The sequence below is a fragment of the Engystomops pustulosus genome, chromosome 6 (assembly GCF_040894005.1).
Source record: "Engystomops pustulosus chromosome 6, aEngPut4.maternal, whole genome shotgun sequence".
NCBI classification, from domain to species: domain Eukaryota; kingdom Metazoa; phylum Chordata; class Amphibia; order Anura; family Leptodactylidae; genus Engystomops; species Engystomops pustulosus.
The window spans coordinates 151,289,477-151,433,655 of NC_092416.1; the positions used below are offsets into that span (position 1 = coordinate 151,289,477).

The following is a 144,179-nucleotide window of genomic DNA, read 5'->3' on the forward strand; positions in this document are numbered from 1 at the left end:
AACATATAATAGATACAATTAGATACATTACAGACAAAAGCTGCAGACTCTATTTACAGTTCATCACCTTCTATTTACAAAACATTCTGCAAAACGCTGAGCTCACAGCAAGAGCAAGAGAACTTTGCACAAGCTTGCAGAAGTTTGCAGATACTACAAACAGGTGTCCCCCATGTAATTCTGCACAGTGTCTGAGGGGGATATTGTGCAGAATTACAGGGGTGCAGCAGGAGACCAGCACTGGGGGATCCCCTCCAGGAGAAGCCCCTGCTGAGGAGGTCACTGGGTGCTGGGTGTCACACACCTGGGTGCTGCTGTGAGTGTTATCTTCATTCTGGGCTGTGGGAGAAGCAGAGAGGAGCTTGTAGCAGGATGACATGTAAGTGCCCGAATCTAACATTGCGCCTAAACTGCGCCTAAACTGTGTTAAAGTAAAGTGATTAATAAGAGGCAGAAAATATACTTATCACAGATGGTTGTAGCTTGTGATAATTCTGGCAAAACAGTGCGCCCGAATTTAGGCGCAACTACTACACTTAGGCGCACAAAAGTGATAAATGTGGCCCATTGTGTATAACATACTTCTACCAGTCAACATTATATTGTAAGTGACTGTATTTTTATGAATGTAGTGTGGAGATGTGCTCAAAAGGTCAAAGTCACCAAAGAGGCAAACTCTGCAGTGATAAGTCATGGCTATAGAGTAGTCCAAGCTAGCACAAAGGGAGAAGGAAACAGATGCAATCTAATTTGAATAAGGAGAATTATTCTCACCGTTAATTCGGTTTCCATTAGTCCACCATGACGGCCCCAACTGGAGGATGACCCTTGACCTCTGTAGGGACAGGAAGCAGAGAGGTTAAATACCCCACCCCGGCATCCGTACACCAGTGGCTTCTAAATAACTACACCGGCCTTGGAAGCAACCCATTTATTGTATGTTATCGATGCACACAGAACAAATAGGCAATTTTAACTTTTTCCAAATTACAGGGTGGGAAATATATATGGGCCGTCATGGTGGACTAATGGAAACCGAATTAACGGTGAGAATAATTCTCCTTTTCCATAGCGTCCCCCATGACGGCCCCAACTGGAGATGTACCAGATAAATAATTAGGGTGGGACAACAGCTTGTAAGACCTTCCTTCCGAAGGACTGGTCTCTAGCACTTTGAACATCTAGCCTATAGTGTTTGGCAAAAGTTAGATGAGTAGACCAGGTAGCTGCTCTACATATGTCCTCTAACGAGGCGCCCCGTTTTTCCGCCCAGGAGGCTGCCACTCCTCGGGTCGAGTGGGCCCTAATAGTCCCTGAAATGTCCAGGTTGTTGGCATCATAAGCTTCTTTGATGACTGTTCTTATCCACCTGGCGATGGATGCCTTTGAAGCTTTTCTGCCCTTGCACTTTCCTCTAAATTGTAGGAGAATGTTGTTGTCTTTTCTCCAGGATTTGGTGACTTCCAGATAATGTAGCAGGTATCTTCTGACATCTAGCGTATGCCACTCCTGTTCTCTGGGATGTTTTGGATTCTGACAGAAGGAAGGCAGAATAATCTCTTGGTTACGATGAAAAGATGAAGCTACTTTGGGAGTAAAGGCTTTATCTAACATTAGTACAATCTTATCTTCACATATTTTAAGATAAGGTTCTTTAATAGACAAACTCTGGATCTCACCCAAACGCCTAGCTGTTGTTATGGCTATGAGAAAGGTGAGTTTTAGCGTTAACTCTCTAAGCTTGACCGACTCCAGAGGTTCAAACGGTATTTTTGTGAGATAATCCAGTACTAATGAAAGATCCCAATTGGGGATATTCTGTTTTATTTGAGGTCTTAGTCTAGCCGTAGCTTTGACAAACCTTTGGATCCATCTATTTTCGGCTAATGGGGTGTCGAAAAAGGCACTGAGGGCTGAAATCTGGACTTTTAAGGAATTCGTCTTAAGGCCCTTGTCAAACCCTGCTTGCAGGAAGTCGAGCACCTGTGAGACATTAGGGGACATTTGGTTAGGAGGAGTCCTGCCACAAAAAGACACAAATCTTCCCCATATCCTGGCATAGATTTTGTGGGTAACTGGTTTGCGGCTCGCTTTGAGTGTGGAAATTACCTTGTTTGATAGTCCCCTGGATATCAGCAATTGCCTTTCAGGATCCAAGCCGAGAGCCGGAGAGCCTCGGGATCTGGATGGTACACTGGACCCTGGAACAGAAGGTTGTTTAGAGGTTCCAGCATGACAGGTCCTTCCAATGCCATCTTTCCTAGCCATGGAAACCAGTTCCTCTTTGGCCACCAGGGAACGATGAGTATAACCTTTGCTTGGTCCTCTCTGATCTTCTGAATCACTCTCGCTATGAGAGGTATAGGAGGAAATGCGTACATTAGAGGTCCGCTCCAGGACTGGCTGAAGGCATCCCTTTGGCAAACCGGAGTATTTGGATCCAGAGAGAAGAAATGAGGAACTTTTGTATTTTTGCTGGTGGCAAAAAGATCTGTCACTGGTTGTCCCCATTTTTGTATGAGACTTGAAAAGATGTTCTCGTTTAGACACCACTCGTTGTGGTCTATCGTCTGACGACTGAGATAGTCCGCTACTTGATTCAATTCTCCTTTTAGATGGGTGGCTGAAAGAGAGCGGATGTTGGTTTCTGCCCAGATGAATATCTCGTCTGAAAGACTGAGGAGATCGGGGTTCCTGGTACCCCCCTGATGACGGAGATAAGCCACCGTGGTGGTGTTGTCTGAATAAATTTTTACATGTTTTCCCCTCAGGCTTTGAGCACTTGCTCTTAAGGTCTCTAGAACAGCTCTCAGTTCTCGGAAGTTCGAGGAACGGGATCTGGTCGAGGACGGCCAAAGACCTTGAACGGGAAGGCCTGCTATGTCCGCTCCCCATCCTGACTGACTTGCGTCCGTCCGGATATTTATCACTGGCCAGGGATGCCATGATATCCCTCTTCCCAGGTTGGAAGTATCTATCCACCACTCCAGGGATTGCTTGACAGCTTCCGGAATCTGGACCTTTTGATTTAGATGTTGGGGATCTTTGTCCCAGGAGGCCAATATCCAACTTTGAAGGACTCTGGTGTGACTCTGGCTCCACTGTACACTCTGTATGGAAGATGTCATAAGGCCCAGTATCCTCATGGCTTCCCTTATCGTGCAATGACTTCTTTTTTGAAACAATATGACATGTTGCATTAGTCTCATTGCTTTCTCTGGCGGTAAGAAGGACATCTGCTGTATCGAATCTAATAACGTTCCTAGAAACACAACCTCTGTACTTGGGTTTAGTTTGGACTTTTCCAGGTTTATTATCCATCCTAACTGATGAAGGATCCTCATTGTGAAATCTCGGTGGTGTATAAGCTCTTGTTTCGAACTGGCCACCAGTAACAGATCGTCCAGGTAGGGGATCACTAGAATCCCTTTCCGCCTCAAGAAAGCTATCACCTCGATCATGATCTTTGTGAATGTCCTGGGGGCCGAAGAAATCCCAAAAGGCAGCGCCTTGTACTGATAGTGGACCTCTTCTCCCCAAGGTGATCGTACTGCGAATCTGAGGAATTTTTGAGATTTTTGATGTATTGGCACATGGTAATATGCGTCCCTCAGATCTATCGTACACATAGACGCTCCTGGTTGGATCAGAACTGCTGCCGAGCTCACTGTTTCCATCTTGAACTTTCGATATCGTATGTACTTGTTCAGATTCTTCAGGTTGCATATCATCCTGAAAGAGCCATTTGGTTTTTTTATCAAGAAGAGGGGAGAGTAGTGTCCTTCTTTTAACTGTGTCTGAGGTACTGGGATGATGACATCCAATTGAATGAGCTTTTGTATCTCTGACCACAGCGAGTTTGAGAGGTTTCCTGAGGGCTGCTCTGTCAAAACAAATTTTCTGGGGGGAAGAGAGGTTAGTTCTAGATGATAACCTTCCCGAAGAATACTTAGTATCCAGGGATTTGATGTTATCTGAGTCCACTGGAAGTGGAACTTCAATAGTCTTCCCCCCACCCTGGCGTCATTGTTTTCTAAACGCTGGGGCCGAGTTGCTGGCACTGAGAAGGAAGCCCCTTCCTCTCCCTCCTTTAGGGTAGCTCCACCTGCCCTGTTTGCCTTTCCCTCTAAAGGGCTGTTTTCTGTCCTTAGAGTCTCGAAAGGGCTGCTTTCTTTGGTTACTTCTGGATTCCGGAAACCCTTTCTGTCTGCCGCTTTTTCCAACAGCGTGTCAAGTTCGGAACCGAATAGGTATTCCCCTTCAAAAGGAATACCACATAATTTTGACTTCGATCTGAAATCGCCCGTCCACTGGCGAAGCCAAAGTGATCTTCTAACTGAATTTGATAGTGCCCCTTCCTTGGCACTTATTCTAACTCCTTCCGCTGAGGCATCTGCGATGAAGGCGGTGGCTGCTCTCAATGTTGAAAATGTACTCAATAGCATCTCCCTAGGAGTACCGTCTCTGACATGACCCTCCAGTTCGGTAATCCAATGAAAGAGAGTCCGTGCCATGGATGTTGTGGCAATATTTGATTTTAGGTTTAACATGGCACACTCCCATGTCTTCTTTAGAAGGCTGTCCGCCTTTCTATCCAGGGGATCTCTTAACTGGATTGCATCCTCAAACGGGAGGTCCGTCTTCTTGGTCATTTTTGTGACCTGGATGTCTACCTTAGGGGTAGTGTTCCAAATTTTGGCTTCTGTTTCATCAAAGGACAGACGACTTTTAAATTCTCTAGATATGGAGATTTTGTTCTCCGGTTCTCTCCATTCTTCCAGTATTAGTTCCTTAAGAGTGTCATTTATGGGAAACACTCGCCTCTTCTTAACTTTAAGAAGTCCGAATAATTCATCCTGAATAGATTTGGTCTCTTCTATTTCCTCAATTTTGAGGGTATCCCTCATAGCTTTTAGTAAGGGTTCCAGATCTTCGGATGCTAACAAATATCTCGACTCCATCTTACTGGCTGAATTTGAGGGACCGGGCTCCATATCCGTAGACTCCTTGGTCCCTTCTGAGTCTGATGTATAATCTGACATGGATTCTATAACTCTTTGTTTTTTATGTGGAGGCTCCTGAGGTATGAAAGCTGTTATGGATGATGCTATAGATGTTTTAACTTCTTCTCTGATAAAGCTACGCATTTCATCCACAAATGAGGTTCTCTCTTCTCTGAGTAGATTATCTACGCAGGTTTTACAGACCGGCTTTTTATAGTCCGTAGGGAGTTTCTCTAAGCACATATTACACTTTCTGGAAGTGGTTTTCTTTGTGCCGGACTGATCTTTAGCTCTCCCTTTATCCTTCTCCTTTTCCCTGGGCTCCTGCCAAGGAGAAGGAGAGGTAATTAGTCCATAACCGACACCTCATGTGAAAATATAGGGACATGTGGGTGACCCACCACCCTATCCCCGGTTGACCCTACTTACAGGGTTCAAGGATATGAGGTCCAGACTTGAAGCCTCCATGCCATGTGTCTCCATATTCCCAATTGTGGGACCACTGATATCAGCAAGCCTAAACATTTATAGAAATGTGAGATAGACTGTGACATTTAATCAAGTGGAATATAACAAAGGAGTACCTGAGGTATCTTGAGGGTTACACAGCACAAGCCCCTAAGAAAGATATACACATGTCTATATAGACCTGAATTGTATATAACACATATGACACATATGAGGCAACCATACAGCATGTTAACCGACCTTGTTGGCTGGAAAATGCTCAAAATAGCGTCCGATTCTAGCGACTACTCTCGTCAGGACCAGAGTGCGACTATTAGACCTCAGATCAACGTGAATACCTGCTTTTTCAAGCTTACCGCTCCACGCTCCTGCTTCCGGGTCGCGCCATCGTGACGTCACATCCGGTCCCGTCATTTCCGGGGGAAGTCGTCACCAGAGTCGGACGGCGGCCGGCCCACGTGACCGCCGCGATGGACACGCTCCGGGTGTCCTTAGCTGCGCAGAGCCGCGGGCAGAGCCGGAGAAGAAGGCATCTCTGTCTTGTGGCAGAGGAAAGGACCGAAGTCCGATCGAGGCCGAGACTGCCTTAGGGTAAGGGACGATTCCCTGCGCCACACTGGTCCCCCCTCACCGTCCCAACTACTGGGGATGAGGAGAGACTTCTCTCTACTCCCTGCCCTGTGTAGGGACAGGAAGCCACTGGTGTACGGATGCCGGGGTGGGGTATTTAACCTCTCTGCTTCCTGTCCCTACAGAGGTCAAGGGTCATCCTCCAGTTGGGGCCGTCATGGGGGACGCTATGGAAAATAAGAGATATCGCTCCCCATCTGATGGCAGCCCTGATGTGCGATATATTTATTGCTGTTAGATATTTATGTGCTGTGTACATTGATGGAAGTTACATATTTATAAGTGGGACATATTCATTTAAAGTATATATTCATATATGCAGTATATTTGCTGCAGGTATATACATTTTAGGCAAGCTAGAATTACTGGTGCTAGCAATTCATTTAATTTTAAAATGTTTGTCTGTCAGTTATTCAGGGTAAATTTCACTGGTTTATCTTCCTAAATGTTTGGGGGGGGGGGGAGGGGGGGGAAGGCACCATTTAGTTTAGTGTAAATGTATAAATGAAGCCTGAAGCAGTAATACCTATAGTAAGATGTTGTGTCTTAAAGAAAATAGACTTTTTAATATACAGGCAGTCCCCGGGTTACATACAAGATAGGGTCTGTGGGTTTGTTCTTAAGTTGAGTTTGTATGTAAGTCGGAACTGTATATTTTATCATTGTAATCCCAGCCAGAACTTTTTTGGTCTCTGTGACAATTGGATTTTAAAAATGTTGGGTTGTCATAAGAATCAATATTAACACTAAAGCTTCATTACAGACACATTTGATAACAGTTACAGTTGTTTATTGTAGCCTAGGAGTAAAGTACAATAAATTACCAATATCCAGAGGTCCGTTTGTAACTAGGGGTCGTATGTAAGTCGAGTGTTCTTAAGTAGGGGACCGCCTGCACTGATCTATCCCCTTTATGACGTTTTTTGTATTTTTTTTTTCTAAATCCTCTACAAGTGGCTTTAATGTTCAAACTTGTGGACGAATTTACAGCCGCGTTCGGATGGTGCACCATCTCGTTGTAGTGGGATGTCCAGCTAAGTGTTTTTTATTAAAGCTCTGTTACCTGCGTTACCCCTATAAAACCACAAACAGTCCCTAGTCCTGCAGTAAGAAAATCTGCAAAAGGGTTTTTATAGTTTGTCAATGTTGTTGCATGCCTGGAGAAAGTACTTTTATTCATACCCTTTCTTTTGTAAGATACAGTCAAGGAGGTGGAGGATCTCGAACTAGCATTAAAGCAACCCCTCCCTCCTGCTAGCCATTTGCACTCCCCACCCTCCCCTATTGTCGACACTCTCTTGCTCATCCTGCATGCGCATGTGCACTGCTCCTCTGATCTCGACGATCGACCTGCATATATACCCAGCCATGGTCGAGCTCCCCCCAACTCCTTTGTGAGCAGAGAGGATGAATACAAGTACTATTTACAGACCGGGTCGGCTCCAGGTCTCATTAGGCCTCTAGGCGACAGAGCCTCAGTGACCCCTTCGCAGTAAACTCCCATGGCAGCATTAAAAATTCAGGAACTAATACAGTTTCCTGTTTCCTAAAATATTCCCGAGTTTATCATCCCAAACAGCCCCCTCATGGTTATTTTACATAAAGCCACCATTACACCCTATGGATTCTTTATGTACAGCCTTATGTGGGCCCCCTAGCAGCTCTGGGCCCTGGCACTTGCCCAGTGCTGGATAAAACACTGTTTAGGCATGCTACAATGTTGAGAAAATCTAAAACCCTTTTGCAGACTTGAAAACTGCAGGACCAGGGGTTATTTGTGGTTTTGTAGGGGAAGTGGAGGCAACAGGTTCCCTTTAAGTAAATGGGGCTGTGTTTCAGTACCATTCACCCCCTACCCGCAAATGTGGGACTGTCTAGAAAGGAATTTTTTTTTTGTTTTCTAGACAATCCATTTAAGTAACCAGATTACTTTTATGTTGTAAACTATGAAGATGAATGATATTTTTAAGACTGAAAACATTGAAATAATAAAGGACAGGATTTCTTCAAACTCTTTAATTTCAAAAGGCAGAAAAACAGAAGCATTGGTAGATTCCACGATTATTGCACTGGTTTTATGCGGTCTTTGCTGAAATCCACTCAACAAAATCCTTTCCAAAGACAAACAAAAAAAAATTAAAAAATAAAAATGGCACTTAAAAAAAAAAAAAAAATTAAAACGACTTGAGGAAAGGATTTTGTCTTCAATGCTTGATGCTGGAGAACATGCATTTCCTGAAATCAATCATTAATAAGCTTAGCCGTATTAAGAGAAATCTAAAACCGGGTGCTCAAATACACCACAGCCAAGGAGTGTATCTTGAAAAGGCCATGTTACAAACGCCCAAATATAACCTGGGTTTTAATAACTAACAGCGGTATCTTCAGCACCTACCCGCTAGAGTCCATGTTGCTTAAACACCAGGTTCTGGCAATAAAAACAAACAAAACAAAAAAAAAGCATCTACATTCATATGATTCCTAACAAAATGTATCCATATATACAAGATTACACGGCCGCCACGTCTAGTAATTGTAGCTGCCTTTATAGTTTTGGGAAGGGACCGTTCCCACGTCTTGAAGGTACATGCCGCCTTCATCCAGGTGTGACAAGGGGACAGTATCTTCTTCGCTGATCTGTCGGTCAAACTCCGATTTTAAGGCAGGACGCTGATTGTCGGGAAAAGCCAAAGAAAAGAGAGCTTCAGGTTCACACACAAACTTGTAGACGTAGCGTTCGCCGGCCACCTAGAAGACAACGACATATAAGTAGTTAGAATGGGGTCTCATGTAGAAGAAAAAGATCACAATACTACAGAATTACAATATAAGCAAAAAAAAAAAAAAAAAAATATGTATCTAAAATCACAGTAGATGAGATCATTCAGACAACGGAAATTACCATCAAAATCCATCACGCTAAACCAGGGGCACTTACTCATAGACCCCGGCACTGTGACTGTGGTCATCTTCTTATGCATGTTATCCATGGGCTCCTTCCTCCATGCTGCAGATTCACAGGCTGTTACAGTGTCTCCCCTCTCCTCCTGCTCCCTCAGCACTTTCCCCTAGTGTTCCTTGTACAATGTAAGCTGCAGTGCAGGGCTCAGGTAACAGTCTCCCAGAAACCTTTTGACTCATTAGCATAATTTTTAGAAGTTGATTTTAGAAGGAAGGAGACCGTGGACAACAAATATTGCACTTACTTCAAGTTTAGTCAAGTGTAGTTTGTGTTCTAAGTGAGGGTGCGGTTACACGTTGCGTTTAAAAACACATTGCAATAGCTGTTGAGTGATTTGCCTAATTAAACAGCTGTTAACACGTGTGTTTACAAAACGCAAATGTTAACACGTATGTTAACATACGCGTTAACATTGCGTTAATGGCTGCGTTTTGTAAACACACGTGTTAACAGCTGTTTAATTAGGCAAATCACTCTAAAAACACATTGCAATAGCTGTTGAGTGATTTGCCTAATTAAACAGCTGTTAACACGTGTGTTTACAAAACGCAAATGTTAACACGTATGTTAACATACGCGTTAACATTGCGTTAATGGCTGCGTTTTGTAAACACACGTGTTAACAGCTGTTTAATTAGGCAAATCACTCAACAGCTATTGCAATGTGTTTTTAAACGCATGCCTTAAACGCAACATGTGACCGCACCCTCAGTCTTCTACTTGTATTTTGAATATTCAATATTTTTAGTCCAGAAAACCACTTTCAGGGAAACATCTAGTGTTGCACAAGTAAGATCATAAGAGGGATGGATAGATGGAGGGAGAGAGGGATGGATACACATATATACATATACACACGTATAAACACACACACATCAAGTTTTAGGAGTAATTTGTTGTGCAAGAAAGTTATTACACACGATTTTCCTGGTATCTTACTTTTTGCATGATCCCCTTCTCGTAGTAATAGCGCAGCGACCGGCTGAGCTTGTCATAGTTCATGGCTGGCCGGTTTTTCTGCATGCCCCAGAGTCTGGCAACCTGCAAAAATAGGTCACGAGCGTCAAAACAAACTGTAACAAGCCCAAATAGCAAGAAAGAGGTTAACTTGACAACAATCCTTTCCTTCCCTTCTTGAAAAGGTCTAATATGCCTATAGGCAATACATACAGCTCGGCCTATGCTACATATACTGCACAGGATCACCCAGCTGTGACATTCGAGAACAGAAGAGAACTAATCCACTGTATGAAGGAGATAAATGGGTGGGGGAAAAGATAAAGGGCCATTATTTATTACATTGTTCGCTTGCATTAGTTGTGAAAATGCTTAGAGCAATGTAGAACTGTAACGTCTCCAAAAATATCATTTTTACTTTTAGAGGGGGCTCTGCCCAAAGCAGAAAGTCTACTCTATGTCCACGTCTATTCGTCTCATTTACACTTCTGTAATCCTCTAGGAGTTGTATATAAAGTGGCAAATCTGTATTGGACTGTAGGAGTCTTATAAAAGGGGACCCATCAATAGGTTTGAGTCCCCTAAATCGCCAGCACGCAGCTCTTCTACATGAAGAAACAGTTTTTCAAGAATGGTTGATTGCCTTTTTAAAGACAAAATTTAGAAAGTAGTAATCTGTTATTTGTTTTTATGCTTTGTGAACCAAACATACCCTGAGAATAATGTAGTTACACTGATGCAGAAACATATTTTGTTTAACCCCTAAACCAAGTGGTTTTGATCAAAAAACTAAATTATAAAATAAAGGAAATTGGGAAAGCCATACATAAAAAAACACATTACTTCCACATACACAAGAGCTGCCTGAACTGTCCAGACTGGCCTAATCAACCTGAGCTTGATGACTCATACACAGCAGCTGGGGGATGGTGCAACAATTGATTACTTCTGCCTGTCAGGGACAACACAGTGATTACATATACTCTGCTTATGCTGGGCAGGACAAGGCTGGAGCAGTGCACAATTAGGGTGAAGAGAACACCGGGGCAGCTACAGAGCTTCATTATCATAATTTTATAATTGTTTTTTTTCAGCAAAACCACTCTGTTCAGGGATTAAATAAGATATGTTTCTGCATCAGTGTCGCCACAGCATTTCCAAGGCATCTTTGGTTCATAACGCATCAAATCAAATGGTAGATTTCCTTTAAATATTATACAGAGCTGTACACAATGAGGTTTTTACTCGAGGAGAGATTTAGGTGCTAGGAGACTCTTTAGGCTGAATATTTTATACCATTTTTTCTCTAACTTGTTAACAGTCCATTGTTGTTCCTGAGCAGTTTTAAACATGATGGGAAGCAATTTCATACCAACTTAGAGGGTGTCCCCCTGACAGCAGGTCTACAGGATTTTTGTTAGATGGTTTCTATTTACTACAAAATGACTGGAGCGTGCGCTTATAACTAGAGGGAGGATTATAAATCACAACTTTGTGATTGTTCCATCCTCTAGTTTTTAATCTACAGCATCACAGACGGAGGAGGGGGGAGAGGGATCACCATGTTGTTTTAGGTTGGCTCCAGAAAGACTGATCAGACTCTAAGCCTAATCTGACGCTGTATTTTACAGACCTAAAAATGTGCATCTCTGAGCCATATAACGACCATATAATATATGTATGATAACTAGAGAGCCTATTCTCCAAATTTTATTCATTGCTTATTAAGCAAGGAAATAAAAAAAAAAAAAAAAAAAAAAAAAAAAATATGAAGAAGGTAAAAACTATTTCTATACTAATGAGAACATTAGTGCACCAAGTGCATGTTGTCAGCCACGTCATAACTACTATTCCCATTGAAACCACTTCCCTGTCCTTCCATGTGTCCATGCGCCGTTTACACGTTGTGTTTCATTGCGTTTTAAAATACATTACAACCGCTCAGGAGAGGCGATTTGTCTAATGACATTACTGTGAACATTTGAGTTTACAAAAGTGCTATGTAAACGCAATGTTAAAGGACGTGCTAACATTGTATTTACACTACTTTTGTAAACACAAATGTTAACAGTAATGTCATTAGGTAAATCACTTCTTCTGAGCTATTGTGATGTGATTCGAAACACAATGAAACCCAACGTGTAACCGCACCCTGAGGAGCATGGAGCGACTATGAAAGCGTGGTAGGACAGGGAAGTGGAATATATATATGGGAATAGTAGTTAACATGTTGCCGGTAACATGTACTTGGTGCACCAACTTACTCAATAGCATACAGATTAAACCGAGAGACTGTGTTTTTACTGGTCCAGGCAGGAATAGTGAACGACACACCCTGGGTATACCAACTGCACCACTGGCATATAAATGAAACTGGGAAAGGACAGAAATGCTGTGAGAGGTGGAAGAACTTTATATGCTTTGAAAGATTTTTTTTTATATATATAGGACTCAAAAGCAGTATCTATAAAGCTGGTGTGATACAATATAATGTAAATAATTATTCAGAATGTAAAGTCGGTCATCTTACCTCTTCTGGTTCGATCAGCTTGAACTCCATCCCTCTCCCCGTCCAGGCAATGAAGTGGGAGTTTGAAGGATCGTCTAGCAGAGCCACAAGAAACTGCCATAGCTGCAAGGATCCGCGTCTTTGGTATGGGGGTCCTTCTCTGTAGGTTCCAACCTCCTGTTTGATGTCACCTGCTGTGATTGCAACAAAAGTATGGTGAACGTATGTAACATTTGACAAAATACATACATACTTTTCGTCCAATAGTGCATATTATGGTTTAACTCAAATTATACAAGGCCTCGGTCTTCAAAAATGATTCCTAGATGCAAGTATATCAGATCCTCCAGGATAATAAGCTAAAACAATAGAACTTCTTCAGTTAATTGCTCACTAGGATTGGTGAAGACTGGGAAAGCAGAATAAGTCAACCACACTGTATGTAAACGTGTTTTAGCCGTAGACGACCAACATTACAAAGTAGAACATGACTTGAAGGTGAGGTCTCAACCAGGCCCAAAACACCTAGAGAGCAAAGACTGGTGTTCTGGAACAGGACTGGTGCCGTTAATGGTACATTCCAGCTGGAGGACCTTGTAGAGGATTTTATTTTTATTTTATCACATACACATGGTACAGACCTTCAAACTTTTCAGGCACAACACAAGCGTCATCTGTGAAACTTCTCATGGGCTTTTCATATCCATAACCTACAAGAAACATAAAAAAAACAGTCTCATTGAAACTGACTGGAATGTTACAAAGATTACATCAATGACAACCTCCTATAAAAACCATGACATTACCCCAGTAAACATATGGAGATCTTTTAATACATCTCCATAGACATGACTACATTTCAATGAAGTAGCTTATGACCAGTGATATTCTAACACTAGGTGTCTCCTTGACACCGATTATACTTAACCATGACCTAACCCTTTAAAAAAACAAGATTTGGGATATATCTGACATCTCTACCCTACAATCAAAGCTTCTATTTTATGAACATCAAAAAAAGCCCAGCTATATAAAAGGCACATGAATATAATACACAATACTGTATAATTACCATCCAAGTTTGGGTAGCCTTCCACATTCCTGTACATGGACTGACATCCAGGAACATCTGTCAAGAAGAAAAATGGAACAAAAGAAAAAAACAAAAAGGTTAATCAAAAAGGAAAAAGTAAATGTAACCTACAAGTGTTCTTACACTAAATCAAGATTCTGGTGCGGGGCTAAATCTCCGAAAAATACACAAGGCAAACAAGTTAATGAGCCAGATGTGCCCTAGGTTTATATTAGACCAAATCAATGCCGAAATGGATTGTAAACACATCTGAAAATCCTAATCACGCTTCCGTTTCTGATACCTTCTAAGTTTACGTTATCCCAGAACCCAGCTGTTTAGACGCCTGAGATACAATAAATAAAAGAAAATAAATAATTCTGTGGTTTCTGGCATAAACTTAAACATATTAAATAAAGTTACATCACTGTACAAGAGCTTCGGAAAAGATTCCTCCAGACACCTGATGGAAGTGGCCAACAATGGTACAAATAGAAATAACTATAAGCTGCATACGCTCTACTGGAGCACTTAAATCCAGTTGTGATACAGGCAAGAAATACATCATGTGGCAATTATTTTGGCAATCTAATCCAGGAGACTGATGAGGGGGTGTTTTGGTCATAACGGTTGACCGACCGGTAAAAACGGTTGACCAATCACTTCAACTGCTGGTCAGTAGACAACTTTTAGACATTGGTTTGCAGCAGTTTCTATTACTTTTTTTAGGGGCCCTACAAATCTGTTCACATGTTATTGAAATATATGGAAAATTACAAAAACCATTCATGCAATTTCTGCAATTTACTCCAGCTAACCACCAATGTGTAGGGGATGCCGGTGAGGATCATATAGTTGGAAGTTAACTGCCCAATGATTTAGCTTAGGTGTTGGTGTGGTGGCAGCAGTTCTCTTCCACTACATGTGCATTGTTTAGGCGAAGCTGAAGAGACCATAAGTTTGGTCAACAGTTATCTTATGTGTATAGGAGCTCTGATATGGAGCTGGAGAAACTAAAACAGAACAAACTTCATAGGAGGAAGATTGAACCCCAACTAGGGACCAACTAAGCACCATGTATGGTGGTGCCCTAACTGTTCCGATGCCAGGACATCAATTATTGTTGCAGGCTTTACTTGTGCCTTTGAACCATTGTAATGAAAAGGAGGAAGGCTGCAGGTATAGCATAGCAGTGGCCACCTTCCACCACCAATCCACACTGGTCATCACCAACTACCGAGAAGCTCCAGATCTTGGTCTACCAGATTTGTCATGAATAAGTCTGGTAAGAAAACTACAAGAAATGGAATTCCTTCTAGAATTTCCACTTAGTAGGTTACACCGTTGGGTTTAAGACTCTGAAGGAAAGAACTCAAATTTTGTTTTCATTTCTGAATTCCGAGTATTTTTCTTATTCCTGAAGCTTCTCCTTTAAAAAGTAAACGTTAAGACTGCAGTTTGGTTGTGTCAGTCGCGGATTTGTAACCTCTATAGCAGGGATGTTTTTTTTCCCAGCGCCTTAATAGCCTTGGGCAGAAATACAGTAACAGATAGTGTTACCGCAAGACAGCCCATATTTCTGGTATGATGTCAGCTGCCTATGAAAAAGCAGCCGAGTTTTGTAAGCCAGCACCAGAACAGCCCTACGGGGACTTCTTGTCTTTCTCTCGTCCTCCATTTTGTGAATGAAATTCCTCAGACTCCATTCAGAGAGTGAGGAGCCCGTGTATGAGAGTTAGTGACTAGCAGGCAGGTGGGAGGGAGCCGGCTACAATTCAAGGTCGTAATGCAATCCTGGTAGAGGATGCAGAAAATTTGTAACTTGAAAATGCAAGGTCAGGGGACAGCGGAGAAAGTGCAGCCACACACGGCAGGGATCGGCTCCGAGGCAGAGAGTTAAAAAATAACTTCGGAATAAATTTACCCATATATATTTTTTTTCCAGACAATCTTATTAAGTGTCTTGGTTTAATCTGATTTAAAAAACTTATAGATGGAGGATTTCATAGCATACACAGCAGCTATTCATTAAAATTCATGTATAAAGATACAAGATCTGGTCCTATAGTCACTATAATAGAAGAGAAATCTGTAGGCACAAGCCTCACCCATATGGTGGTCTACCACAAATGTTGAAGGGAACCTGTCATCAGGAACCCCCTTTTCTAACTCCCTTTATGTCCCCATAGAGAATAGTGTGCACTATTAATAAAACAGGCATGTTCCAACAAAAAGTTAGCTGAAGGTTTACCTCTCTGCAGCGCAGTGTCCCATGGGAGTGGCCAGTGAGAAGCGGTTCCCCCACCACCACCACGACCCTTGGGAAACTGCTCTCTCATGCATTGACTACATTAAAAAAAAAAAAAAAAAAAAGTACACCATCTCCCTCCTATTTGAAATCTATGCATGACGGACAGTTTTGGTGGTGGGGGACTGCTCTTCACTGACCACTGCTCTGCAGAGAGAAAGGTGGACTGTCATCGAGCTTTTCTCTTTTTATAAAAAAAAGACAGTTTTATTATAAAAACACTTTGGCAATGTGTACACTATTCGCTATGGGGACATGGAGGGAGCCAAAAAAGGCTCCTGATGACAGGTTCCCTTCAACCCCTTTTCCCTCAATTCATAGCAGGTCTATTTTTCCTGTATAGAAAATACCATTGGCCATCCCAACCATGGCTATGTGCCTGCTACTGCCTGAACTCCTGTTGTAGCAGGTGGCCACCAGAGCTCGGGAGAACAGGAGCGCGAGAATAGGAGAGCATACAGTACGTTTACTGTTTAAGCCCCCCCCCCCCCCCCCTGCCATATCTCAATTTTCTTTTTTCCTGAGTAACGCCAATTCAGCCAACTTTTGGCCATTCATGTAACAATAAAACTTGGCATCAACTTTTACACTGGCAAAATCAACCCATCCACAAAACATTGTACATAAAAAAAAATTATATTTTAAATATATGCTCACACAACGGAGATTGTACATTATTTTTATATTCATTAATAGGGAGATTTATCAGAAGTGTCTGAGAGCAGAACTGTTCTAGTCCCCCATAGCAACCAATCTGAGCTCAGCTTTCATTTTAAAACCGGCTGTAGGAAAGTGAAAGCTGAACTCTGATTGGTTGCCACGGGCAACTAGAACAGCTCTGCTCTCAGACACTACTGATAAATCTCCCCTTATATTAAATCAGTGATAGAATATGTACAGATCTAAGAGGGATTAGTTTGATTTTGGGTTTCAGTCTGGTTCTTATAATTTTAACAGAACTCAGGTCTAAGAAAACCCCATAAACAGAGCTACACATAGTCATCATACAATATTACTAGATACAAATGCGTAATAAAATCAAAACATTGAGTGTACCACTATACAGACATAACCATTGATTCATCTATACATTATAGCTTTCCAAGAGCAGAGGAAACCGGAGGAAATTAAACCTCGATTTCTAACACAAACCAGGCTTCTGACAGGTCTAGCTGTATCATTTCACGGCCAGCCATTCTTGGGGAGTTTTTATAACACACTTTACTTAATTCATATAGGTGCCTGAAACAAGCCGTTTTATTTACATTCCATGTGCCGGCGCGGTGTTGTATGGACCAGACAGACATTAGCTCATTAGTAAAGCAGACAGACTGCATGGAGGCAATAGGAATACAAGGACAGGCGAGTAATAAAGAAACAACATCCATGCAGCCAAAGTGAATACATTTAGATTGAAGCCTTTCAGCTTATGTAATCACCAACCAAAAAATTTAATATTTAACCCATTGGGTAGAAAACCAATGCTTAAAACCTATGGAGATCCTTTGGGATCAGCCATAAACTTCAATGAAGGAGAAACACCATCAAATTACTAGGTAAACCAAATCAATGGCATAAAAAAAAATGAAGTTATGGGTTTCTTGTTGACCAATGACTCGAAAAAGATCTGTAATAAACCCCAAGCCTCAACCCAATAGAGCTATAGCCCACCAGGCTTGTAGCGTCTTCAAGAGCTTGTGCCAAATAGACAATGCCAAAGAAGTTGAACCAACATCGATTATCTACAGGTAACGGTTGACAAACTCTCAGCCATGAGACGATGTTGGTAGGGTAAGCACTTTTGGCCTCATACCAAACGTGGTGCAAAATAGCCCCCATTTAAAAGAAGTGAATAACACTAGCACCCATTGCGAGAACTTGAGCAAGCAGTGGCCTCCAGGTGAAAATCCCACTAAGATGTAGCACATTTGGCTTAGATGAAGAAGATGTTTTGGAGTCAGGAATATTACCAGCAAATAATACCACACTGAAACATTGTTCTACCACGACCAAACATCTTTATGAATAAAAACAAGTCTTACCTGAATCGTATGCATAGTCTGCCTGCTCCTGCTTGATTATCACATTGGATGGGTATCGGTGAGGCCTGCTGGTTCCAACATGGTTTGCCTGGTCATACATAGGGTCATGGTATTCCTGTTTAAAGCTTTGCTGTGGATATGGGTGGCATGGCTCAGATATCTGGCGTTGGTAGTTCGCTGGAGATTCCCTAGTCATGTTCTGTGTAGATGGAAAGGAGTGGCACATCTCCGGGAGCTGCTGTTGGTATCGGGATCTGCGTATTACAATAATGGGGGTCAAAATTTATTTCAATTTCCCCTAAAGCAAACCCACTTACCACTTGGGTATTTTTGGATTTTTCTTTTATATTCTGTGTGGCTCATGTATCAGTTTTTCTGCTGCCACTTTTCCCAAGTTTCCTGAAGTTGTACTACCTAATCATTGCAATATATCTTAGGTTTTTTCCTGTTCAGTTTCACTTTTGCAACTTTTTGTGGTGTGCGACTTTTTAGTCCCAAATAGTAGCCCCCAAGAGCAAGTCTGGATCTAGCATGCTCCGTTTTGGGACTTATTAGGTGCAAGAACGGGACAATTTCAGAGCCCAAAAGTCTCATAAGGGGAATAAACATCTGGGCTACAAAGATAAATACAGCAACTGCACTAAATCCTGAAGGTAGCCAACTTTGGTACCCTGCTTCATTCTGCACCTAGAAAGTCTCCCTGTTTAAAAGTTTCACACAAAGTTGCACAAAAAAAAAAAAAGCAATAGGAGTGATACATGTCCCCCTATGAGTTGCACATGAAGGGAAATTGAAGGGGCTACATTTTCTACAAGAATATGAAGTATTTCCTTAAAGAACACCACTGGAGACAATTCTGGTCAAACACACTTACCCGTGTTCCATGAGATATCCTCCAGACTGGACAGGCTGTGATGAGCCTTGTGGATTGGCATACCCTCTGTCCTGTCTAGAAAAGTGTGGGATTGGGGACACTTGGGCACCCTGATTTGGGGACTTGATGTTGACTTGTCTTGATGTTTGGTCATAGGCACTACAAATAATAATAAAAAAAAAAAAAAAAAAAAAAAAAGTAAATATAAATCCAAAAAATCTCTAGTTACCAACGGCAAAACATTACATCAATCACGGGGGCAACCATGTTCCTCACCTGGCATAAAGGCACTGTTCCCCATTACGGTACTGAAACGGTTTTTGACTGCATGAAAGACTGGGATCTGAACAAGAGCTTGGCTGTTCCTTTTTTATTTTCACCGGAGGACTGTGAAAAGCAACTGGAAAGAAAAGAGTTTTGTTCAGTAAAATCCTGTACATTTACTAAAATAACCCACTAATGATTCTCACAGTATTGGCGGAGAAGTTCTTCTGATTTACTTATCCAGTGAACATCAGTAGAGCTGCAGCGGCAGGTATGCGGCTATTTGGTTATCCCTGTGGCTACAGGGCTAGAGCTGAGGTGTGATTTCATGGCATAATCAACAAAATGTCATGTGGATGTACAGCAGAGTCTCAAAGTTATGTTGGTGCCAAAATGGCGTAGTACAACCTGGAGGTTCTCAATCAGTTCTCTCACCATGTAGCCATAGGGGCTATGTACCCCAAACTTTCCTTAAATTTCCAAAAGCCATTGACGAAACACAACTCTACCGATACCTCACTTTTTTGTATGCCAAGAATACAAATGAACTAGAATACCAAAAAAGCCATGGCCACACCATGTGGGAGTCTAGGTAGTCACACCCCCCCATAAACAAAAAGGGTCATCCAATATGTCAGGTTCTGCCTCCTATTCTGCATCTAAGCACCTTTTTAGTGTTCCTGCTCAGTTTTAGCTCCTGGAGAGTTAACACCAGCCAACATCCTGCATTAATAGTTTATAGTAGTACAACCTGCCATCTTTCTCCCAACCAAGTTTAATCCTGAAAGCCATGAACTGCACTTCCTACTTGGCAATTAACAGCAATTATAAACACTTTTAAGTAGTCTGGCATGCCTTAAGATGACCCACCCAACACTATAAGTACAGGCCCGGAGGACATTTCAAGGTACTTTCAGGTAACATGACAAATGTTTTCCACTGGTAATAAACTAATATTTCAGATATTTTATATTTATTATGCAGGGGGTTGATTTACCTCTACATGTGCTGGTTCCTTTCTTACAATCATCAAACTTCTTCTTAACGGAGAAGCTTTCTAAACTAAATCCATGGATGGATAGTAACTGTTTTACTTTAGTTTTTGCAGTCTACTAGGTTTGTTTTTTCCCTTCACAGCTCTAACTTCCATGACGTAGTTTAAGTCTTGCCTGGCTACTGACCTCTTGATCCTCGGGATAGAAAAACTCATTTAGCCGCGTCATACCTCCTGTGCACAACACTCTTCACATATTAAAAGCTCAATGTTTTTATAACATGTCCAACTAGGACGGGGCTTAGGTTTACACCAAGGCTGTAGATTCTAGGCCTCGACAAACTTTTGTTTTACTTTTCTTTTTTTTTTTTTTTTTTTTTTTTTTTTTTTTGTGGTTGATTTTCAAAAATCTAGCTTCCATAAATTATAGTCTGAGTGATCCATGAAAATGGTTCCGACTAGGATTTGTTACAATAAGGACCGTTGACACTGATCCATTAAAGTCGATCCCCTTGAGCAAGTTTGTTGCGACGACTCGCTCCGTGTACTTGCAGGATATACTGAGCCACACCAAGAATCACTGAGGTGAACAGATCCGTTCAGTTCATAAATTCAAGGTTACATGCAGTACGTGCACAGACAGTTTTAGACAAACTTTTTTGTGGCAAAAGGGCTTGAAGAGTACTGCATTTAGTGCAGCCGTGTGCGGTCCGTTCAAAAACCATATGGCACATGGCCGCTTTTTATCGTCTGCATTTAGCCTAAAAGGTATAAACTTAAAGGGATTCACCCTTAAAAGTTCTCAAGTTTGAATCCCCTAGGGATGTTTACACAATAAAGATCATTTTTAATTCAATTTTACACAGTTTTATTGACATTTTAGCTCCTATCATTCCTAGTGGTGGTCAGTGCAAGATCCCAGAGTGTGGGCGGGGACTCTCTAAGCAGACACTTCCTGATTTATCTAGTGCTGTGAGATGCAGTGTGCTGACAATGTGCTCAGGGTACAGGTTTATCTACACTTATTTAGCTTCTGAAAATTCACTAGTATTGGACACAAAAAGGAGACATAAGACAAATTAGAGATGAGAGATGAGTAGCTCCAGGAGATGCATGTAACACACAATGACACTTCAGCTCTGATACATCTCAACTATAACAAGCATCAGGACTGATAGAGACTGGTTGGAATAAAATCTGTGAAATGATGTATTTTTGTTAATAACAGTGAATTAGAGAATGTGTTATTTTGTTATCCTGAGTACATTTAAAGAAACTGGTCTCTGTTTGAATACCCCTTTAACTATCTTTGCACCATTAAATCAATGTGGCAATTAAATCTATTTTTTTTATAACGTATATTGCAATGTAGATGTATCATGACTTTGTTAGATGATATTACTATCTGCATAATTCCCATGTACTGACATCACTTTTATATACACCTGTTTATTATGACATCACCGCGTGGCTATTATTAGGGTCATTACCCCCTACTCTGTGACATAATTAATTTTCTGCATTATGGCATCTATTATTCCTGCAATCTGATATCCTCATGTACATTATCTAGGCAACATTTTTTACCAAAAAATGCATGTAAAAAATTAATACATACAAAATGATATACAATACAGTGATCTAAGATAAAACAAATGGCGGATAGTTTGTCAAGTCAACAAAAGAAAATTTTACATAAAGGTAAAAACGAGTCTCTTTGCATCATTCACCTATGGGAGCAATGAGGCAGTAGAGGAGCCCAGTGAAGCGTATTTAAAATAATTAGACTCCAGGCAATGACGTATTTATTGGTCCTTCTCCCTTCCCTCACTAGAAATTGCTTGTTTGCAGTTTCCCAGTGTAGCCATGTGACTGGTGTCAGGGGATGGTGTAACACAGTTGCAAGGCTCTCACTAGGGACATCACTTCCTTCAGGGGCAGACAGTGCTAAGGTTATTGCTGCCTGTAAACAGCATTGTACTGAGCTATATCATAAGGAAATTCTAAATTATGGAGCCGTAACATCCACACCATCATCAAAACCTTAATTTATTAATAATGATTATTTTCTAAAAGACAGACTAACACTTCGCAGATCTGAATGTGGCCACAGATACCGGTTTAGTAATAGGAGACATTAGTAGACAATCAGAATTCCTCCAATACAGACATTGTAAGATATCGCCTCTAATAAACCTAGTTTGGCAATAATTATAGGCATGACTTACTTAAAGGTGCTGGCCACTTTACAATGACCCTGTTCTATTAGACAGGTCTCTGCATGTACTGTATTATTTGGACTATAAGGCGCACAAAAAATCCTTTTATTTTTTTCAGAAATCAAAGGTGCGACTTATAGTCCAGTGCGCCTTATATATGAACCCTACTTACAGAAAACAGCTGCCTTGAACTGTGCACAGGTCTGCCACCTGCTGGTCATTCATCCTTATAATTAGGAGCGCCTTGTATATGAGCCTAGACATTTAAGCAGGCATTTATTGATGGTGCGCCTTATAATCAGAAAAATACGGTATTTGTATTTGTGTCTTTGACTCCTTTGAGGGCTGCAGCCTTTCCCTGTTCTTACTATGCTGCCCTCTGCATATACACACACACAACTTACTCTCTCTCATCCCGTGGAGTTTTGAGGCCATATAACACATACCATTAATATGGTCAGTCTCTCATCGAGTAAAATACCACAAAAAGGTTACCCCAAGGTCCAACACTTTGGGACCAATTTGTGGTGTCCACTGTAGTCAGTTCTTGGCCTCACAGGGTAGTCATGCTCTGCTTTACCTCCCACATCCATATTTAACAATTCAGTTCATATCCACCAACCCTGTAGTCATTAGTTTTCCAGTAAAAACACATTTAAGTTTTAAATTAGCTGGAAACGGAGGGAGACATTTTTATGAAAATTGTTTATTTTTAAATAAAATTTGTTGTTGAGAAACCCAATTCTTTTTAGAGCACCTTCTGTTAAAAATACTATGCTGTGACTGGTTTTTATGGGCTACATATTTATTCAGATTTTCTAAAAGAATCTTTTTGAAGCCCCAGCATTATGATATATGCCCCACTAAATAAATAGGCGTTGGTGTGTTACGTGTCAGATCTACTGGGAAGAAGTAGACCATTGTCAGCTATAGCATGGTGTATTTATATTTGGAGCGACGATTGGGCCACCTATTGACTATTCATAGCATCAGTTCCCGATTACTTTCCCGGTTCAAAATGGACAAGTCTCATTTGTTGGGTGATATTTTATGAAACAAAAAAAAAAAAAAAAAAAAATACTACATTGCAGGTGACATATCACCATCTGTAACCAGGGCAATGAGCACCGGAAAAGAGTGATTTATCGGAAATTTAGGAGACCGGATGGCACTTCCAGTCGATAGGAGAGGAGCTCAGTTTTACTCTACGAAAGCATACCACGACATTATAAATTATAAAAAGGCTGGTGTTGTGTAGGCAATTGTTCCCAACTCATGTGGGTGGGTGGATGAGACATTTCCTAGTCCAGAAAACCAGCAGTTGCCCTAGGCTATAGTTCAGAAATGCTCTTCCTAAATCGAGAAAACATTGCGTGCTCCCCGGTAGACCGCTATAATATAGACACAGCACAGAAACCTTCCCCCGGTGTTTATAGGTCTCCTCCTCCACAAAACAAAAACTAAAGAGAACATGTTGTAATGAAGTATTTAAGAGCTATTCCCTCTATTGCTCCATTAATATTTTATAAGCCCTTAAAGAGAATTAACTAAGTAACAAATGCAGATAAAAAGAAAATGGCAAATCCATCTGCCGGACTACTTTATCTGTAAGTGCAGAGTAATCGCTGCCTAGCGGGAAGTGGACATGGATGACCAGGTCATTAGTCTGTTCAGTCCATAGCACTGGCTTTATCACATCTCTATGATCAGTGCATCGGGAGAGGGGATTACAAAAAAAAAAAAAAAAATATCTTACTTTTTCTTGCAAAAGATGCCTATATCAAATATACAAGGCTTGCACCTGAAAAGTGTCTCGTGCAGTAGGCGGTTCCAGACAGGTTACCCTATACTACTAAATGCATTTGAATATGAAAAAATTAAATCTGTATACTAAAATCTTTTTGGTATAGATTTTTTAACATTTTTACTTTTTAACTTTGTATTTGTATTAATTTTTTGTCTGTTTATTTTTTTTTTAAACCTAGATAAAAAAAAAAAAAAAAAAATTGCTCACCGTACCTCATTGTATCGTAACTATTCTATACGGTCACAACTAAATTTTTAATTTAAATTTTATTTATTTTCTAGTCAATGATATCCACTTAACCATTACTCTGCCGGCGCTACAGGAAGCGAGATGGAGCAAGCAGAGAGAAAAATAAATAAATTGTGCATAACTCTGCCATAAAGGGGTTAAACCGAGGGCACACACACAAAGCAATGTACATTGTTCAGGGACAAGTCTCAGCGCAACACACCCACAGGCCAGACCAGACACTTCCGAAACCGCTCCACACAATCTGTTATGAGAGCAACATAAACCCCTTTGAAAAGACTGAATCCATAACAGAGAGAAAGGCCCGGGCTGCAGACATCATGCAACCTCATTCACAAAACCTATTTATAGTGGAGACTCCATCACACCTAGAGAGAGTTTAACCCTTGCATAGCTAAAAATAAAATATATATTTTTCCCATTTTTGGTCAATTCCAAGAAATGGCTCATAACTATGTTTTACATACGTGGGAGTCTGAAACAAGAGCCGAACAAACAATCTTTTCCTTTTATCAAATCAGCATGGTTAAAAGCCTGCCTGCTGCGCCTGGCGTGCAGCTGGTGTCCTATAACCAGTCAATACAGCGTCTATGTCCTCCATCCACGTGAGGAGCGGGAACTCACAGCACTAATGACCTCTAATGGAATCACACACATTAGTATAGGGCAGGTCCAGGGTGCAGCGGGTTCATGCATTTAGTGGGTAAGTGGAGCTACAAATCTTCTGCACAACCATTACAAGGCGATGTGCGATTTGTCCGGTCACCTAGGGATAATTTACAGGTTGACTTCCATGTTAACGAAGGGGAGGAGAGGGGACGTCAGGCCTAAGACATAAGGAGGTCAACCGAACAATGTACAGTACCAGGCAAGGGTTGAGTTGGACAGAGCAAGGGCTCAATGCAGGAGGCTGGAATAACATCTCTTCTACGAGATACATTCGGACAGTAATTACAACATCTTATTAGTCTAGAAGGTCATTCCAGAGTTGCGCAAATACTATTTAACAGACCAAGGCAAAACATTTGGTTTTGAAGATCATGCTTCCAATACAAGTAGAGCAAGTCTAGTCTGCACCATTCTCCTCGCTTTAAAAAAAATAAATAAAATTGGTGTTTACGGGTTTTTTCACAGACGTTTGGCATCCGTTCCGTATCCTTCCCTATGTTTTCTCGTAATAGAGGGGTGCATCTATTTTTTAATGTCCAATCAACTTTGCAGAGAACATCTCGGCTCTCGAGCGTATCCTATCAGCCATCCATTTTCTTAAATTTCTTTTTACAGTCACACTCAGACGCCAACTAAGTAACATCCGGGGGGGGGGGGGGGGGGGGTTCTCCCCACTGACAGACTGGAGAAAAAACGAACTGCACACGGATGGCACCCGAGTTCATGAAAAATGGATAGCTGCTAGGATACACTCAGACAGGAAGTTCAATGCAAAATTATTAGATTTTCAATTTTTATTTTAAAGCACAGGGGAAATTAAATTTTTTTTTTAAAAAAAGCAGTAACTTGTCAGTTTAAAAACGGACAGATGGATAGAAAACAGAAGTCAAAGGTAAGCAAAACGGAAGTGAAAAACTGACAATACCATCTGCTTTTAACGCCCGGAATTAGCCTGGTCGTGGGCGCTTGAAGGCTTCGATCAAATGGATGAAAAATAGTGATTAAAAAAAAGTCTACAATGGGGTCAATTGGGTTTCATTGCACCAGATCGTGTCAGATGAATTCCGCACAGCGAGAGGGAACATGCATGTAATCTAGTCGGCAAGTAACGCCATATATTTTTGTCACAAGAAATACAAATTAAAATACAATTTTTAAAAACACTAAATCCTCTTCATTCCCCTCTAGACCTGAGCAAATATTTTTCATATGCCTTACACCTACACAAATATTAATATTGCAAAAGCTTCCAAAAAGAATGTCCCTAGCAAACAATACATTCCTTCAGCTCCTTCTACCTTTCCGACCCACAAATGGTTAAGCCATCCCCTGGCAGCAGAGACCCCCTGCTGGGCAAAAGCTCATTTGTGGCTTTTTCCTTTCATTATACAGGGACTGGAAGGGTTACTTACGATTCTCTGACTGCAGATCCTGCAGAAACTGTTCATCGCTGTCCGGTACTTGAGCTGCGAGAGAAATAAAAAGTATATAATATAGATTTTTCAAAACACAAAATAAGTGAATATTTACATATTGTTGTAAAATCAATTATTATTATTATTATTATTATTATTGCTTGCATTTGGAGGATACTGATGGGAGATAAACTTGTGAACTTGGGAGTAGGGATTTTCCTAGACTTCCTGCCATTAGTCCTATTGGAAAACACTACAGTCAAGCCTCAAGTGGCTGATAACAGGGGACAATAGATTTAATTTAACTGCACAGCTAATAAAGATAATGCAGGTTAAAAGTTGGTTCTCTCACCGGGGAATGGAAAATGACTCTAGTACAATAATCATCATTACCGTAAATGGTTATTTAACCAGTGTAAGCCTGGAAGCGGCAGCCCATCGTGGAAATCGTAGCAAATTTCCAATTACAATGAATGTCCCAGTATGATTTCAAAGTCTTACATGATACTATAGTGAAGGATGGACAATTACAAATTCCAAGCCAATTTTCAATAGAGGTTAACAGCATCTAACACTGGCACGAGTCCAGTTGGCTCACAAGAGGATTGCACATAGACCCCCACAATCTCCCGGACCGCGGCAATAGACAATGACAACACTGAAACTGAACTATACTTATTAAAATATTCATATTCCAATATACACAGAATATTTATAACAAAACAAGCCCAGCCCCCGCCCCCCACGGTGACCACCCTATTCAAATGTATGGAGAGAACCTCTTCATGTGAACAGACTCCTAGAGTCAATTCATGATATTACATTCCGGATCCCCACCCCTGGCTAATTACCATAATTGCGTGTGCCCTAAATAATCATTTTTTCGACTCCACCTTTTTTCACTGAACGTGGGCTTGGTTTCACAGATGCCAAAATTGTGCATTATTTGTGAATTTCTTTTTTTACTTGGGCCGCAATTTTATGTCACTGCTTAGACCACGTAAAAGGTGTTCTAAGTTTTTGTCTTCTTCGGAAACAATGTGCATCAATCTAGGAATGGGAGACTGAATAATGAATAAAGAACAACAGTTAAGATTCTGCCGACCAAACCCGCACCAGAAATAACGAATCTGCCCCAAAAATATCATGCAAACAGTGACCACCCAAGTCATGCAAATTGTTTGTTTTACGATTCAAAAATATAGTATAATAGAGGAAGAGAAGAAGCCAAAAGCTATAATTTGGTGGAGGATTTCTGTTGACTCCTCCTAAGAGACTGTAAGAGTCCTGATTACCCGCCCTCATGGTGTGTGGGTGGGTAATCGGGACTTGTACAGTCTTAGGAGTCCTGTCTGAATCTACAACATTGCAGAAATCCTCCTCCAAATCAGATAAACCTTACAAGATGAGAAGAAGCTGAGCATTCTGATATGTAATGCTTATACGATTTGGAGAAGGATTTCTAAGAAGAATCAGACAGGACTCCTACAAGAGACAGAGTCCTGATTACTCCACCCACAGCCAGGGGGGAGTGGCAGCTCTCCCCATATCAGTGTGGACACAAGACATCTGTCAATCACAGTGTGGGTGGAGCAATCAGGACTCAAAGTTTCTACTAAAGAGTCCCGTCAGAAACCATATATTCCTGAAGGGGTCTAAACAATAAAAGGGTAAAATAGGGAAGAAAATTAAGGAAGAGATAATAAAACTGGGCTGTGGGCAGCAATAGCCGGCACCTTAAGAAGCCAATTCTTAGATACCAAATGCAGCCAAGATAATGCATGATGTCAGCAGGTATACCTCCCCCCCCCCCCCCCCATTCACCATTACACGGGCTGGTAACTCTGCCGCGGGTTAATACTTCCTAAAGTGGGAAAAATAAGGAGCAGCACAAAGATCCAGACTAAAATTAGCCCCTCAGTTAATAGGTTAGAGATTGCAGTCTGACATTTGGGAAGGAAGTATTATATTGTCTGCTAGTCATTGAGTAACATTAGTAGAAGGCCCCAGCACTAAACTGGCAGTGTGACTTCCGGTGCATTCCCAAACCCCAGCCTCAGATAGCAGAAACTATTTAAAGCGGGCACCTTGGCACAGACCACTGAAAAGTGATATAGGAAGCAAAGGATCTGTGCTGAGCGAGAACTTTCATACATGGTGCTGGGCCAGCTTTAGACAGGAGGTGGAATGGGGAGCCCCTAAAATATGGACTCATTTCTCATATTTATTACTAGAGAGCATTATGTTCTTATCCAATAATCAAAGTAAGTTGCTGTGGGAAGCTGGGTGATGGTAGGCGCCATTATTTCCCTGAAAAGATTAATGTTTTGGCGGACAATAGTCATCAGTGCAAGATGTCCCAGCACGATCGAGTACTGTACAGATGTTGCCATTCAGGAAAATGGAAAAGTTGGGTGACAATCACTATTAGAATGGTGCAGGGTAATGCATCACTCGCATAGCTGGTTACTGTTTTGGTAACACATGAGATCCACGGAGACCAGTGACATTAACCTGATTTCTAGGCCTCTCATTTGTAAATAGGAAATGGGGTTTCCTGTATCTATTCACATGGAAATTTAATGCATTCCCATTGTCTTCTGACATGTTCCACCCACTGTGCGCTTACAGAGAGTTCATCCCTTACAAAACAAGCATGCATGTAAAGTGCCAGCCTGCAGACAATTAACCCTTAGCGCTGTAAGCAACACCTAGGATAACAAGAGGCTATTGTGAGTGTAGCACCGCATTCCCAGGAACAGCATAAACCCACACTACTGAAATGATTCGCCACCTGAGAAAATGCACAAAATGGCTTTATTCAGACAACATAGAATAACAAGCCCTTAAAGAGGTAGTTCAGAATTATAAAAATACTGCAATACTAGGTAAAGCCTATGGACAAAAAGTAGGGATGCTTCAAGAAACTTCTCTTTCCAAATCCTTGAAGGCCTCATCACGTTTCAACCAACTGAATGGCCTCCAAGGTGCCAAACTTTAACATTCACTAAATGCAAATGCCTCAGATACGGTCTCACCAAATTCTTACAGAAAGTTGATACCACATGTGCCAGCACTTCTTCGCTCCAAAGACTTGCCCACAGCACTAAAAGTTTTTACTAGTTTTTACAGATATTCATTTGATCCCTTTTAGGATGGACTAGAAGGTGTTGTGGAATTCCGTAAAGCATATCCTAAATTCCACCCCCACTCAACTCGATTTAAGGCCAGCTTTTGTTAATTGTATTAGTTTCAGGATATGTTCACATAATGGAAACCCAATGGTGACAAAAAAAGACTACGATGGGGCCCGTTGGGTTTCCAGTAAGAACCATTTAGTCAGATTTCTTTGCTCCCCACTTGTGCCTGAAGTCAATGTTATCCTGAAAAATCAGGACATGCCCCGAGGGCTTATCTTGTCACAGCCAAATTTGTGACTCTACAAGTTCCTTATGTCATTGTTGTCAGCAGACACCAGTGATTGAGATAACTGAGCTCAAAAGGATTTCCTCTTTTTAGGGGTGGTCACTAAAACGTGTCTGCTGAATCACTCTATAATCTGCATAAAGGCCGAGACGTAGGACTCCAGAAAGGGAGACATTGCCTCCACGGGATGTACCTACATTTTTTCTTGATAGTGTTATTTATGACCTCTTTAGATGTTTTGTCTTACAATGTAATGTGTCATATTTATGGCCAAGTGACTCCTAACCAGAGGTGTAATTACATTTGGTCTAAAGCCTGTTAGATATATAGAAGTCTGGGAGGTTACAGTAAGAAGGTAGCACCTGGTTTTCTACACCTATGAGAATGCCTCAAGGATATAGGGGGAAGGAAGGAGATAGGATCTGATTCACAGGTCCGTAATGTAGAGAATAAAGAGAGAAATAAACAGATTGACTAAAAAATGTGGCTACATCCAGTGTGCATTTCTAGAGCCCCATTAGGCCAGAGCTCCCCAAAGTCTTTATTCCCGACAAACAGCTTCCCACCGTCGTTACAGGGCTCACCGCGGATTCAGTCAGACTGGCTTCTAGGCTCTACTGGGCTTTGCCACGCCAGGTCTGAGGTTTCTTTTATAGCAGGTAGGAGGGGGGGGGGGGTGCAGACTGGGTGGGCCAGGGCGTTTGAGAGATTTATATTTTATGTGCTGTTAAAAAGAAAGCAGTGCCCTTAGGGCTACTATTATTCCATAAAAATATGAAAATGGCATAATCTGAAAAGCAAATATTTCATTATACAAAGGCTCCCCAGAGATCTGGATATGTTTTCTGCTTGCAAGTTATGATCAAGCTAACATTTTTTTGACTAAATAAAAGCACTTTGGCTTGGACAAGTGAAATCCTCATGAGCCGTATAGTGAAGCAAGATAATATACATATTATACTATATGCAAAGAGTTGGAAGAAAGACCAGGTCCTGGATTAAAGGGTCTGCCCATTTTTGGTAGTTTTTATACTTTTTTTTTAACCTAGCACGCCAACTGTCTGTGCCCGACAAATATGGAGCCTTCACTCACCACCGGTAATATTAAGTCAAGAAGGCGGACCTGCTACAGCAGAATACTGACAGAAGATTGTCGATATACCGGGAGCATGCTGCCAACGTGGCATCAACACTATGTCAACAGGAGGTGGCAGTGATGGGAGGCGCTGCGCTGTACCAGGGGCGCTGCAGTGGACCAGTATTACCTCTTTATTCATTTTAGATCACGGACAGCCAATAGTCCAAGAGTTGATATAAATGACAACACCTGGAGGAGATTTACTAAGCTAATAGGGTTAAAACATGTCTCAAAATCGGCACTAAAGAGATTATAGAAGAGGAGGGGAGTTTCTTCATGCCCAGAATCAGGTCCCACTTGGCCTGTTCTTTGACATCCATTTTGTTGACAAAACTGTTACATTATACCTAACCCCACCCTCTACACATAAGGGAAATGGCTCCAGAAGTCTCGAGAAATTTAATTAAAAATCTTGACCTTTGAGCAGGGAGTCACAATGATGTCCACAATGAACCCTGGAGAGGACGTATGTCAAAGCCAACTAGCAATTTCCCAAGAAACAAGTCATACACAAAATCCAACCCATCAACTTTGGAGCAAACCACAAAATGTCTCCCCATTGCAATAAAAAGTCAAGCATATTGTAAAAGAGAAAGCACATGATTAAAATTAGCGCATCAGGAGCATTTAATTAAGGGAATACCAAGGAGTTGACGGACTCCCATTGACATGGAGTCTACAATACGGACCATAAAGTACCAGTTTATTACAAGCAAAGAGTTGACCCTAAATGGTATAATATACCAGCAGACCAGCAACACCCCATGGTGGAGGTTATTCCAGATAATCCAACTTCCAGCTCTCTTCTGCCGCTACAGCCACATGAAACATCTCGAAAGCTCATAAAGTCCCAGGGAAAGAATCACAGATCGCGTACAAATTGAGCCAGGGGGGAGCAGAAAGTTGTTTAACATCCCTTAAAACTCCTTTCCAAATTGTCTTTTTCCATCCACAAATGCCAGAAATCCTTTTACTATTAACTACAGCTTAATGTGTCCTGTTTTTCATAAATGCTGATGTTGGACTTGCTTTTTTAACAAGTAGAACTGTATAAACAAGGCAATCCTGCCCAAAAACTTCCATTACTCCAATGTTTCCAAATAGGAAACTGAAAAATAAACGTCTGCTAAGGTCCTCAGAAAGCTTATTAAAGTAAGAGCACCTGCAGGGCTGTCAATGCATACTGGTAGCAAAACAGTGGAAATACCGGCAGACCCCAGCCTTGCCGGTGATGTACATCCAGAACTTTGAACCAGATGCCTGCAAAAGGTTCCAGGAAGCAAAACAAGTTTTTTTTGCCACTAGAAGGTTCAGGAATTTGTCCACTTGGCTGCAAAACCACGACGTATGTCCAGTAATTCAATGTTCACTAACCAGGTCTAACACTGACACTGTCCATATTCACTGGTATAAGGAACCAAGTTCTAAAGGATGAAAGGAATCCCTATATACCTATAGACCTGACAGACCTTGGATGGACAATGTACGGTAGACTTTAGGAGTCAGTCTGATCACTATTTAAGTGGGACAGGAACAGACTTAGAAATGCTTGAACTCTGAACACGTCATTGGAAGTGAGAACCTTTCCAAATTTAGATGAAGCCATTCTTATTCAAGGACAAACATCCTACAGACATGCAATGGTTCAGGACCAATAATTCAGAAGCAAGAAGTCACTCTTGACTACTAGGGATGCCAATGATATATAATATTACTATAAATCAGTAATGGAGTAACACCATGACTCTGGGTATAGGCCAATCGGGACCAGTTGATTAGTGAAATGAGGAGTACAGGACTATTATGCATTTCATGACACAAGACAACGTTTCCCAGCCTCGGAGATTTCAACCAATCTATAGTAGGCATGTATAAAATATGGTCCCTATCACCTGATGAGTTCTCCACCTCCATGACAACTGGAATATAGCGTGTCTTTCTTTAAATTTATGCCATTGGCTGTAGACACTGTAAGGACCAAATCACTAAAAAGCTTAACGCCAACAATAGACAATTTAACAAGTCATCTCCAGGCTGGAATCAATTGCTTCCACTTTCAGAACATACAGTGCTAAGCAGAGTCGGATAAGTGTCCCAGAACAAACCACTAAGAATGATAAGTTATTATAAAATAAGTTTGTTATGGGATTCCCTGGTTCACGATGGAAAACATAGGACTCTGCATTTGAAGCAATCTCCTGTTTAGAGGCAGGATGATGCAATCCGAGGATCGGAGCTTGTGCCAAGGCATAATTACATAAAAACAGTCAGAACTCAGAATACGGAGTAAGGGCTGCTGCCAACACGTAACCACAAACATGTAGGCATTTCCATTTTAGCTTGGCTTTCAAGAAAAAACAAAACTGTAAAAAGGAAACATTCATACACAATATAAAAAAACCCCATCGTCACACCAACAAAAAGGCAAGTAAAAAAAATAAGAAAAATCAGCCGTTGCTAACCAGATAAGATTTGGATTCATCTAGTGCTGTCCTGAAATATAGAAGGGGATTTTCAGACGAAACTAGAACCCAAAATGGTTAACTAGATGTAGCATCATACCACATTTATATACACAGGGGCCAAGCATCGGTTTTATCCGTTTCGCAGTGGACATTTTATCTTTCATCTTTCTCTTAAAATGGTGAACAATTTTTTTCTTCCCTTTTCTGGAATGACTTTTTTTAAAAGAAGTAGTTCTCTAGTTATTCTTACAGGGGACCAAACACCAAGAACAATGACACACTGGGTGACATACCTCATGTGACACCTTACCCATGGTCAAAATTGACCTTCAATTAGCTCCAATAAGCCATCTACTAGTCAATGGACTGCGGAAAAGAGGCCACTTCAAATCAGAAAACATAAAGAAGCAATCAGCTAATCATTAATCAATTAGTTGTCCCTCCCTTCTCATAAACCCAAAATGGGTCAACAAATACAGGTGGGGGAAGCTGATACCAGTCCACAAAAAAAAAAAAAAAAAAAAAAAAAAAACAACAACACCTTACATACTCCAATTAAGAATAACTCCCCAAGTCAACATCACATTAACAATTTTTCCCCGAGTCAAAGGAGACATCACCTTAGAGTCTTCTACTGAGAGCACAGATTGGTCAGGGTCACAAAGTTTAAGAAATGTCACCAAAATGGTAAAAACCTTTTTGCAACATTATGAGAGTATTGTCGGAGGAGCAATCAACCATAGATGCACATAAAGATGTTCAAGGATTATAAACTAAAAGAATAGACATATTTACTAAAGATGCCTTTGTAGAATTGAGATCAACAAAGTAGATGTGGATCGTGGCAAGCCGTGGTCTTTAACTTCCAGAAGTTGCAAAAGTAAAACACAGCCTGCCCTAAATGCCACACACTTTAAAGAGTCAAAACTTGTGGTAAAAATTTTGGTCAAGGAACCAAATATACTTGTCCAATGCCACGGGATAACAAGATTAACCCCTCATTTGGTTAGTTGGGCTCTACAGTTCAGCGCTTTTCATTACTGTAGCATGAGGCTATTCAGGCATTGTACACCTAAACAAGCTTCAGGTCATTGACCACATATAATAATTCAAGCACTTTCACTTTTAACCAAATCAAACCCCTGATCACCCTCAAATGCAATAAATATTGGGAGAGGGGGGGGGGGGGGACCAAGGAAGTAAGGTTGGGTAAGCACAACTATTAGCACATCAAAGAGAATGTCAGTAGAAGACCCTAGGAGTTAGTGTGCCATTGTTCCTTCATCACCTAGTTCTTCCTGTTCTCTGTAGCCAAGACCTCCACTACAGTCGTAAGGGTTTGCTCAAGCTCTTACGTAGTCTTTAGGACCAACCAAATGGTTAAGAGAAAGTAGATCAAAAGGAAGACAGCAAATAATCTCAAAGGTTAATCTGACTGATGGACAAAGTCTAGGTCTTATTATATGGATATCATACACAGCAAAATTTCGTGATAAAATTTCACCAATTACAACGATTTTTTTTTTCAACCAACTATGATCTTCTTCAGACTTCAGATCAGAAGACGGCTGTACATCAATGCAAACCTCAAATATCTAATACAATGGAAAAATGTCATTATCTTGCCCTGGTTTGGATATTCACAGGCAATTTCCCAAAAAATATTTTACATACAGCTAAATATGACACGATCTGGGGCACAGGTTTCGAGGCCCATAGACACCATGCGAGAACCTTGCTTATCGTGAAAAGCTGTCTGTGACGGGAATACACTACTAGGTCCTATTAACTGCGTGGGGGCCTATGGATTATCTAATCCTCAAGTATCAAGACTTATCTGGGTGCCTGACCTCTCAACAAACCTCCTTTCAGTTTATAAGCCATCGAAGATGATGGCGACAAATATATCCACCATCACAACATTAATGCTATAGAAAAAAAAAAGAAAAAAAAAAAAAAGTGGCTCCACAAGTTAATCACAGAGTAAAAGATAAACCAAAACAGACAAATCGCTGCGGCAATCTGCCTCTGTACGGTTCACCTTGCTCCTCAGTCCTGTTAACGTATATACCTGTTATAAATTGGTATCCCAGCAATATCATAACATCATGTATCACATGCTCCTCTGTCAGCAAGGCCAATACAGATCTCCAAGCAGATAAGACCAAATCTTAAATCAACATTGCAATCTACGAGTTGTGCCACTTCCCATATCTCTGCAGACACTTGTAAATGAAGATTTTCTGAACTGGAACTTCAAAGACTCTAATTAAACACCAAATGCTTAAAAAAAAAAGTGATGGGAGACATTGAAATACTTAACAAGAAGTGTTACATCTGAGCGGTTTCTGTGATTGTCAATCACACAGAGAACCATTAAACTCTACTTGCCCTACATCTCTGAAGCCCCGCTGACAAGACTTCCCAAAAATGGAGTCTTCTTTGGAAGATGGTGGAAGACATTTGGAACCAAGCCCAAGATGTATTTTAAGAGCAGAAGGTCAACACGTCTAGCACACGATCCATCTCAGTTACTACTTGAGCCTCTAGTGCACAACCTGTAGCTCATATTGACTTTGTGTGACACCTAATGTGGACATAGACATAAAATGCTTAGCTAGAGTTGCTATATTTCTAATATTTCATGAGAATTGTATGAATGGGCACCTGGTCTCATTTTTTCAGGAGTGACAAAGGATCATAGGGCCAACATATTCTTGATGAACAAAAACAGAACTTTTTGGAATATTCTGTGATGGATTACAAGTCCTTAAGGTCCTCAGACTTGAACAAACAAAAATTGTGCATTTCTGTTCTAGATTTTTCAAACTAGAAAATCTAACAACTATATCCAACAATATGTTCATGGTTCTCCTTAATGTTGAGGAAGGCTTTTGTTATGGATCTGGGAAATACCACATGGATGGGTCTTCAGCAGACCTCATCAATGGACAAGCAGAGTGGGATTTATTAGTCTTGCGTTACCTTAACTTAAAATTAATTCCATACATGCAAACAACAAGATAGAATATAAGACACCTAGTTATCTTGCAGTCAAGAAGCGGTCAAAACATGTCCACCATGTATGGACAACTATATTATACCAAGCAAGAGGCAGCTCTAGATGACTCATAAATCATCGGTGCCGATTATCAAAACAAAATGCCTAAAAGCGGGGTATTCTTGACACATCTATAATCTTTGGTACCAGCTACCATCACCAGAACAGGGGTCTTCTACTTATTCCACACACGTCCCTAAGCTCTTTCTCTATAGAGTAAAAGATTAAGACACCCAACAATAATTGGAATATATGAAGCCTATTTGCCAACCCGTGGAAATCTATCAGCCAAAAATCACATAGGGATTACACATAAAAATATTAAGACATTCATAAAGCATAAGAATATAAAATTCCAGGTTGAATGGAGTATACAATATACATACACTTATATAATCTCAAGGGTTTATACTATTTCCTTTCACACCTTAAGCCATAAAGTTTACATGAACTATAAGGTAATATCATGTAGAGGGTCAAGAGAGCACAGATAATGGAAAACATGGAACATGGCAAAGTTCAAGATACATTATTACTAACGACAAGAGACTGCTGGATTATGGATTAGGTCGCCACCTTAAAATATAAGCCATATATTAACCATTAATTATAAAAATTTGAAAAATAGTAGTCATACGGTATGTAGGAATTCTACATTAAAACATCCTGATATAAAGAACCATGTTTCCCCTGTGTACTATCGGTCCTAAAAGCAACAGAAATGCTGCAGTGCTGGAAATATTTCAATCTCGGAGCAAAACCTGCTTCTAACATGTCAGCCATCAATCAATAGACCTTCACTAAACATACTATGTAATGATGCATTACCCAAGTAACCCCAAAAGCTTACACCATAAAATAAATCAGGCTTATAGCACCACGTGTCACCCACCGGAATAAGACATCAATATGCTGTAGATAAACACAACACAAAGATATACAGTCACATAAAAAGCAACAGATTGTACAAGACATAAGAAAAACCTACCGGTGATATCAAACCAGAAGGAGACTGGGGCTCGGAGAGATCTTTTTATCCCAATATTAAAGAGCATGGCGTCTGTCATCAGAGCGGTCCCTTTGAGGTAGACGCAGGAGACTCATGTCCCAGTGCTTAGGGACTTGCAGAACCAAACGCCAATTCCTAAGTTCTCCATTATTCTAAGTAGTTGAGACCTGCATGCTCACCTGCATCAGAATGGACAGTCCAATGTCTGGCAGTACAACACCCCTGCGACTATATAGAAAATCTCATAAGTGACTGAACCAATTGTTTAAACGCAAGAATCATTAGACCTGAATCTTCATTAGTCTTTTTAACCTCTTCATGGAAAATTTGGAGCAGTCAGTGGCTTCAGATGGTGATTGTCATAGAAGGACAATGAGCTCTGATGCATTAATTCAGAATTCAGGGGCCAGGACAGCTGGACACTGACCAAGAACCAACAGCTATTTCACATTATACACCCTTTCCAGGGCTCCCACAGTTGATGGGCAAATTCCAACAATCCATAATTAAAGCTACCCAGGCAAATGGACTTAACCCTTTAACCCATCAAAATGAATAGTAGGGCTAATAAAGACACTTCGTCAATGTAATGGGATCTTGGCCATTTCAGGACTGAACCATCTATTCTCCAGAAGAGAGTCAAAACAGAAGACCAAATCACAACAGGTTTTCTGGATTGACCCTTCATTGATCTCGGGGACCTTGGCTGATATAGGGTCACTCATTCTCAAGTACACCATATACCAGTCTCATGTCTTATGGAACAAACCTGAGCAACAATTACTGAAAGCAAGCCAAACCTGTGTGTTATACATCAACTCTGATAACCTACGCCTTTGTCAACCTCATCCACTATACTATGAATATTAGACCACAAATCTGAAGTTGCATACAGTAGATCTGGCATTTAAAAGCGGTAAACCTATGGATCCCAAGATTTTACAGGAATAATCAAAAGGGCCATCAGAGGCCACAAAATGAGCACAGAGAACTGACATCCATAATGTACTAATCACAAGTCAATATGCCTAGAGATTTGCCACTATGGAGAGCTATGAGAGTCCTTATTGCTATGGCCATCAACAAAGTCAAGTGGGTCCTAAAGTGTACAATATTTTGACCATAACAAATGAGCTCCACATCTTATAACCATTACAATGGCAAAATTGAGACAAGTAATATGGTTGCCATGTCAGAATTTGGAGTTGTACCCATCACTGAGGACCATACAAGGATCTCATGGATGTGATAACGGTTCATCAAATTATTATAAACGCCTATAAAGTCACCAGTGTCGATTCAGACGGAAACTTAAATCACAAAAATACAAAGGTCCTGGAACCATATTATCCGCAGAGTGGTATATTGTATATACACCTGTTAGCAGCCACAGCACAAACAATGGGACAAAGATATGAAACATATTTGGTCTGTGGCATTCAATATCACAGTCACAAGGTCAGATGGCCAAACCCTGCATTTTCGACGCTGTACTTACAGATCTAGCAGAGCCGAAATGGTCACCCTCTCTAAGGGCAATATAGATTGAGCAGCACAATTACCCTTAAAAAGTGACAATCCGGTATATTCACCTGGTCTGTGAAAATTCTCATGATCCCAATACATTATCCTGACAGAGGGATCAATATAATGGACACTACTCCTCAAAACCATAACCAATAAGGAGTCAAATTAGACGTATTATATTAGTCATATAAGACTTGTGCAGATCCTATAACAGAGCTCAACCTCAACAAGGCATAACACCAATCAAAAATGTGTTAGGATCTATTGCTCCGAATAGTAAATAAATAGTAAATAAAAAGCCTTAATAGACAAAAATGATGACCGCCCCAACAACAAGACAGCTTCCTCCATGCCTCAGCCCACATCACAATGCTCCAGCATTAATTTGCTATAGGCATGGAACCCTCATGGTCATTTCCTGTGTTAATGTACACCATATGTTATTGTCCAATTGTCGTCACAAGGACATCAAAAATTCATTTACCAAAGGAAAACTGTCAAGTATCAGATATTTAATCACAGCAAATGTTGGAACAACTGGGTATCTACAATAAGCCTTAAAAATAAGTTAACTAGATTAACTATTTGTTCACTGCACACAATGAAAAGTCTGAATGATTACATAACATAAGCTCCTATATGCCACTATGTTTTAGGGTGTAAGCTCCTATGCTTCGCCGAGATCTAGAATGAAAGTGTACAGTTTGATGGACAACTATTCTTCAGATCTGTGATGTATGGCCAAGTAGCCAACTGTTCTGAAACACCATTTCCTATTAAAAGCATAGCATGAGCGCAGTACGAGCATTCCCCATTACAGCGGTGGAGAAGGCAGATTCTTGGACTATATGGATAAGATTGCCAGTATGATCTAGAAGCCGATATAAGAATGTAATAATACAGAATGTAAGCTCCTATGCACCAACGCAATAAAGTACAATATGGCAAACTAGTATAGACTTTCTCCAAATACTGCAGAATAGGTGGGTGCAAGATTAATAAATGATAATTCCTTTCAAGCTTGTACAGACAGCAGAAAAATCTCCATCCAGCATCCATTTGCTTTCAGACTAATGAGACTCCAAGGAATAGCTTTTCCTTTCAAACCCACGTTTGGAAAAATAAATAAATAAAAATTGCAGAAAGCAAGTGAAATGCACAGAGAAGACCACACATTGATGACTTCGACAAATTACACATTTAACTCTTTAGAAGACCAGAATCCGTCACACAACATTAAAACAAATTAAAGAGGGAAATGCTCAGGATTGGGGGGGGGGGGGGGGGGGGAGTTATGGGCTGCGAGCCAGATCCTATTCATAAGCAAATACACAGCACAATTGTTTTATTCATAATCCCGAAGTTAAACAAGTCCCAAAACGTTGGCAGAAAAGAAAAATATCGCTCATCTGTGGAACGGGCTAAAATAAATACAGGGGAGGGGAGGAATAAATACAGATGTGGCGGCCGTGCAATAATAATGGAGGGGGGGGGGGTGACTTACCTTCCGTTAACCAGGTTTCTTGGAATTGGCTTAAATCCTGGAAGAGATCTGAAAAGGAAGAGCAGAGTGTGAATCCAGAATCCGGGTCTCAGGAATTGTTTGCATTTCAATACAGACACTCCCTGGAGCAGTATTTACACTGTAACAGTGGTATCCTAATAGATGTGTCCTATAAGGTGTTCATATATGCTATGGCACCCACCCTAACTCTACATTATAGAATCCATACACCAGAAATCATAACCACATGCATTCATGTAAACTGTGATACATAACTCATGTAGACAGATGTAGCAGAGCCGAGTATTATCATGTAAACCTCTTATAGTGGGATCATTCAATTACTAAGGAAAACCACAATAGTGGGAAATTACACACCTTGCTCAGCCACATGTGTGCATATGGATCATACATTGGACAGGACTGAATAACATAAGTGAAAAATACTCTATTAGAGTCTATACACAGGCCCATGACTGTGTGTGTATAATATGTTTAACACTAAAAAAAACATTAAAAAGTCTGTATATAAAAGAATGAACAAAATAAAATTAAAATATATTTATATATCTATATATTATTACATGCACGAGTCAAAAATGTGAACATTGAAACCCAAATGTACATCCCTATGGAAAACTGTATGACAATGCGTTAGCGCAGACATGTAAATATTTGCCCCCCTTTGTGTCCTTGACAAAAGGTAAATGTTGACGTTACCTTCAGATTCTTGGGGAGGGAGATCTGCATCCATGAATTTTCTCCTGCCGGCCATACAGTATCGGTCTACGTCTCCATGCCCTTGAGGGTTCTACCCAAAAGAAATTCAAAATAAAATAAAAAAAAAATTGAAAAAAAAAATCAGAATAAAATCATGTGGATCACAACGTGAGGTTTTCTAAGAAATCAGGAGAGGAAGCCAGAGGATCTTGTGACCGTTACAGAAAAAAAAGTTGTAGACAGAAGGAAGAGCAGGAGGAGAAAAGCTGAAGACTCACATTTGTCAGGGTATAAGGCACTTGCTGATCCAGGTAACCTCTCATCCTATGGTCCATTTGTTAACTGTGTGTTGTCATGGAGGATCGACAGTCTGCAAGAACAGGAAAGAGGAGGGGGAGAGAGGGGAGCATGAATGGAGAGCACAAACATGCATACATAATGAGACCCATTCACAAAAATGCATACAGGAGGGGGAGGGGGGAGGAGAGGGGGAGTGGGGTGTCTAGTCAAGAAAAGCTGTGGCCAATTAGCCATGGATTTAGCCAATAGAACAGTATATATACAGAGGCCAGAAACCAAATCCTGTACAAAACCCTCAGCTGAAACCTGGAAAACATACAGACCCCAAAAGTTATACAAAATTCCAAAAGTTTAGGCTTGGGCGATTATGCGACACTTTACAAACCAATCCTAAATGTATTATTACTTCTGCCACGTCCCTTACAATCCGTACAAAAATCTTTTAGAAGTTTATTTTATGAGAATAAAAAATTTTTTTCGACATCTTGCACAGGGCCTGTTCCGTTTGTATCACTTTTTCCCCTAGGAAATCGAGGAATAGACGTGTGACGTTTCTTTTATATTTAATGCTGTATATATTTTATGCTGGTTTTAGTTTTTACAGTAAAAACTGCCTGTAAATAATAAAAAACTATATTACTTTTTTGTAAACTGGAAACCATGATCTGGTGTGAGAGATTGTAATTATGTAACACAGGGCCTAAAAATAACAAAGCAATATTTTTTGGCAGCACAGACGCAATGATTGTTGCCTCCAGTCACTTTTTGGGTGCAGGTCGCACCATCTGCAGCTGCTTTTCTCCAGTACAACAGTTGTTTTCACTCGTTTCCAGCGCATTACACACATCGGAAACCTTCACTTTTCAGAATCCTCAGCCATTTCCTAGTCTGTCCCAGCATAACATATGGCTGCACCCTCCTCACCTAGTGCAGGGTAAAGCACAGCTCCCAGTAGGATCAGATCGCTCCAAGGACACAGGGATAGAGATGAAAGTCCCTGGAATGCCAGGATTCCTAGGATTAGCAGGATAAGAGCGCCAGAAAGCAGTGCACAGGGTGTGATCGCCAGGACCCTCCTCCCTTGCACTCAGCACAACAACAAGATCGGCCGATAAAGTTGATATAAAGCGGTCGGATCCCTCACCTCGATGCTGTCGGAGCTGCAGGAAGGTCTCGGTGCTGGGATTAGCTGTGCAGGAGAGGAATCACCAGGAGGGGAGGGGAGGGAGCCCTGCAGCCCCAGATTTAAAGTGCTGATTTGAAAGGACTTGTTTTTCTCGCAGCTCAGACAGTTGTTTGCCCAGGGGAGGCCGCGATTGGTGAGTTTCCTCTTTCATGGTCTCACATTTCCCCTTCTCGTCTTTTGTTTCATTGAGTTTTTTTGTGAATGAAAGCCCCAGCTTGAGGCGGAGGAGCCAATCAGCGCGCGAGGCGCCGGGCCCCGCCCAGCCAATGGAAGGAGGGGAGGGAACGGCCAGCCAATCAGGGGCGGAGCTGGTCAGAGTCCCATTGAGAAGTCTGGCACTCATTCATAAATCGGAGAACAGAGCGGATTCATTCATGGCGGGAGGAGGAGGGGAGCGGGACGTGCAGGAGGCTCACCACACGGAGGAACACACTGCTGCAGCCACCACACGGAGGAACACACTGCTGCAGCCACCACACGGAGGAACACACTGCTGCAGCCACCACACGGAGGAACACACTGCTGCAGCCACCACACGGAGGAACACACTGCTGCAGCCACCACACGGAGGAACACACTGCTGCAGCCACCACACGGAGGAACACACTGCTGCAGCCACCACACGGAGGAACACACTGCTGCAGCCACCACACTCACTGCTCCCTGTCATGCACAGTGCAAACTCACCACATGGAGGAAACATTGTGCACTGTATATGACAGGGAGCAGTGAGTGTGCAGTGTTCCTCTATGGGGGCAGTGTATATGAGTGCACACTCGCCACACGGAGGAACACTGCGCCCTCGCTGCTCCCTGTCCTGTACACTGCACACTCGCCACACGGAGGTACACTGCACACTCGCCACACGGAGGTACACTGCACACTCGCCACACGGAGGTACACTGCACACTCGCCACACGGAGGTACACTGCACACTCGCCACACGGAGGTACACTGCACACTCGCCACACGGAGGTACACTGCACACTCGCCACACGGAGGTACACTGCACACTCGCCACACGGAGGTACACTGCACACTCGCCACACGGAGGTACACTGCACACTCGCCACACGGAGGTACACTGCACACTCGCCACACTGCACACTCACCGCTTCCTGTCCTGTACAGTGCACACTCACCGCTTCCTGTCCTGTACAGTGCACACTCACCACATGGAGGAACACTGCGCACTCACTGCTTCCTGTCCTGTACAGTGCACACTCACCACATGGAGGAACACTGCGCACTCACTGCTTCCTGTCCTGTACAGTGCACACTCACCACATGGAGGAACACTGCGCACTCACTGCTTCCTGTCCTGTACAGTGCACACTCACCACATGGAGGAACACTGCGCCCTCCCTGCTCCCTGTCATGTACACTGCACACATTCCTGTCAGATAAAGTAACCTTGAGATTGTGATATCTTTCCATAGATAATAAAGAAAAAAAAAGTTATTGTAAATGCACAAGCAGCTCCATATCTTGAGCAGAGACTCCGCCGTCCTCCTGGACCTGTAACATGTGTCCATTTACATAAACATGTGGTCTCATAATTAAAGGGGTTGTCCAAATACATTTGAAAGTTTCTTTACCTGTGGACAAGTGATGCGCCGGTGACATGACCCCGACAGATCTAAGTAGTAATGCCCCATTGGGGAAAGTTGCCCCAAACCAAAGACATAGTTACCAGTCACATACTTGCTAAAGGGGTACCGCTGCCCGAAACCCGTTGTCACCTTAATACACCACCAAAAGGGTCCAGTTTTACTTCCAACACTGTCTACTACAGGTCAGAGGACAGTAGTGAATTGCGACCTCTGGAGAATATGGAACCTCTGCAGGTAGATAAACCATCCGGCACACTAAGCCAGCGACACCTTGGTACCGCTTAGGGCGCGTTCACGCGTTACACTTTCGTTGCATTTTCATAGCGTTTTAAAAAGCATTCCAACAGCTGAGGAAAGGGCGATGTGCCTAATTACACTACTGTATACATTTGTTAACACAATGTTGATACACGTTAACTTTGCATTTACAAAACACATTGTAAACGCGATGTTAACAGCAATTTAATTCGGAAAATCACCTCTCCTCAACTGTTATAATGGGTTTCAAAACGCAACGTGTGAACACGGCCTTAGTGTACCATTACTATTATGTGATCCATCCGTCAGCAATATAAAGTAACTTATATCAATGCAAATCTATTCTATAGCCTATGGAAGAGAATATTAGATTTTTGCAACAAAGGCAACACATTTTCAGTAAGGCCAGGCAGCTGTAATATCATATTGTGGTTATTTATAAAGGAGTTGTCCTTTTAGTTAACATAAACCGGTACCTACCTCTGCAGTTTTCACAATAGAAAGCTGCAAACTGCATGTGTTAGTATTAGCAGGACAATGAGAAAAGCATTTATATTCTAGGATTGTAGCTGGACTTGGATCCCTGTGATGCAACATTGTGCAAGATCTCGTCAAAGCGCACAGGACAGTGGCGATTGGTCATTCACCAATGAAGCAGCTCCCAACTATGGCTCACTTAATCCCGTCGATTTCTGTATAAGCCACACCTTCAATCAGGTATCCACACCCCCCTTAAACCAATAAATTAAGATTTAGAAACCTACCGGTAAATCAGTTTCCACTAGTCCACCATGACGGCCACCAGGAGGATGCCCTTTGACCTCTGTGGGAACAGGAAGGAGAGAGGTTAAAAGTCCCCTCCCAGCATCCTCCCACCAGTGTCTACCAAATAACCACACCTGGAATGGATGCAACTGTATTTATTAGTATGTTAAGTCACACACCTGAATACAACAAAAAACAATTAATATTAGGGAGGGAATAAATAGGCCGTCATGGTGGACTAGTGGAAACTGATTTACCGGTAGGTTTCTAAATCTTAATTTCCACCACGTCCCCCATGACGGCCACCTGGAGACTTATCAAATGAGATGATAAGCTAGGGTGGGATGACTGATTGAAGCACCTTCCTTCCGAAGGCCAAATCTTTATTTTTAGGAATGTCCAATCTGTAATGTTTAATGAATGTATTTTGGGAAGCCCAAGTCGCAGCCCTGCAGATTTGGTCTAGTGTAGCTCCCCTTCTTTCTGCCCACGAAGTAGACATGGCCCTTGTAGAGTGGGCCTTTATGTTCAATGGAACCGGCTTGTTCTGTAGGTTATAGCACTTTGAGATTGCCATCTTGAGCCATCTAGCGATTGTGATCTTAGATGCCTTTTTTCCCTTGTTGGGTCCCTGGAATTGAATGAAGAGGTTATTATCTACTCGCCATTCCTCAGTGGACTGAAGATACTTTAATACCATGCGCCTTACATCAAGAGTATGCCATTCCGCCTCCCTGGAGGATGTCGGATTGCTGCAAAAGGATGGTAGGATAATTTCCTGGTTTCTGTGGAAATTCGAGACCACCTTTGGAAGAAAAGCAGAGTCAAGAGTTATTATAATTCTGTCATCTAGAATCTTTAAGTAAGGCTCTTGAATAGAAATGGCTTGTAGTTCTCCAAGTCTTCGGGCTGAGGTTATAGCTACCAGAAAAACTGTTTTTAAAGTCAGGTTTCTGATATCAATGTTTCCTATTGGTTCGAATGGACCTTTGGATAAGGTATTGAGAACCAACGTAAGGTCCCAGGTAGGGATTTTAGTAAGGACCTGAGGATGGATCCTAGAAGAGGCGGTTATAAACCTTTTTACCCACCTATTGTCCATTAGGCAGCAGTCATGAAAGGCACCAAGGGCAGACACCTGCACTTTTAAAGTGCTTGTGGACAGACCCCTTTCTAATCCAGCCTGCAGGAACTCCAACACCTGAAAGATATTAGGGTTATCTTGTGATGGAGGTTTGTCCCCACAAAAAGATACAAATTTTTTCCATATTTTATGATATATGGCAAATGTCACTGGTTTTCTACTTGCCTGTAGAGTGTTCACCACCCTTGATGAAAGACCCTTTCTTAGCAGGAGTTCCCTTTCAGGATCCATGCTGATAGGTCGAAGTAACTCGGTCTTGGATGAAGAACTGGGCCTTGAAATAGGAGATCGTTCTCTGGAGGAAGTAGGATGGGTTCCTGAAGAGCCATGGATCTCAGAAGAGGGTACCAACTCTTCTTCTTCCAGTTCGGGCAGATTAGTATTACCCTGGCCTTGTCCAGGTAAACCTTGCGTAGTACTCTTGAAATCAGGGGAATTGGGGGAAAGGCATATGCTAGTGGCTGGTCCCAAGTATGGCTGAATGCGTCCAGAGTCGAGAATGGTTCCCTTGTGTCTAGAGAATAGAAAAGGTTGCACTTTGTATTCTCTCTTGAAGCAAACAGGTCTATGAGAGGTTGCCCCCATAAGGTGATCAGATGGTCGTAAATCTCCTGCTTTAGACACCATTCGTTTGGTAATAGTGTTTTCCTGCTCAAGAAGTCGGCTGTTAGGTTCTCTCTTCCACGAAGATAGATTGCGGAGAGAGATTGGCAATTGTTCTCTGCCCATTTGAAGATTTTCTGTGATAGTGCCAGTAACTCCGGAGATCTGGTTCCCCCCTGTCTCTTCAGATATGATACAGTGGTGGTGTTGTCGGATAATATCAGGAGGTGAGAACTCTTTAGGTGAGACCTGTTGGATCTCAGAGTTTCCCAGACTGCACACAATTCTCTGAAGTTGGAGGATTTGGCACTGATTTCTTGAGTCCATTGACCCTGTACCAGTTGATCTTGAAAACAGGCGCCCCAACCTGACTTGCTTGCATCTGTTTGAATGGTAATCAAGGGCTGTTGGATCCATGGGACGCCCCTTCCTAAGTTCCTTGTATCCAGCCACCACAGAAGATCTCGTCTGACGCTCGGCGGGATCTGGACCCTTTTCTCTAACCCTCTTGGTGATTTGTCCCAAGATGAGAGAATCCAGCTTTGGAGGGATCTGGAATGGTTTTGGCACCAAGAAACTGCTGGGATACTGGCTGTCATCTGCCCCAAAAGCTTCATCGCCGTTCGGATTGAGACGTATGGTTTTTTCCTGAATGATAATACGAGGTGTCTGATGTTGTCCTTCTTGTCCTGTGGAAGAGAAGAGATTTGGCGACATGAGTCTAAGATTACCCCCAAAAATTTTATCTGGGTAAGGGGAGAAAGACTTGACTTCTGAAAGTTGACGATCCACCCCAGACTTGTGAGTGTAGAAATCGTAAAGTCCCGAAACCTGATTAGGTCTAAGCTGGTACTGGCTATAATCAGGAAGTCGTCTAGATAGGGAACGATAGACACATCCTGATTTCTTAAGAAAGCCACCACCTCTATCATCAGTTTGGAAAATACCCTGGGAGCGGAAGATATTCCGAAGGGTAGTGCGCAAAACTGAAAGTGGTGAGTTACCCCTTCCGGAGAAAGAACAGAAAATCTTAAATATTTCTGAGAGGAAGGGTGGATGGGAACGTGGTAATAGGCGTCCTTTAAGTCTATGGTGCACATAAAGGAGTTTTGGTGGATGAGGGGTATAGCAGATCTTACCGACTCCATCTTGAAACGTCTGTATATTATGAAGCGATTTAGTCCTCTCAAGTTTATTATAAGACGATTCAATCCGTTGGGCTTTTTCACTGTGAACAGAGGAGAGTAGAAACCTTGTTCCTCCTGATTGGGCGGAACTCTCAGGATGGCCCCCAGTTGTAGCAGATTCTGGACCTCCTGCCAGATGGTGACCTGTATAGAAGGAGATGATGAGGATGGGCGGAAGTATCTTTGTGGGGGAAGACAGGAGAATTCTATTCTGTAACCATTTTTTACAATATCTCTTGCCCAGAGATTTGATGTTATCTTCTCCCATTGGGAAGTATAAAACATGAGTCTTCCCCCAACCTTGGCGTCACTGCTTCTTACTTTTTGATGGGTCACTATTTGAGGAGAACAAGAAGCCACGACCTCTGCCTCCCTTGGGGTAGCTCCAGCGGCCTTGTTTGCCCTTCCCTCTGTAGTTTTCCCTCTGGTCCTTGGGGCCACGAAAAAATTTCTTTTTGGTGTCGGGACGATTTTCCGGAAACCCCATCTTCTTGTCGGCAGCTTTCTCGAGAATGGCATCGAGGTCCGGGCCGAAGACGAACTCGCCTGAAAAGGGGATTCCACACAATTTTGTTTTGGAGCGTAAGTCCCCTCCCCATTGCTTCAGCCAAAGCACTCTCCTCGAAGCGTTGGATAGAGCCCCTTCTTTAGCTGAAAATCGGATGGACTCCGCAGAGGCATCAGCTAGGAAGGCTGTTGCTAACTTGAGGAGAGGAATATTCTCTAAGATAACTTCTCTAGGAGTATGGTCTTTAACATGGTTTTCTAGCTCTTTCAGCCAGAAGAGTAGTGTTCTGGCTACCGAGGTGGCCGTCAGGTTAGTCTTCAGATTTAGCATCGATGTATCCCATGCTTTCCTGAGTAGTGCCTCGGTTTTACGGTCCATAGGGTCCCGTAGTTGCCCCGCATCTTCAAAAGGTAAATCCATTTTCTTGGATACCTTGGACACCTGTACATCCACCTTAGGACATGCGTCCCAGATCTTCGAATCTTCAGGTTCGAATAGAAGTCGTTTCTTAAAATTTTTGGAAACTGCTATTTTCTTTTCAGGTTCTTGCCATTCTGCCGTGATTAGATCTTTCAGGGCATTATTAACAGGAAAGACCCTTCGCTTTTTGGTCCTCAATCCTCCGAAGAGATCCTCTTCAACCGATCTGGGAGGGATTATATCTTCAATATTTAGAGTATCCCTTACTGCTTTGAGTAATCTTTCCATTTCTTCAATAGGAAACAGATACCTAGCTTCAGATTCTTGTAAGTCAAAATGTGTTACTTCTGAATCTCCATAAGAACATGACGGAGATTCGGAAACATCTGAATCCGATACCGGAGTGGCTAAATCTGGATCCATACGAGCTCTCTTAGGGGAGGGGCCCTGAGGAATCTGAGAGGTTGAGGTGAGGGATACAAATTTTTCTTCGATAAACTCCTTAATCTCATCCATAAAGGAGGTTTTCTCGTCCCTCAATAATTTATCAATACAAGATTTACATATTGGTTTCTTATGCGTATCGGGTAACTTGCTGAAACACATATTACATCTTCTGCTCTGAACATCAGATGATTTAGTTTTAGATTTCGCCACTTTGCCCCCTTTCTCCTGCTTCTCCTCCTTGCCTTTCCCCCTTCCACCAGATTCCTCCTGGAAGGGAAAGGAGGAGAATTTGTTGCAGGAGACCGTAAAACAAAATATATACACATGTAACATGTGGAGGACACCTCCAGCGCACTTACAAGTACCAGCGGGTGGAGAGAGCCTGCATCTGCCTCTTCAGACATGGCTGTGACGGCAGGGAGCAAAACACACGGCTGCACGAGAGTCCAGAACCAAACTTGATCTTAGACCTCAGATCAACGCTTACCCTCAAAACCTGCTTAAATACCTTCTAGGGGAGCCCATCCCCCTGTTGAAGGCTGCAGCCGGCGTTCATGCTCCGGACCCGGCATCGGAGCGTCACTTCCGGTCGCGCCGGAAGTCATCATCTGCCTCCGCGCGACACACCGGGATTTTGTATTTAAAGCGCACGGAGCGCCACCGCTCTCCCTTAGGCGCCGCCGCCAGCGGGACGAGCGGTGTTTCATCAGGCCGGACGGGGATGACCAGGGAGGGCCGAAGCCGCCCGTGGACCCGACCTGCGTGGCTTGGTCGAGGACCGCGCGACGGTAGGTGTTCACGTCCCCCCTTACACCTGGATGATGCAAGGAGAGATCTTCTCTCCATCCTGACCCTGTGGGAACAGGAAGAACACTGGTGGGAGGATGCTGGGAGGGGACTTTTAACCTCTCTCCTTCCTGTTCCCACAGAGGTCAAAGGGCATCCTCCTGGTGGCCGTCATGGGGGACGTGGTGGAAAATTTGGTTTACTTTGCAGCCGAGCTGGTTGGCCAGCATTTTAAAATGCTTTAATATAGAGTAAGATATGGAGCCATTTGGGAATTGAAAGGGCTGTCTCTTTTTAGTGAAATAGTCAAATGATCCAGTGCACCAAAATGAGACGGAATTCACATCACTACAGCACAGCCCCACCCACGTGCTCTGAGTCACTGCTATAGAAAATTTCTATATCACAGCAGAGGTATAATATGAAGTATAATATAGATAACAATTTAAGAAATACTGCAGGTGAAAATCAAAGTTAAAGGGCATCTACCACCAGGATGAAGGATTGTATGCAAATAAGCCTTAGGGGCTCCAGGCTCTATAGGTGTTAATACAGCCCCCCAGCATCATTTGCATACAGTCCTGGGTGGTAGATGGCCTTTAAAAAGGGGTTGACCACTATAAGCACATTCCAGCAAATAAAAAGTTAAATAGTTTTCCAATATACTTCCTTTATCAATTCTTCACGGCTCCAAGATCTCCGCTTGCTGTCTTCTTGACATCAGACAACAGGAAGCTTCGTAGTCTATTTCCTGTAGGTATTCGCCGATCCGTGATCATGTGATGTCATGCAGGTGCAGAGCTGTATGATGCTAATGATACACCCGTGTGGCATCACATGACCATGGACCAATGTTACACGAAGTAAAAATAGAAGCTTCCAATTAGAAATACAGCAAGCAGAGATCTAGAAGACTGAGGAATTGATACAGAAAGTATATTGAAAGCTAAATAACTTTTCATTACACAAACAATATTAAGTTGCTTAAAGTGGACAACCCCTTTAATGAGAAGCTGTAAAAATCAAAAGTGGTTTTTGATTTTCAGACATAGAGCATGAGGAGCTGAACAGATTGATAGGAAACTATGTACAGACTGGGGTTCTTTGTGCCGACCAAGCAATAGCCCCCTCAACAGCGTCCAAATTAGGTTCTTCTATAATCGGTTAGAGCATGGGCCCCGAGGGAGAATCCACTGGTTCCCCGGTAGACCAGTCCAACAGTGGTCCTATCTGCAGTCTGATCCCGGCCATTGGGTGGACATTCACACTCTAGTATGGGAAGTCCTTTTAATTGTGAATTGAAGCAAATCTACCATCAAAATCAAGCATGATGATAAAACGGGTGCAATAGCTTCAAAGGCTGTTACACTGCATGAGCACTTCCCCACCGCCAACCTGTTTGCTAATCCCTGATTGTTTGCCAGTGGCCACTGTTTTACTTTTCCTTGTGCCAGGTTTAATATAGTTCATATGTCATATGTTCACAAGTCCGGTCCTTCAAGCCCAGTTCTCAGATACTTCTCGGGATTATTTCTTTCCCATTCACATCTTGGAAATGTACCACAGGCCTCTAATAAAGCAGGTGGTCTTCTATTTATAGATAATACACTGTCAAAAGTATGTTTGCACAACATAAATTTATCATCTCTATGGAGAAGCAACATTAATATTGCTCCTATGGCAACTGACCTTGTGGCGTTGAACATATCCAGACAAGACCTGCGAGTAGGCGGCTACTAACTAATAAGCTTTATAGATTGTGCTCAATAGTGAGAATTATAACAATGATATTGCACCAATAGTTTTTTTTACCCAGGATGTGGTCAAAGTTTGGCTTGGCCCCAGATCCCGATGATGGGAGCGCCTACGTTCCAGTACTTAATTCATTTCTCTACCACGGAAATTACCAAGCGCCGCGGGCCCCATAGGACCTCATCACTGAGACCCCCACCGACCAGCAAGTTACACCCTATCCTATTCATGGATAGTGCAAGCATAGTCTTTGTCTGCTGGTATTATAGACTGTTGGGAGCTGTATGGACAGAGATTCTCCAAAACGAGGCAATGCTACTACGAGACCATCTTTATAAATATACTCATCACCCAGCACAGCATAGATATCACTTGGACTCAGAATCCACTAAAAACAAAATCTGTATGTAATGGGAAGCATGTACAGGTAGAGGCCCATATACCTTTCTTGAAGTACTCTCTGTTTATTTTCCTTAAGGCTTATGCATAGGGTCTGACTGGACCTGCAAGATAGGCCTTCTTGGAGCCCACCCTCCATCGACTTATAGGAGAGTGGTGGCAAACCTATGGCACAGGAGCCAGAGGTGGCATTCACAACCCTCTCTGTGGGCACCTTGGACACACCCAGGCACAGTGTTAGCCAGACAGAACTCCCAGTTTGAAGTCCCAGGATGCCCAGCACCATTTTAAAGTAAAACAGCAGGATGATTGAGAAGGTCTAGAGAATGGACTATCAGTGGGGCTCCCGGGTCCAGGTCCTGCGATTTTTCCCATTCTGGAAGACCCTGAAGGGAAGCTACAATGATAATCCAAATTTCTTCTTTCTTTCCTTCTTTCAACTGTATTGATGTACTCAGGGTGCCAATACGATTGATAAGGTTACTGCCATGTGACAAATAAGTGGATAATGATAATAAATAATTCCTTTATTTATATAGCGCACAAAGATTATGCAACGCTGGGGCTCACAATCTAAGTGTGGAGGAAACCCGCGCAAACACGGAGAGAACATACAAATTCTTTGCAGATGTTGACCTGGATGGCAATTGATCCCAGGACCCCAGTGCTGGAAGGCAGTAGTGCTAACCACTGAGCCATCGTTGTAGTCTGAGCACCTGGTCTCTGGTACTTCACCATCACTGTTCTAAGAAATAGACTCTTGTAGACCCCTAAGTGAGTTGTCTTTGAAGCTCAATTTTGTGTTAGAAACTGGACCCACTGGGGGTAATTTATCATTAGACTGTGATTCATGGTAGGGACTTCGGCCCTTGATAAATCGGCTTATCCTCCGTGGGTTATTTGGGACTATCGCATGAAAAGTCAAAAAAAAAAAAAAAAAAAAAATACTCAAAAAAGACCAGGGTGGACTCTGGTGTAAATTTGAACTAAGTCGAAAAATCATGAATTCAGGCATATGGTGAAAACTATTCTATGCAAATAAAGAATTTGGCGCAAAGTCAAAGTTTCCCATGTGAATATGGCGCAATGGAAAGATGCAAAACAGCATTTATATCATAACTTCTCCAAAACAACGTCAAATATAGACAAAAAAAAAACTCCACTGATTAATTTACCCCACTAAGTGACTCAAAGTGACCAATCCTGGGTATGTTTGCTTAACACTAGAAGCTTGTACATTCTTGGGATCTCTCCCAATAAGTTGCACTACTGCTGCCACTATTCCTTCCTTGAAAATACTCTTGCAAATCCCGCCATGATAAAAGGTGCACAGCAGATTTGCCAACACAAATTATACAAAGCCAGGAGGGGACACGGTCCTATGGCTAGTGGTCATCCGCACCATTAGGCTCTTTACACAAAGTTTAGAAGAACCTTTGCCTTCTGATACAAGTTACAATCCACTAGGCTGCTCTGCCATCGACTCTTCAAATGCCACCGTTTTGCATTACAAACCACTTTACTTTGGCAGAAAATAAATGATATATGTGCAGTTGCAAACTCGGAAAACTAGCTTTTCTCAGTTTTCTGTTGGTAACATTGTTCGTGATGCGTAAATATGACAACACTTGGCTCTATAATGAAAAGGCAGGGGACGGTATGGGAATTTACTTTCAGTAAGGAACCAGACATCTTGGTGCAGGAAGAGATTTACCTGCAAGTTTAATGACAAATTTGGGTGGAATTGGAGGAGGTGGACGGGTGTAAACTCCCGAACAGTGGAGCAGGTGACCCACTGGGAGCCACTTTCACCACTTTCGGTGATGCTCTGTGTTCTGCGGACTTCTGCCGGGCCCAGGGGCTATAACACATCCAAGATGTCTGTGTGCTCCTCCAACCAGTGATACAGAAGTGGTCTTAACAAAGGGGCAACCCCCCGACCCATGTCCAACCATTTTAAAGCTTGCTCTCCTTCAGCAATTTTATTAAAAATTATGAACTTTTTTTTTAGCAAAGTGAAGAGGGTAAAGGAATCTCATTGCACAGATCCTGCATAAGCATAGCCCAAAGATTCTACCACTGGAGCTGATTTTGCATGTTCGATCCAGGTAGTAAATTTCCTTTAAAAAGCTTTTGGAACATCTCTGCTCAGCCACTCACTGGCCTTAGGCTGGTGTCTGGCCAACTGCTCATGCAAACCATGAACATTATATTCAACCGGATGGGTGAAGATGCACAACACTAGAGAGGAGCGCACCCGTAGTTTCAGTTCGAGTGCTCGACTCGGATGTATTGCTGGAACAGCCAATCCAACAAATAGACGCCCCTTGCTACTTGCCATGGCCATACTACCACGAAAGGAAAATCACTGGTAGGAGCAACTCACAAGTGTAAGCCACCAAAATCAGGAATTATTAACATAATGTAGGGGAGGTTAAGAGGAAAAGAGGGGAGTATATAAAATATCACTTATTAACTATCAATTAAAATGAACATTATCAAGCTAAAGAGGATCTAAAAATTAGGGTACTATACTGTAGTTGGGTGACATTCACCTAGGGACTGAGAAAAGAGGGGAGTGCCCTTTAAGAAAATAATAATAATGTCCCATCTTATCCCAACATGCATCGATAGTTCTGATCCATGTACATATGTATATAAAATAATCACAAGGGGGCTGTATGGGATGATAAAAAAGGGAATATTTTAAGGAACAGGGGACTGTTTTAGTTTCTGAATTTATAATGCCGCCACATGAATTCTAATGGGCGTCTGCTCTCGGTTTTTTTCCCCAGTCCCTTCCTCTGACATCACAGATGGGCGGCAGCAAGGAAGCGGACATCCCTCCCCTGAACACCATTTGAAGGAACACTCAATGCCGAAGACAAATTTTGACAGAGCTTAAAAAAATATTGTCCATAATGTTTTTATAGGTCCAATTTATGTCCTTCAGTTATTTTGAGTAAATACCAGGAGTAGTTGCACAGAACAAGCACAAGTCTTTTTCAATACAGGCGGTCCCCTACTTAAGAACACCCGACTTACAGACAACCCCTAGTTAAAACAGACCTCTGTATGTCGGTAATTTACTGAACAATGTAGGGCTTAAGTAACCTAAGGTGTCTGCAATTAAGCGTCATTGTTAATCCTGGTTCTTATGACAATCCAACATGTTTAAAATTCAATTGTCACAGAGATCAAAAAATTTTTGTCTGGGGTTACAATTATAAAATATACAGTTCCTACTTACATACAAATTCAACTTAAGAACAGACCTACAGAACCTATCGTGTACGTAACCCGGGGACTGCCTGTATGCCTTTTCTCTGTATAGTAGTTGAAAAGACTTGCACCTGTTCTGTGTATTTCACCAAACCTGGTTTTGGCTCAAAATAACTGAAGCAAATAACTAATGGAGATGTGAACTGGGCCCAAGTGGCGTATAACTTACAGATATGCCACCTCCACTCCCCTGAGCTGGGAGAATGGAGAAGGAGTATCTGTGATCGATAACTTGCAGACTTTTTAGGAATCAGTGGGAGTCAACAGTGCAAGGACAGATGTAGGGGAACAATGTTTGTCCACTATATTGAAAATAAAGTCAAATTTTGTCTTCTGGTCAGAATGTTGCTTGTCAGCAGATTTCCTCCCATTAAACGGCTAGTACTCTCTGGTAGGGTATGAAATGTCCTTTTTAAGAATTATGCAAAATCTTATCTTTTTAAATATAAAAAACAAATCTCCACCAAAGTCATGCAAAAATGAGGAGACATTAGTTATATCTTGCGATGATAAGACAAGTCAAGTTTAGAGGCTACAGGGGGGACTGTCAATTTAAATTCCCCTAACTTTGGTTCTATAGTATCTAGAATAATTCTTTTCATGCCATATAAAGAACCTAAAGAAGATATAATCTCATGCTTCTGATCAAAATCAGCCCAGATAGAAAAAAGAAAATCTGTTCATCTCCTGTTTGGTAGATCACAGAACCTGATGTGGTCTGAAAGATGAGAGTCTTGTCCTAAATAAGACAGCAAAAGCCTGTTTATAGGTACTATAGAACCAAAGATAGGGCTGTCTCAAATGACACCCCTCCCGAAGCCTCTAAACATGACTCATCTCACACAAATTTGACTTTTCTCTGCACATTTTTACTTGACTTTTTTTTTAATAGATAAATGGTTGGGAATTCTAGAAAGGACATTACTTGAAAGCAAGTAAGCAAAATCTATCGACATTTGTAATAGGAGATAATCCATCTGTACAGAATGCAGTGAGGGCTGTAAAGAGCTACATCTATGCCAGTCCTCTTCTTGTAACCATCCAGATTGTTAAAACCTAGAGTTATAACATGGCTTCTAAGAGAAGGTCATTCTTTGCACAAGTATGGCAACATATTGCACCAGGAACGTGTTACAGCAAGCAATATGACCTGCCCTGTGACCCCCTAGTGACTAACCCAGGTAAACTATGGAACAGCTACATGAGGACCAGATGCTGGAGAGGAAGTCCGATCCCCTCATGGGGGCCGCCGCTTTAATACACAAGTGAAAAACACATTTTTCCTGGTGTGTGCACAACTGTTCTGAAGATCATTTATAATTGAGCAGTTTGCTGGACAGAAACAATTAGATTATATGTAAGTGCATAAGGCAAAGCCGGAGCCTTTAAGAGGAGCCCAGTCTATAGGTAAATGCACAGCCTACACATGACTGGAGCCGCTGAGGGATTTCTTATACTTGACGACACACAAGTCATCCTTTTACCTCTTCATACTTAGTGACTGGTTCAATGAGTTAAGCCCTTATTGAGGTGATCATACAAAAATGGGGTCTATATGTAGAGCGCTAATACCTAGTAACGCATACATATAATAGCTGTTAAATATACTACTATAAGCAGGCCTGAATAGGGCGTTAAGGGTGTTTTCCCACCAAACAAGGTTAGGCCCTATCCACAGGAGCTTGGAAATCTCCGTCAGCTCCATAGAGATGAATGCAGCAGAACGGACATGCACGGGTGACCTTCTTTATATCTTAGAGAAATATATTATAGCATTAGATGCTTTTTAAAGATACACAAGGAAACCTTTCCTAAAATAGAATGGTTTTTCACATGATGTAGGAGTTAAGAGGATGAGTCATTTTTACTACACTACCAAGGACTTGTGCCATGTCCGGTTGTGCCATTCAATGTGGAAATGTAAGGGCATAAAAAAAAAACATCACAGTAATATAAACAGAGCAAATGACTTCTGATAACCCTGTCATAAAGCAATGAGGACATGGGTCAGATCTAGTGCAGAACATTCAGCCATGGACCCATGCACACAGCCATAAACCACAGAACCGCTAGTACACGGTATAGCCACAAAGCAACCATAAAACAATAACAACAGCAGCCCGCCATAACAACGGCGGCCGAGGAGAAGAGTTATCTACTTTGCCAAACTTGTTGGGACACACTTCTTACTCATCTAGAAGTAATAACTGTCTGAAACACTTGCATATGTAGGACACAGTCACCACAAAACAATATTCTTACATTTCGTTGAGGAACCACAGTAAAAATGGATTTTCCGCATACTCTTGCTCCCCCTATGTGAATGAGAAGATTGTAAAACAGTTACGGAATAAATATGCAGATTTATAGTTAAAGACTAAAAAACGAAGATGCGTGCTGATTATGCTCCCCCCACCATCGGTAGGCATAATAATAATAATAATAATAATAATTCATAATAATTCATTAATGATGATATGTTTCAATCTCTCCTGTGTTGTATAGTCCTTACAGGAGCTGAGCGTCCGCGCCACAGAAACTGTAAGGAATTATAATTTCTATGCAATCATGGTGCGGCGAGACACCAGGAGACCTCTATGGGGGCACAATTTGTGCACCAACTCACTGCCCCATATACCGTCGGGTCCAAGTCTTAGTAGTAATAATAATAATAGTTTATTTATATAGCGTCTACAGATTACGCAGCGCTGCACAAAGTTTGCCATATTGGTCCCTGTCCCCATGGGGCTCACAATCTAATCAACCTAACAGTATGTTATGGATTAAAGGATTCTTTTTGCGGTGTAAGTGCATGTGGAATAACAAAGGAATCTCATCATCTATTGATTAGATATTTTGTGCAAGTGGTAACAGGTGTGATGAATGACAGGACTCTCATACAGGGTGTCCTGTTCTGCACCAGCAGCGCTTGTCACTATACTGCCACTTACTAAACTCATGACTTTGTTCTTGAGCCTGGTGTCCATATAAGCCTCCTCATGACTGGTCATCCATTATAAATAGATCACCAAGCACATTAGATATCTAATATACAACACAGACATTACTATTAGATGCATATATGTTTATATTAGCATCTACTAAGCGCAGATTGGCAACACCGTTAAGTCTGATACAGAACATCACTGCACCCGCTTCAACATGACCTAAGGACTTAGGCCTAATGCCCACGAGTGAGTAGGATGTGATTTACATTACACTCGCATTGTAAACTTTCCAGAAGGTCCAGCCCAAACGCTCAGACAATAGAACAGAACTGACATGCTGAATTCAGTTCCGGTCTCTGAGTGTTCAGGTCGGACATTCAGGTAGGTAAGCTCGAGATATGAGTGTAATGTAACCACCTCACACTCGCTCGTGGACAACCGTGCGTGGTACATGATTGAAAGACCAAACACTGGACTGGGGATGGGAGTCCTAGCATCATAGTTATAATTTATGCAAGAAGTCTACAGCTGTGTGATACAGCAGCACCATGCTAAAAATTAGGATGCTTGAAGCCCCATCCCTGGAATCATATTTTGTCTGCAGGCAAGTTTTCGCGTTTTAAAAGGGGTTATACCAAGTTAAGTTATCCACAGGACTGGGGATAAGAAGTTCATTGGTGATGATCTGACTGATAATCCGGATAATGGGGGTCCTCTTTAAACTTCTAAGCAGAGCAGTCAAGTCAACCATGCGTCCAGCTGCTCCATGTAATAGTATAGGAGTTTTGGAAATTGTAGAACACAGCGCTCCACTATCTCTAGTCTAGTAGCTCTGACTACTCACATAGTCAAGGAGAGTGGCAGAGATAGCGCTGTGTTCAGCAATTTCTGACACTCCCATACTATTGAATGGAGCGACAGGACGCATACTCCCATTCTACGGATAGCTGGGGGGTCCAGTTCTCATGATTGGTGAAAGCCCCAGCAGCTGGACCCCCAGCAATCAGCTTGTTATCTCCAATCTAGTGGAAAGTTGATATCTTGCAAACTTGGCACAACTTGAGTACACGAAGAAACTCAAATTATTAAGCTCTTCCCTGAAAATTCACCAACATAAAGAAGAGCCTGTGCCTATTATTGGGTTCCTAATATTGGGGGTACTGCTGTCTGTCCCAGCCCAATAGTCCACATCCTGTGGTGCTCTCCAGCTGTTGTGAAAACAACTACTCCCAGCATACACAGGCCGTCATAAGAAGCCGAGAATAGTAGATTTGCAAGAGGTGGATAGACACATCAGCCTAAAGGATTTATTGGTTTACATGATGATCAGTTTCACTTGTGCTTTTGTACATAGTTTTTTCTTTCTTTCCTTGTAAGCTGAACCGACAAAAACAACTGTTTCTAGCAATTCATTTTTTTCCCCCCTATTCATGTACAAGAACACGTTCGACAGGTTGGCATGTGTACTCTGCACGGGTTGTGAGGACAAAGTGGGTGGATCAGGTTGGAGCACAATGGAAATTCATTCGATTTCCATGTGAATAGACACAGGAAACCCCATTTCCTATTTACAAATGAGAGATCAAGGTTAAGTAGCAGGAGTCGCATCAGTAATCGAGGTTAACTGCCACTACCACCTAGATAAAGTGTCCCCGGGGCAGGTGTCACACACGTCACACATATCCCATACTGTATTTATAGCCCCATGGTAGAACATGCAGTCAATCACTGTCTATATATCCTGCCTTTCACACCTTCTCCATAGCTGCGTATATCTTACAATATAATCTTAGGAGATCGCTTAAAGGGGTATTCCACATTTTAGAAATTGATTACCGATCCTTAAGAAACATGATAAATAGTAGATTACTGGGGGGTGTCAGACCCACACAAAACACCAGCCATTGGGCTCATGATTATTTGACACATTTCATGTGTATAGCTATTCCAGTGCCTGAACTGCAATACCAAGCACAGCCACTATACAATGCATGGAGCTGTGTATACATTTTAATAACCAAGGAAATGTTTAAAACATTAAAGGGGACGCCCCAAGTTTGATTTTTATCCCTATCCACAGGATAGAGGATAATAATCTGGTTTGCGAGGGTTTGACTGCTAGTATCCCAAGATCATAGGAATAGGTATCCTGTTCAAACTAAATGAATGAAGCTTGAATCCTGCTGAATACTATGGAAGTGCTGGAACTTGCTGAGCACAGCGCTTGGATATCTCTAGCATTCCTGTTCAATTCCTATGAGAGTGTCAGGGGTGCGCTGTGCTTGGCAATTTCAGATGCTCCCAAAGTATGGAATGGAGCAGCAGAACGCACTCTCGACTTGTCGCTTCATTCAATTAAGGAGAACCGTCAGGGGTCTCAACCAGTGGTAGATTAAGTAGATCAAAGGACCGAAACCCGAAAATTCAGAGTAGATCCTACTCCTGCCCAAGTTTGAGGGGCAGTTTTTTCCACTGTCATTAGCGGGTTAACGGACCTCATGATTCAATGTGATGGAGCACACATTGGACCAGGAGTTCATTTTCTGCAGCGAGTGAAGATCTCCGGGAGCCTCCTATGCAGGGCAGTGGTGTTCGGCTTCAACCTGAAGAAAACTCACTAAAACATTAAGTTCTGGCCTGTAAATCTAATCTACACTAATGCTAGATGTCAGATAAAGACTCAATCGATGCTGATTGGATTGTAAGTGTCTAAACATATACTTTCTGGATCCGGGCCACATACACAATATCCCTACTACCCATTAATGTGGGTTTACCCTTCAGATGAGGATTCCCTCAAATAAAAAATTCAAGAGTGGGTTTTATTATTGCGGTAAATGAAAAATAAAGTTGGTGAAATGCTGCAGCTATAGGGATAGAAGGTTTATCCCAGGGGTGAGCAATCGGATTGGTAGGGATCTGACTGCTTGGACGCCCTAGGATTACATGGTGTCCCATTCACTAATTGAATTGAGCATGGGTGCTGCAGCACCTTTCAATATTATGAAATTGTGGGAAACCGCTGAGCCCAGTGATCAGCTATATCCGCTATCCTGTTTACTGTATATGCGAGTGCAAGAGATACCCCAGTGCTGTGCTCAGCAATTTCCAACACTCCCATAATATTGAATTCATTTTCGACTTTGGCCGCTATTTCCAGCAACGGAGTGAAACGCAGTGAAACAGCGTTATTATATTTTGATAGATTTTCATTTTCAGACGTGGCGATACCTAATGTGTTTATGATACTGCTTATACTGCTTTTATAGATTTATTTTCCTCATGCATTACAATGTGCTAGTCACACATTGTAATCAATGGGTTAAAACCAGACAGCCTTGGGTCTTCGGAAGACCTGAGGCTGTCATGGTGACCGATGGCCCAACCCCCCCCATGACATCACGGGGAGCAACGTTCTTCCAAGATGATGGCGCCATTTTTGTTAAGCTGACGGCGCCGATGTACAGGATAACACCCGCAATCAGTGCTAGCTAACTTACCGGGTACTTATCGGGAACGAGCCGCCGGTGTTTCGCGTTAAATTAACGCAGAACACCGGCGGCTCGTTCCCGATCGCAGGCGTTTCCATAGAAACGCCGATGCGATCGAGCCGAGGCCCGCCCCGGTGGGCGCGACTTTGTCTGCGTTTGCAAGCGCAGACAAAGCGCCCTGTGTGGCGCCGGCCTGAGCCCTCTCCGTGAACCCACTCCCGACCTGTACTATTACGTCACATGTCAGGAAAGGGTTAACGTAGGGCTGTGCAGGGTCGGCTCCGGCTTTCAGTAGGCCCCTGGACAGCATAGCCTCAGGGTGTGTTCACATATGGCATTTTGAATGCGTCAAAATGCATGCGTCAGGACGTGTGCGCCAGAACGCAGGCTTTTTAAATGCTGCAATGCGCTTGGGGGATGCCATACGTTGCGTTCTTGTACCATTTTAAAGCATGCGTTTTCAGTCCGTTTATATACGGATGCGTTTTTGTATGTTTACCATGCGTTTGGCTACTTTTCATCTGTTTCACAACTGCCTACACTTCTAGAAATGAAGGTAAACTGTTTCAAAGCAGCCAAAAGCTTGGTAAATATTCAGAAACGCATGCTTTAAAATGGTCCAAAAACATGACTTGTGGCATCACCCATTGCCCGTTAGATATAGCGCACGGTCTGTCTGAGCACAGTAACGCCCCCTTTACAGTGCAGAAATTTGCATCGCATGCTACTACTGCAGAAAACTGGCGCACGAGTGTGAAGATGAGCCCCTTATACGTCACATCTGATGGAACTTACCCTATAGTAAGAATCCTAGCACAGCAGCTGAGAAACAAGCGCCGCAACACTTTCTCTAACACTCCAGATGCCTTCTGGGAATGAAGCGAGGAAGCCCCTAGTGATCAAATTAGTAACTGCACCTGAAGTTTAACTCTTTCAGAACTGGAGGTGGGGTGTGTGTGTTTTTTTTTCTTTCTTTCCTTCTGGGACAATCCTTTCCTTTGATGGAGGCGTTTTTAAGCATACATTTAAAAACGCATCAGTTTTTACCGTTTTCTATGGGTTTGGCTGCTTTGAACCTATTTATCTCTTAAGATTTCATACACATTTGTACATACACATACATTTTTACACCTAAATAACATAGATGGTTATATAGAATTGTTTCCCCTAAATCCCTTCCTCGTCCAATCCCTTCCCTTCCTTGGTTGAACTTGATGGACAAGTGTCTTTTTTTCAACCATACAAACTATAATACTATGAATATAAATTGGTTCTAAAGCCCCCAAACACATGGTTTACGGTTAAAAAATGGATGTGTTTTAAAAACGCACACATTTTTCAACAGACTGAAAGTGCATGCTTAAAAATGGACCAAAAAGGTCACGTGTGGCATCACCCTATGGTTTTGATGAGCAGGAGCACCCCCCTCTTTTCATGCTGACACAACCTCCCCCCCCCAGGGGTCTCCTACAGCGAGCAGGATACAGGGTATTAGATCATATATGTGATCAAATACCCAGGGGGAAGGATCAAAATGTTCACCATAGAAAGTTTATAAAAAGCGTTGAAGCCCTCATACCCAATTGTTATAAAAAAAAATGACCCCCCCCCCCCGTATAGTTCTGTAACTAAGTGTCTCATAGTATTGAGAGGAGCATGTTACCACTCATCATAGTGAGAATGGGATCCCTGTTCTCATGATAGGTAGGTGTCCCAGTAAGTGGGTGTAAACTGGGTACAACTCAATGAAGCAGATATTCCACAGTGGGCAGCTACTTTTCTGCAGCTTAGCTAGGTCTTAAAGGGGTTGGCCATTTATAGCAAACTGTAACTGGGTAAGTACAAGACGCTAATGGGGGCACCCATACTGTATTAACTCTGATACAGTCACATGACCTGTGGGGGCTTCCTGTGGCACCTGGCTGGCTTTTTGACACCTGGCTGGATAGAGAAGGCTGTGCAGTCATTACTGTGTGCATGCCCCCTCCGTTATCACTCCCATATCAGTTGTTTAGAGGGGGGGTGCCAAGCATACCATTATGGGAGTAGTTATGGCGCAAAAATTTGCACTGCGAGAGAGGGGAGCTCCTGGTCACACCTAAGGGTGATGCCACACATGGCGTTTTGAGCATGTTTTTGGCCTATTTTTAACCAGTCCGTCAAAAACCGTTCCAGGGAAACGCATGCGATCGGCTTATTTCCTGTGCGCTAGCGTCGCGTTTTGAACGGACACCTAGTGAAATGTGTGACCGCGGCCTAAAAGGTTAACACCTGCAATCAGTGTAACACTGATCATGAGCCATGATTAAGAATAGATTAGATTAAGAATATTCGAAACGCGTAGGCGACTTTACCTGACCCATGCTTGGACTCATACGTATTTTTACCTGAAATTTGAAAATAAAGATTGAAGATTTTTTTATGGACGTTTGATCTTGGAGCTGGTCCCTGTGTTTTTGTAGAAGTTGGAGAAGTTGGAGAGACCGTGCTGGATCAATCCATTAGGGAATAAATCTGCATTCCAGGTGAGCTGACTTATATTTTTTGCTGTGGACACTGATCATGGGTGTCACCCAACACTCAGCTTGTAAGGAGATGGCTAGCCACCCCTATAGTGGAACATCACTAAGGGACTGCAACCTTAACTTCCCTGGCTGATAAATATATACTTCCATGAATTTTGACATATTGGGGCACATTTAGTGAAAACACTATGGGACACATTGGGGGTCATTTACTAAGAGCCCAAATCGCTCTTTTTCGTCGGGTTTCCCAAAAATTACCGGTTTGTGCTGAATTGCCCCGGGTTTTTGGCGCACGCAATTGGATTGTGGCGCATCGGCGCCGACATGCATGCGACGGAAATTGGGGGAGTGCCGTCGCAAAACCCGACGGATTCGGAAAACCCGCGGTATTTAAAAAAATATATATATATATATATGTGTCACTTGACACACACTTACCTGCACCCAAGATAACTTGGTGAAGTCCAGTGAACTCTGACGGACTTCAGCGCAGCAGCAACACCAGGTGGACATACCTAATTGAATCGCCGGAAGACCCGAATCCTCAACGGAGAACCCGCCGCTGGATCGCGACAGGACCGGGTAAGTAAATCTGCCCCATTTACTTACCCGTCCGGAGGAGTTCACAGAATTGCATTGTCCGACGATAATGCACTCTGCTGCGATTCATTACGATTGTGCGCCCGATATCCTGGATGTGTCGCTTCCCCGCTCAGGTCCAACGGAGTTCACCTTCTTCTTCCTGGTGCATGTAAGTGCTTGATCTTGCAACACAATTTTAAAGTTAAATCCCACACTCAGTCCGAATCAGTCAGATCGTCCGATGGCCCTGCCCCACCCCATTTCTGTTGCATGAACCCGTGAGCCCTCTCCTTGCACCCGAAGCCGATGCATGACCTAAGAATACGTCACACGTCGGTAAGGGGTTAATTTCAAATTGACAAACAGAGGCTACAGAGAGAATAGGGGCTAGTCGCAGCATGGCCAGTCACAGACTTACTCCGCATGTACACATACAAGTGATATTTGTATAAGAATAAAAAAATAAATGATGCCCAAAACAAGATTAAATATTTCAAAATCTGACTGGTAAAAGACAAAGGGGTGAACTACAGTGTGTTTTTGTTCCATTGTTATCCATCCAGTAAGATTCCCAGGAATGTGTGTGACCGCAGCGGAGAGATGCCAGCGCTAAGCGCACAGAGATGGAAGCGGCGAGCAGTGTTCTGAGTTATGATGTGTTAATGGGCAGCTGAGAATTGTGTATACGGTATAATAGAGAAGATCGCTGCTCTGTATTTCAATGAAAAATACCAGAGCCTTCAACACATACTTAAAGGGGAGGAGGGAGGGCGAGGAGCTGCTGACTACAACTAACTACCTTAAGACCCTTCATTTTCAATCTTTATTTTCTTTTACAATTTCATGGTTTACATCAGTTTTTTTTTCTACTTCCACAATTTTCAGCCAAATTTGGCCACCCAGGCTCCATTTTCCTACCTGGGGTAATAAATTAAAACCCAATCGATCATGGGACCTGTCCATCTGTTTGCTATTTCATGGTGGAGAACAGAAAATTCCATTGATCTATTTTGTACAGAGTAGCCCCATCATGGCGTAGTTATAGACCGAGAAAAGGAACTCTTTTTACCATCAATGATGTGATGGAGGCTTAGCAGGTTTTATATGTTGGTTGTTGGGTATTTGCACTGGATCAGATTTGGCACATTGGGGCACATTTACTAAGCTAAGTGTGCCAGTTTTCTGTCCGACTTTGCACATTCTTTCAAGTGCAATCTGCTTGCACAGGTATTTAAGAAGGTTACGTGCCCCATTTGTCAGAGCAGCGCAGGGGCACCAGATTCATAAAGAACGTGCGCCACAATATATGAATCTGGCGCCCCCTGCACACTACACAGGCAAACTGCACCTAGTACAGACTGCACACTTCTCAGTAAATGTGCCCCATTATGGGGCACATTTACTTACCCGGTCCCGCGGAGTTCACAAAAGTGTATTGTCCGACGATTCACTATATCCTGCTTCCCCGCTCAGGTCCGCCGGAGTTCACCATCTTCTTCCTGGTGCATGTAAGTGAATTGTCTTACACAATTTGGAAAGTTAAATCTCGCACTCAGTCCGAAACATACGGATCGGCCGACGGCACGTTCCCCAATTTCTGTCGCATGGAAGCCAGCGCAGCTGCGCCAAAAACCGATCACATGTGACACAATTCCAGCGCAAACCCCTGTTTAATAACTGTAAAAGCGGCACATATCCCGAAAAACATTAACAGTCTGACGAAAGTGCGATCCGCGATCCTTAGTAATTAAGCCCCTATGTGTTTGGGAAAAAGGAATGGTTGAAATACACAAATTTGTGGAAACATTTTTGTGAACCATATTTATCATACAACATAATATTCCTGATACAGATGTGGACTATCTGTTAATTCGTGGGTCAATATGAACAAGTAATGGCGACAATTGGAATGTAACTCCGAAATAATCTGAAACGGAAGCCAGTACTTGTGGTTTTCATGCCTCCTAAGGGCTCTTTCACATTGGTGTTGTTTTTTACGTCAGTGGTTCAGTAATTTCCACGGATGCATCGCAAAGCCATTGATTTCTATGGGTGTTTTCACATTGGCTTGTATTTTCTCTGATCCGTTGTCTGTGGAAAAAATTAAGAAATGTCCTATTTTTTTCATGGATGTGGATCACGGAGGGCAGTAGAAGTCTATGGGTCCTCCAAAAAAAAAAACGATACAACATCAATTTTTTTTTTATGCGGCTGAAAAACCAGCTGTGATGTTCTCAAAGCAATGTTTATTTGTGGACATGGAGAGAAAATGGATGCATCACGTAGACAAAACGGAGGAAAAACTGAGACACAATGGAGACAACAAAAGCTGCGCAACTGAAGCTGAATGTCAACGCCAATGTGAGAAAGCCCTTTGGCTGGATACACACGTTCCGTTAACGTATGCGTTTTCAAATGCATCAGAGCAGCTGAGAAGAGGAGATTGGCCGGATTACATTGCTGTCAACATTGCGTTTACAAAACGCATGCATTAACGTGATGTTAACGCATGTAAAGGAAGAAAGAGGGGCACAAGAAGACAATCTAAATATACAGAGGGGACAATACAAGACCGGAACAAGGACTGGCTGGGACACAGGTTTTAAGTAGTTAGAAATGAGTATTTTGGCCTTTGGATTTGATCTCATTTAATTTCTTTCCTCCATAAAGTTGCACTGATGATACTTTTGGAAACATGGAGAGTAAAACTGCTAAAATGCACACCAGTGACCACAATCTCCATCCGGATAATGTCTACTGCTCTTTTTAGTGGAATAATATGCTCTGACTCTGTGAAATAGGTCACGGTAGGGAGAAGTGTTCCTTTATCCTTCTGTATTGGACTAGAAACCATTGGAATGTGTGAAGGGAACATTGTAGGATTGCCAAGACATCTGAGTTTCACAGGATTGTCCCAAATGTGCCGGGCACACAGCTTGTCCTTCATCAGCTTGTTGTGGGCAGCAAAATGTTCCATTATAAACCTTACTAAAGAAAAAAAAAAGGAATGAAATGGAAAACACAGGTTATTTGTGTAGGCGAAAAGGTCATCAGTGACTCAACGTGCAAGAAAGAGAACAAACGTTCATTGAGAATAACCTATCAGTGCTCTATAGTCATTGCCGAAATATACAATAATAATGTACATAGCAAATACATACATATCATCATCGTTCACTTATGTCATATGTAGGTTTATGGAACCTAAAGGCAAGTAAATCGCTCCAAATGTTTGGTATTGGTCGTGGAGATCTGTGGAACCATACCTGTGTGTGTTTTTCGTGGCAGCAGGACTTTGAAAAAGGGTGTCAGGGCTGTTTCCGCGATCCTCGGTACAGATTGCGGGTTCAGCCATGCCCTCCTATGTGGCGCGGTGTCCCCATCCCTCAGCCCGGACTCACTTCTCCTGGCTCCTGATGCTACCTCGGTCCCTTCCAGGCCGCACGTCCCTGACTAGGCTCGTCCTGCCTTAAAGGAACAGCGTCCTCCTGATTGGTGCTGGCTAATCCGGCTCAGCCCTTATAATCCGGCACCTACGTTCACTCCCGGCCGGATCTTCTCCTAGGATCTTCTATGGTTTCCATGCCAGGCTTCCCTAAGCCGTTCCTGTGGAAGAGAAAGCCATTCCATACGCTACAGTGTTCCCATACGCTGCTGTGGCCCTGTCTCCAACGTTCCCATACGCTCCTGTGTCTCCAGTGTTCCTCCGTGTTCCTTTCTCCAGCGTTACCAGTGTTCCTAAGTGTTCCTGTCTCCAGCGTTCCCATACCTGTACCTTCCAGGATTCCAGTCCAGTGGTTTCTCCAGCATTCCTATGCTCCTCTGGTGTCTCCATACGCTACTGTGTCCTGCTTCCTACCTTGGGGGATTCAGAGCACTCTGGTGCACTGGTTTGCAAGATATCTTCACTAAACATAGCACAGCCCCTCCTCTCCGCTATGAGTCACTGCTGTAGTGGACTTATTTTTTAAAAAGGTTGTCCATTAATACATTTTAGTCACAGTTGACCTCTGTGTACAAATACTGCAGACTGCACAACAGCTGAACAGGAACCTGGAGAGAGGTGAGTGAGTATAAGAGGTGTAGAATTTTTGCATACCAACCCCACCCTGCCAGATTTAATTTTTTGTAAACCTGGACCACCCTGTTAATAATGCAGCAGTTACTAAAATGTAGAGACTATGCTTTGTTCAGTAAAGTGACCTCGCATACCAGTGCACCAAGTCCAGCTACAATCCTGTAATATAAATGCACACACAGGTATGGTTACACAAATCTCCAGGCCCAATACCTAACACTGTCTGCAGCTTTGTATGGTAAAACAAGTGACAGCATTTAAAGAAAATATAACATGAAAATCCATCATAATACAGCAGGGACACTTACTCATAGATCCTGGAATTGTGACTGTAGTAATCTTCTTATATTTGTTATCCATGACCTCTTTCCTTCTTAATTCAACAAACCTCTGTTCTGCTTCACAAGCTGTTACACTGTTTACCCTCCCACTGTGTGATATCACAGCAGAAAAGGACAGATGGGAAAATGCTAATGGAGCAGGGGGAAGGTGAGACATTGTAACGCCCCCCAGAGCCCCGCAGGCTTATTAGCATAATTCTAAAAGTTGATTTTAAAAGAAAGGAGGCCACGGATGACAAATATAACAAGATTACCACAACCATGGCACCTGGTTTATGAATAAGTGTCCCTGGTTTATAATGATGGATTTTGATGAAAGGTTTCCTTACGTGTCTGCACTACTTAGTTGTACCACATTTATTTGTTTCATTTTCATTAGTTTCATTATTTTTCCTGACCCTTGACATCAATGGATTGAAATGCAACATACCTGGCACATTTGGGGTTAATCCCCGTGGTCAGTGTTTACTGATTTCCTAAATTCTTATAGATTTTAATAGAAACATTATAAAAATAGCAATGAATGCAGCGTTCTGGCTCCGCATGTAAATATATACCAGGCCAGTTAGTGCTCAGCCTCATAGACCCCGGTACATCATGTATACATACAGCATAACACTGCCCTAAAATAGATCCAGCGCAAGAAATATTTACAGATGATCCATGGATGAAATCATCTTCATAGTCCTTAGAGGTAAGGCTCCTCTCATACCATGTAAAATTGTGAAATTGGAAACTTTCTGCTGAATAAATATATAGCAAATGTAGAATATTCTATATTACAATAGGTTTATGAGGCGAGAATGAGTCTAAATATAGTAAACTAAGACTAGAAAAATAATGGGGCACATTTACTAAGGGTCCGTCAGACGCATTTCCATCGGGTTTCCCGAATATTTCCGATTTGCCCTAAATTGCACAGGGGTTTTTGGTGGACGTGATCGGATTGTGGCGCATCGGCGCCAGCTTTCATGCAATACAAATCGGGGACGTGGCCGTCGGACAATCCGACTGATTCAGACAAACCACGGAATTTCACTTTCAAAGATCAGCACTCACATGCACCGGGAAGAAGAAGGTGAACTCTGGCAGACCTCAGCGGGGGAAGCGACAGATGCAGGAAATTGGACGCACGATCTTAGTGAATCGTGGCAGTTCCGAATCCTCGTAGGAAATTCCGGATCAGCGGCGTCAACGGGACGGGTAAGTAAATGTGCCCCAGTATACCTCAGAAATTCAGAGGTGTGCACTATACAATGTATCATATGCTATACCCTAAACGTCACATGACTTCTAAACACTTTTTGGGTGTCTTCAAAGAAGTGAGTGTGACTAATTCTTTCTGTGGTTTCAGGGTCATTTCTGAGACAAGAAATATATATATATATATATATATATATATATATATATATATATATATATATCACAGTCCAGCTTTCATATTCAGTAGCATAATATGAAATGAAAGCCAACCTGTGATTGGTTGCCTTTAGACATAGAGCTGTTTGCCAGTAATTTTACAGAGATCAATGTATAATGTTCTGTAACACACAAATGAACATAACGGAAAATTGTACCATCCCTAGTCATATGAGAGTATACATCACTATAATATATACAGTGACAGTCACCACATGCCGTATCCATGCTGCACACACAGTGGCCGTTATGATGACATCATCAGCATGAGACATCTTGTGTCAGTTGACAGCCTAAAGGAGACCGGTGCAGGCCTCTATGCTGAGGCCTTGATCACACTTTGTGTAGCTGTTGGGGTGTGTGGTGAGGGTCTAAACAACCCCTTCAATTCCCATTTGCCAAACAAAGGGCTACCGGTGGGTTCTATTTGGTCAATCAAATGCAAAAAGTGACTCAAGCAGCATGTGGTGAGTCCGAGATGAGGAGGAGCTGCAGCCTGTGTGTGCCTGTATCTCCTCATACATTCTTCCTCTCCTCCACACCTTCCCTGCATGAGTGTGGAGGAGAGGAGACTGATACAGGCACGCACAGGGTGCAGCTGACCCTCCCCGGGCACTCACCACATGCTGCTGTTATAATAACACTTTCTACAGATTTGGGTGTCCACTTTTGTGTGTAAACATGAGGATCCTCCAGTAACAGATGAAAGTATATGTCATGAACATCTGGAATGGGGTAAAAACCTGGATCACTTTCAGTCCCGTGTGAGGAGAGAAATACCGTCCTTCAAACAAATTCTCCATTTGGACGAACTGTTGAAATCCACTTTCTGGCAACTTAATATAAGCTATGATTTTGCAGCATGTAATGTTGGTTAATAGCAGCTAAGGGTTAAAGGATAAGAGACTCAGATTTATGGTCCAAATCAGTTGCTGGAATAATAGGTGCATCCAACAAAGATAGCGGAAGGTCCATGTGCAAAGACAAATGGACCCCTGATTTTCCTGTAGCTTATCACTTATGTCTCAGTATTTGCGAGCTGTGACATGTGACAGCTATGACGTTGTGACATGCTTTTCTGGGTTTCAAACGTATTCACATCCCTTGAATTTTTTTCCCATGTTGTTACATTACAGTCAGAAACCTAAAGGAAATCTACCATCAAAATCCTTCATGATAAACCAGGGACACTTACTCATAGATCCAGGTGTGATCCAGATCCAGATCCAGGTAGATCCACTGTGACTGTGGTAATCTTCTTATATTTGTTATCCATGGCCTCCTTCCTTCTAAAATCAACTTTTAGAATTATGCTTATGAGCTTGCATGTCTCTATTTCCTGAGCCCCTCAGTGCTGTAGCTTCATAGACTGTTACAATGAGCAGAGAAGGTCTTCCTTTCCCCTGTTGTTGCAGCTAGATTGCACAGGCAGAGGATGGAGGGATAGAGCATGGGGTTGGGTGAGACATATTCTGCTCATTGTAACAGCCTGTGAAGCTGCAGCACTTAGGGGCTCTGGTAATACCACCAGAGCCCATCTGATGCATTAGCATAATTTAAAGTAGATTTTAGAAAGAAGGAGGCCAAGGATAACAAATATAAGAAGATACCACAGTGACAGTGCCTGGATCTATGAGTAAGTGTCCCTGGTTTATAAATATTCTTCAAATGTATTTTATGTGATAGAGCAACAAAAAAAGCAGCAAGTATTTGTGAAGTGTGAAGAAAATGATATGTGTTTTTGATGATTTATGAAAAAAAAAGGAAATTGTGGCAAGCATATAAATTCAATAAGAAGGAAAGATTTAGTATATTCATTCTCCGCTCTCAATGACCATGGGATCACATCCCATCTAGAGGATCTAGAGGAAATGCCATAAGTGTCCCAGATGGGAATACCTCTGTAAGCCCCATTAGCATGTAGCATATAGTGGAGACATACATGACATGGATAATGTACAGATGATACCTGCTGTATAGACATAACATTCCTGAGAATGTATCCTGAGGGTAACATGGGGGCTGATATTCCATAACAGATACAAAAAGAAGGATTGGCCATTGTTATCGGCATCACAATCATGTAGGGGAAAGGCATCCACGTGAGACCGCTGAGAGCTGTATAGGGGTCTACTGTGAGTTGCATTTCAAGAATTTCCCAGCGGACAACAGATAAGATATAAACATCACCGATACTATGATAAAACAATATATCCGATGTATCCACTGCTTTCATATGGACAAGACAATCACTAATATATAAACTGGGAATATGCTTATGTAGAACTGGATGTATATCCATGATCTCCACATTTCAGAAAAATGATACCTCCCCTTCCTCACTGACAAGCGCCATAGTTCTTAGTGTCACACTTGTGGGGGTTGTTACAAAGTCTACTAAATCTTCACAATGATCTATACAGTTCTGCCTCTGAATCAAATTTTAAGCCAATTTCTCCTTGGGTGGAGCTTAAATAGAAAAAGTGCAAACATTTTGAGAAAGTCAATCTATTGGTGGTACCAAATAACGAAAATGCTCCCAACCAATCTTTCAATTCAGTCCCCAAAAAGTGGTGTGGTGAAAAACCAGAAAAAAAGTTGAAATTTGGTTGCCACTTTTTAATTTCATAAGATTAAAGGTGCCACTCCACTTTTCTACTTTAACATATCCATTGTGCCTTGGTGTTCAGTGTGCACCCCAGGAGAGAGCGTGCCAGCGTGTCGGTGAAATCGTGGGGCTGTGAATAGCAGATCCAACGCTGTGCAGTTACTTCATTAGAAGGTTGGTGTCGGTCACCTGTGTTACTTTATCATTTGTAAAACTACTTGGATGTGATTGCTGGCTCTTTTCAATAACAACCAGCAGAATTGTGAATGCAGCTCTGCACTATAATACAAGCTGTAACCTTACCATCATACAGTAAGTATAAGGCTACATTCAAACCACTTTTTTTAAAAGCTCACAGATAAATACGCTGAAGTATCCATATATACATACTGGCAGACAGGGCTCCTCTTAATGAGCGGTGTTAACACTCAGTGGAGGCCATAAAAGTCTATATGGGTATGGATGCAACTGTATTGCATCCATCCCTGGCCTCTGCTGAGTGTACACCTCAGTAATATAACTGTCCATATAACGACACTGAGGGAAACATCCTGAATATAGGTAGTAACCAATCAGAGGCTTATCTTCCTAATTTCAGGTGGGATGGTGTGGAACATAAGAATATATCCTACTGTATGCGCATATAGTGGGACATGTTCTAGCCTTACAACAGATGGGAATATCTACATGTGAACGTAGCCTTAGACAAGCAATGCAATGCATTTACACTTACATTATTTCTTAACCATTTTAATATTTTAATTCTTTACCTATATATATCCTATAATTCTTTTCCTGTTCCTTTCAGTATCATAACAATAATTTCCTAACATGTGCTGGTGACCGGCACGGCTTCTACTGAACTGGTGGTCAGCCTATATCTGTATTTGTCATTATCAATGGGGAACATATGAAAAGAGCCCCTTCCCTAAATCACAGGCACCATTATCACATGGATGATTATCCGGTGCCTCCGTATGTCTGTTCTTAATCATTTCTGAAATGTTTATGGCATTAAGAGCTTAAGTATCAGTCCACACCCTTCCCCAGATGTTTGGCTGAGATGCTGCCTCTTGCCTTTACAAGTCGCACGGGTAGTAATAACAGATCTGGACTGATATTTTATGACGCTCTTATACCTGATGTGTAGGATTCCAAAATACCCCAAAACTGCAATATGTTTGGGCTGTTATCATCTGGTACTGATATGACCCAAGATTAATCTATCAGAATTAAATGACTCTATATTTTAGCAAATACTGTGTCGCGTTCCAAGAAATAAGTTTTACAGGATTTATAATGGAAATGGATTTGAAATATTGCTATTGGAATTTGTTAAGTAGCAATAAACTGTGGTTATTTAAAGGAGAACTTTTAGGATTTTTGCCTATGTTGTGGAGAGTTCTTCAGCTAAATCTTTAGCGCAACTGGATGAAAATCCGCAAAAATAAAAACCTTCTGTGTTTGAAGTATATCAAGTGTAAATGCCATTTGAAGTGACTTTATACATAAGAAAAAACACAAAGGGGCAGATTTACTTACCCGGCCCATTCGCGATCCAGCGGCGCGTTCTGTGCGGTGGATTCGGGTCTTCCGGCGATTCACTAAGGCAGTTCCTCCGACGTCCACCAGATGTCGCTGCTGCGCTGAAGTTCCCCGAGGTCCGCTGGAGTGCACCATCCTATACTTGGTGAAGGTAAGCGCGTGTCCTGCGACACTTTTTTTTTTTAAATGCAGCGGTTTCTCCGAATCCGTCGGGTTATCGTTCGGCCATGCCCCGATTTCCGTCGCATGCATGTGCAACATCCCCCACCGGGGCCTAGCCTTTACTCGGGGCCTGGAGTCAGCCGGGGCCCGCAGTACCTGAGTGGCTGGCGGTTGCGGCCTAAGCACGCTTGTGTCACGGTGCTTGGTATGGGGAACCGGAGGGCTGTCCTACAGCCTGGCAGGTCTCCAGCAGGGTGGTGTTGGCAAGAAATGATGAGGGAGAGGCTGCTATAGCGGATCTCCCTGGGGCAACCCTTTGGTGTCTAGAGTGTAAGTCTCTGTGTGGTGGACAGGGTGCCGGTGATGATGGTAGTTGTAGTAGCAGGGACCAGACGGAGGCAAAGGTTGAAGAAAACAACTTACAGTTCTTTATTGGAACCGCAGGAACTTCAGCAACATGCCGTGAACAAAGTGATGGAGTGCTGGAGAGGTACTTGGAGGGAGCCACAGGAGTAGAGCACCAGCCTGGATGCAGATGGCAGGCTGGGCGGTAGCTGTGTCCTAGTAGGATGCTTCAGCTTGTTCTCAGGGGCTTCAGGTATCACCCTTAAAGGTAGGATGATACCCCTTTCCTCACTACACTAACTCCTAGTTCCACTCTTCAGAGGCAGGGGCTAGGCTCTTCCTGCTCTGGTCTGGTGTGCTAAGGGTACAGACTCCTAAGAGCCTGCACTGGAGAGACTCCAGTCTCCCCCTGAGCTACAGCTCAGCTAACAACTAACTCCTCACATTCCTAAGTCCTAAGACTCAAGACTCTAGAACATTCTGGGCCAGGGGTTTTATCATCTCCCCTTGGTCAGGTGGTGGCTGCTCCTCCAATTACCTCTCAGCTTACAGAGACAGGATGCAATACATGTGATTGGTTACTAGACTCTTACATCACACAGAACACTTAACTTCTGCCTTGCCAGGCAGGATTAACCACTGCAATGTCCCCCATGTTATGTGATGACATGCTGTGGGGCTTATTCGCAAGCACTCCTTCGCCATTGCATCGGCGAGGGTGTTGCATACCCCGGGGGCAATTGAAAGAGCCGCCCTCGGCTCGACTACAGATGGTTGGGGCGCATAGGTGGATACGGGCACTTCGGGGAAGTGCAGGCTATGTGAAGGTGTAGGGACAAACCGCCCATGGTCCTGGAGACAGGCACCTGGGTTGGTGTCGGACTAAGACACATATATGTAGATGCGAAGTAAGACAGTTGGTCGCTAACGCCATTAAACCGAACTGTACAGTAGGAAAGGTGTGGTGTCATGTCCTGTAATCCACTCCTTGCACCAAGGCCTGTATATTTGTTATGTAAACACTTCTTCCCTGGCGACAATTATATAATGTGTATATCTGCATTGCATTAGCATATGCGACACGAGTACCTCCTGACGTCCTTACCCATAGTATGAGTGGCATCCAGGTGCTATCTCTGTAACACCCCCGGTCCCCGTAGGACCCGCAGTTTACGGACTACCCCCATGTGCAAACCTCGGTTTGAAGGATCAGGTAGCGGTCAGTGTTTTACATAAAAGACGGTCCGACACAGCCACACTACAACCTGAAAAGCCTATGAAAGGGTTAATGCAGACTACTGGCATATCTTCTGACAGTGTGCAAACAGGTTAAGATCACATTGGCTTAGGAGCCCAATGGGTACACATCTTGAACGTTACAAACGTTACAGAGGTAGATAGGCTACTCAGGGTAGCGCGACAGCAAATGTCTCTTTCCTGCAAAGAAAAGGCATGGGAGTGCAAACATAATGTCCGTACCTAAAAAGGAAGGCATTAAGTGCAAAATACTAATAAATAAAGGGGCAACTTTTCCTGGTAGTATCTGGCAAAAGTCTCACAGAAGGTCTCTAATGACAAAGTCCATCTTCTGGGTACAGCCCTTGATGTGGGGAAAAGTGCACTGAGAAGCAAAGGGTCTCCTCTATGTGTAGAGGGACAGGGTCCTTTGAAGAAATCTCTGCTGTGGCAGAGGAAGGGTGCTATCATAGCACAGGACAATAATCAGTTCAAGGTATGTCTCTTGACTGAGATAAATAAGGGTAAGAGTCTCAGGAAAGTCTCTGGCTCTATAGGGTAGGAAAAAGCAAATATACAATATGTACACTGGACAAAGTACCTGAAGAGGGCTTTCAGCCCATCAGGGGTTACTCGGCATCGCTGAGTTCAGCAAAGACAGGATCCGGCTCCAGCAGGGAATCCTGTACATCCTCAGCAGGAGTGGGTTCCGGCTGGGGACACCCGGTGGCAGTAGCGGGTACTGCAGGTGCAGCAACATCCTCCTGACTTTCAGGGGGAGGAGCGCTGTCGCCCGGGATGTCGGCTGTTCCAGCCGGGGGCTCAACTGAGCCAGGGACCACGGAGGGGTCCAGAATTAAATAAACTGGGACCTGCGGCAGCGCCGCAGCTCCCTCCAGCTCCGGTTCTTCCGGGGCCGGGTCATCACCCCATTGGTAACCGGCAAGGGGAGATGTGGGACTAGACGGAACCTCCGGACAAGGTTCGCTAGCCGGGATGTCTTCTCCCACGGAAGAGCCGCGGGACCTGGCAATACTCCCGGCAGGGGAGACGGTGGGGGTGGCGCCCTGGATCATGCCCGGCCCATGGATGGCAATGGGACCCGTACTCACGATTACCGTGGATGGGGCATTCACGTGGGTCACCGCCCGGGGACTCGCAGCCGAGGAAGAAGAGGTGTTCGGGGATTCCGGCCACTCGTCGTCCTCATACCAGTCGTCGTGCGGGAAGTAGCGGTCCTCATCGGAGTCGGGGATCCGGATCACACCAGCCGCCCAGGGTCCTCGGGGCCCCTCTTGCAGGGAGAACTCAATGCACTCGCCTGGCTTCAGGTTGTGCTGGCTCTCCGGCAGATCAGGCCTCTTGACAGACCGGCGGGGTATAAATACTTCCCGTCCGGTGTAGTCCTGGGTGGCGAAGCCATAGCCGCGCTGTTTGTCAAAGTACCGGACCATGCCGGTGGTGCGGTTCTTTTCCACCCAGGCTCCAGCTGCAGACCGGCCGGCCATGTAGCGTTGGGCCTCCTTCTCGCGGCGCCGCTGCTCCGAGACAGCGTCCCGGAGTCGCTGACGGGCGGCCTCACCTCGGCCTCGAGGCTTCGAAGGTGCCGGTGCTGGGGCTCGGGGCTCCGGTGCAGGCTCGGATCTCCGTGTTGGTCGGGTAGGTGCCGGAACAGGAGCAGGAGCAGCCGGAGGATCAGGAACCGTCTCAGCAGGGCTAGCAGGCCGAACAGCAGGGACAGTAGGCTTTGGAGCAGGTGGCACAGCAGCAGTAGGCCCAGGTGCTGGCTCGACAGGAGTCGGGGCCTCCCCACGTGGCGCCTCCACGTGGGCCTGCGGTACCGGTATGGTAACCGGGATAGGTACGAGGAACCGCCCGGGTGGTACTTGGTACTCCGTCACCGTCTGGACATACCTCCGGGTGACGAATGCTCGGGTCAGTCCTCGATGCAGCCGGTGCCCAGCAAAGGGCCTCCGGACCGGCTGCGCAGAGACCACCACCATGGTCTCCAGCATTTCGTAAAACTCTGGACGCTCCACAGGAGGGAATGGCGGAGGACCCCACATGGTGTTGACCTCACAGTCCAAGATCCGCATGAGTTCTGGCGTTTTGTTGAGGCGGGGCAGGAAGTCCGCGTCGCGCCAGAGGGAGGAGTCCAAGTCCTTCCCGCCAAGAGCTGTGGCGGGCTCTAATTTTTCCTGCGCCACAGGAGGCGGGGTTCGCGCCCTTCGCGCGTGGGTGGAGCTTGGTGTGTCGTCTGGGTTTCCCGCCAGTGAAGATTTTGGCGGGCTGGAATTACTTGCTGCGCCACAGTTTCTGAGGTAAAATCTTTAGGCGCGGCAGCGCCGGATGTAGCAGAGCTGGTACAGTTCTTGCAGGGATTAACCTCTTAAGTGCTGGAGCGGCGCTCGACAGCACGTGGCAGCAGTATCACACAGTTCAGTCCAGAAACACACAAGTACTTGGGCCTAAACCCGGATGGCAGCAGGGTTAGGCAGCACAGTCTTTTTAATAAAGGAAAGTCTTTAATGCCGTAATAAGGCACAGAAGTATCAATCCTGTTCGTGACGCCACTTGAAACATCCCCCACCGGGGCCTAGCCTTTACTCGGGGCCTGGAGTCAGCCGGGGCCCGCAGTACCTGAGTGGCTGGCGGTTGCGGCCTAAGCACGCTTGTGTCACGGTGCTTGGTATGGGGAACCGGAGGGCTGTCCTACAGCCTGGCAGGTCTCCAGCAGGGTGGTGTTGGCAAGAAATGATGAGGGAGAGGCTGCTATAGCGGATCTCCCTGGGGCAACCCTTTGGTGTCTAGAGTGTAAGTCTCTGTGTGGTGGACAGGGTGCCGGTGATGATGGTAGTTGTAGTAGCAGGGACCAGACGGAGGCAAAGGTTGAAGAAAACAACTTACAGTTCTTTATTGGAACCGCAGGAACTTCAGCAACATGCCGTGAACAAAGTGATGGAGTGCTGGAGAGGTACTTGGAGGGAGCCACAGGAGTAGAGCACCAGCCTGGATGCAGATGGCAGGCTGGGCGGTAGCTGTGTCCTAGTAGGATGCTTCAGCTTGTTCTCAGGGGCTTCAGGTATCACCCTTAAAGGTAGGATGATACCCCTTTCCTCACTACACTAACTCCTAGTTCCACTCTTCAGAGGCAGGGGCTAGGCTCTTCCTGCTCTGGTCTGGTGTGCTAAGGGTACAGACTCCTAAGAGCCTGCACTGGAGAGACTCCAGTCTCCCCCTGAGCTACAGCTCAGCTAACAACTAACTCCTCACATTCCTAAGTCCTAAGACTCAAGACTCTAGAACATTCTGGGCCAGGGGTTTTATCATCTCCCCTTGGTCAGGTGGTGGCTGCTCCTCCAATTACCTCTCAGCTTACAGAGACAGGATGCAATACATGTGATTGGTTACTAGACTCTTACATCACACAGAACACTTAACTTCTGCCTTGCCAGGCAGGATTAACCACTGCAATGTCCCCCATGTTATGTGATGACATGCTGTGGGGCTTATTCGCAAGCACTCCTTCGCCATTGCATCGGCGAGGGTGTTGCACATGCCGGCGCCGATGCGCCACAATCTGATCGCGTGCACCAAAAACTCGGGGCAATACAGGGAAAATCGGTGCAAATCAGAAATATTAGGGTAGTACGTTGGGAAAACGCGAATCAGGCCCTTAGTAAATGACCCCCAATGGGGCACATTTACTTACCCGGTCACTGGAGTTCACAGAAAGTGCATTGTCCGTGTATAATGCAGCGTGTGGCGATTCACTAAGATCGTGCGCCAGAAATCAGGATTCTGTCGCCTCCCCACACTAGTCTGACAGAGTTCACCATCTTTTTTGTGGTGCACCTTTAACATAGGACGTGCGACACAATTTCAAAGTTAAATACAGCACTCGGTCCGAATCAGTCGGACTGTCCGATGGCACATCCCTAATTAGTGTCGCCTGGAAGCCAGCGCAGCTGCGCCACGAAGGGGTTGCATGAGCCACAAACACAGCACACACACTTCTTAAATACCTGTGCAAGCCGTTTTAGCCATGAAGAATAGCAACAGTCCGACTAAAGTGTGACGCAAAGCGGTGCAAAGCCCTTAGTAAATGTGTCCCAATATCTGACACTCATATGACTGGAACTAAAACCTTGGGGCCACTCATCTCTATTTACATCCAAAGTAAAATAGTCCACACCGGGAGGTCATTCAAACCCTATCTGACCTCCATGAGCCCTTTCCGGCATTGCTTTATCTGCCAAGACCATAAGTATCTTATAAAGTATCCCAAATCATTGAACTCTGACTGGTTATCCCGCTCCCAGTCCTCCATGAAGGGCGCCGCCTGGTGGACGATCCCTGAGAACAGAAGGTGTAGTTCACCACCGGAAGGGCTCCATAGGTAAGTTAGAGCTCCAGGAGGCCAGCTACTTTTTGAGAGACTCCCGGTCTTGGTATAAATTCTGCTGCCACCGGGACAAAGCACCAGCTCATGCTCAAAAGGTTTCCTCCTCATCTCAGAACTTCGGTATCACAAAGATCCAATCCTATTTGATTTGCTCATCTCTAGCAGCCACCATCATACACTGTAAATGTTATAGTCACCACACACATATGAATTTTCTGAAATATCATATATAGTCGAGTATAAGACGACCCGAGTATAAGCCGAGACCCCTAATTTTACCACCAAAACTGGGAAAACCTATTGACTCGAGTATAAGCCGAGGGTGTAGTATACAGCTAGCCAGCCCCCATGTAGTATACCGCCAGCCAGCCCCCTGTAGTATACAGCCAGCCCCATGTAGTATACAGCCAGCGCAATGTAGTATACAGCCAGCCCCAAGTGGTATACAGCCAGCCAGCCCCATGTAGAATATAGCCAGCCCCAAGTATTATACAGGCAGCCCCAAGTAGTATACAGCCTGCCCCGTGTAGTATACAGCCAGCTCCAAGTAGTATACAGCCAGCCCCATATAGTAGACAGCCAGCCCCATATAGTACACAGCCAGCCCCCATGTAGTATACAGCCTGCCCCATGTAGTATACAGCCAGCCCATATAGTATACAGCCAACCCCCATGTAGTATACAGCCAGCCCCCATATAGTATACAGCCAGCCCCCATGTAGTATACAGCCAGCCCCCATATAGTATACAGCCAGCCCCATCTAGTATACAGCCAGCCCCCATGTAGTATACAGCCAGCCCCCATAAAGTATACAGCCAGCCCCCATATAGTATACAGCCAGCCCCCATGTAGTATACAGCCAGCCCCCTGCCAAGCGCATAAAAATGAAAAAACTTAATACTCACCCTCCAGTGTCCGGATCGTTGGTGCGCGTCCTGTGTGCGCCCGCCAGCAGGACGCAGCGACTCTGCTAACTAGAGAAGAAACAGGTTTCCCATTTTCAAAGATTTTTATTTTATGGCCAGAGGGGGGGCTTAAAAAATAATAAAGAACATATACTCACCACCTCCAGTGCTCCTGTTCCCCTACAGTGCTGCCTGTCACTTCCAGGCCAGGTTTGTATACATAGGCTGGCAGTGTCGTCCCAATTACTTGTACAGTTTAGTTTTAGGTTATAGTAGGCTTCTGTATACAAACAAAGCCCGGTAGTGACAAGCGGAACTGGGTGAATGGGGGCAGAAGGTGAGTATATGTTCTTTATCATTTTTTAAGCCTCCAGCAAATTTTTTATTTTCCCAGCGATGTACAAATAGACAACCCCTTCAAGTAATCGTATAACATTTTGTTAGAGCGTGTAATAAATTCTTGTAAAACAAATGTAGGGTATCGCTATGAGGCTATGAGGGGACTGGACCCCATAATCAGCTGGTTTGGCATCTGGAATGCAGTATACTTCAGCTGCCATTAAACTTAATCTGCTGATTCGTGAGGGTTCTGAGACCTTGACTTCAACTATCAACCACCTTCATATACAAATCAAGGAACAGGCAGTAGAATCGGCCAAGACCAGTACAGTTCCCGATACACTCTACCCTCAGATTTTGGGAACACTAGAGCACCGGAAGCTTCCATTTACCTTCCATGAATCTGTTCCTTTCTGCATTCAGCTTGATGTAATTACAATGACTTCTCTGGAGGCTGCTTAATAATAAACTGTTTGTGAGCTCATGATAGCGGTCAAGCTCCTTGTAAGACAATCATATTTATTGGTCATATGTATGGACCAAGGATGAGTCACCATCAGTTCCTGAAAATGATGCTACATGTAAAATTGAATCAATACAAGTAATGATATAGGCTAATCCCTTCGTCATTGTCATGCATATCCTCTCTTCCTAGGCAGTCTCTAATTATTTGTCATTTGGGAGTCATTTGTCTGAGTCCATTCAATAATCTGGAGCTACTTATATATTAATAACATTCCTAAGGATACGAAAGAACAGTAAGTCCTAGACTCTCCCATTTGACAAGGGGAATGGTAACTATAATGTTTCCAGGAGGCATATAGGAAGAATTGCATAGTTAAAAAAATTTGCATGGCTCTCCAGAGAAGAGTGTGCAAATTATTTGGAGTAGAGGATATGAGCAGGGACAGTTTATTATAACCATTATATCGTTTTTTTTTTAATAACAAAATTGTAATCCCCTAGTTGTTTCGGTCATATCACTGGTGGTGATGGTCAGTCTAAGATTCCAGAGTGTGGGCGGGGACTAGCTGAGCAGACACTTCACTTCACGATTCCTCAGTGCTATGAGATGCCGTGAACTGACAATGTGCTTAGATTCATAGGGTACATAGTTTATCTACACTTTTATTTAGCTTCTGAACATCCTACTAGCATCTGACACATAGAAAAAGAGAGATGAGACAGATCAGAGTCATGAGATGGATATAAGACACAATGACACACTTAGCTCTGATACCTCACCTATAAAACACAAAGTCAGCACTGCTATGTCACTCTCTCCCCTCTGATCCAGAGCTTTTCTTATCTATAGAGCTGCTGCTGGACAAAAGGTCCATGTGTCTTTAGTGCTCTCTGCCTCCTACCCGTCCCCCTGCTGCACAAGAAAAGCTATTTATGAGAGGAATCTGCCTGACCATAGTCAGGAGTTTATGGACGTATCCATGGGCAACCAAAATTCTATACACCAGTACTAATATGATTTGTAAAGCTCTACGGAATATGATAGTGCTATATAAATAAAGATTATTATTACTGATAGAGACAGGGTGGAATTATATCTGTGAAATGCTATATTTTCGTCAATAACAGTGAATTAGAAACTATGTTATTTTGTTATCCCGAGTATATTTAGGAATTTTCTATCCATGGGACTACCCCTTTAGCCCTGACCCAGAACTAATAATAATAGAAAAATGTATAACCAGTGTTCCTCATTGAATGGATCGATGTGTGAGCTAAATGTATAGTGAGTGGGGCTCTAGCAGCCACTGTTGGTATATTCTTCTTTTATTCAGCGAGGTCCAGATTCTCGATTTATGCCTAGAAGATGAAGTTCTACAGAATCAATCTCTCACCCATTCCTACGCATGTCATAGAAAGAAGTCTGTAAAGCACAGCCAAGATCAGATACATACTACTTGTGAAACTGAAGGTGAAAGCTGAATTAAAACTATGTAATGTTACGTTGGGCAAGAAATTCTTTGATCAGTGTTGGAAATGTCATAAGACATAAGTGGACTTCCATGTGCAGAGCAAATACAAAAATTCTGAACTTTAGAAAGTAGCAAGTTATCAAGTGTCCTCCAAATATTTCAATTTACACAAGTTTGTATAAAGACTTATGAAATTTATTGTGAATGTAAAGCATGGATTGTATGTCCACACGCCTACAAGGAGGCCATAATTAGCTGTCTACGTAAGAAGAACTCTTACTTCCCGATCCACGTTCCCCAGTGATCTGTCAATTAAGCAGGTTCTCGTTGATACACCAGTCACATTCTTCCATGCTGCTCTTGATGCACCATCTTATATAAGTTTATATCTAAAGAAAATCAATGCCTGTAAGCACATCTCAAACATACTGTATCTACCTACCTTCAGAAAGTCCAACCATTAGCCAGAAAAAATTTGGTGCACCAGGGGCGTTGTGTGACTTCAATCAAACCTTCCGAAGCACCTCCTGCCGTGACATCATCATATGTCTCCTGCAGGTTGAGGAGAGGGTCGGGTGAAACCGGACAGCAAGTCGAGAGGGAAGGCATGCAGAGCTGACTACCGGGGGCAACACTCTGGTTGCACAAACTACAAAGCTTTGGCTAATGCCTGGACTGTCTGAAGGTACGAGGATATGTTTTTTGTATGGGCATCTATTTCACTGTGCTCAAAGATGGTTATAGCTGTTGGAGGTGGTTGACACCCTTTAAAAAAATAGAATTTTTTTTACTAAAATGACAGATAAAAAACAAGAAGCTTATAATGTGCCTTGTACGTTATTCTTCATACTTGTGGGGTGATTTGAGGAATAGCATGAATGGAAACTGAATTGCAGTAACTGGGGGTTACCACTACCCATGTGCCCCATCGACACATTGATATAACTTCATAGTCAGTGGTCGAAAACATGGCAGCTAAAAAGATCAAAGCACAGCAGACAAGGAAGAACCTGGAAACGTTTAGTAATCAGAGGGAGAGAGTCACAATAGTCTGATCCCCACTTATACATGAGCAGCACCTACCAACTAGATATGTCACCAGCTGTGATCCTAAAAAGAAACCCTTTACTAAAGTTGCCCTATAGCACGTATTTCTCTGTGAAAATGATAAGCTTCCAATGAAAGGTTAGGACAGTTATTCTGTGAGGTGATCATTAACACCAAAGACTTCTTACTGTGATATAAGGGAGAGGGCTACTTAATTTAGAGCACAGGTGTCAAACACAAGACCCACGGTCCAAATCTGACCCACAGGCTTGTGTTATTCTGCCCATCCCCCTGCCCCTATGATGCTCTTGTCGGAAGCACAGTATAGAGGCATTGTTCTTGGATACATATATAGAGTAATGAAATTACATTTTCCCCTTTTAGGGGAACCATTTTTGGCTGCTGTGTGGGGGAACTTTGATTATTGGCACATACTTGCCATTGCGGTGTCTCATATTTTTTAACACCGTGTTCAGATTTCTAGTTGCCCTCAATTGACTGACTGTTATGGTAACGCTGTCTAAATCTAACTAATAAACAGCTCAAGTAGATACATATATGCAGTAATGAAATGACATTTGCCCCTTTTAGGGCAACCACAAGGCTGATGTGGGGAAAATGAGTTTGACACCCCTGATTTAGAGTCTGGACGCAAAGCTTCTTATGGGATATTGGAAGGATGAGCAGGTAAAAAAAAGGTCTAATAGTACATTTTTGCTAGATTTTTCTAGATGATTTTCTCAAATACAAGGGAAATTTATAGCCCTTTTAAGATGAATTACCAAAGCCTGAGTCAGTATTGTTACACTGTAGTTATGTCAGCTTGGCGGATACCGAATGAAATTGCATTTAACTGTCAAAAGTGCAGTACTGTAATAGGTATAAAGATAATAAATGTCCATAGTGATCTGCATTCTGCGCTCCAGACCAATAATACTCAAATTATCAGCCACAATAAAAGGGCCTGAAACGTTTCTAGTACAGAAAGGGGATATTATCCGGCAATAATCTGCTTATGTCAGGCTTTAAAAGTTCCGCCGTTAAAACCAAGTTGCTGACCCAAACAGCCACTCTATTCAAGGTCAAAATCGGGTGCTGCGAGGCTTGCCAATGCTAAAGACCGAATTGCTGTAATTATAATGATTTGGTGGAGAAAAAGTGGCATTATATTGGCAGCAGGGAGAAGGCAAGTTCTTTATACGCAACCATTAAAGGGAAAAAGTGATAGCTGGAAACTATGAAACTAAAACCATTCTTATATTAATTCCATGAGAGCATCAGGAAGGTTCGGGGAATGATAGCATTAAGGTAACGATTTATGAAAAATTCCTCCCCAAACAGGAAGTTTAATCGGATTTACATAGTAGGACATCCAATCAATGTTGATTGGGAAAATCACCCCTGGATGCATTTCAATTAGTAATACTAGGAAGTTACTACTCAGTCCTGTGCAATTGACTCACATAACTGATATATAATAATAATTCTTTATTTATATAGAGCACACAGATTATGCAGCGCTGCACAAAGCATGCCAAATTGGTCCTTGTCCCCATGGGGCTCACAATCTAAACAACCTACCAGTGTGTTTTGGAGTGTGTGAGGAAACCCACGCAGACACGGAGAGAACATACAAACTCTTTGCAGATGTTGCCCTGGGTGGGATTTGAACCCAGGACCCCAGCGCTGCAAGGCAGAAGTGCTACTCACTCAGCCACTGTGCCGCCCTATATATATATGAAATATAGCGCAATGTACTTAAAGGGATCCTGTTATCAGCAATTGGCCTAATAAACCACTACCAGTTTATTGTTAAACAGCGTAATACCTTCTAGTTTTTTTCTTTCATGGTCCAGTATGATGGCATCACAAAATGCATCAGACTTCAGGAGATCTGGTTAGTGATGTCTCTGAATGCAGGACCATTAATTACAGTGAATCTCCGCCTCCTTGACTTTATATAACCAGTTTATGTCTCACTTGAAAGTTGATTTTCTGGATGATTCCACCACAATGGGCCATGAAAGAAACAAGATCTAGAAGGTGTTCAGCTGCTTGACAACATCCTAGTAGTGGTTTATTAGGTCAATTTCTGCTGACAGGTTCCCTTTAATGTGGAGTTCAAGACTCGTGGTATTTTCTGTTAGCATGCCTCATAATGCGATTCATATCCTTGTTAACTATATTTCTCCGAGTAGATTTTGGTATTTTTAATATCATAGGACATTTATATATTTTTCCTTTTCTTTTAGATCATTTGTTTCACCGTCTAACTAAGGCTACATTCACACTGCCGTATGGGGGACGTATATATACGGCCGATATACGTCCCCCATAGACAGCAATGGGCGCACGTGCGGCACCGTACCGCGCTGTACCCAGGAAAAAGATAGGACATGTCCTATCTTTCTCCGTAGTATGGCACCGTGCGCCATATCTTCCTATGGAGAGGGGCGAGGGTGAGCTGCGCTCACCTCCTCCTCCTCTCCCTGTGCGCTGCCGTTGCCCGCTACGGTACGGCGGGCAACTGCAGTGTGAATGCAGCCTAAGTCAGTATATGTACATCAAATTTGACAGCATGATGTGAAACTCATATTTTTGTTTTTCTTACTACTTTTGTTTAATATTTTTAATTCATTTTTTTATACATATGTTTTTTTGAATATATGTACAGGCGGTCCCCTACTTAAGAACACCTGACTTACATACAACCCATAGTTACAAACGGACCTCTGGATGTTGGTAACCAGGAACCAATGCTCAAGGATTTTATAGGTGAAGGCTCTTCTTAGTATAAAATATGTTTGGTGGTTCGAATGACCATGGGACCCCCCAGAAGGCTTGTGCCCCGGGCCACCGCTCAAACCGTCTATATTATAATCCACTACTGGACATGGATAAATATAAGAAGATTACCGCAGCCACGGTGGCTAGATCTATGAGTAAGTGTCCCTGGTTTATCAGGATGGATTTTGATGGTAGATTTCTTTATTTTTTACCAGGATTAATATGTTATCTTTTGGGGCATCTGGGTAAGAAGAATAAATGGAAAAATTAAATAAACGAGTAGTCTTTTAAATTGTATGGATGACAACATTAATTTTTTCTAATGAAGTCAATCATGTACATTTTAGACTACACAAAAAAGAGCAAAATAAAAAAAAAAATAAAAACAGAAAACAAATGAAAAATTCTCTTAACAGCTCTTTTATTGAGCGGTATATGGCATGTTATATTTATTTCATGACAATAAAGTACTGGGCAAGTCTTCATCTCGCAGGAAAGAGACATTCCAGGCTCACAATCCAGCAATCCATCATTACACGAGGTGCCAAGTTTCTTAGCACAATAACTAGAATCACTGTCCTGATGCCAAGACTCACTATTGCCTTCTAAAACAAGGACAGACTACATTTCCACTGTCAAATGGACTTCTTCCTCTCGCCGAAGCCAAAGGCTTGTTACAGCTTCTCCCTATGACAAAATTGGCTTTGTTTATACAAGATATAATGCATTATTAAGAATAGGTGGAGTTACTGCTTGGATTAAGAAAAGTATTTTATGCTGAGGTTTGAGATTTCAGGATTCATTGATATAGTGCTAAGTGCAGTGATTCCAGAGGTGCCTGTGCCATGATCTCTACATTATCATTGTACAGGGAACTATAGTATATGACTTTAATTTTGTACATATAAATCTAAATGAAAAACACGGAATACTCCTTCAGTCTCCATATCATCTCTTTGTAACAGAGCAACCAGGACCAGAGCCTCCTACTGTCATAGCACTGTACCATATCCATAAGATGACAGATGGGATTGGAACATCTCAGGAATGGAGGTCCGCTGATCTTCCTGCAGGCAAGCTGAATACAGAGACTGCATTGAATGTGTGTCCACTTTCCATTCAGCTCTGTGGAAGCACCAAATTTATAGTCTCCGCCAAGGGTATACCTTGAGCGCGCACAGAGGGTGCAGTTGCAACCAGCCCCAAAAGGTGTAGGGAGCCCATATGATGGTGAGTGGTGAAGAATGGTGGTCACCCTATAAAGTCCAGATGTCAACTCAGGTCTTCTCTAATTGTCTAAGAAAGAATATACTATATGTTCAACTCCAATCTATCATCACAAGTGTTTAAGGTAATCATATTAACCTCTGTACCAGGTGGGAGCATAGTGTGTGGTCACTAACGGGCCCAAGAGGCTTAGGGGCCCCATAAAGTGTCACTTTCCCATATGAGAAGACTAGTATTATGGTTGGGGGCCTGGCACATTCCTTGCACTGTAACCTTCAGCTTTAACTTAACGCCACTGGTCTTGGCTCTTGTTGGCGCTCTCATAGACGTGAATGGAGAATAGTTCCCTTTATTCAGTCCGACGATGAGAAGGGGGTCAAAAGACCTTCATTGTTGAGATGGGTGAAGACTTTATCATCTATTTATGACTCATCCTATGGATATTTGATGAATAGTTATGATGAGATTACCCATATAATCATCTCCTACTAGGATACCTAGAGGTTGCTAATACTTTGCAAGTAGTGTGGAGAAGAGCAGAGCCAATGGTCTTTATATGCAGTGCACATTTAAATGACTTTTGTACAAAACCCTGGTTCATGATTGGGTGGGATTGTTGGGTGCAGTCCATGGGGGAGGACAGCTGGGATCTTGAAAAGAGACTCCAGTTCTGTCCTCATTTGAGATGAGCGAGCACTAAAATGCTCGGGTACTCGTTATTCGAGACGAACTTTTCCCGATGCTCGAGTGCTCGTCTCGAATAACGAGCCCCATTGAAGTCAATGGGAGACTCGAGCATTTTTCAAGGGGACCAAGGCTCTGCACAGGGAAGCTTGGCCAAACACCTGGGAACCTCAGAAAAGGATGGAAACACCACGGAAATGGACAGGAAACAGCAGGGGCAGCATGCATGGATGCCTCTGAGGCTGCTTAATCGCACCATTATGCCAAAATTATGGGCAACAGCATGGCCATGACAGAGTGACAGAGTGAAGCTAGATAGCATCTCAAACATCCAATAATTGACCCTGACACTATAGGGGACGGCATGCAGAGGCAGCGGCAGCAGCGGCAGGCTAGAGAGTGGCATGGCGACATACCCTAAATGGACTCAGGCTTCAAACCAATGGGTGGCAGAGAGGAACCAAAGGAGGTGAGCAAGAAGCGCTCAAATAATATCGGTACATGATAAAAGTTTGCCAGTATATTTTGTGGATTACACAGCAGGGTGGCGACAAAGTTAACATGGAAGCCATGAAAACAACCCAAAATTCTGCCTGACACAGCTCGTTTGATAAGGGGACCATGTATGGAGGCAGTGAACTAGTAGTAGATTAAAGGTGCTGCAGTTAAAACTATGTTAGTTGGATCTTGGCATGGAGCTGGCGCTCCGCTGCCAGGCGAGCTTTCGCCAATCCAAGCCCCTGTCTCTAGGCTACTCCCCAAACAGCACTTCTAAGAACCTTTTGTATAAGATCAAGTGTAGTAGCGTTCTTATAAGTTTAGGATATGGCGGGTGAGGGGAATGTAAACAGATGCGCAAGAAGCGCTGAAATAATATCGGTAAATGATAAAAGTTTGCCAGTATATTTTGTGGATTACACAGCAGGGTGGCGACAAAGTTAACATGGAAGCCATGAAAACAACCCAAAATTCTGCCTGACACAGCTCGTTTGATAAGGGGACCATGTATGCCTACAGTTCATGCCAGTCGCTGCACTGGCTGCCAGTCTCCTTTCGAATACAGTTTAAAATAATAACCCTCATCCATAAAGCTCTGTATAATGCTGCACCCCCCTACCTCTCCTCTCTTATCTCAGTCTATCGCCCAACCTGTGCTCTTAGATCCGCCAGTGATCTTAGATCAACCTCTACCCTAGTGCGGACCTCCCACTCGCGTCTCCAAGACTTCTCTAGAGCTGCACCAATTCTATGGAATGCTCTGCCCCGGACTATCAGACTAATACCTAAGCTCCAAAGTTTCAAACGTGCTCTTAAAACCCATTTCTTTAGGCAAGCCTATAACACTCATTAACTGCATGAATTGTAACTCTTCTACTAACCCGTCCTGTGTCGTCCTCCCATCTGTTATCCAGCAACCAACAGGCACCAGACTTCTCTGCAGTCCCATTCACCCTGGACCTGGTATATAAGATGACGGCTGAGTGGTTCAAGCGACAGCAATTCCATTTATTATATTTTGTTCTATTCCCTAAGAAGAATGGCTTGACCATTAAATATTCTTTTACCTCGTGTTACCCCATCATCTTCATAAACCGTAAGCTCTGGCGAGCAGGGACCTCACTCCTGTTGTTCCATACAAATGTTGTGCTCTGTTACATTACATTTGTATTTGTTTCCTATGATTTGTAAAGCGCTACGGAATATGATGGCGCTATATAAATAAAGATTATTATTATTATTATTATGGAGGCAGTGAACTAGTAGTAGATTAAAGGTGCTGCAGTTAAAACTATGTTAGTTGGATCTTGGGATGGAGCTGGCGCTCCGCTTCCAGGCGAGCTTTCGCCAATCCAAGCCCCTGTCTCTAGGCTACTCCCCAAACAGCACTTCTAAGAACCTTTTGTATAAGATCAAGTGTAGTAGCGTTCTTATAAGTTTGGGTTCTGGCGGGTGAGGGGAATGTAAACAGATGCGCAAGAAGCGCATGATGCGCATGGAGCTGGCGCTCCGCTGCCAGGCGAGCTTTCGCCAATCCAAGCCCCTGTCTCTAGGCTACTCCCCAAACAGCACTTCTAAGAACCTTTTGTATAAGATCAAGTGTAGTAGCGTTCTTATAAGTTTGGGATATGGCGGGTGAGGGGAATGTAAACAGATGCGCAAGAAGCGCTGAAATAATATCGGTAAATGATAAAAGTTTGCCAGTATATTTTGTGGATTACACAGCAGGGTGGCGACAAAGTTAACAAGTTTGATGTGGAATGGCCTGTAATAGCTCTTGGGCGGTGTGCCTTTTATCGCCTAGGCTCAGCAGTTTGAGCACCGCCTGCTGTCGCTTAGCGACGGCACTGCTGCTGTGCCTAGAGCTACCGACTGATGGCGCCATGGCCACGGATGGTAATTCGGAGGAGGAGGAGGTGGAGGAGGGGTGGGAGGAGGAGGAGGTATAGTAGGCCTTTGAGACCTGGACCGAGGTAGGCCCCGCAATCCTCTGCGTCGGCAGTATATGACCAGCCCCAGGGTCAGACTCGGTCCCAGCCTGCACCAAGTTAAGTGTAGTAGCGTTCTTATAAGTTTGGGATATGGCGGGTGAGGGGAATGTAAACAGATGCGCAAGAAGCGCTGAAATAATATCCCTAAATGGTAAAAGTTTGCCAGTATATTTTGTGGATAACACAGCAGGGTGGCGACAAAGTTAACAACTGATGTGGAATCCATGAAAACAACCCAAATTTCTGCCTGACACACCTCGTTTGATAAGGGGACGATGTATGGAGGCAGCTATATGGACGACTTTTGGAGGTAGCAATGGAGACAACGTGTGGAGGCTGCTATGGAGACAATTTAATTTGGATAGTGCCTGTATGTGGCAGTCCAAAAAAGTTTTCAAACCAGAGGAGCAGGTAGGTGGCCCTCCAGAAAAATGGAATAGATTGAGTGCCTGTATGTGGCAGTCCAAAAAAGTTTTCAAACCAGAGGAGCAGGTAGGTGGCCCTCCAGAAAAATGAAATAGATTGAGTGCCTGTATGTGGCAGTCCAAAAAAGTTTTCAAACCAGAGGAGCAGGTAGGTGGCCCTCCAGAAAAATGAAATAGATTGAGTGCCTGTATGTGGCAGTCCAAAAAAGTTTTCAAACCAGAGGAGCAGGTAGGTGGCCCTCCAGAAAAATGGAATAGATTGAGTGCCTGTATGTGGCAGTCCAAAAAAGTTTTCAAACCAGAGGAGCAGGTAGGTGGCCCTCCAGAAAAATTACATAGATTGAGTGCCTGTATGTGGCAGTCCAAAAAAGTTTTCAAACCAGAGGAGAAGGTAGGTGGCCCTCCAGAAAAATGGAATAGATTGAGTGCCTGTATGTGGCAGTCCAAAAAAGTTTTCAAACCAGAGGAGCAGGTAGGTGGCCCTCCAGAAAAATGAAATAGATTGAGTGCCTGTATGTGGCAGTCCAAAAAAGTTTTCAAACCAGAGGAGCAGGTAGGTGGCCCTCCAGAAAAATGAAATAGATTGAGTGCCTGTATGTGGCAGTCCAAAAAAGTTTTCAAACCAGAGGAGCAGGTAGGTGGCCCTCCAGAAAAATGAAATAGATTGAGTGCCTGTATGTGGCAGTCCAAAAAAGTTTTCAAACCAGAGGAGCAGGTAGGTGGCCCTCCAGAAAAATTACATAGATTGAGTGCCTGTATGTGGCAGTCCAAAAAAGTTTTCAAACCAGAGGAGCAGGTAGGTGGCCCTCCAGAAAAATGAAATAGATTGAGTGCCTGTATGTGGCAGTCCAAAAAAGTTTTCAAACCAGAGGAGCAGGTAGGTGGCCCTCCAGAAAAATGAAATAGATTGAGTGCCTGTATGTGGCAGTCCAAAAAAGTTTTCAAACCAGAGGAGCAGGTAGGTGGCCCTCCAGAAAAATGGAATAGATTGAGTGCCTGTATGTGGCAGTCCAAAAAAGTTTTCAAACCAGAGGAGCAGGTAGGTGGCCCTCCAGAAAAATTACATAGATTGAGTGCCTGTATGTGGCAGTCCAAAAAAGTTTTCAAACCAGAGGAGAAGGTAGGTGGCCCTCCAGAAAAATGGAATAGATTGAGTGCCTGTATGTGGCAGTCCAAAAAAGTTTTCAAACCAGAGGAGCAGGTAGGTGGCCCTCCAGAAAAATGAAATAGATTGAGTGCCTGTATGTGGCAGTCCAAAAAAGTTTTCAAACCAGAGGAGCAGGTAGGTGGCCCTCCAGAAAAATGAAATAGATTGAGTGCCTGTATGTGGCAGTCCAAAAAAGTTTTCAAACCAGAGGAGCAGGTAGGTGGCCCTCCAGAAAAATGAAATAGATTGAGTGCCTGTATGTGGCAGTCCAAAAAAGTTTTCAAACCAGAGGAGCAGGTAGGTGGCCCTCCAGAAAAATTACATAGATTGAGTGCCTGTATGTGGCAGTCCAAAAAAGTTTTCAAACCAGAGGAGCAGGTAGGTGGCCCTCCAGAAAAATGAAATAGATTGAGTGCCTGTATGTGGCAGTCCAAAAAAGTTTTCAAACCAGAGGAGCAGGTAGGTGGCCCTCCAGAAAAATGAAATAGATTGAGTGCCTGTATGTGGCAGTCCAAAAAAGTTTTCAAACCAGAGGAGCAGGTAGGTGGCCCTCCAGAAAAATGAAATAGATTGAGTGCCTGTATGTGGCAGTCCAAAAAAGTTTTCAAACCAGAGGAGCAGGTAGGTGGCCCTCCAGAAAAATGAAATAGATTGAGTGCCTGTATGTGGCAGTCCAAAAAAGTTTTCAAACCAGAGGAGCAGGTAGGTGGCCCTCCAGAAAAATTAAATAGATTGAGTGCCTGTATGTGGCAGTCCAAAAAAGTTTTCAAACCAGAGGAGCAGGTAGGTGGCCCTCCAGAAAAATGAAATAGATTGAGTGCCTGTATGTGGCAGTCCAAAAAAGTTTTCAAACCAGAGGAGCAGGTATGTGGCCCTCCAGAAAAATGGAATAGATTGAGTGCCTGTATGTGGCAGTCCAAAAAAGTTTTCAAACCAGAGGAGCAGGTAGGTGGCCCTCCAGAAAAATTAAATGCATAAAGTACTATAGCTAGAGCCAGTGGGCCCTGTCAAAAAATAGCCAGTTTCCTCTGCTTTAGTGTACAAAGAGGAGGAGAAGGAGGAAAATGAGGAGGAGGAGGAGGAGTGCATAAATTATTCAGGTTGAGCTTCCTTCACCTGGTGGAGATTGGAAATTATGAGAAATCCAGGCTTTATTCATCTTAATAAGCGTCAGCCTGTCAGCGCTGTCAGTCGACAGGCGTGTACGCTTATCGGTGATGATGCCACCAGCTGCACTGAAAACCCGCTCGGACAACACGCTAGCGGCAGGGCAGGCAAGAACCTCCAAGGCGTACAGCGCCATTTCGTGCCACATGTCCAGCTTTGAAACCCAGTAGTTGTAGGGAGCTGTGTGATCATTTAGGACGATGGTATGGTCAGCTACGTACTCCCTCACCATCTTTCTGTAAAGATCAGCCCTACTCTGCCGAGACTGGGGACAGGTGACAGTGTCTTGCTGGGGTGACATAAAGCTGGCAAAAGCCTTGTAAAGCGTACCCTTGCCAGTGCTGGACAAGCTGCCTGCTCGCCTACTCTCCCTCGCTACTTGTCCCGCAGAACTACGCACTCTGCCGCTAGCGCTGTCAGAAGGGAAATAGTGTTTCAGCTTGTGCACCAGAGCCTGCTGGTATTCATGCATTCTCACACTCCTTTCCTCTCCAGGGATGAGAGTGGAAAGATTTTGCTTGTACCGTGGGTCCAGGAGAGTGAATACCCAGTAATCGGTGCTGGAATAAATTCTTTGAACGCGAGGGTCACGGGATAGGCAGCCTAGCATGAAATCTGCCATATGCGCCAGAGTACCAACGCGTAAGAATTCACTCCCCTCACTGGCCTGACTGTCCATTTCCTCCTCCTCCAACTCCTCCAACTCCTCTTCTTCTGCCCATACACGCTGAACAGTGAAGGACTCAACAATGGTCCCCTCTTGTGTCTCGCCAACATTCTCCTCCTCTTCCTCCTCATCCTCCTCCACCTCCACCTCCTCCGATATGCACTGAGAAACAGACCTAAGGGTGCTTTGGCTATCAACAAGGGAATCTTCTTCCCCCGTCTCTTGTGACGAGCGCAAAGCTTCCGACTTCATGCTGATCAGAGAGTTTTTCAACAGGCCAAGCAGCGGGATGGTGAGGCTGATGATGGCGGCATCGCCACTGACCATCTGTGTTGACTCCTCGAAGTTACTCAGCACCTGACAGATATCAGACATCCACGTCCACTCCTCATTGTAGACTTGAGGAAGCTGACTGACCTGACTACCAGTTCTGGTGGAAGTTGACATCTGGCAGTCTACAATCGCTCTGCGCTGCTGGTAAACTCTGGATAACATGGTTAATGTTGAATTCCACCTTGTGGGCACGTCGCACAACAGTCGGTGAGCGGGCAGTTGGAGGCGGCGCTGCGCTGCCCTGAGAGTGTCAGCATCTGTGCTGGACTTCCTGAAATGCGCACAGATGCGGCGCACCTTCGTGAGCAAATCAGACAGATTGGGGTATGTCTTGAGGAAACGCTGAACTATCAGATTTAACACATGGGCCAGGCATGGCACATGTGTCAGTCTGCCGAGTTGCAGAGCCGCCACCAGGTTACGGCCGTTGTCACACACAACCATGCCTGGCTTCAGGTTCAGCGGTGCCAGCCACAGATCAGTCTGCGCCGTGATGCCCTGTAATAGTTCTTGGGCGGTGTGCCTTTTATCGCCTAGGCTCAGCAGTTTCAGCACCGCCTGCTGTCGCTTAGCGACGGCACTGCTGCTGTGCCTAGAGCTAGCGACTGATGGCGCCATGCCCACGGATGGTAGTTCGGAGGAGGAGGTGGAGGAGGGGTGGGAGGAGGAGGAGGCGTAGTAGGCCTGAAAGACCTGGACCGAGGTAGGCCCCGCAATCCTCGGCGTCGGCAGTATATGACCAGCCGCAGGGTCAGACTCGGTCCCAGCCTCCACCAAGTTAACCCAATGTGCCCGGCAGCACTCGTCCACGTGTCCGTGGTCAGGTGGACCTTGTCAGAAACGGCGTTGGTCAGGGCACGGATGATGTTGTCTGACACGTGCTGGTGCAGGGCTGGGACGGCACATCGGGAAAAGTAGTGGCGGCTGGGGACCGAATACCGAGGGACGGCCGCCGCCATGAGGTTGCGAAAGGCCTCGGTCTCTACTAGCCTATAGGGCAGCATCTCCAGGCTAAGCAATCTGGAGATGTGGACATTAAGGGCTTGGGCGTGCGGGTGGGTTGCACTATATTTACGTTTCCGCTCCAGCGTCTGGGGTATGGAAAGCTGAACGCTGGTGGATGCTGTGGAGGATCGTGGAGGCGACGATGGGGTTTTTGTGCCAGGGTCCTGGGCAGGGGGCTGACTATCAGCTGACACAGGGGAAGGAGCAGTGGTGTGCACGGCCGGAGGTGAACGGGCTTGTTGCCACTGAGTGGGGTGTTTAGCATTCATATGCCTGCGCATACTGGTGGTAGTTAAGCTAGTAGTGGTGGAACCCCTGCTGATCCTGGTTTGGCAAAGGTTGCACACCACAGTCCGTCGGTCATCCGGTGTTTCCTTAAAGAACCTCCAGACTTCTGAAAATCTAGCCCTCGCCGCGGGAGCCCTCGCCACGGGAGCTTCACTACGTGACACATTTGGCGCTGATGCACCTGCTCTGGCCCTGCCTCTCCGTCTGGCCCCACCACTGCCTCTTCCAACCTGTTCTGGTTGAGGACTCTCCTCCGTCTCAGAAGCACTGTGTTCACCCGGCCTCTCAACCCAGCTTGGGTCTGTCACCTCATCATCCTCCGATCCCTCAGTCTGCTCCCCCCTCGGACTTCCTGCCCTGACAACAACTTCACCACTGTCTGACAACCGTGTCTCCTCATCGTCGGACACCTCTTTACACACTTCTTCCACTACGTCAAGAAGGTCATCATCACCCACAGACTGCGACTGGTGGAAAACCTGGGCATCGGAAAATTGCTCAGCAGCAACCGGACAAGTGGTTTGTGACTGTGGGAAGGGTCCAGAAAACAGTTCCTCAGAGTATGCCGGTTCAAATGGCAAATTTTCATGGGAGGGGGCAGACTGGGGGGGGAGGAGGCTGAGGTGCAGGAGCTGGAGGAGTGCCGATTTCGGTGACATGGGTGGACTGCGTGGAAGACTGACTGGTGCACAAATTGCTCGAAGCATTGTCGGCAATCCACGACATCACCTGTTCGCACTGTTCTGGCCTCAACAGTGCTCTACCACGAGTCCCAGTAACTTCAGACATGAACCTAGGGAGTGTAGCTCTGCGGCATTCCCCTGCTCCCTTATCAGCAGGTGGTGTCTCACCCCGCCCAGGACCACGGCCTCTGACCCCTGCAGTAGTTGGACGTCCACGTCCCCGCCCTCGTCCTCTACCCCTAGCCCTCGGGTTAAACATTTTGAAAATGAAAGTTATAACTTTAATTTTTTTTTAACTTTTTTTTGTGTTTTTTTGTGTTTTTTTTTTTTGTGTTTTTTAGTTTTTAAAACCAAACGATGCTATCCTATTGCTATGGCTATTTTCTAGCCAAGTATGAAAGCACACTGCTATGCCAGATGAGATGACGCTGAGTTATGAAAAAATAAACGTAAAATAAAAAGGAAATGGCAGACTGTGCCTAATTGAAATCCAACCCCTAATAAATTTTCCCACTTCGGTCTTTGCGATGGATATGTGCGTCACCAAGCGCTAAACACAGCGGTCGCAAGTCTCACTACAAATTCCTCACAATTTGCTAGTAGATGCAATGCAGCAAGGACAGCCACCAGCAGATCAACCAGAAATAAAATATATATAACGCTATTGTAGGCGTAAGTAAGCCGTTTGGATTCTCCTTTGGCTATTTTCTAGCCAAGTATGAAAGCACACTGATGAGATGACGCTGAGTTATGAAAAAATAAACGTAAAATAAAAAGAAACTGGCAGACTGTGCCTAATTGAAATCCAACCCCTAATAAATTTTCCCACTTTGGTCTTTGCGATGGATATGTGTGTCACTAAGCGCTAAACACAGCGGTCGCAAGTCTCACTACAAATTCCTCACAATTTGCTAGTAGATGCACTGCAGCAAGGACAGCCACCAGCTGATCAACCAGAAATAAAATATATATAACGCTATTGTAGGCGTAAGTAAGCCGTTTGGATTCTCCTATGGCTATTTTCTAGCCAAGTATGAAAGCACACTGCTATGCCAGATGAGATGACGCTGAGTTATGAAAAAATAAACGTAAAATAAAAAGTAAATGGCAGACTGTGCCTAATTGAAATCAAACCCCTAATAAATTTTCCCACTTTGGTGTTTGAGGTGGATATGTGTGTCACTAAGAGCTAAACACAACGGTAGCAAGTCCCCCTGCAAATTCCTCACAATATGGTACTAGATGCAAATAAAAAAAAAAAAAAGTATAACGTTATTGTAGCCCTAATAAGGGCTGTTGGGTTCTTGTAGAATCACTCCTGCCTAACACTATTCTAATAGAACAGCCTAATGCTTTCCCTGACCAGCAGCAGCTCTCTCCCTAGCGGCATCCAGACAGAGAATGATCCGAGCAGCGCGGGCAGCGGCTGGTCTATCCCAGGGTCACCTGATCTGGCCAGCCAACCACTGCTATCGACGTGTAAGGGTACCACGTCATGCTGGGTGGAGTGCAGAGTCTCCTGGCTTGTGATTGGCTCTGTTTCTGGCCGCCAAAAAGCAAAACGGCGGGAGCTGCCATTTTCTCGAGCGGGCGAAGTATTCGTCCGAGCAACGAGCAGTTTCGAGTACGCTAATGCTCGAACGAGCATCAAGCTCGGACGAGTATGTTCGCTCATCTCTAGTCCTCATCTATCATGTATTAGACCTTGAGACTGATGGAAATGGAAAGTTGTTTATTATATATTCTTTTTCACAAAATATAATAATACATGAATGAATAAATAAATAAATAAAAGAAGGTAAGAACCCTACTGGGTTATTCCATGGTGTAAATCAATAAAAAAATTTAAAAATTCACAAAAAAATTTAACCCCAAAATGAAACGAATACAAACGAGTAAAGTAGAAGTAAAGTAAAAAAATATAATAAAAAAGTAAAAAGATAATTAATCAAATAAAAAATATTGGGTATTGCCATGGTGTAAGTCATAAAAAAAACTTCAATAAAAAACATTAAAAAATGAACCCCAAAATCCTACCAATACAATTTGTCCACAAATGAACAAGCCCATATTTAGGTTTATTGTGAGAAAATAAAATTATTATAAGTCTTGAAATATGGTGAAATGAAAACTTTTTTGTAAAATGTTTTTTTATCGTGTAAATGTCAAAAAAGTATGAAAAATATTATATGAATTTGGTGTCTCCAGAATTGTACCTTATCATGAATAAACTTATTGGAGCACATTTACTTACCCAGTTTGAGGAGTTCTTCGAAAGTGCATTGTCCGACGATAATTCACTAAGATTGTGCGCCCGATATCCTGCGTGTGTCGCTTCCCTGCTCAGGTCCACCGGACTTCACCTTCTTCTTCCTGGTGTATTTAAGTGCTTGATCTTGCAACACAATTTGAATCTTAAATCCAGTGCTCAGTCCGAATCAGTCGGATCGTCCGATGGCCCGCCCCCTGATTTCTGTCGCATGAAAGCCAGAACAGCTGCGCCAAAATCAGATCGCGTGCGAAACAATCCCAGCGCAGACACCTGTTAAATACCTGTCAAAGCTGCGCAAATACGAAAAACAGCAAATAGACCGACGAAAGTGCGATCCGTGACTCTTAGTAAATAAAACCCATCATATTATTTATGCTGAATTGAGAAGCTGTATAATTAATTTTCTTTTCAATTTCCCCCCAATTAAGATTAAAATAAAGTTCATCGATGTGTCCCAAAATTGTGTCATTAAAAAAAATTCTCAACCTGCAAAGTACAAGCCCTCATACTGCTATGGGAAAGTAAAAAGTTTTGGCTTTTGAAAGATGAAAGTGAAAAAATGAGTAAAAGTTCCTGGCCCCCTCTAAGGTGTCTTCTAGTCTAGCACTGAGCTTTTTATGGCATTTTCTTTAGAAAACATGTACTTTTTGTTCTAGCGCCGCAGCAGAAAGGAGACAATATTAGATCCACCCTTTCATGGACACCTCTGGCCCTTATTGGCCTCTAATGGCTACATGAGATTTGGACATACTGCACTATTTTTCCCTCAAATCTGACAAAACCTTTGGTGATCTGAGAAAGTGTACAAAGCTGACAATCTAAAATCTACACAGAATTAGGGTATGTTACATGGATACATTTTGACACCAAAGGTTTCCATTGGGAACCTGTTGCTGATTTGTGACCTTTCTTCAGGTGGGATCTGCACGGATCTTCTATGGAAATCAATCAGAGCTCAAAATTCACTTTGAAACATGCCGATTTTTTCCTCTTTGTGGGAACATACCCTTTAAATAACCATTACATGACAATGTAATGTCATTGCTACATCATGTTCTCCATTTGCCACATTCAGTTGCTCTTCTCAAGGCTGTCCTGAAGAATCTCCAGATTACATTCCCTGCTTTGATAACTGCTCGAGTTGTATTGTATCTTTTCTATTGTTGGGCAGAACAAGTGAAATTTTCAGTCTTATTATTTTCACTGTAATTTATTTAAACTCTAAAGGGGTTGGCCACTTATAGGAAATTTTAACAGGGTTAGTATAAGACCCTAATAGGGTCATCCATATTATACTCACCCTGATAAAGTTTCGCATTCACTGCCAGGAGTTGTGGTTCACGTGACCCCGTGCAGCAGGACTCTGGACTTCCTGTGACGTCCTGTGTCCTGATGGCTTCCGGGCTATGGAGTGGGCCATGCAGTCATCACATTGCCCCCTCAATCTCAGAAACCAGAATGACACAGACATCACAGGGAGCGAATGGAAAACCTTATCAGTGTTAGGCCTCATGCACATGAGTGTGTGCTGAAACTGAGAATGTTGTCCACCTGTTACGGGCACATGGAGATGGGCTGCTCACCCCTCCCATTTCCATCAGGGCTTGGGTTGGCCTCTGACCGAGCATAATAGAAGTCATTGGCAGCCATGAACTAGTTGCAATTTGTGCAGATATTTCACAGCTAGCCTTTTAGGTAGTGTTCATGAGACCAAAGTATGATTATGGTCTTATAGTTGCCCTGTAGATTGCCGGCACCTTTAAACTAGTAAGGACATAGCTCAGTTTGGTAAGAAAGGATGCTACAATTGTTTCTAGCTTATGTTAAAACCAACCTTCCAAGAGCTGTGAACTTTACATTTTTCCATAAACATATGAGGGCTTGTTTTTGCAGGACAAGTTATATTTTGTAATGGCAACATTTATTATGGCGGGCACCGGTAGACTTCTCTGCAGTTTTCTACTGCTCCCGGGCTAGTTTATTAACGCTTCTCCATTCTTCACAGCATGGTGCTGAAGTAGCACGATGCATAGCAGTGCTGGCTCTATAGATTCGGCGGTCATGTGACCACCGGGACTAAAGGGGTTAGACCCAGTCCAGCTCTGATCAGCATCACCAGTCATGGATGTTTCCATCAGTAACTGGGGCTCCAGTTACAGGGGGAAACTTGTAAAAGGAAAAAAATAAAGTAAAATTAAAAAAAAAAGTGAGAATATCCCCCTATTATGAACTTATGAGGGACATATAAAGTAAAAACGCACAAATAAAAAAAAAATACATTCACATTTCCCTTAAATAATAAAAAAAAAATGCCTCTCACTATTGGTCAAAATAACACATTCCTTCTTTTGGGCAAGTACAGTCATGTTAAAACCAAATGTATAGAGTAATTGTTACGTTTTAATGTAAACCTTTAGTATTTTTTACCCATTTCACCATATCCTGATTATCCACGGGGGTAATCTTTTATTTATTTATATTTCAGTTCAAGGTAAAAGGGGGGGGGGGGAATTTAAGGTTTTGATTTAATTAATAATAAAATTATTGATATTGATATTGATTATTAAGTATGGTGTATTAATGACTCATTACCATAATTTTAAAAGTTGATTTTAGAAGAAAGAAGGCCATGGATAACATAAATAAGAAGATTACCACTATCATGGTGCCAAGTGTTTAGGGAGCAGGGGGTGGGAGAGACAGTGTAACAGCCTGTAAACCCAGATCTCAGAGAGGCTAGGGTAGCACTGCTTGTATATTAGTTGATTTTAGAATGAAGGAAGCCATGAATAACAAATATAAGAAGATAAATACAGTACCTGGATCTATAAGTAACAGTCTCTGGTTTATCATGATGGATTCTACCTATAAAAGTAGATCGGGTGGTAGGTGGATGAATGGGACGTGAGGATAGCCCTTTTTTGGGCTAATCCTCACGTCCCGGCTATCTTTTAAAAAACTTTAATCCTGGGATATGTAAATTTTCTTAAGTGGCTACTGGGGCGTAGCTGCGCGCCGAAGATTGAATGGTAGGCGGAGAAAAGAGTCTACTGGGGCGTGGAGTAGCTGCGACTTGTAGCCTCATGTCCGGCTACTCCACGCCCCAGTAGCCACTTAAGAAAATTTACATATCCCAGGATTAAAGTTTTCTAAAAAATAGCCGGGACGTGAGGATTAGCCCAAAAAAGGGCTATCCTCACGTCCCATTCATCCACCTACCACCCGTTCTACCTTTATAGGTAGAATCGTGGTGGTAGGTTCCCTTTAAATGTACTCCAATTGTTGCTGGCAAATATGAGTCCCAGAGAGGAAAATTTCAAATGACAACTTCTGTCTGCTTTGTAATGTATTGACTGCTCTCCTGGCTCCTGTCCCTCCCCCCGATGAAGTGTCTGCTCACCGCTCTTCCCCCACCTCCCACAGCTGAGATGCCGAGGGAGGGTCTGCATTGAGCTGACATGTAATCTGGGTAGGGGGTTGATTGGCAGGAGCCAGAAGAGCAGTGAATATATTACACAGCAGACAGAAGTTTTAATTTGAAATGTTCCTCTATGGGACTCGCTTTATTTTTATATACTTTTTTCAAACAGCATATAACACAGACTTTTTAAAAATACATTTGTCTATAGCAACCTGTCCCCTGATAAAAAAAATAGCACTGTGATAACAGGTTCCCTTTAAGGGTTTTATTTACATGATTATCATCATTATTATTTATCAATATTCTTGATAATGTTTAATATTACGCATGGGTAACAGTAACACCATGTATGTTTGCTATTAGTTACATTTTGTTCTATCAGAATTAATTTAGATCAATTGAAGAATTCAGATCCCCATTTCTTTTATTTCAAAATCCAGATATTTTCAAAGGGTTCACTTATTTTTTTTCTTTAATCCTTCTATACAGAGTGTAAGAGAGAGAGGAGGATGGTAGTCGGCACGGGCCTGAGAATGTTACCGATTATGAATGAGATGAAGAGATCTGATGAAATAGATTGAAACAGCAGACGACTATAGTGAATCATGTGGTGATGTCATATAACGTGTTTGTTTGGTTTTGGTAACCAGGGTGATGGCAGGGCACATTTTGACCCTTGTCACTACTAATGAAGCAGACAAAAGGACCGTGCAGAACATTTATATAGATTGGGTAAACAAGCAGGTAGTGTACACAGAAGATGTGGCCGGAAATATACAGCCGAGGGTCATATTGTTAAACATTACATTGTTATACCATTAGTATGGTTGGAAAGGACACACAATTAAGGGATTAAGGAAACACAAGTGACTGATCAGCTCCAAGCACAGAAGTAACAAATCAGGAACCTCTGTTTCTAAGTATTTTTGTTGATCCCTGATTATCCTCCTAGTAATTTAGGAATAAATTGGGAACTATCTGCTACTGTTCCCCTGGTCAGCGGATTGTGTTCCTACATAGTCAGTACTGACTGGACATGATAAAACTCTGTAGAGAAACATATGTTAATTTATTCAAAGGAGGAATAACAGAGGATCAGCGCTCCATTGAATTCTAACAAATCATAGGGACTACAAGTATTTGTAGTCAGGAGCGGAGGGTAGGTCCTGTTTATCACAGCTTTGCTATCAATCCCATGATGCCTCAGTACAGCATCACAGGGCAGCTAAAGATGGTACCATATCTGTATGATGGGAGGGTCAGTGCATTTATTCTTTCTGTATTCTCCTAAGTAATAGATATAAAAATGAAGATGTTGCACTTTCCAAAATAAGAGCTGCAAAAAACTGGTCCCGGATGAAACCACCACACATCCAACTTACAATATTAAAAATTTCTTAATCTGACCAGAGCTCACAGTTATTTCAATCTTCCATTCCAATATATTTACATATAAGTCTTCCTTTAGTTCATGAAGATATTTTCAACCAAAGATTTCAATGGGAATAAGCCACTGTTCAGACGAAACCACTGCAATTATTTTTCCACAGATGTCCTTCGTAATTCAGCTTTACTATGTAGAGGAGATAAGTATGGACATAGCGTAGACAGTTTCAACAAGTAAACATTTTTTATTCTTGGTTCTACTCACATAAAATCTGATAAAAATGCTCATATAATCAATCCACAAGGGTTCTCCTAAGTAGCATTTCATCACCTACAGTATAACTAGATGACACGGGGGAGGGCACATTCTTCTATAATATTTACTAATTTGGAAAGGCAAAACAGTCCGTGCACTTTTACCATCCACTAAGCCTGATACAGTGGCGTACCTAGGAGAAGCAGGGCCCCATAGAAAGCTTCTGCATGGGGTCCCCCTTCTCGATTAATAAAAATATACATATTTGTATATGCATACTCACATATACAAGTTACACTTACCCATTTATACAAATAGAGCATATATACTGTATATCACACACATATGCAGCATATGTATATAATGGTGCACATACTCCACTCTTTAGTATGTCAGGTATTATGACGGGCCCCCTGACACTGCAGGCCCCATAGCAGCTGCAATGGCTGCTAACACTGTAGTTACGCTATGGCTAGATGCCTGAGATGTTGACCCACTCTGGAGTACAGGGGGATACCATGATATCAGAGGATCTGTGAATTTTCAAGTAGAAAGAAAAAATATCTAAATAAGGTAAAGCATCTGAAGCACAAAGAGATTGCTATCACCACTATGTACAGTATCCAATACTAAGCAACAAACCAAGAATATTCAAGCTGTTACTTGGCAGTGACTATCCATATAAAACTGGCCAAGAAAAACTAAATATGAGATCAAATTAAAAATAAAATACAAATATAAAAATCTCAGCATTATTATAACTTGAACATGCTGGGTGGGGTCCATGTTAAACATTGGGTTCCTAAAGTCTCCCAACTTCTCTACAAGTAAGCAACGCTGGTTCCAATATTGCTCCATTATTGTCATTTTTATTATCCTCCATACACTTATTTCTCTTATTTTTTGCAACTTTTTTTCGGTAAATTTGTATTTTTAGCTTCTAAATTTGCGACTTTTCCACTCGCCTAGTAAAGTTAGCTGCAAAAAAATTTTTCAGTGTTGTGCCTGATATATCTTTAAAATCCAGATGTGGACACATGAAAAAGTCTATTTTGTCACAAATTATGGTGTAAGAAAAACTTTAGAAGAGTATGCAGAAGAATTTGTTACTTTTGTTTGACTTGTGTTTGACTTTTGTTTGGAAGACACACACAAAGGTCCTGACTAAAGATAAATGACCCCCATGGAGACACTTTGTGGAATTTATTATAACAAATGTCTGGAGAGGTGATCAGTCTTCTATGAATATGGTGCCTCTCTTTTGATTGTATAGATTGGGGCTTATTTACTAAGGGTACCGCGGATCACACATTCGTAGATTTTAAAAATTTTCGGGATTTGCACCGCTGTGACAGGTATTTAGAAGGGGATTGTGTCGCACACGATCTGATTGTGGCGCAATTGCGCTGGCTTTCATGCATCAGAAATTGAGGGGCGGGCCTTCAGACTGATTTGGACTGAGCGCGGGATTTATTATACAAATTGGGGGTCATTTACTAAGGACCCGATTCGCGTTTTCCTGACATGTTACCCGGATATTTCCGATTTGCGCCGATTTTCCCTGTATTGGCCCGGGTTTTTGGCGCACGCGATTGGATTGTGGCGCATCGGCGCTGGCATGCACGCGACGGAAATCGGGGGGCGTGGCCGAACAAAAACCCGATGGATTCAGAGAAACCGCCGCATTTAATTTAAAAAAAAGTGTAGCGGGACTCGCGCTTACCTTCACCAGGTATAGGATCGTGAACTCGGGCGGGCCTCGGCGGACTTCAGTGCAGCAGCGACACCTGGTGGACGTCAGAGGAACTGCCTTAGTGAATCGCCGGAAGACCCGAATCCACCGCAGTGAACGCGCCACTGGATCGCGAATGGGCCGGGTAAGTAAATCTGCCCCATTGTGTCACAATCAATGCACTTACATACACCGGGAGTTTCTGCAGCCATTTCAGCTCTTCTGTCAACCCAAATAATAGCTCCCTGCCCAGACCTCTATATGCAGACCCAAGATAAGAGCCCAGAAAATAAAGATAATTTACAACCTCTTAACGAATACAACTTTCAAACCAGTGTGACCATCCCCCAGGTTCAGCTACAGAATCAGAGGGTCCATGTAATTCTACAAAGTCTCCATGTCTCACGCGAGCTCTTTTTTTTTTTTACTTTAACTTTAAGAGTGAATCACTCCATTTCTCTGGCACATAGAAACACACTATTAAAGGGAGGATTCTACTGTTTAAAATAACACCAGAATTGTGTTTCTGGTGCTATGGATCAGAACATAAAGCATAAAGAGTGGCGCTGCTATGATGTCTATACCTGTGCTCTCTACATAGAGTAGTTGCTATTAAGATGTATATGGTAGTAAAAGAGTTATGACCCCAAACCAGATGCCATTCACTCTTTGGCGCCTTCTTGCCACTTTTCTCTCTGACTGATCTTCCAATAGTACAGACATGTGAGCTTTTGTGTGCAAGTCTTTCTTGTGATAGGTCATTGCTTGTTATAATTACTCCTCTACTGGAGTTTGTCTGATATAGTATAAGATGGAATGAATACATTTTGGCACCTAATATCCTTCCCAGTTAAAAATAACCCTAACAGAAGACCCTTCCTCTATTTCTGTATGAAAAACATTACCCAGACCTATTTCCACTGTGTACACTGACACTGATGTTGTTGACATGAAGAGCTAATGGGAAATGTAACTACATAGAGAAGACTGCATCCCCACCTCAGGAAACGGAAACAAGGATAGGACAAGACATTTTAGGAAGAGACAGCAGTGCTACAGCTCAGAAAATAAAACGTGGAATTCATGGACTGCAGCCAAACTAGAAGATGATAAAGAGCAGAGGGAAACAATATAAAATAGAGAAAAGATAACAGTAAACAAAAATAGTAAATAGAATAAACAACATTACAAATTATACAAAGAAAATACAATGGAAATGTGCCCAGTGATGCAAGATGATAAATGTGTTGCCCAAACACCACTCTAATCAATTTGATTATGTCTGCTGGAATCATAGTGATACATAACAGCGCACTATTTTATTATTTCTTATTCTTTTTTCCTTGTGTATTCCTATCTTTTATTTTTTTGGACAAAACCAGTACTTTAAAGGGGTTTATCCATCTGGGCATTGTTATTTAATGTAAATCCTCAAATGTTAAATTACATGAGCTGTTCTTGGATACGACCACCCCGTCTCTGACAGCGGTGGCTACCCATGCACCATTGAGGCACCTAACAAATCATTATCACAGGACAGGTGTGGGACATGCAGTAACTCCCGACCTTTTCATATGAGAAAACTTGTGATTCTTTTTGCAATCACTGCGGCCGGGGTGGTCTTATCTAAGGACAACAATCTTATTTCAAAAGGACAACATGGCTACATTTATGGGAAGTTATCTTAACACAGGCAAAAATGTTTTAATAACATGTAATTGAAGAAGTGTGTATATATGGCAGATAAATTAAATTAAATGCAATGCCCCTTTAAGTAACCTTATTAACCTTATCTTTAGCCTTTTAAGGACAAAGCACTTTTCTGTTTTTGTGTTGCTCATTTTTTACTGGCCACTTTCCAAACGCCATAACTTTTATAGAGCTGTGTTTTTTTTTCGTGCAACAAATTTTACTTCTTACATTCTGAACAATGTACTTGGCAGCAGAAAAATAATCTGAATGCTGTGAAATTAACAAAAAATTCAGGCATGCCATTTTTTTTTACAAGTGTTGTTTTTTTTATAAGTTTTCATCCACGATCAATTTTTATACCTTCTAAAAATCAACATTTGAATGTATGCTAATAAGCCAGAAGGACTTTAAGTTGCTTCACCAGAGTCCCTTTGTAATGCATCTTCACAGGCTGCTACACTTCCTTACCCTCTGCTCCCTCAGAAGTTTCCACTCCCTCTGCCTGTAACAGCCTGTGAATCTGCAGCACAGAGGAGCTCTGGTAACACCCACTAAAGCCCTTCTGACTCATTATCATACCGTATATACTCGATTAAAAGCTGACCCGCATATAAGCCAAGGTCTGTAATTTTACCACAAAAAACTGGGAAAACCTATTTGCTCGTGTAGAAGTCTAGGGTGGAAAATGCATTAGTCACAGCCTCCCCTTAATATATAGCTAGCAAGCCTCCTGTCCCCAATTATATAGCCAGCCGGCCTCAGTATATAGCCAGCCAGTCCCTTGTATATAACTAGCCAGTCCCCTGTATATAGCCAGCCGGCCTCAGTATATAGCCAGCCAGTCCCCTGTATGTAACCAGCCAGTCCCCTGTATACAGACAGCCAGTCACCTGTATATAGCCAACCAGTTTCCTGTATATAGCCAACCAGCCCCTGTATATAACCAGCTAGCCCCTGTCTATAGCCAGTCAGTCCCCTGTATATAACCAGCCAGTCCCCTGTATATAGCCAGCCAGTCCCCTTTATATAGCCAGCCAGTCTCTGTATATAGCCAGCCATTCCTCTGTATATAGCCAGCCAGCCACTGTATATAGCCAGCCAGTCCCCTGTATATATCCAGCTAGTCCCCTGCATATAGATAGCCAGCCACTGTATATAGCCAGCTAGTCCCCTGTATATAGCCAGACAGTCCCCTGCATATAGCTAGCCAGCCACTATATATAGCCAGCTAGGCCCCTGTATATAGCCTGCCAGCCACTGTATATAGCCAGCCAATTCCTGTATATAGCCAGACAGTCCCCTGTATATAGCCAGCCAATGTATATAGCCAGCCAGTCTCTGTATATAGCCAGCCAGTCCACTGTATATAGCCAGCCAGTCCACTGTATATAGCCAGCTAGTCCCCTGTATATAGCTAGCCAGCCACTGTATATAGCCAGCCAGTCCACTTATAACAAAACGTTGAAAACAGAGATTGTACAGAGATGTCTATACACTTGGTTATAGAGACTGTACAGGTAGTTGCACCAAAGAGTAGGTGCCCCATATATTAATGAAATCTACAGGACCTATGGTACCCCTCAGAGGGAGGGGAAAAGATATGAGGCAAGAAAAAATTCAAAGATTGGTAAAAGAAACAAAATTTTATTGTATATATGGTAAAAACACATAGCCAAAATTAGACATTTTGTTAAAAAGAGTTATATGACAGGGTTACAAAGTTACAGGGTGACCATACAGCAGAGAAAGAAAACAGTCATACCCGGACACAGCACGTTGCACAGAAGGTTAGACAATTTACATGGGCTGGTATGCAATAGATGCAGGTATATTAATGGCATGGATACATGCACATTAGTGATGGCATAGCAAAGCTCATGCCTAGTATAAGTCTCGCCATGTAGGACATATAGATACCAGTCCTTACCGTATGGATGGGTGGATGTGCAGGGTGTCCGGGGATGACAGCCAATCCACTATATATAGACAGCCAGTCCCCTATATATAGCCAGCCAGTCTCTGTATATAGCCAGCCAGTCCCATGTATATAGCCAGCCAGTCCCCTATATATAGCCAGCCAGTCTCTGTATATAGCCAGCCAGTCCCATGTATATAGCCAGCCAGTCCCCTGTATATAGCCAGCTAGTCCCCTGTATATAGCCAGCTAGTCCCCTGTATATAGCCAGCCACTGTATATAGCCAGCCAGTCCACTGTATATAGCCAGCCAGTCTCTGTATATAGCCAGCCCCTGTATATAGCCAGCCAGTCTCTGTATATAGCCAGCTAGTCCCCTGTATATAGCCAGCTAGTCAGCTGTATATAGCCAGCCAGTCCCCTGTATATAGCCAGCCCCCTGCCCAACGGGGTACTTACCTTCCCGTTGAACACCCCCACCCACCCGCCTCCCGCAGGTCCACTACTTGATGCAATGACAGGACCATGCTGAAAAACTTGGCTTATATTCGAGCATATACGGTAATTATAAAGGTTAAATTTAGAAGGAAAGGAGGTGATGGATAACAGATATAAGAAGATTCCCACAGTCACAGTACCTGGATCTATGAGTAAGTGTCCCCGATTTATCATGATGGATTTCCGTTAACATACACAGCAATCCAGTGTACAGATACAGACCCCTAAGCTACTATATTCCCTAGACCAAACCAGACTGACCCCACTAAAAACTTTAAAAACCTGTCAATTCATTGATGTCTATTTTGAGTGAGACTCATTTGCATATTTCAGGGCAGAACAGCAATTTCTTTACTTTTACGTTGACTAGTGTTTCATGCTTTGTTTCTCCTGCCAGTTATGTAGGATCATTTCTCCATCGAATTCTTCATTTTGATCCCCAGAGTAAATATTAATACTTGCAGCATTCCAATGGAATATATCACTTCATTAACTCGCAATGGAATTCACTGTAACAGCATATAGTCTCCAAATTTATTTCAGAAAATGGCAATGTAATAACTCCTGTCAGGTTCAGTCACTGCTGTATATATATATATATATATATATATATATTTTACTTTGTTTTATATACATGGAAACTATTTTATCATTTACCGTACCTTGTTTGTAATTAGAGATGAGTGAGTATACTCGTCCGAGTATACCGCTCTGTCGAGTATTAGCATACTCGGACCGGCTCGTTGCTCGGACGAGTATCTCGCCGGCTCGAGATCGAGCATTAAATTAATAAAAGACAGTGAAGAACAGTGTTTACAGTGAAGAATAACACATTACACATGTTTATAGATGTTTTCCTTGTAAGAACACAGTAATAACACTATTCTTCACTTTGGAGGTGTGCGCGCGTGTCTCCCGCTAGGTTCGGAGATGTTCGGAACATCTGGAATGTGAAGAATAGTGTTCTTTCAATGTGTTCTGCACGTAAATGGTCCTGTGTTCACTGTTTTCACTGTGTTTATTCCATTCTTCACTCTGCAGATGTGCGCGCACATCTCCGAACTTATCGGAAGACACGCGGGAACACCTGCAAAGTGAAGAATAGAGTGAAAACAGTGAACACAGGAACATTTAAGTGCAGAACACATTGAAAGAACACTATTCTTCACATTCCAGATGTTCGCGCACATCTCCTAACGCGTGCACACATGGAAAGTGAAGATTCAGTGAAAAAATGCTCGAGTCTCCCATTGACTTTAATGGGGTTCGTTATTCGATACGAGCACTCGAGAATTGTTGCGGATCATTTATAATGAGTTTGTGCCAGAAACAACGAATGTTTCCGACTATCCCGACACCTTTAGTTTTTTTTGGCGCAAGTGGTCGTGGCCTAACGTTTCCACATTATCCTCCACATTTATGTGTATCTTGACGGCATTTTTAGGCGCACATTTAGGCGCACAATAGACCAGGAAAAAATTGGTCTGAGAGCAAAATTAAGGGGCAGTCCATGTAACATTTGGGCACACACTTCATTACTGTCGGCATTTTTTTGGCGCACGATTGATTAATTCCGTTTACCCAGTAATCACTAACAGCCGTGCACCACTTTAATACATCGGGCTGTGCTTTATGGAGACTGATCTACGATGCCGACAGTCGTCCTTGCGGCACAATTAGTAAATCCCCCCCAATGTTTTTTGCTTGAATTATTCAGTTTTACTGAACTCATTTTAACAGAAGACAATACAAAGAAATCTTTTTTTTGTACCATTTTTATTATTTGTCTGTGAACAATAACATGAAAAACAGAATCTAGCAATTAAAAGCATCACATGGCATCATAAAACACGGCGACATTGTCCTAATATACAAAGCTATTACAAAGATGTTGTAGTTTATAAAACAGCGTAAGTGCAACATATGACCTGTCCCTGTATCTCTTCATCCCGTGACTAGTCCCTCAGCTCCAGGACTGCTCCTAAAGGTAGCACATCAGCACCTCGTACCCAGCCTAATCCTCTGACACTATCTCTAGCGTTATTGCTGTGGGTGATTGATTATATTGGACTGGTCCCCCTGCAGTAAATCTCAGCTGGTTGAGACTTTGAAAATGGTATCAATCAAGGGATAAAATTTGGCCCCCACAGAGTACAAAGTCCTGTCCCCCCTACTTATATTACCCCTCTTTTCAAATAACCTCTACAGATAATGCCCCACTTTATGTAACCTTTTTTTGTCTCACCCCACACGTTACCCCTTTTACCCCCAACACTCCCACTTAAAAGAACCCCTTAAAATAACCCCTATTTATATTGCACCCCATTTTATGTAGCCGCACCAAATCACACCTTTCTTCAGATGCAAATAGAACCCACTAGTAGCCATTGGTTCCTTAAATGGGAGTTAAAGGGGAAGTTTAGACCCTCGCCACCGAACCCAACAGCTATGCAATGTGTGACTAAGGCCTCAGCATAGGGAGAGGAGCTACTTACCTGCACTGGTCTCCTTCAAGCTGTCAACTGATAGATGGGTAAGATTTATCATAGGTATCTTAGAGCAGAACTGTTCTAGTTGTGTGTGGCAACCAACCAGAGGTCAGTTGTCACTTTCCAACAGCTGTTTATAAAATGAAAGCTGCGCTCTGATTGGTTTCCGTGGGCAACTAGAATACATTCACACCCCTAAATATATCACAACACAGCTAGTGGTAAATCCATGCCACCCACGTGGTCTCACCCCATAGTCACACTGGGTGATCTTGTCCTATTGAACACACATTAGTTATGATCACAACTAGATTAGAATGTGCATAATAATAAATATCCAATCAGAACTTTCTTTGCAGAATGTGAATTGCCTTCTATTACCAGATGTCTCCTCACTTCTTTCTACATCATTACATACAGAGAGGTCCCCAAATGATCTGTGATTTAGAGATCCAGTTTTCATCATAGTGCAAGGTATCAAGGATATCCTAAAAAGTGAAAACCTCCTCCAACAGGTACAAAGACCAGTAAGTAAAAAAATCATGTACACATGACAGAAGGGACCGGGGGAAGATGGATGTCCCAGAGAAGTAAATGGAGTATAGGTCAAGCATTTACAAGATGAAAATGCATCTAATGTATGGTAGGAAATGCTCAGCAGATTAATAGCTTTTTAGGAAACAATAGACACTCATTAGTGACTCACATCCTATCCAGTATTAGTGTGTGTACAAAGATAGGTGCCAATCACTGAGTAAGACCACCCACTGGACTCCTTTCCCAAGCTAACATTAACAAAATTGAACAAACCAAATTAGGGAAGAAAATAATAACATATGTATTATACCATATTAATGCGCTGCAACCTGTATTTATCCCTACATGATGTGCTACCATATGGCTTGTTGGAGAATTATAAATGAAACCTATTGTTCTTCCTTTCAGAGAAAAACGAAGTAAAAGTCCAACAATGTAGCACAAATTGAAACAGAAAAGGACAAGTGAAGTCAAAAATATAAATACTTTATTTTAATCAAGTAACAAACACTGGTTAAAAAATGATCCTGCCCCAGAGGGGACACAAGACAAGACAACAGATCATAGTAAAGGAACTGTATCTACTACATCTGTGTATTTAGTAAAGGCACCGATGGCCATATCTATCAGTGCGGTATCGATGGGAAGCATAAACCAATTACAAATATATCCGAAACAGTAGTCATCAAAAGTAGATGAAATGTAGCTTACCCATATTAAGATGATCATTGTCTGGAATGACAACAGCCCCAAGCTGTTTCCCAAGCTGCAGCAAAGATATAAATGAAAACTACATATCAATCTCCTCCGCTCTATCTGCTCTATAACATTTTGTTAGTAGATAGGATCATTTCAATATACTCTGCTGCAGCCTTCAGATAGGAAACTATGTGCAATCTGCTCAGCTCCTCCTGCTCTATAATATGCTGCCTGCAGATAGGACCATATGTACAATCTGCTCAGCTCCTCCTGCTCCATAACATGCTGCCTACAGATAGGAAACTATGTACAATCTACTCAGCTCCTCCTGCTCTATAACATGCTGCCTGCAGATAGGACCATATGTACAATCTGCTCAGTGCCTCCTGCTCTATAACATGCTGCCTGCAGATAGGACCATATGTACAATCTGCTCAGTGCCTCCTGCTCTATAACATGCTGCCTGCAGATAGGACCATATGTACAATCTGCTCAGTGCCTCCTGCTCTATAACATGCTGCCTGCAGATAGGACCATATGTACAATCTGCTCAGCTCCTCCTGCTCCATAACATGCTGCCTGCAGATAGGACCATATGTACAATCTGCTCAGTGCCTCCTGCTCTATAACATGCTGCCTGCAGATAGGACCATATGTACAATCTGCTCAGTGCCTCCTGCTCTATAACATGCTGCCTGTAGTTTGGAAACTATGTACAATCTGCTCAGCTCCTCCTGCTCTATAACATGCTGCCTGCAGATAGGACACGATGTACAAACTGCTCAGCTCCTCCTGCTCTATAACATGCTACCTGCAGATAGGACACTTTGTGCAATCTGCTCAGTTCCCCCTGCTTTAGACCATGCTACAGGTAAATATAATGGCATTTTCCTGGTGACAAGATTGTGGTGACAAATTCTTGAAGTACCAGACCAGAAAAGATGTGGGGTTGTGCAAGCTATGCCTGGAATTGGCAGTTTCTAGACTCCGGAATGCAGATGCCTGGATTTTCTCCATCAAGGAGTTGGTATGATGATAAGTTCTCTCCACTTATGATCCATATATCAGTTTGAGGTTAAAAAATGAGTAGACATGGGAAATAAAAGTACGGCTGCTTCCAGTCACTGATAGCTTTCCCTATGATGTCCCAGTGCATTAGCTGCTGAGAATGTTATAGATGACCTAATGCATATTCACGTATCACCACTGATTGATATATTACACACATACTGGAAGATGATGGATGTCAGGAGGCTGCTATAAAGCCATGGTTTCCATTAGTCAGGGGCAGACAGTTACACTTCCATGTCGATGTTGTGGATCATGAGATTTTTTGGAGGACTTTAAAAATGAAAGAGAAAGGTTAATTCATTTGATTACATTGAAAGTAAAGAAAAGGAGGGGTTAACAAAATTAGGGCTACGTTCACATTTCATTGTGGCCCTCTGTCATGTTAGGGCTAGGAGGTGTCCCAGTTTACATCACCAGGAACTTCCCACAGCGTATGCTCAGTGTAGGCTGGGGACGGATGCAATACACTTACTGTATGCTCCAATAGTCTCAGCTGAGCTTATACATTGCTCAGCAGGATAGAGCCATGCAGCTTGCTCCCACTTTCTATCTCTCCCATGCTCAGTCCGAATCAGTCAGATAGTCCGACGGCACGCCCCCCAATTTCTGTTGCATGTAAGCCAGTGCAGCTGTGCCACAATCTGATCGCGTGCGACACAAAACCCCAGTTAAATACCTGCCACAGCGGTGCAAATCCCAAAAACGTAGGAGGATCCGACTAATGTGCGGCCGCGGACCCTTAGTAAATAAGCCCCTATATGTCTACGGACATAATCAACAAATACACCAGGATCTTTCCTGGCATGTATACTGAATGTATCATAGAAATGAGATGTGAATATGTAACCTTTCTCTGCTTCTGTATGCCACCATTGTGAATTAGTATTACCAAGGACTAGATGAAGATTGGGCAGACCCATACCATTAATCCAATTTGTCACCTATATACAATGTATGGGGTCATCCTGATATTCCAGCTGTAAATAAAGTGGAAAGAAAGATTGTGCATGTGGTCTTATTCCTTTGTACTCACTAATGACTTGCAGGCTTGAGCGTAATGTGCATTTACATGGGGAAGAAACTTGAATTGTTCAGCTTTCTGCTCTATTCAGATATGGGCAGCTTAAAAGGGTTTGCCCACGGAAGACATTTTAATCCCCCAGTGATGTTTACACAATAAAGATCATTTTACTTTACAATGTTACTCAGTTTTATTGCTGTTTTAGCTCCTATCACTCAGTGATAGGACGGTGTAGGATTCCAGAGTGTGGGCGGGGCCTCTCTAAGCAGACACATTGGGGCACCTTTACTTACATGGTCCAGTCCTGATCCCGCGGTACGTTGTCCGACGAGCATTGGGGTCTGCCGGGATTCACTAAGGTCGTGCACACGATATCCAGCAGGTGTCGCTGCTGCGCCGAGGTCCGCCGGAGTTCACCTTCTTCTTCCTGGTGCATGTAAGTCCTGATCTTGCGACACAATTCTTTTTTTAATTTCCGCATTTTTTCCGAATCCGTCGGGTTGTCCGACGGCCACGCCCCCCCGATTTCTGTCACGTGAAAGCCAGGGCCGATGCTCCACAATCCGATCGTGTGCGCCAAAATCCCGGGGCAATTCGGCGCAAATTGGAAATATTCGGGAAACCCGACGAAAGTGCGGCATTCGGACCCTTAGTAAATGAGCCCCATTATGATCCGTCTAGTTCTGTGAGCTGACAATCTGGTTAGATTATCAGTTTACAAGTTTATATACACTTTGATTTATCTTCTAAACATTCTACTAGTATCTGACACATAGAAAAAGAGAGATGAGACAGATCAGAGATGAGATGATGAGATCCATGAGATGCATATAACACACAATGACACAGTCAGCTCTGTTACATATCTGCTATCTATCACACTATCCCCCTTCCCACATAAAGAACTTATCTTCCTGTAGCTTGCTGTTCTCCTCTCGCTGCTGCTGATGCTGGCAGGAAGCGAGTGAGTGTGTATCAGTGTGAGCTCGTCCAGGAATGCAGGAGGGAGGGGCCGCTGCAGAGAGTAGAGAAGAGCTCAGCTCCACAGTGTAAGACAAGATGGCTGCCGACCCTAAAGTCATAAGATACAAGGTCAGAAACCAGGGGCCACTGAAATTGTGTACTCCAGGACTGATTGGATTTATATCTGTGAAATTCTGTATTTTTGTTAATAACAGTGAATTAGAGAATGTGTTATTTTGTTATCCTGAGTACTTTTAAGAAACTTGTCTTTGTGGGAAATATCCCTTTAATGCTTATTGTCTGCAGTCTGTGATTTCCTTATGACAGTCTACAGATGTGTTCAATGAGTCAGCCAAGATCTATTCTATCCATAGAAGATAAGTGTGCAAGTACAGTGTTAACTAAGCCAAATCTGTAACTAAGCCAAATTTGTGGGCCTTGAGATCTTCTCATGCCACACTGCGCTCTGAAAACCACAGCCATGTGTATAAGCCCATTGAAATATTACGGTACAAAACAATATTAGTTTACAGAGGGCCCTATACTGCAGCAGATTTATCACCATGTATAATCCTGTATAAGACAGCCTAGTCTAACTTTACACCTCCTTAGTAGTTGGCCTACTTTATGTAAGAAAATGTGCTGAAACTTGCTGATTTTTCACAGATGTGTTGACACTTTCCAACAAACCACATCCCTTTCCCATGAAACTCCACTCCCTTGTTTACAAATGGTAAGAGTCTCTAAAAGTGTCTAAATATCTGATGAGGGCAGTTTCTATTTTATTTTACATGGTGAATCTTAAAAATACAGTAGTCAATTTCTACAAAATTTTCTGCTTCAAGATGAATGGAATACAGTGTAGGCATGCTCCATTCAGTATATACACTGATTCCCCCAAATTAACTAATGCTTACAGAGTGACCCCTTGTTTAATCAAAATATGTAAAGTATCTTTCAAATTATGACATAGTACCTGCAATGATTTATTATAATAGTGCAGTCCATAAATACAGCACCACAATCAGGCTATGTGCAGAAATACAACGCTGACTGACTGATGTACATAAAAACAGCACCAGTACCAAGCTTAGTACATAAATACCTCGAATACCTTGCAAGAATCAAACCCCATACATAAATAGAGCACCATAACTGATTACAATATATAAACTTAGCACTAGAACTAAACTACATTCAGAAATACAGCAGCAAAACCTAGCTCCATACAGAAGTACAGCACCAAAGCTCTGTACAATAATACAGTGCCAGAACAGAGCTTCAGACAGGATTAGAATTGCTATATGTCACGGGTGCTCACTTACCTCTCCTGGCTCCTGTCTGTGCTCCAGCTCCCGGCGTGTAGGCCGCAGGCCTGATTGGCTCCTGCTAATCCGGCTCGCCCTTATAATCCGGCACCTCCCTTCAACCCCTGCCGGATCTTCTCCTAGGATCTCCTATGGTTTCCATGCCAGGCTTCCCTAAGCCGTTCCTGTGGAAGAGAAAGCCCATTAGCGTTTCCAGACGCGTTCCTGTGTTCCTGTGTGTCTCCAGCATTCCCATACGCTCCTGGTGTGTCCTGTCTTCCAGTGTTTCCAGACGCCTCCGTGTCTCCCGTCTCCAGCGTTCCCATACGCTTCCTGCTGTGCCTTCCAGGGTTCCAGTCCAGCGGTGTCTGCAGTCCGTGCCAGCGTTACCAGTGTTCCTCTGTGTTGCTGCTGTCATCCCAGGCTTGGACTGTTTCCTGCACTTCCCTGTACCTTGGCTGCCACCGCAGGCCTCATACCATCTCCTGCAGTGGTCCAGAGGGTCCACTGGTCCACAGACTCCTCCCTCCGGACTCTTCCCATAGAGACTTTCAGTTCCGTTGTCTGTGTGATCCGTTACAATATATACATGTAGTAAATACAGATCTATACTGTGCCACCTGTGAGAATGTAAGTATACACTGTGACCCGCTGTGTCCTCCTTCTGCTGACTTCTGTGGTGGTGGCAGGCAGCTCAATGACTAATGATTGTGTCACAGGAAAGGCACCACAAAAGAGCTAAGAGACCAAGGAGTCCTCTGAAGTCCTATAATTATCAATAGCATCTGCAATTTAAAGATACAGATGCTATTGATTCATAATTTTCAGCATGTGGAGGATGGATGCAGCCACCACCTGCTCCAAATGGGTGGTACCTGAGTAGTTGCACACCTTCCCTGGTACCAGAAATGGGCCTGTACTTGATAAACATATCTCAAGGCATGTAGTACACTATGTTGCCTTCCTAATACATTTTGCTAGGTTAATCTTCTGCATAAAAGGTTGGTATATTAACCCCTTAACGACTTGGCCTTTTTTAGTTTTTTCACTTCCATTTTTCACACCCCACCTTCAAAAATCTATAACTTTTTTATTTTTCCACATAAAGAGCTGTGTTATGGCTTATTTTCTGCGTAACAAATTGCACTTCGTAGTGACGGTATTCAATATTCCATGGCGCGTACTGGGAAGCAGGAAAAAAATTCCAAATGCAGTGAAAATGGTGAAAAAACACATTTGCGACGTTTTCTTGTGGGCTTGGATTTTACAGCTTTCATTGTGTGCCCCAAATGACATGTCTAATTTATTCTTTGGGTTGCTACGATCACAGGGATACCACATTTGTACAGGTTTTATAATGTTTTCATACATTTAAAAAAATTAAAACCTCCTGTACAAAAATTTTTTTTTTGATTTTGCCATCTTCTGGCGCTAATAACTTTTTCATACTTTGGTGTACGGAGCTGTGGGTGGTGTCATTTTTTGCGACTTTTGATGGCGTTTTCATTGCTATCATTGTTAGGACTGTGCTACCTTTTTATTAATTTTTTTATATTTTCCAAAATGGCAAAAAAATGTCATTTTTGACTTTGGACGCTATTTTCCGTTACGGGGTTAAACGCAGTGAAAAAACGTTATTATATTTTGATAGATCGGACATTTTCGGACGCGGTGATACCTAATGTGTTTATGATTTTTACTGTTTATTAATATTAATATCAGTTCTAGGGAAAGGGGGGTGATTTGAATTTTTAGGTTTTTTTAATATAATTCTTTTTTTTTTAACTTTTTTTTACTTTTACTTTAACTATTTTTCAGACTCCCTAGGGTACTTTAACCCTAGGTTGTCTGATCGATCCTACCATATACTGCCATACTGCAATATGGCAGTATATGGGGATTTTACTCCTCATTCATTACAATGTGCTGATAGCACATTGTAATGAATGGGTTAAAACGAGACAGCTTCGGGCCTTCGTGAGGCCCGATGCTGTCATGGCAACGGATCACCGCTCCCCGTGACGCCATCTTTTTGAAGCCTCCGGCAGCATTGCCGGCGGCGATCGCGGTGAAAGCACCCACGATCGGTGCTAGCACCGATCACGGGTGTTACCGGTAAGCCTTTGCTGCAATATGCAGCAAAGACTTACCGGCTATGGAGAGGGCTCGGCCCGCGAGCCCTCTCCATGCAGCGGGACCCGGCGCGCGCCGTACTAGTACGGCGCGCGTCGGGAAGGGGTTAAATTAAACTGCTGTAACTAGGGGAAAATCTGTGTATTTGGGTAAGTAATTGGCTTAGTGATAGAAATCAGAGGGTCGTCATTAATGGCACATTCTCAGATTGGGTTGATGTTACCAGTGGAGTACCACAGGGGTCAGTATTGGGGCCACTTCTTTTTAATATTTTATTGATGACCTTGTAGTGGGTTTACACAGTCAAGTTTCAATATTTGCAGATGATACTAAGCTGTGTAAAGTAATAAATACTGAGGTCGATAGTTTAGCATTACAGAGGGATTTGTGGAAGCTTGAGGAGTGGGCAGAGAAATGGTTGATGAGGTTTAATGTAGATAAATGTAAAGTTATGCACATGGGCCATGGAAACAAAAAGTATAATTATGTTCTAAACAGTCAATTACTTGGTAAAACTGGAGCTGAAAAGGACTTGGGGGTATTGGTGGATGGTAAACTTAATTTTAGTGACCAGAGCCAGGCGGCTACTGCTAAAGCCAATAAAATTATGGGATGTATCAAGAGAGGAATAGATTCTCATGATAAAGACATAGTTTTGCCCTTATACAAATCCCTGGTCAGACCACACATGAAATATTGTGTACAGTTTTGGGCACCAGTGTATAAAAAGGACATAGTAGAGCTGGAATGGGTGCAGAGGAGAGCAACCAGGATTATTAGGGGAATGGGGAGACTGGAATACAATGACAGATTACAAAATTGTGGATTTGACGACTGAGAGGAAACCTCATTACAATGAACAAATACCTGAACGGACAGTACAAGGATCTCTCCAAAGATCTTTTTATACCTCGGCCTGTGACCAGAACAAGGGGGCATCCTCTGCGCCTAGAAGAGAGGCGATTTTACCGTCACCATAGACAAAGGTTCTTTACTGTAAGAGCAGTGAGACTGTGGAACTCTCTGCCGCAGGAGGTTGTTATGGTGGACTCTATGTACATGTTCAAGAGGGGCCTGGATACCTTTCTGGAGAGGAAAAATATCACGGGTTATGGGGATAAAACATTTATTTAATTCTTAAAGGTTGGACTTGATGGACTTGTGTCTTTTTCCAGCCTTATATACTATGATACTATGATACTATGATATATCAGTTGTGTCTAGAGCCTTCCTTTAACCAGGACTAATGTGTAAGTTCTAGAGAAGTAGCAATAGAGCAGTTCCGGCATCTTCATCCTCTTCACTGACACCTCATTGTTAGTCATAGGCCAGAGTAGCTTGGTTTTTTCAAATATTCCAGTAGAATATTAAACAGAACTCTATTGTGTTACATATATCTAGAAAAAGCCAATGCCGATGTTGTAGTTTAGCTGAATTTCCTCCCAAGAAATGTGTTCTGTGTCAGTTTTCTGCTTAAATGCTGATCCACTTGCTGATTCTGCACTCACAAACTGTCATATATACAGTTAAACGCAGAAGTGTACATACACATAAAAAAAATACATATACATGTTTACTCACTATCTGACGTGAATTTGGAATATGCCCCTTTTACGTCACTTAGGATTACCAAAATTATTTATATTTGCCAAATGCCAGAGTAATGGGAGATACTTTTTAAAACATTTTTGTTACTTTCTGCAAAGTGAGAAGACTAGATTACTAATCTGGGACAGCCCACATGATGATTTCATGTGAAAATGCTAGTAGGTTAATGGGCAATTTCTGAGTTACTTTGAGATACACCCATAGATGTATTTTATGAACCACCTGAAACACAATGCTTCTTTGAGTAACATTACGGTAAAAAAAATCAGCCAAGATATCAGGAAGAGAATTGTGGACTTGTACAAGTTTTGTTTGTCCTTGGGTGCAATTTCCAGATATCTGAAGGGGCCTCATTTAACTGTATAGACATAGGTACTCAAGTACAAACAAGATGTAAATGTCCATCCATCATACTGTTTAGGAAGGAAACAGGTTCTGTGTTCCAGAGATGAACATTATTTGGTCTGAAATGTATATATCAACCCAAGCAAAAGACTGTGGGGGTCATTTACTAAGGGCCCAAATCTCTATTTTTTGTCGGGTTTCTCGAATATTACTGATTTGCGCCATTTTTCCCTGAATTGCCCCGTTTTTTTGGGCACGTGATCAGATTGTTGTGCATTGGCGCCGGAATGCATGCAATGGAAATCAGGGTGGCCATCTGAAAACCAAACGGATTCAGAAAAAACAGGGAATTTTGAAATCAAAATGTGTCGCTTGACACGCACTTACCTGCACCCAGGATAGGATAGTGAACTCCGGTGAACTCCAGCGGACTTCAGAGCAGCAGCGACACCTGGTGGACATCGGACGCACTACCTTAGTGAATCCCGGCCGGATCCGAATCAGTGTCGGAGAACCCGCCACTGGATTGCGACTGGAACGGGTAAGTAAATGTGCCACTGTGTGAAGATGCTGGCTGAAGCTGGTAAGAGTGAGACGTTATCCAAAATGAAATTCCTGTATCAACACGAGATGAAAGGCAACTCTGCCAGGAAGAAGACAATACTCCAAAATAAACTTAAAAAAGACAGATTAATGCGTGTCATAGCTTTTGAAGAAATGTCCTTTGGTCTGACAAAACCAAAATGGAACGGTTTGGCCATAATGAACATTGTTACTTTTGGAGGAGAAAGGGAGAAGTTTACAAATCTGAGAACAAACATCCTAACTGTGACACATGGGGACAGCATTATGTTATTGGATGGTTTAGATGCAGGAGGGACTGGTGCACCTCAAAAAATAGATACATCATGAGAAGAGAACATCATGTGGCCATACTGAAGCGACATCTCAAGAAATCAGTCAGGAAGTTAAAGCTTGAGGACAAATGTGTCTTTCAAATGGACAATGACCTAAAACATACTGCCAAACTGGTTACAAAGTGGCTTATAGATTATAAATGGCCATCACAGAGCCCTGAGCTCAATCCTATTGAAAATTTATGGGCAAAGATGAAAAGGCAGGTGCCTATAAGAGGCTACAAACATGGCTCAGCTACAGCAGATCTGTCAGGAGGAATGGGCCCAAGATTCCTACCAAATATAGTGAGAAGCGTGTGGAAAGATATCCAAACCGTTTGACCCAAGTGATGCAGTTTAAGGGGCAGGGTCAAATTATTGCCTGGGCTCCCAGGGCGAGCTCCCCAGGGGTCCCCCAGCAACTTTCTACTAAGGAAGGGGGGCCTCCACCAACAGCAATGTCTGAGTTTTAGCACATTAACTACTAAGACATTGCTGCTGCTGTCTCTGGTAGTGATGTGTCTTCGTGAATGAGCCGGCACAAAGAGCCAGCTCTTGTTTGCAAACGATGGGAGCCGGCTCCCCTCAGTGAGCCGATGGCTCACTTTACCCGCCCCTAACTGGCTCACCACGCCCTTTTAACCTGATACAATCGGGTTAAAAGTGGAGTGGTGTGGGGAGATTGACTGGCCTGTGACTCCCTATTATATATTTAATATATATTTGGAGCCTAATGGGCCAGCTCACTAAGAAGAGCCGGAATTCCTATCACCAGTCTCTGGGAGCGATGTGCAGTGGCAAACTCCCAGGGTCACATGACCAGTGGATGATGAGCAGGAGGTCCAGCCCCTTCAGTGACATCACACTCCCAGGGTCACATGACCAGTGGATAGTGAGCAGGAGGACGTATATATGTATGCTATATATGTGTGCAGAAAGTAATAAAAATGCCTTAAAAAAATCTTTTTCTCTCATTATTCTAATATTTGGAAATTATAAATAAATAGAATTATTCTGATTTCAGATAGTAGGAAATACATGTATATCTATCTTTTTATATAATGTATGTGAACTTCTGGTTTCAACTGCAGGTACAAGGAAAAGTATGTGAACCCTTTGCAATAACCTGGATTCTACATTGGACTGTGCACGTATCTTTAGCTACATTCACACGGCCACATGGGAGGACGGATATAAGGCCGAGGTACATATGCCATATATATGTCCCCCATAGCCGACAATGGGTGCACGGCGCCATATGGGTGTGTCACCGTACCGCCCCATAGCCGGGAGAAAGATAGGACATGTCCTATCTTTCCCTGTAATACGGCACCATGCGCCATATTTCACTATGGAGAGGGGTGGGGGTGAGCAGCGTTCCCCCCTCCTCTCCCACACGCTGACGTGTGCCTGCCATGCTACGGTATGGCGGTCACATCGTCGTGTAAATGTAGCCTTATGGCTGAGCGAACTTTGTCCAACGGTTTAGTATCTAACGTATATGTAGTCTGACTTACTTTACGTAGGATGCCGTATCATGGGATTAGGACCCACAATGTTCAGATATTATGGACAGTGTTAACAGATTATATAAGTTTTAATGTGACAGTAAAACAACATTTATACTGTATAACAATAAAACTGCAAGCGTCCATGCTCCCTGCTGGCACCTTATTACAGGCTATAACACTGCCCTGGTGTCTATCAGGAGGTATAGGCCCTATAAAACGTTATTGGCGGTAACAAAGCAATTCCATAAAGTGAAAGATGACATGAAATATCTATGATATAAAGTGGATGAAACAGTTACAGACAAGATCTGAAGACCGGAACAAGAAAAAGTACAAGTAAAAATGAATTCAGCCGACAACTTTATAGATTTAGGAAAATTCGTGTCAGGCAATAATAAATCTGCATCTTGACTTCTTGAAGAGCTCATAGAAGGAAAATGACATAACCTTATAAAAACTCTGATTACATTGTGCCAAGCTGTCAGGAGGCCACAGAACAGATTGGGAAGTAAATGGTGTTAAGCTGGAAAGAGAATTCAGCCAGCAAAAAGGGATTAAAATAGATATCTGGAAGTTTGTATTAGTCATTTCTTAGAAAATATTCACTTGCAGATAGTCTAGAATTGTTTATAACCAACTAATTCACAAATCTACACACAATACTCAATACATGCTCGGGGTCCCAATAGCAGTGTCACTTCTGCCACTTGTTCACCACCGACCAATCAGAGGCTATAGTGGGTCCAAGTGCTGTAAAGCAAGATATGCCCTTTGGGTCCATTGAGGCCACTGATTGGCCACAGCAGATCCTGTGACTAAATATACAGCTCAGCGCAGTGGTGGATTGTAAAATAAAAGCGGTTTGTGGCAGTAGCCCAGGGCCCAAGCCTTCTAGGGGGCTCATGGTCAGCCAAACCACCCACCAAATTTCGATAGTAGGGCCTTCAACACTGAAATCCTCGTACATCTCTTCTTGATCTCAGTGCACATGGACACAAGAGCAATTTCAGGACCTTTGAGGGTCCTCAAAAGATCCTGAATCTGCAGACAGAAGGGACACATCCACCATTACCCAAGAAGCTTTATTCTAGCACCATATGTAGGATAGCATAGTATGCTCTAAGCATTGACTATGCATATCTATAGGAGGGAATAACTGCACTTTTTGTTACAAACTAAGCAGAATTTGTTAATGAAGTATATTAGAAAAGTGTTCACCACATCCTCCCACACACAATGGGAAAAAAAAATTATCTCAATTGACGATTACACTTTGAATCATGTCTAACTTAAAGGGGCACATTTACTTACCTGGTCCTAGTCCTGATCCCCAAGGTGCATTGTCCGACTAGGATGGAGTCCGGTGCGATTCACTAAGATCGTGCGCCTGAGATCCTTCATGTGTCGCTTCCCCGCTGAGGTCCGCCAGAGTTCACCTTCTTCTTCCCGGTGTATGTGAGTGCATTGTCTTGTGACAAGATTTGAATTTTAAATCTGCTTAGTCCGAATCAGTAGGGTTGTCTGACGGCCACGCCCCCGGATCTGTGTCGCATTAAAGTCGGCACGATTGCGCCAAAATCCGATCGCATGCACGAAAAACGCCTGTTAAATGCTGCGCAAAACGGAAATAGTCGGGAAACCCGATGGAAATGTGGTGTACGGACCCCAAGTAAATGAGCCCCAGAGAGTCCATTGAGAGGCTGGATGGCCAAGAGTTTATTTTGGTGCATATGCCCAAAATATATTACATGATATCAGTGGTGGACTTCAAAATGTGTAGATCAGTGGTAGTCCCTTCTGATGGACCCCCACCAATAAGTAACAACGCTCCATCCTAGAAATTGGATATAACTCCTTATACTCCAGGTGCAATAGACTATGAAAATCCATAACAAGTCCCACATGTCACGGGTGAGAAGGTTTCATTGTATAGACACGTGCATGAATCAAGGTTTGGGGGTTGTTGTGACACACAATGCTCCTCTGTAATATTTATGCTAAGCGGCGGTACGGACTATTCCAGAAACAGCAATGCTTTGGCAGAAGGAGGAAATGCCTGCACCGTTTTTAGAATTATGTACTTCTCAAAAAAAGGTTATCCAAATATAAATAAGAAAATAATGAAGCCAAGACAAACAGATGATAACAATAAGGTTTGCAACAAGTTGCCAAAATTGTGGGAGAGGCAACAAAATATAGCAGGGAATTTAGCAATCACAGTCCACATTTTGACGTTCAAATAACTATTTGCTTTCCAAACATAACTAGAGTTGTGCAACGTGTACTGGAGCGCGGCACAGGTGATAGTACGGCAATTATATCAAATTATTACGATGTGCATAGTTGGCTTTAATTGGTCATTTATAAAACATTTTGTAAATGCTTCTTTGTATTTAATATTTAAGACATTCTTCATTTTTTAAAATTATTTTTGTGTACTGCTCCTATGTACATGTACATCTCCATGGTGACAGACTACAAACCATGTAGTCTTCTCCTGCAGTTATACTCTGTCTCATCTGTACTCTACATATATTCAGTAGACAAACAAGATATAAAGAAACTATAAATAGCATTCAACTAGCAATTTTTCAACATAGATAAATCTATAGAAAAACTGAATACCAAAAAAGTTCTATTATAGTTTAAAGGAGATAAGTGCTTCCTTTTCCACATACTTGTCTCCTTTCCTGCTAAACTTACTAGCAAGAAGGAACGCAGCAGAATGAAAACAAAATCTTGCAACAAAAACTCAAAAAGGAGTCAGATTATATAGGAGGGGGAATGGTTGGGCAGGAGCCCAGTAATAGCAGCTCATCTATATCCCCCTCCACAGGAAAAAACTGAACGATAGTTAATAGTGACAAAGTATGCAGTGAAGAAACTGCTAAAAAATGCAGAACACAAGAATACAAGCGTAACCATAATGGGACACATTAATGGGGATTCACTAAGGTCGTGCGCCCGATATCCAGCAGGTGTCGCTGCTGCGCTGAGGTCCACCGGAGTTCACCTTCTTCGTCCCGGTGCATGTAAGTGCTGATCTTGCGACACAATTTTTTTTAAATTTTGCGGTTTCTCCGAATCCGTCGGGTTGTTCGACGGCCACGCCCCCCAATTTCTGTCGCGTAAATGACGGCATTGATGCGCCACAATCCATTCGCGTGCGCCAAAGTCCCGGGGTAATTCGGCGCAAATCGGAAATATTCGGGAAACCCAACGAAAGTGCGGCATTCAGTCCCTTAGTAAATGAGCCCCAATATGTCTATAGTATGTAGTATGTAGTATGTGTACATCTATAGTACATACACTATAGTAATGGTTTATGCAATTTTTTTAGGTGAGGTATATTTTACATAGAATATTATTCTGAATTTATTTGGAATTCGGAGGTATGCAATCATTGAAATAAGCACTGGTGGGCCAGAGGCACTAGAAAAAGGTCAAGCGTAATACTATAGGTCAGTGGTGGTGAGCCTATGGCACGGGTGTCATATGTGCCATTCAGACCCCTCTCTATGGATCCCCAGGCGGGTGCCCCAGTGTGGAGTTCACCTCCTGTAGGCTGCCAAAGACGTGATGTGAACAGCACTATTTCAAACATTGTGACCTGCCTGGACAGCAGGAGAAAGGAGAAGGTATAGAGGGGGCTGGATTATCATTGGAACTTCTGCTTCGGGCCCACAATTTTTCCTGTTTAGAAGGACTATCAAGCAAAGCTACAGCGATAATCTGCCTTTCTCCTCCTTCTTTCAACTGTATTGACGTCTTGAGAGCGTGAATACGTTTGAAAGATGTGACAGAACAGGGAGCAATAAGATACTGGCGTGTTAGCACTCGGCACTAAATAAGTGGGCTTTGGTTGTAGTTTGGGAATTCATTTCAGCATTGCTGCCATAGGTCATTGTCCAGTAAAAAATGCTGTTAAAAGCCTGAAATGAACTATGCCGTTAGCAGCCTGCACAACCACCTTTCCTGTGTCTCCTAGTATCCTCAAGACACCACAACTCACCCTGCCCAATCTAAACCATGGCTAGTTGCTCTGTCCGAGTTGCACGGGTCATACCCGAACCCTGAACAGGACGTTCTGGTCAGCTGATCTCTAATCGTCACTCATTGGTGTCCATCGGTTCTTTATGGAATGCAACAAATGCTACATACCAACAAAGGGCAGTAGTTAGACCACCTGATACTTACAGGATAAAAATTAGCAAAAACATCAAACCCCTTTAATGTTATAACCCGCCCTGACATATGCAACACCCCTGCCAACGCATGGGCAGAGTAGTGTTTGCAAATGAGGCCCTGTGCAACTCGCCTTAGGGATAATGCAGCCATTGTTAGGCATCAGCAGCCTGTACAGGCTAGGGTTAAGAGAAGTGTGATATGTCACCCAATTGTATTCCTCTTTGTGAACTGGAGTGTGATTGGAGAATGAGCCACCACCTGACCCGGAGTTAACAAAACCCCTGGACAGGGAGGGGCTATGTCTCTTAGGCCTTAACTTCACTTCAGAGCACAAGTCTTTTACCACAGGTCTGCTCTTAGGACAGACCTCCTGAGCTCTTAGGCCCAAGTTCTCCCACGAGAGCACACCTACTACTTCTTCTAGAACATACTGAGTGACCAGAGACAGTGTCTGTGCACCACTAGCACAGACACACAGCTAATCCCAGGACAAGCTGCAGCATCCACTTCCAGTTACTTCCAGGCTGGTGAATCTATTCCTTAGGACCACTCTCCATGACCACTCCAGTGATCCAGAATCTCTCCAGTAATCCGGCACCTGTTTCAAGATCGTTTTGACCCGTTGTCTGCAGTTGTTCTAATAAAGAACCATGAGTTATTTTGCACAATGTTGCCTCCCTCTGATCCCTGGATATGGCTGTATCACCACCACGGGCTCCCCATCCATTAACCAGGGACATATGTTACAGACACTCAGGGGTTGCCCCAGGGAGAACCAGTACCTCAGCCTCTCCCTCCATATTTCTTGCACACACCACCTGCTGGAGAACTGCCAGGCTGTAGGACAGCCCTCCGGTTCCCCATACCAAGCACCATGACACAACATGCCTAGGCAGCAACCACCAGCCACTCCGGTATTCTGGGCCCCAGCTGTCTCCAGGCCCTAAGAAAAGGCTAGGCCCCATGGGGGATGTTGCACATATCTCTACTGTACTTTCAAATACATCAGATTTCACACATATTTTGTGGGTTACTCCTGGATATATGCTATAGTATTTCACGGTCTTCATTCAGACCTCAATCCACCCTTAGTTGCTGTTATTTTTTTTGTTTTTGTTTTATAAGACAAGGCAGTATTTTAGTGTTGTTTAATGAATATCTCCATTTATAATTCATCAAAATTCATTGGCTTCAAGTAACGTTATAAAACAAAAATTTACAAAGATGCCAACATATTTCGGATACATCGTCCTCCTATTACAGCGCTGCCCAGAACAATCAGACGGCAAATGTTCCAGGACTTCAAATTAACAAACTGTTTTATGACAGAAAAACTATGTGTCAGACGCACTTTGAAGCTGTGAAAGGGAAGTGTTGGACCAGCTGCAGAAGTCAACTTTCCTAGACGGGTTTAGGAACTGATTATATAAAGTCTGTAAAATCAGGGAACAGCTTTATGGACCTCATGTATGAAGAGGTGGTGCAGGTGCCTTTAGTAACCAGTCACATCCCAACTTTGTACTCCTGTACTTATGGGAACACACAGGTCAATTTATAGGATCATCTTATTGTGGGGATTACAGTTTTCTATCCTACACTATATCACATACATAATACATTTTTTTGGGCCAAAAGATTTTGACAAACCCCCAAGGCTAAAATCCATTAGGTATCCACACCTATATCAATCTATGTTTGTGGTTGAAATAGAATAGCTTCTTTGGTCGGATCTTATGCGGAGGCTCCATGAGGTGCTCCTTAAGACAAAAATATACCCTTAGGTGACGGTCAGCGCCACATGGATAGAAAACAGAGAAAGTTAGTTAGTATGTGTAATCACAGATAACCTATTGGGGCTCATTTACTAAGGGTCCGAATGCCACACTTTCGCCGGGTTTCCCGAATATTTCTGATTTGCGTTGAATTGCCCGGGGATTTTGGCGCACACGTTTGGATTGTGTTGCATCGGCGCCGGCTTTCACGTGGCAGAAATCTGGGGGTGTGGCGACACCTGCTGGATATCGGGTGCACGACCTTAGTGAATCCTGGCAGACCCGAATCATTGTCAGACAACGTACCGCGGCATCGCGACTGGACCGGGTAAGTAAATGAGCCCCATTGTGTTTTCAAATGGCAATGTCATGGATGTATCACAGCTACAGCATGGCAAACATAGGAATCCCTTCACCACGTTGGCTTAATCTATCTTTGGCTTCGTCCTGGTGGATCCACATAGGTGACAATTCCTCTCCTTCAGTTACAGAACCTCATGAAGTCTTTTTCCTGTAATTTATAACTGCAGGATGTCTTCAGCTCCATAATGCACATCACCACACCGCACCCCTCCGGCTCATTTGCATAATTTTACATAAATCCTTGTTTTGTAATAACCAGGACAGAAGAAGCTAAAAGAAGAGCAAATCGTGCCAGAGGGGGCACACACCAGTATGTAAGTGTGCTTGGTTTATAATCCTTCATTCTGGTGGGAGATTTATCTTAATCCCCCTCCATTTAGTGCTCTTCTTTATTAATCCCTCTTTCAGTTCCCCTTTATTCAGTGCCACCTTGAGGTGGCCACTGATAAAAAAAATAACATAATCCTCACTGATCACTGTCTATTCTGCCTTCTCCGTCTTTCCTTACAGGATGCAGGCGCTGTGATACCGCGTCCCGACAATGCTCTGCCTGTGGCCTGTACAGAAGGAGACGGTAGTCATGGACTACAGCAGTGCAGCAATGCAAAGAACTCTACAACAATGCAATTATAAGCAATGTGGGGTCAACATCTGCAAAGATTTTGTATGTTCTCTACTTGTTTGTGTGGGTTTCCTCCGGGTCCTCCGGTTTCCTTCCACACTCCAAAACATACTGGTAGGTTGATTAGATTTTGAGCCCCATTGTGGACAGGGACTGATTTGGCAAACTCTGTGCAGCGCTGTGTAATCTGTGTGCGCTATATAAATTAAGAATTATTATGAGACACTCATAGCATTTATTAGAGTGCGGTAATACCCAAGCAGCTGGTTCTGGACACTCAAGTACTATTACAGCACTAGATGAGTACAGGGGTCCTGCGCCATTCATCGTTCCTACTGTCCAGTCTGCAAGGGCTTAAAAATATAACATGTGGTGCTTTCCCCATGATCTGTTTCCTCGCTCCCTATTCCTTACTTAGTGTTTGCATTTTATATTTGTATTTTTCAGTTTCCTCCTCATCGCGTTCATATTAATATCTATTATTTCCTGATGCTTGTTTACCAATCCAGCGTGACGAAGCCATGTACTATCTCACCACCTGGTTTGTGCTATTTCTGTCCATCCAGGCACATGGAGCAAGGATCACATCAGATGGGTGAAGTCACCTTATTTTATGTGAAAATTATGAAATCTACTTGTAAGGTTCCATTCACACAGAAAATGGAGCTGGACTTCCGGTTATTCTAGCAGCAGAGGTTGATCATTGGGGGTCCAACAGTCTTGCTAAGTCATATGTATTGTAAACATTGCACATTGTGTCATTATTCTGGAGTTGGGAGCTGCAACTAACAGGCCATGAATATTCAGGATGGGAATAAACCTTATTAAATAATACAGCCATATAGTAAACAAACCGTTATACAGTGATTAGATGATGCTGCTCAAAAGTTGATCTAGGGGGGATCTGCTATCCAATAGGTTTAGCTGTAAAGCTTAGATTATTGGTGCTGTTTAGCGGGAAATTGGCTCATTGAAGGGATTGTCCAGTGACAACAAAGCCCCAAAGGATAGGGGCTTAGAAGGCCCGGTGCCAGCACCCGGCTAACCAGGGCAAGTGCCGGGGCCTTAGGGTTCTGGAGGGGTCCACTCGGGCCCCCGGATCAATTCTACCAGTGTCACTTTCAGACACTGGTACAAATGATCACCATCCGGCTATATTACTTTTCTGCCTCTATGCTGCCCTCGTCGGGCATGCAGCATAGAAGCAGGATACAAAACTCCCCTTTCCTCGCTCCACTGAAGCTGCGCTCCGCACTCTATGTGACGGCTCTGAAGCCAGCGCACATGATGATGTCATCAGATCACGTGTGCCGCCTTCAGAGCCGGCGCGTACGGCAGGCACATGCAGGAAGAAAGAAGAACGGGAAGGGGGAACGAGGCTGTGGCTACTGGTGGGCGGCCCACAAAGGGGCCCACTAAGGCTCTGTTGCCCAGGAACCTATTCAAACCTGGAGCCGGCCCTGGGGCTTAGTGCTGATCACTCCGACCCACTTCAGTCACGAGAACGGAGGTCTGTTGTACCCCCTTAGTACCCTAGAAAAACAGTTTCTCATGCTGCCTTCTTCTCTATTCATCTCTATGGTGCGGACGGAGATAACCAAGCACTGAACTCTGCAATCTCCGTCATTTCCATACATGTGAATGGGGTGGTAGTGTGTGTCCGGCTGCTCCATTCTTTTGGCATGAAACAGGGGTGCATGGGCCCCCATTCTTGTGACCTGTGGGGGGTCACATTGTTCAGGAAGTTAGTCCCTATCATGTAAGGCCATTGGTGCGCTATTTAGTGACAGATGATGCACACGTTGCAAACTCCTGTTCCCATTGATGTATGATCGTCGGACAACACACAGCAGGGATCGCAACAGGACCGGGTAAGTCAGTGTGCCCCAATGTTTGATATGAGATGTTCCTGTGAGGTGACAAGTTTATGACACGCACTAAACATAAGCCATGACAGGAAGTCGTCTCCTCAGCAACGGTGACCACAAAGCTCAGCACTTCCTCTCCTTATCTGACTGAATGACCAGTGTGGCACACCATAAATATCACTTATACATCTAATATCAGAACCTCAACACTCCCAGTCTATCACATCTGGACCATCTCAGAAGTCTCCATGAAATACCTGCTGGTGGCCCTTTAAACACCCCCCAGATACAAAAATAATGACTATTTATAGAAGATGATCCATCTTATCCTGTCAGTGGGAGTTATTTATCTCTACTATCCATTAGGATTTGGGGAAACCTCAGTTATGAAACAAAAGGAGTTCTTCAACATTGTTTTCAGCTGAAGTAAATGGTGGCATTGCTGCTTAAGAAACATGTATATTTTTGAAAAATCTCAAAAATTCATTACCAGATGATTCCTTTTTTCTTAATTTCATTAGAAATGTAATAATGTCATTTGTATTAGAGGTGGTGCCACTAAAGGCAGGCATCTCCCATTCACAGGATAGGAAATACGCGTCTGAATGTTGCTGCTCTGACCCCTCAGGCCCCCATCAATCAGAACAGTGGACTTAAAATGGCTCTTTGTGCCCCATATTTAAAGAAGTGCAGGTCACATTTACTTACATTGCTCCTGGAGTTCACCGAAAGTGCATTGTCCGACGATAATTCACTCTGCCGCGATTCACTAAGGTTGTGCGCCCGATATCCTGCATGTGTCGCTTTCCTGCTCAGGTCCAACAGAGTTCACCATCTTTTTAGTGGTGCATGTAAGTGCTTGGGCTCGTGACACAATTTGAAAGTTAAATCCCGCACTCTGTCCGGATCAGTCGGACGGCACGCCCCCTAATTTGAGTCACATGGAGACCAGCGCAGCTGCATCACAAAAGGATCGCATGCGCCACATTCCCAGCGCAAGCCATTTTAGCCCCAAAAAAGGTGCACAGTCCTATGAAAGTGCGCAGCGCGACCCTTAGTAAATGTGCCCCACTGTGTCATCCCTCTGTCTTTCTTCTGTTTCGTATTCAGTTGGACTTTCGTGGAAAGGTCTGAGCAGCAAAGACGATCCATGGAAAACATGGCCGTGTGCATGAATGTGTCCATTCTCTATCTGCTAAATTAACATATATCAGACAGAATAAAACAGTCTTTGTGTGAGTAAGGACTGAAGCATCATATTTGCATCTATTTGCCCTAGATGATAAATGTGCATTAGCCCATAGAATTGAATGTGCCCCTTTTCTATCACACAAAATAAAACAATATTTGAGTGAATGAGGACTGAAGACTCATACTTACCGTACATCTATCTGTCCTAAATAATAAGCGTGGGTTTAGTTTAATAGACATATACACCATCACTATCACAGCTGTTGTGTCCTGTACTTGAGACTTCATCTAAAGGGGGTTTCCAGGAATTAACATTCCTGGAAAACCTCTTCAATGTGTAACAGAATGTTCATTTCGATTTCATGCGGAACATAACTATCTGTTTTTTTATTTCTTATTTTTTACATGAAAATTTTTCCAGTGATATTCCTCTGTTATTCCTACTGGAGGTACAGAAATAAATTTCCATCAGGGAAGAGGCGCAGAGGAAATAGTCGCCACCATGACCGGAAGCAGCATAAGAAGATACCAGTGTTATGAAAGACACATGATAGGTGGAGGGTCCTATTACAGATTTTGCTTTGGGGCCTACAAACTTCCGGTTACGCTTCTGTGTGCATCATAAAGAAGACACTTCTGTACACCCATACACAGAATACAGTATAATGTGGCATATTCTATTCATGCCTTATCACAGCTCCGTTATCAGACCTTAGGACTTTTTCACACTGGCGTTTGTTTTTCACATTCGTGGTTCAGTGATTTTCTAGGATATTTAACTTGGCCAATGGGTGCTTCTACATTGGCTTTTTTCAATGATCCATTGTCCATGGAAAAGATTTTAAAACCTATCCTATTTTTTTCACAGATGCGAATCACGGAAGACAATAAAAGTCTATGGGTTCCCAAAAAATAACACCTGATGACAGGTGACAGGTTTTTTTTTTCACTGATGAGGCGCAACATGATGTACTACATGGTGTATATTATAGCCGACACCCGCCTGTAACATGCATGATCGCAGATTTCTCCAATCGCGGTAGTTAACCCCTTACATGCCCCAGTCATGCAAGGGGCTTTTGAGGTGAATCAGACCCCCCAATCCAGCGAGTGCCCCGGGGCTGCGTGATGTCCTCCGGTCCATCTGTATTACGCTGTGTTAGGTGAATAAGAGCTTGAACAAGCGATCAGAAAAATAAAATAAATAAAAATAATGAATTAAATAAAGTGAAAGTCCCCTAAACACCAACATTCTCTATACACATTTAAAAAAGTACAAGAAAGTACAAATTCACAAAAAATACCACATAATGGGGGTCATTTACTAAGGGCCCGATTCACATTTTCCTGACGTGTTACCCGAATATTTCCGATTTGCGCCGTTTCCCCTGAATTGCCCCGGGATTTTGGCGCACGTGATCGGATTGTGGCGCATCAGCGCCGGCATGCGCGCGACGGAAATCGGGGGGCGTGGCCGCACGAAAACCCGACGTATTCGAAAAAAACACCGCATTTAAAAACGGAAAATGTGTCGCTGGACTCGTGCTTACCTTCACTCAGCCGGCCTCGGTGCATTTCAGTGCGTTCCTATGCTCTTCAGCGCAGCAGCGCCACCTGGTGGACGCCGGAGGAACTGCCTTAGTGAATCCCGGCCGGACCCGAATCCACCGCAGAGAAGGCGCCGCTGGATCGCGAATGGGCCGGGTAAGTAAATCTGCCCCAATCTGTACAATAAATCAGAAACATTATTGGACCCGCTCCGTGAATGCAAAAAAAGACCCAAAACCCGGAAAAATGACCAAAAGTGTAAATGTTTCATAAAATCCCTTCACAAAAAATGTTCCAAAAAGTGATCAAAAAAAGTTATGTGCGCCAGAATGGTACCACTGAAACGGACAACTCAACACATAAAAAAATAAGCCCTAAACCAACTGTAGCAACCAAAAAATATTAAAGTTCGAAAACAAATGAGATTTTCTCAATATTGATTTTTCTTTAATGAAATTATAAAAATATATATGAAAACCTATATAAATGAGGCATCGCCATAATCGTAGTGATCTATAGAATAAAGATTGTATAGTCATTTAAAATTGATAATGCAAATCTGCTCTGAATGGCGCAGCTTCCCTTCCATGCCCTGGCGTTTGCCGATGCAGCAGGTTACCACCACATATGGGGTCAGGGGCATAACTAGGAGAGGAAGGGGGCCATAGCAGGCTTCTGAATGGGGCCCCCTTCCAACTTAAAAAATATACACATCTGTATACTCACTCACCCATGCGAGTTAAACATTTATATACTCATGCGAACATATAGAGCAAATATACACACATACATACAGTGCTATATACAAATGCACAGCGTATATACACACATACAGAATATACAAACACCAACCTATAGCATATAGGTACACATCACAGATACCGCATTCCTCCATTCTTTCATGTGTCAGGTTGGATGATTGGCCCCCTGACACTCCGGGCCCCATAGCAGCTGCTATGGCTGCTACCACTGTAGTTACGCCCCTGTATGGGGTATTGTTATATTTGGGAGAAATTGGGTATCGAACTTTGTGGAGCGTTTTGATATTTTATCCACTGAGAATGTGTACTTTTTTTGAAAAATACATTAATTTAGCCAAAAAAATGTAAACTTCAAAATTGCACTTGAATTAATTGTATCCCCTGTAAAACAATTAAAGGGTTAACAAACTTCATAAAAGTTGTTTTACACACGTTGAGGGGTGTAGTTTCTATAATGGGGTAATTTATTGGGTTTTAATATTATTTAGGCTTCTCAAAGTGACTGTCCCTCAATAGCAGGATTTAGTGTTTTTTATGAAAATGTGAAAAAACGCACATAACGTTCAAAGCCCCATAACATCTTACAAAAATGAGAGGACATAAAGAATAAATGTTAGTTATCAAGTTATTTTGCCGTTATGTCTGTGTGGCAAAAAAGTAGAACATTTTGAATTTTGAAAATTGAGAATTTTTTTCAAATTTTCACCAAATATCATTTTTTTTTAATAATAAATAATAATACTGTACATGCCACCAAATTTTTTCAACTAACATGTAGTACAAGGTGTCATGAGAAAACTATTTCAAAGTTACCTGGATATGTTAAAGTGTTTCAAAGTTATAACCACATGAAAAAACGTGAAAAGCGTCTACGGTGGCAAAGGGGTTAAGACTTGGCATCTGTTACGCTCTGTTCACACTGATAGGCTTGCCCAGATTTTTTTGGTAATAATAAAACCTCTACTTGATATGACATAGATAGGTTGACAGCTTTTATATTGTGGATGTATACTATCTGTATCCTTGATAGGACATTTCCAACCATGGCCTTCCAATAGCACTCTGACATCGCCACCTACTGGCAAGAATAAGAAGTGCATCAGTGAAAGACACCTAAGATTTCCAATCCTTCGGTAACATTACAGTGACTTCTGAATTAACTAACCTTTTTATATCCAGAAATATTACACACATAAATATTAATGTTTGGTAAAATTACCAAATTTATTATAAGCATTGTTCAATCATGAAAAAACGGAAATGTTTTAGATGTGCCTATAGATTGACTTGTTTTCTGAAAATAAAATCACTATATGTACCGTATACGAGTATGTGGAAAGTATAACAATTATTACATGGTGATGCTTAGAGATATAGTCAAGGTTATATTCCAGAATTTTTTATATTAATCACCTATCACATGGTCAGGGTCGGCTCCAGGTTTCAGTAGGCCCCTGGGTGACAGAACCTCAGTGGGCCCCTTTGCAGTGAACTCATGTGCCGGCAATAAAAATTTAGAAACTTAAACAGTCTCCTGTTCCCTAAACTATTAGTTAGTTTATCATCCCAAACAGCCCCATCATGGTTATTTTATATAAGCCCCCCCCCCCCCACACCTCCTATGGATTAATTAAATACAGCTCCCTCACACCTCCATGGATTCCTCATGTACAGCCTTATGTGGGCCCCCCTAGGAGCCCTGGGCCCTAGCACTTGCGCCAGTATTCCCAGTGCTGGTGCCAGCCTTGCACATGGAATTAGCTGTTTAATGAGGCTGCAGCATTCACATGATATTTTAATTTCTTCCTAATGTACCAAGCATAGCACCATACGACCTGTAGTGGCTGTGCTTGGTATTGCAATTCTGCCCTATTTATTTAAAAACAGCAAAAAAAATCTATGGGGTATTCTTGTATCTAGAATATATGATGTATCCACAGGATATGTCATGAACACATCATAGATGCAAGTCCCACCTCTGGGACCTCTGCGGACCTCACCGGCCACATGAAGAGCCGGCCATAAATGTGCAGCTATTGGAGCTCCAGATATAGCCGGGTAAATCTCTAGAGCTCCCATAGACCTAACTAGAGAGTTTCTATGCATGTATGGTCAACTCTCTATATGTGGTGGTGGAAATGTGGTCAACTGACCCTCTTTTTGAGAAAGACCTGGGCACCAGAGGGTCACACATCTATCACCTTTTTTTGACATATCCTGTAGGTAGTTCTTAATACTAGACACAATGGTCTGTTTTTAAGAGAATAGGAATGAGCTGCAATACAAAGCATAGCCACTATACAGCGCTATGCTACAGACCCCTTACTTGTGAGGTCAAGCCCTGCGCACATTTTGGCCTCGTACACCTTTACACTTGTAAGGAACCATAATTTGTTATCCACAATGTGCCATAAATAAGAATTTCCTTATCCTGGTGGTAGGTACCCTTTAAATCTAATATGTAAACCCAAGTGTGTATGTGTTTGTGTATGTATGTATGTATGTCCACTAAAGGAATCTGTACCATCGTGTTTACAATCACCAAATTTTGCACAGCCGCTGTCTGTGACTCTGGGAAATCAGACTCGGTTTTCAGTCAAAATTTTAACCCTGTGCTTTCCAAAATGCACTTAGTAACCACCATATACAGGAGCCATTGTCTGCTGCTGTGGCAGTTAAAAGCTGAGACGTGATTGGTTGCTATTTTGCCACAGGTCATTCATATGAGCTCTGAACTTTGATTGGTTACTATAGGCAATGAGTATAAAACAGCTTATGTGTGCATTAAAATGGAGAGAGACAGAGAGAAAGAAACAGAGTTTTTGGTTCGTTTTTAAGCAGTCAGTTAAAAACTGCATGCGTTTTTTACAAGTTTTACCAATTATCTTGATTGAAAATGGTCAAAAACACATGCGTTTTTTAACGGACTGCTTAAAAACAGACCAAAAATGCCACGTGTGGCATCACCCTAAGTGTCTGACTGTAAGGCCTATTTCACACTTGCGTTGCAGATCACATCAGAGTCTGATCAGGGAGCGATCAGGGTTTGGTCAGTGAAAAACTGACATTTTTCAGTCACAGCTTGTTCAATGTCTCAGTTTTTTTGGCATTTTCAATGCATTTTAAATGGGTTTTTCACACGCGTCGACTGTGGTCTATCATTTTTATGGCAATTGATCAGTGATGCACTTGCATTGGACTTGCCTGAGTCTCAGCGTTTTTTTATGCATCTCCATAGACTTGTATGGTGCATTTTTACGCGCTTGACTTGCAAAAGTAGAACACGCTAAGATTTTAAAACACGTTAAAAAAAAATACATGTGTGTGCTAAAAATGAAAGTGTGACAAGATCCATTGAATACAATGGGGGACATGTATTATCGTATCTGCGTCTAAAAGATGCTGGGATCTTTAGTTTTTTGGGTGCAGAATTGTTGCGGATCATTTATAATGAGTTTGCGCCAGAAAGAACAGATGTTTCCGACTATCCCGACTCCTCCGTCTTTTTTTGGTGCAAGTGGGCGTGGCCTAACTTCCCCACATTATCCGTCCCATTTATGTGTATTTTGTTGGCATTTTCAGGCGCAATTTTTGGAGCACAATAGATCAGGAAAAAAATGGTCAGAGAGCAAAATTAAGGCGCAGTCCATGTAAGATTTTGGTGCACATCTCATTGATGTCGGCATTTTTATGGCGTCCGACTGATTATTACTCTCTACCCATTATTTACTTACAGCCGTGCGCCACTTTAAAACATCAGGCTGTGATTTCCGGAGACCGATCTCCGATGCCGACAGTCGTGCTTGCACCAGAATTAGTAAATACCCCCCAATGGGTCACAGTGCAATGCAATTTCTACAAGTCATATACACACGCAGAACATGTCCGTGAAAAACGCAAGTGTAAAAGGGACCTAAGTGTTGGTATAGCCCCTGCCATCCAGCGTAATGAAAGCCTGTTCCTGGTTTATTCCTGTAGATACGTGGCAAATACTGGTTTATTAACTCCGGGAAAATGAATATCACATAGGGGGTTATTTATCATATGATAGCCCCGCAGCTGCTCTGGCATAGCCAAATACATCAAGAGACTTTGGCCTCTTTGGACGCGAGCTCCTGCGAAGCGTTTATCTCGACACTAGTAATAAAGGCAGCCGGGAAATTTTCACATATGAAGTCAATTAAACAGTCTAAAAAAATTCTGTCAATTTACATTTCTTTTCATGTTAATGGATATGTTTTTGATGTCCTTTTGATTTCCTTTTTCTTCTCCATCTGGCCCAAACCATCATGACGACTTCTTCCAGCAACGTTTTGTCCTCTTCTGGCACAAAATGTGCAATATAGTTCTGTACTGTGTTCCCTAAGGGTTAAAGTAGCTTGAAATAATAGGATACAAATGATATCTGCAGATTCCATATCAAAGAGTAACCATAGCATCCGACACTTATAGAACAATGTATCATTTAGAGATTGCAACGCATAAATAAAAATCTGTACTGGAAAAGGACGGTCATCTCTTATGAAGCCGAGTTGACTATTCGGAGAGTTAAATTCAATCATTGTCATTGACGTATTGTGGCTGAAAGCAGAAAAGTGCAAATCCTACAATATTCCTGCAAGCGAAACAGCAACCAATCCCTGTTTATGAAAGATATTTTGAAGGCAATTAAAGGAGCGTGCGTTACTGGAATGCTGATTCATTTTACAGTCAGTTTTTTTAGAAGTCATCAGTAATAAAACAGGTATTAAAAATGCAGCAGCCTCCAACCATTATCATTATAGTGAACAGAACGATGCAGGGAAGAGGTTTTCATTGCCTTACGGTTGCTGGAGAGTCTGCAGAAACTGAGAACGCTTTATAGGGAGAGCAGGATCTCCAAGAAGGAGCAACTGAGACTAGTAAAAGCGATGCTGCATCTGTCATGTAGGGGGAATGGACACAGGCAGTAGTGTACCTGCTGCAGGGAAAGCCATTGCCATGGTCCACAGCAGGAGGGACAAGGGGGCTCTCTATTGGTTTCTAAAATTTGAAATCATCATTAATTTAGTTTGGATTCTGGTTTCCATGACCTCGTCTGGGAGCAGTGATCCTAGAGTAGATGTTATTGCTGACCTTTAAAGAGTTAACACCCGCAATCGGTGCAATGACCAGTTGCAGGTGTTACTGTTGGGGGATGGGCTTGAACGCTGAACCCTAACTTCTAGCTGAATACCAGGTGAGGGTGATGGCACACTTGGCAGTTTGAACGCGTTTTTGGCCCGTTTTTAAGCAGTCTGTCAAAAATTGCATGCATTTTTGTAAACGCATCCGTTTTTGACTAGTTTTAATTAAGATCATTGTCACACCTGTCAAA

General features: G+C 43.0%; 2 protein-coding genes across 7 annotated transcripts; both read right to left on the bottom strand.

Moving 5' to 3' along the window:
• Positions 1-8,102: 8,102 nt before the first annotated feature.
• Positions 8,103-63,267, bottom strand: ETV4 (ETS variant transcription factor 4). Of its 4 annotated transcripts, XM_072111810.1 has the most exons (14): positions 63,177-63,226; positions 58,205-58,257; positions 41,571-41,662; positions 41,293-41,383; positions 40,573-40,620; positions 26,440-26,493; positions 19,102-19,225; positions 18,826-18,984; positions 17,952-18,205; positions 13,602-13,658; positions 13,171-13,239; positions 12,551-12,723; positions 10,003-10,104; positions 8,103-8,849 (listed from the first exon to the last, which is right to left on the bottom strand). In XM_072111810.1, the coding sequence occupies exons 3-14, from the start codon at positions 41,625-41,627 to the stop codon at positions 8,628-8,630; spliced, it is 1,410 nt and encodes a 469-aa protein (XP_071967911.1). In that variant the 5' UTR covers positions 41,628-41,662; positions 58,205-58,257; positions 63,177-63,226; the 3' UTR covers positions 8,103-8,627. The 4 variants fall into 4 exon arrangements, with proteins under 4 accessions (XP_071967911.1, XP_071967909.1, XP_071967908.1 ...); XM_072111808.1 differs by lacking the exon at positions 58,205-58,257 and having other exon boundaries at positions 63,177-63,267; XM_072111807.1 differs by lacking the exons at positions 58,205-58,257; positions 63,177-63,226 and adding an exon at positions 42,737-42,970.
• On the bottom strand, positions 45,554-48,754 carry LOC140064687 (uncharacterized). 3 transcript variants are annotated; one of them, XM_072111806.1, is made up of 3 exons: positions 46,506-48,754; positions 46,124-46,219; positions 45,808-46,045 (listed from the first exon to the last, which is right to left on the bottom strand). In XM_072111806.1, the coding sequence occupies exons 1-3, from the start codon at positions 48,614-48,616 to the stop codon at positions 45,943-45,945; spliced, it is 2,310 nt and encodes a 769-aa protein (XP_071967907.1). In that variant the 5' UTR covers positions 48,617-48,754; the 3' UTR covers positions 45,808-45,942. The 3 variants fall into 3 exon arrangements, with proteins under 3 accessions (XP_071967906.1, XP_071967905.1, XP_071967907.1); XM_072111805.1 differs by having other exon boundaries at positions 45,554-47,850; positions 48,301-48,754; XM_072111804.1 differs by having other exon boundaries at positions 45,554-46,045; positions 46,124-48,754.
• Positions 63,268-144,179: the final 80,912 nt, after the last annotated feature.

Bases quoted from the DNA above. Each gene is read 5' to 3' on its own strand.
- LOC140064687 (XM_072111804.1), bottom strand. From the start codon at position 48,616: ATGGGAGAAGATAACATCAAATCTCTGGGCAAGAGATATTGTAAAAAA. The intron at 46,046-46,123 runs GTAAGGCGCATG...ATTCAATTCCAG, and splicing joins CGGAATGGCATACTCTTGAT to GGACCCAACAAGGGAAAAAA.
- ETV4 (XM_072111808.1), bottom strand. From the start codon at position 41,627: ATGGACCATAGGATGAGAGGTTACCTGGATCAGCAAGTGCCTTATACC. The intron at 13,659-17,951 runs GTAAGACTTGTT...TCTTCTTGACAG, and splicing joins AGACTATGCATACGATTCAG to ATGTTCCTGGATGTCAGTCC. The intron at 13,240-13,601 runs GTAATTATACAG...TGTTTCTTGTAG, and splicing joins AGGCTACCCAAACTTGGATG to GTTATGGATATGAAAAGCCC.